At 34.1% G+C, this 133030-nt stretch overlaps 1 pseudogene across 1 annotated transcript; it reads left to right on the forward strand.

Annotated features, from left to right (window-relative positions):
* The first annotated feature begins 974 nt into the window (after nt 1–974).
* On the forward strand, nt 975–115444 carry LOC143250551 (filamin-A-like; annotated as a pseudogene). The gene is made up of 38 exons (XR_013028240.1): nt 975–1112; nt 6248–6621; nt 40432–40689; nt 43118–43215; nt 44407–44673; nt 45007–45084; nt 45385–45547; nt 47175–47375; nt 48332–48469; nt 48826–49083; nt 50202–50392; nt 51337–51597; nt 51747–51868; nt 52981–53099; nt 54952–55057; nt 56109–56282; nt 57192–57328; nt 58030–58216; nt 59099–59269; nt 60259–60388; nt 61324–61480; nt 64811–65000; nt 65628–65879; nt 97827–97950; nt 98375–98515; nt 99454–99582; nt 100568–100741; nt 100941–101099; nt 101686–101889; nt 102994–103146; nt 104501–104629; nt 104774–105040; nt 105475–105612; nt 106651–106899; nt 107493–107663; nt 108791–109006; nt 109218–109415; nt 114010–115444. The product of XR_013028240.1 is annotated as a filamin-A-like (transcript).
* Nucleotides 115445–133030: the final 17586 nt, after the last annotated feature.

The raw sequence follows: 133030 nt of genomic DNA on the forward strand, positions 1-133030 counted from the left end.
AATATTAAGGTAGGAAAAAGTCAAAAGAACACCTAACATTTTGATAAGGGAGCTCTCCAGTAGAACAATGTAAATTTCATGGCTTACAACGTTAAAATTGAAGCTTCGATATCTACGGTTACCAGGGTAAAAATAGCCTATATTGCTGGTATGCGCTTAACAAAAGTCATACCAATTATAATGAGAAGCAAATAGAAAAATTGTACGTTGAATATTGTCATTGTTAAAAACAAAAGGTCAGATACATATCAATGTTACAACTTTCAGAAATGAAATATATATATATATATATACTCATTTTTCTTTTGGCATGTTTATCTAAGCGTTATCATAAGATTTTCGTAGACTGTAATGATAAAATTAATGTATAGGTCAATCTCTAAATGCCAAGGTATTGAATAGAATATGATTGTTTTTAGCCGCGGCAAAGGGGCTCATAAAACGACCCTAACCTTTTTTGTTGTTGTTTCTTAGCTGCGGGTAAGCTGCTCATAGAACAGCTGTGTGTTTTGCTTTTTAACTACAAACGTTTATCTCTTATTCCGCCATCTCTTGACCAGTTTGACATCTAATTACAATTTTCGATTCGTAAGGTCAAACCCTTTTGACTGATAAATTTGACCACGCCCCTGTTCTCTTACATTAACTTACGCTAATTCTGTCTTAAAGAATTCCAAATGCCACGGCTATTGATGATTTCCTCTTGTTTTCTAACTTGAATAACAAAATAAAAGCAGTAAAGAAACACAATAAATGTGAATTCTAAAGTTTAGTTCTTTAAAAATATCATTCTAAAAGAATTCAAGCTGCTAACTGTTTACTAAACTGTTGACGAAATATTTTCGAAAATAAACAAATCCTGGTTAGTCCACCAGTCCTGACTGTATTTGGTATTCTCCGTCTCGACGTTCGACCACAAGCACGTCACAGGAAGAGGTGACGTAACTTCCGTAACACTAATCTTACAGTCTGATACGTGTGTTGTTTATTAATATGTTCACTACTTTATCTCATCTCGTCACTTTTACCCTAGAGACTACGAGTGAAGCGTTTTACAACCGGTAAGAAGCACTTCTAGTTCTTATCACTAGGTGGCAGGAGGAAAATAACAAGTGAGTAAAGACTAGTGCATTATTTAATTTTAATTTATAAGTGTTTACGGTTCGGAATTATCTGTAGCATTAAAAGTACGCCATGACTGTGATTTTAATTACGTAATGAAGCATGTCTGTACACGCAGTTTGATGCGAGCTCATAACCAAATTATATGTCACAATTCATATAAAGTCGTGACTTATGTTTTAATCTTTCTATTTTGCATAACCTGTTTCACCAAGTGGCATTCACAGGTCTAACGTCGTAATTTAAAATTACCACAATGCTGTGCGCGTGTCGTATCTAGCATCTCACGTTTATTGTTCATTTTTTCACCTGTTTGGTGTTTCAAACGTTTTTATATTGTTCATTAGCATTTTTAAACAAACAACATCAACATTAGTATTCATAACAACAGCAATTTTCTCAACTAAAACTATTAACAATGTTATATTTAAAACATACTCCATAGTGTATGTGACAACTAGGTGAAAATAAAAAAACAAACACGAAAGTATAGAATAAACAAATAGATTACGCATTTCAGTGCAGTGATGGTAAAATGCACCCTAGTAAGAGGGTTTGTATAGCGATAAGTATACACAGTTTATTAAATACATGCCTCACAAATGAAGTGAAAATAAAACCCAGAAATGAGAAACGAGTGTCTCTGATCGTTCTTTTGGTCAAATGAATCGAGTAGATCAGGTACACTCTAGCCTTCTACCACCCTCCTTGAACGCCGGTTTAATTTTTTAGTGTTTAAGATATAGCCGTTCTAAAACAACTTGCTCCTTGTGAAAGAAGAAATGAAAGAAAGGGAAATAAAAATCAAATGATCAATATACAGTTCCAAGTGATAAGTACAACATATTTCCTAAAGTTATCTTCCCAAACCCTATAATATTCATGTATTTGAAAAATAGTATTACAAGAATAAAATAATTTATCTCTGAATTCCAGGTATGTATATTCTGTTTTATCCATTTCAGGCTAATCTATAGATAATGTTCTGTTAAAATTCATCCATTACTTCCAGACTATGTAGTAACGCAGTCTTTAGTACTGTAAGTAAACCAATTTCGTATAATATCACTGGTCTGGAAAACTTTGACTCGTTTACACTCGTGCAAGTTGCACCTTCTAGGTCTGTAGACAAACTTTATAGTGAGAAATCAAAAGAACATATTGCTGTGTATGTTTGGTTGCAGGAATAGAAGCGTTTTTTTTTTCTGTGTGTGTGTGGGAATATTTGTGTCATGTGTAATTCGCTAAGCCTTGTTTCCGTTTTTCGTCGAGTGTAGTCCTGAGTCTTGCTGTAATTTTCCTGTTAAGTTTAAAAATTAAAAGTATAAGTGTGAGTACGAACTGTTTGTTTGTTTGTTTGTTTTGAATTTTGCACAAAGCTACTCGAGGCCTATCTGTGCTAGCCGTCCCTAATTTAGCAGTGTAAGACTAGAGGGAAGGCAGCTAGTCATCACCACCCACCGCCAACTCTTGGGCTACTCTTTTACCAACGAATAGTGGGATTGACTGTAACATTATAACGCCCCCACGGCTGAAAAGGCGAGCATAGTTTGGCGCGACGGGGATGCGAACCCGCGACCCTCAGATTACGAGTCGTACGCCTTAACACACTTGGTGAGTACGAACTGCATATAATGACTAGAAAAAGAAATTTAGCTTCACTATAATCTGGACTAGTACTCCTCACTGGCTCAGCGATGAGTCCTGAGACTTGTAACCCTAAAAATTATCCCATTTAAAACGCTGCGTATTTTTTAGTGGGACAGTAGGTTCTAAATTTTGATTTTTCATATCTGCAGCCTGACACGTTAACCATTACAAACACTTAGCCACAAACTTTATTTTACAAGTACATATTTCACCTAACAATACTAATATTCTCTTTTTTTATTATTCATGTAAGAAATTAATAATTAATAGCCATTAATTATTTAGGAGAACCTAAGTTTGAAACATTACAAAGAGTATTAATTTTGACATCAGTATGCTGTATGACTGTGGATTTAAGACGCTAGAAACCTTTTTATTTCTTTGTGCTTAACTACAAACAGACAGACATCAGTATTTCAACATGATATGGGGCAGAGTCGGTTACTCGTACTAGAATGAGTTATAATGATTTCAATATTTAATTCAAACGCTTAAATTACTTTTAGGCATGGAATTCGTTGATCTGAGAAATATTGAGTTCTGTAAAAAGTGTTGTAGCGGAAACATTTTAAATGATGTAAACGGTGGAGCAAATGACTTTAGACAAAATGTAAGTTAAGAAACAAACTTATCGCTAGAGGGCGAAATTTACTGTGTTAAACATGGAAGATTGCAAGTAGTTTGGAGGAGGAAGAGAAATAGTTGTTTCTAAGCTAGTGGTTCTAAAGTCATTTGCTCCACCGTTTACATCATTTAAAATGTTTCCGCTATAACACTTTTCACAGAACTCAATATTTCTCAGTTCAAGGAATTCCATGCCTAAAGTACCTTAAGCGTTTGAATTAAATATTGAAATCAAACTTTATTTACTAACAGAGAATAAAAAATAATCTATTGGAAATTATTAGTCACTCCTTCTAACGATGTATGTCTCAATTTGTTGATGCTCCTAAACTTTAAGTTTAAATTTCTAAGAGATTTGATGACATTGCTTCTCACGAACTGCCTGCTGATCATGTGACGTCATGCGTTAACAATCGCGTGTGGGTGTTCAACGCCCTATCAATTACAAAGTACAGTTTAAAGAATTCTAAGTTGATTCATAACTATCTTAAAAAGGTTATTTATCAAATGCATCTATACCTTTTAACATTCATCTTTTTTCACTGAAACGTTTGCTGCGTAAAACAGAAATATGTGTATATAACTTAACTTTCAGATGGTAGGGGAGAAAAGTGGGTACTTTGTCTTTATAGCTATTCGCTGATCATTACGTGTAAAGTCCATATAACTTATCTTTGTCTCTACTGATTTTACCCTCGTCCATATCGTTCAATTTTGTAACTACCATTTCTACTTATGTCTCTATTCCATTTAACCTATCTTTATGCTAATATTCATACTCACACTTGTGATCTATTTTTAATAGATGTAAAGTACATCTATTTCATATTTATAACTAGCATTCCTGAGTCTCGGTATAGAAGCAGAAACTTCGGTTTATTTTCTTTTAATGAGCACTTGCAATCCATTAAAGTTTTCAAACGAACTAAGTACACCCTGCCTGGCCCGGTATGGCCAGGTGGGTTAGGGCGTGCTACCCGTAATTTGAGGGTCGTGGGTTCGCATCCCCGTCGCGCCAAACATGCTCGCCCTTTTAGCCGTGGGGGCGTTATAATGTGACGGTCAATCCCGCTATTCGTTAATAAAAGAGTAGCCCAAGAGTTGGCGGTGGGTGGTGACGACTAGCTGCCTTCCCTACAGTCTTACATTGCTAAATTAGGGAAGGCTAGCGCAGATAGCCCTCAAGTAGCTTTGCGCGAAATTCATAAACAACAAACCACCTTACCTAAAGCTCCACTACAACAACTAGCATTATTTCCCTCGACTGTAGAGTCCACCTGGCCTATCTTCAGAGCTAGTATCCCTACCTTCGTTTGTAAAGTCCACCCGGCCAATCTTTCTAACCAGCTTCCCTACCTTCACCTGTAGAATCCATCTTGGCTATCTATTTCACTTTTATTCCTACCTTTGACTGTAGTACGTATGTGGTATAATTTCGATAATTGTCGTTCCTACCTTTGCTGTAGATATTCTTATCCTACTTTATAGCCTGAGTCGATCCTCCCCTGAATAATCAATCTGATCCAATTAACAAGTCTAGGTGCTGTATGATCAACTGGTGTTATAGTTTAGATTTGAATAAGAGAAGCAGTTATTTACGGATTTTACCCATGAACAGGTTAGTTCTTACATTTACGGGTATTACGGTGTATTCAATAATGGGTGTTGAATTATTTATGGGCAATGTGTTCTGTCATGGGAAGTATCTTGTATTCAGTTATGGGTATTTTTATGAGAAATATATTTTCTTCTGTAGTGTATATTATATTCATTTATGAATTTTATGTTGTTTTTAGCATTAGGTAATAAGCTTTCTTTAGTTCTGGATTGTATGTTACATTCTATTAAAGGTGGTATGTTGTATTCATTTATCGAGGACATGTTCTGTTGTGGGTGGCAGGTTTCATACACATCTGGATGATACATTTTACTCTGTTAAGGATGGTAAGCTGTATTCACTTATCGGTGGTGTATTATGTTTTGTTGCGGAGAGTATGTTGTATTCCGTTATCTTATAAAAAACACTAAACGCTCGAGAGGAAAGCTGGTGATTCACTACAATATAACCTCAATGAAAGCATCTTTAATTAAACAGATATTCAGATTTCGTTTATAGTTCTTCTCCACATAGCGCTACAGTCACGTTGTTAACCATTTTAAACAGAAACGTAATTATAAAACAAAAGTTATAATACGATATGCTTGGAAATAAGCGAGTGTTGTATGACACTAATTAAATGTAATGATGTAGAATTAATTAACGAAAGAACCCTCTCTGTTGTTTTATGACATTAATTAAGAGAAGACGCGAACACAACGACTTCTTTCATTACTTTGGTTTAGTTCCATAAATTAGAAACATCTTTTCGATAATACAAATGTCCAATGGTAGGCAGTAACTATTCAGGCAAGTGAATGTTTTTATTACGTCGGGTGTTTAAGTGTAACGGAAAAGACCAGAGTTACAGTTAAGTAAGATTAAACAAAAATCTTTGAGAATTAAAAGTTTAAGCTCTAGGGTAAGACGGAATATCTGTAAAATAATAAAAAATAAAAAACATTGAAGATATTATAGAAGGACCTTCGTTGTTGCATTTTGAATCCCATTTTTGTTTAAAATATACTAAGCATGTTACACATCTTTTGCTTTATTACAATACTTGTTTATATTTTTGCCTCACAGTTACGAAAATTTTTATTTCAATTTAGAATGCTGTACAGTGGATTATCAGTGAAAATTCGTACTATTGTCTTCGAGTTTAAATAACCGTAGAAATTAAGAGGTTGTATGTTGCTTTCATATATAACTTTCTTGAATAGTTGTCAACGTGATTTGTGTAATTCTCTCTAGGTGGCGATAGCGTCGAATCAGACCAATGAATTCAAAAGAGCCAAAAATCTCATACACACAAGCTGGTGTTACCGGACAGGAAGAGGACGAAATGGAACGTGAGCTGGCTGAAGATGCCGTCTGGAAAAGAATTCAACAAAACACATTTACCAGGTGGGCTAATGAACATCTCAAACCCGTCAATAAAACTATCGGGAACTTAGAAACTGATTTGTCCGATGGGCTACGGCTGATAGCCTTAGTCGAAGTACTGTCTGGAAAAAAACTGCCCAGGTACAACAAGCGACCAAATTTTAGGTCCCAAAAGCTGGAAAATGTGTCGTTGTCCCTCATGTTTCTTCAAAATAACGAAGGAATTAAGATAGTTAATATAGGTAAGTGTCCTTTTTGTGTTTTGTTATTGCTGTGCAAGATAGAAAAGCTGCGTCACACACCTGTTGGAGTATACCTATATCTGTGTATGTACATGTTCTATATATTCTCACGTGCTCACAGACTACTTGGGTGGGGCTCCAAACGGATACCGTTTGCCATACAGTGCACGTATATTGCACTATAAAGTATCTCTTGAATCAAGACGAGGAAATTGCACAAAGTACTTCTTTATACTTTTCTTAAGAACGAAAGCACATTAGTGGACTTTACTACAGATAGTTTGTGTTATTCGTTAGGAATTCAAGGCTGGCAATTAACAGAAGTAATGAAAGTGTTAGTGTATAAAGACCAGTACTACGGGGGACTAAGGGCAGGGTAACAATTAAAAACTGACACTATGATGGACTGTAATAAAGACAGATTACGAATTAATAAAAAGTTTTAAAATGTTGTTACGAAGGATAGCATTCAAAGAGCTTCTGAACTGTAACAATTGAAGACCTGTCCAAGAAATAGGAATTAAATGCTGTATCAAAACTTGACAAGGAACCCACTTCTCAGAAAATTTTGGAGACTATGTGAATGTGTCACTAAGAAATCTCTAATACTGAGTTACAAGGTTGTCATAATGAGATTTTTGTACATTTATAATAGTTTCTTTCTTTCCCCATTCTCCGAACTTTTAGTTTTAAATGTTGCTTTCGTACAATAGAACTAACCAATAACATCTAATCACTGATAGAACGCGTTAATTGTAGGTTTCCACTAGACAGTGGCAATTACTACTTACCGATTGACAGTAACCATCTTAATTTACTAATTAAAAATAATACTGCATGGACATTTGTATTCTTAATAGAGTTTATTTTTATTCGTAGAACATTAATTTCCTTCAGGCTTTTAAAATATTCGTTTTATGTTGCCACGTGAGAACCTTCACGTTACACCCAAGACTTACAAGATCACAACCGTGTATTTTATTTTGCGACTTCTATTAACCGTAACTTCTACTAATCAAGCTATCGACTTGAGCTCGTATAGTACCTACTAAATGTCCATAACCACAAAAAGAGAAATATTGCACAGTATACACTGCAACAAGAACAAACAGAAAGGTTCATTTTTCACACGGTAACAAAAGAGGATTTGTTTGTTTTGGATACTCGTGCAAAGCTAAACAATGGTAATATGCAATAGCTGTTCCTAACTTAACTGATAGACGAGAAGAAAGGCACCTATTCTAACTGAATAGCGGAATTTTAGTCATTTTTTATAACTCAGTCAGGAGTTAAGTGTGGTGCTCAGTTTTTTGTTTTTTTTTGTTTACTTTCGTTGTTTTTGTAGCAGCGGCACGTGAACCATGAATCATTGAATCAATGATACATGCCGACTAATAGGCAACGTTCGCTCAGACAAAAGGGGAGCAACACATTACACAATAATTTAGTTGGAAAGCTGCCGCATATATAATAAACAGTTTTTTTTATTTTCTATAAAAATAATTATTGTCGATCTATTAAAATTCGTTTATAGTTTCTACTGACTGATTTATGTTCTTGACTTGAAAGAAAGGCCTGCTCTAAAAGTACTCTTTTTCTTATTGTACGTATTTGAAGGAACGAGTGTTTTACTTGTCATAATCTGTATTCACATCATAACAAAAATAATTCTAAGAATGAACCTTCTCTTCAGATTCTTCCTCCCACTGTTATAGACATGATCCTTTTGAAATACAATAGAAGTCAATCTAGTTAATCAAAAACGTGAATGGTATTCTAATTTAGGTAAACGGTTTAAATCCATATTCACATTCCACAAGGCATATCGTCGTGTGACATCAGCTACTGCGTTTGTGAAGTTGCAGAAGTAATTTGGCAACGTCAACATTCCTTGCTGTATTTACTATATGGGGAGGGGGGGGACTTGAGATATCTCTTGACGTGTTTCCGGTTTGTGTTCGCAGAAAATAATGGTTTGTTTCAAATCCAGGAGGTAAGTGTGTGTGTGTGCCTTTTCAGTAAACTGGTGTGAAAGTTTTCATGAACGGAATTATTATCGTTGGCGTATCGTAAACGTGTGTGCTGACCACCCGGTATGGAGCTAGCAGTTGTCATAACATATCCATGCTGTTTTTTCAATTATAAATATTTAGTATTCTGAATTCACTTTTTTATATCTTTACAGTCGGGAGTCCTTCAAAACTTATTACCATCTATTTTCATATCGGGTTTTCATTTTAACAAACTTCTTTCGCAAAAGGTACAAGATAAAATATTAAACATTTAACCTATTTGTAAAAACAAACAATACCAGCAATATTACTAAATTAAAGACTCGGAAGTGTTGGACTTATTTTATCCTACTGAAATTCATCATTAACGTCTCCTAAAAATGTTAAGTCTCATTCTGAAATTTATCATTTCTGTGCGCAGATAACCCTGGTGTAGCTTTGCGCGAAATTCAAACGAGCAAACCTCATATTCCTGAGCCTAAGCGATTTGGGCTCGAGTACAAAGGCACTGGATTTTTCTGCGTTTCAGCAAGATATTGATGATTGTTTCTATTTTGAGTTTTCAATACACCAGCTTCTGGATCTCTGGAAGTGTTGCAAATGTTTATCCTACTGAAGTTTAGGATTTAGTAGATGTGTTTATATCTATTTATCACTGTCAGCGGAGTACTTGTTGAGTCAACCGCGCCCTCACTATTCCACACAAGAAATGCGTGTACTCCAGTAATTGTAGAGGATATGAAGTTACCAATGATCAAGAAGCTTGTTTATCAAAAGCATTTTTGTCAAAACCAATAACTTTCTTCCCTTGATGTTTTAAAAGTGGTTTAAAGTTGCTATTTGCTTGTTAACATATGGCCCTCGTGAAGCTTTTACGCGAAATTCAACAAAAGGACAGTTTCACATCCAGGAACATTTATACGCTGTATATGCATACAAAGGAGGTGGAATAAAGTCAAAACAACCTGCCCTCCCGGGTATTTTATACCCAAGTGCCGACAAAAAGAGAGAGAGAGCGGAACTTTCACTCGCGCCAATTAATTATAAACTCGATAATACAAACTCAACAGAACAAAACTACCGAAGGTTAAAAAGTAAACTAATCGTCCATAGCCAAATTATCTAATATTAACAAATCTCGCAAAAGACGAACGTGGCCCTGGAAACTAGAGTACCAGAAAGAACAAACGAAACTCGTTACAATACTGAAGCCTAACTACTACTAATAATTAGCAATATTCAGGAGGGAGGAGGTATAAGTAGAACCTGACCCTCCAAGATTTACAGAAAGGATCTAAAAACAGGTCCAGATAAAACTGTGATACAAAAATTTTCGAACGAAAGTATTAACGTGTCGGTATCGGATATATATGTGTGTGTTCAAGACACATCCTGAATGTATCCCCTGGGTTGTTATAACATGTCCGTTTTTATTCCTTCTAAAGATTTGCTATTCTGCACTCGCATTTAAAATTCTCCAGTCGAGAATCCTTCAAGACTTATTATCATATGTTTATCATATCAGGTTTTAAGTTTAAGAACATTCCTACGCAACAAGTACAAGACATGCCATAAATGTCCATTGTGTCCCCCACATCTCCATACAAGAAACACTAGTAACTGTAGATGGAACATAGTTACTAATTATTAGGTTGAGGAATAATTCGTGAGCATTTTTAAATAATTTCATTTAAGCATTACATGCAAGACTATACAATACTTCAATGCATGAACACATTACACCCAAAACATTTATTATGATACTTTATTTCATGTAATACCTAGGTATATAGTATGCATTGTTTTAAACGAAATTGTAAGAAATTAAATGCGAAAAGCAGATGGTGTCGAAAATGTTCGATTTTGTCCACTTGACATTCCATTTAATGAGCTGAAAATGAAAGCAAAAATTAAAGACGTATGAAAATCAAACACACCATCTATTAGAGCAAAAAATTATCTACCAAATGACATGAAATATTTTGCGAAAGCGTTTCATTTATGAATATATTTTTTAACTTGAGAAAACGCTCACGAATTATTCCTCAACCCAATATAAAACATGCTCTTCATTAAAAACATTCTTGTGAAAAAAAAAAAAAAGTATGTCTACTTCTTCCTGAGCTTTTAGAACTGGTGTAAGGTTACCATTCGTTTGTCAGAAAGTTTAAGCATAACAACTGACTTATTTATATTATTGTGTAGCTACAATAATGTTATTTTTATTTTTTAAAATTCTTATTAATTGTGCGAGTCATGTTTAATGTTTCTAGCGTTCGAGAATATGACAGGTTATATTTTATGTGACCAAAATAAGGGAAGAACAGAGTGCAATTACTCCCTTCCCCCAAATGAGAGAGAGAAACCAAAGACTGGGTATCTCGTTAAAAAGAAAAGTTTCCAGGTGTGTCACTTTGATAATAGCGATTTTATTCGTTTCGTATAACCTTATAAAAACTACGAAATAATAACTTCTTAATGCATAAACATTTATTAAGCCGTTTAACAAAATCATTTGTTATCTTTACTTCATTATAAATATAAAACTTGATATTTTGCTATTCACCCGTCGCTTGTATTTATGTATTTCACATCTGTAGTTAATATGTAGTATTGAACTATATTAGAATTACTTACGAAGTTCAGTTCTGAGAACTCGCTTACAAAATTTGATCTCCACCGGTAGTGGATTTACTATTATACATTTATTTTAATGTTTCAGTTTAATATATATTTAGAAGTGCATTTAACTTTTGTTAAGTGTATTTCGAAAGTTCCGCTTGTTCTCTATATTTGTAAAAGATTATCGAGCGTAAGAAAAGAGAGTGTGTGTGTGTGTGTGTATATATAATATATACTCTTCATAACAAGAAACGCAAAAGGGATATTTTTGTTATTTTAAAGAGAAATATATCTAATAACGTTACAAGCTCAGAGTATGTGATGTTACACATGTTAAGGCACTGATTATCAGACCAAAATGACAATAAAAAGTTGTGCACTTTGAAAACAGAGGCAAACATCGGATTTTTCGCCAAAACGCATGCATGTCCAATAAATTTGTTTGAGAGATCTGCATGTTCTGCAAGTGCAAAATCCCTATAAAAGTGACGGGTTCTCGGTTTCCATAGCTCAGTGTTAAGCCACCGACGCGCAATACAGTTATGCCAAGACTGACTGAAGCACAACGCAACAACGTCATTGGTCGATTTGAAGCAGGCGAATCTCGATCAGATGATGCCAGAACTGTGAATGTCCACCCAAGCACCATCACAAGGCTATGGAATCGTCACCAACAACACGGATCAACTCGTGACCGTCCACGATCTGGCAGACCTCGTGTGACCACGACCGCACAAGATTGCAACATCCGGTTGCGTCACCTTCGGGATGGGACCACCACTGCGACGTCTACTGCCTCAACCATACCAGGGCTGCGAAAGATTTCCGATCAGATCGTACGCAACCGTCTACGAGATTCTTAGGGCCCATGTGCAACCCATAATGGTGAACGTTAACGACGTTTTTCAACATGACAACGCCCGTCCTCACACAGCCCGACTCACCACTGTCTTCTTGAGACACCACAACATCAACGTTCTTCCCTGGCCCTCCAGATCACCAGATTTAAACCCCATTGATAATCTTTGGGACGAGTTGGACCGACGTCTGCGACGGCGACAACCTCAACCGCAGTCTCTACCTCAGCTTGCAGCAGCTTTGCAGGCTGAGTGGACAGCCATTCCACAGGATGTGATTCGTCATCTCATCGCTTCCATGGGCAGGAGATGCCAAGCAGTTATTGATGCTCACGGGGGACATACTCGTTATTGACGTTGAGTGACGTTAAACTTCACCTAGTGAGCGTGGACTTCGCCTTTGCAGACTTTGGATGTTCAGCAGTGAATGTGCAAAGTTTCACACATGTCATACAGAATTACCCGTAATAAACTTGTTAACAATTTGTTTCATATTTTGCCTTTTGCGTTTATTTTTTTTTTTAAGAGTATATGTAAATACCAGTACTGTTGGGCCAACTGAATATTCGAGAATCTCTTTTAATGAGTATCAAAGGTAGCCATCGCAACATGGGAGACCGTATAATATTGTCGGGTCGCTACAGTCAGTATACTATTAATCTCGGAAGCTATAATTGTTAAAAATGCTTATTAGTAGGGAAAAATACAGACTTTGAACATTACGAGCCGTCAGACTTCAGTGAATTAACTTCGAACGTTAGTATTTCCATGAAGACATTGTAAAACTTTAGCTGTGGACTAAATAAGAATATAGCTGTCTAGTATGCCCGTCAAGTGAGGTGTAAGGTGTATCAACGTGGAATTACGTCGCTCTCGGTGAACCTTCGATAAAAGATTCCATTTTGGACCACATACAAGACTCGATACTGTGTATAAGTTTGTAAAACTAATGTATATAAATTTGTAATAAGTTATAAATTGTATTGCTGTTTATAATGCAAACTAATATATATTTTATATATATTAGTGTTAAGAAAGAAAATTGTGTGCATCAAACTCGTTAGCAGATATCGTAAATTTGATACATTCAATTAACTTCTATATTAAAATGAAAATTTCCAGCTATTTGACCTCGTAAGACGTAACAATAAATCGGAGACTCGTTCGTGATAAATTGGAATACGTAAAATACGTCTTTAATCCCGCTCTATGTGCGGCAAGCATAATTTTTGCATGTTATTATCTTACAAATTTGAATAACTGAGATAAATACTAACTATTGCTTCAGTGAATGACTTGCTTGTAATTAAGCATAAAACTACACACTGAGCTAACTGTGCTATGCCCACCACGGGCATCGAAACCCGATTTTTAGAGTTTTATATATCTCCGAGCTTGCTACGTAATCATTGGGGCGTGTGAAATGTGATTAACCCCTCCTCATTCCAACAAACGTTTCTTACTTCAACAGTAGTAAAACGACTGTTAGAACTATATTCACGCCAACAAGAGCTCTCGCATTAACTAATGTTCTCGTCTTTCGTTGTTTTGTTCTGTACCTTGTAGATGTTATTGGACCTAGCGTAACAAACCAACAACACACACACAATAATGATGTATTATTTATTTTGTGGTTTCTGTAAATCTCGTTAAACTTTCAGGTTACCACAAATACAACCAAAAGGGTAAAAGTTAAATCACAAGAGAAATGTGCGAACGATCCTTTTTATACGTACAATCTTCATCAGTTTTTTTCCAATTAGCCATTTCATTAAGTTGTAATTGTCATTCTGTATGTAATATTTTAGGAATGATAAGCTCCTGTCTTATAACAGAGTAATCACTTCTACATTTCTTGATGAGAATGAAGTCACTAACATAACTCATAACAACGCTATCACGAATGCACGGGGATATAAAAGCAACAAAAGGAAAAAGACTTTTCCAAAGTAAACTTGAAACAAGGGTGACTTGCAACCACCTGATAAGCGAAATCAGCTTGAATAAAACATTTCGGTTAATTTGTTTTCTGACTGTCTTTCATTCCAATACTTGTAGACTAACATGCTTGATGGTTTTGATTAAATTTCTTGTTGGATATTTTGTCCTATTAGCTGTACGTTCCTTAGCGGGGTTATCTCTGGTAAAAGTATAAGGTAACAGAAGAAGACGTTATCTTGTTCCTGGCAGGTGAGGCTTATTATAGGAACTCGTCTCATTCAAAGACAAATATCGGACACACTTCATCCACATTGTTTGTACTAGGACGCACAAAGCGTACGATGTTTGTTGCTGAAAGAAGGGGAAATACGTTTCTATTAGACGAGAACTAAAATTGACTAATATCATTATTTGTTACTTTTGCACATCGTAGGGAATTAAATATTCTTATTTATAATAACCAAATGTGAAGTGTTTATTTTGTGTGCAACATACCAGAAGTTTAAGGTAGAGCTGACTACGTCCTGTTCAGCAGAACACAGACTACATGAATCTTTAAATGTACATGAGTAAAGATGTATTCGCATATTAATTCCAGGAAAAAGTGATCATAATTCCAACTTTCACAAAAATAGCTTTCCATTTTTCTGCTTGTAAAACGAGTGAGGCATGTCGGAGTAGAAAACAAAGATTTTCCAACAATATGGGCCTGCTAGCATTACAGTTCTTTTTAAGAATTTCAAAGAAATATCCCTGTTATTTAAACAGGGATTCAGTAAGATTTATATTAAAACAATTTTGAGCCTCACCACGTCGTTACAACCCATGTTGCCATGTTCAGTCACGCTAAAAAAACCCAAAAAAACTGACGACAATGAATCTTGAAAATCACTCTGTAGCATATATTCCATTGCAAAAGGATTCTTAGTAAGACTCGTTTTTACAACTCGCCCCTTTTTTCCCTTCATATGTGCCCCCCAGTGGCTCAGCGGTATGTCTGCGGACTTACAACGCTAAAAACAGTGTTTCGATACCCATGGTGGGCAGAGCACAGATAGCCTATTGTGTAGCTTTGTGCTTAATTCAAAACAACCCTTCAAATGTTCAATCGGCCATCTAGTGGATGAGAACATCTACTTCATTTCAACAGTCGGATAGCATAGAAATTAATGGGCAGTGCATCTAGTGATTTAATCAGCCATTATGCCTTGGCATGGAATAGCATAATACATAATTAATCCATTCTGCAGCTGCCTTGAGATGCGCGACTGTTGATCGAATATTTCGTGGAAGCGTCTTCTGATGTTATAATTTAGTTCCAACAAGTCTCCAATTTAGTATGTTACGTATTTTGATTTCAAATAGCCGTAATTTAAATTTAGAAGTTCATTAAATGTTAATATGCATCCAATTTAAGATATTTGTCAACAAGATTGATACTTAAATTTTATTTCTTCACACATTTTAGGATACAAACAATACAATTTATAACAACGGTTATTATAAATATTGGTTCATATGCACGTTTTACAAACTTTTCAACTGTACCCGAGTCTTCTATCTGGTATAGAACGACGAGCGAATTAATTCTGAGTTGATATTGTTACACCTCGCTTAAGCTAGCTAGCTGCCTTTTCTTGGCTGGCCTCGCACTGCTTACAAGCTGACTTTTTTTTACTGACGAAGATATTTAATGTTCTCTTAGAAATACTAAAGTCCGAAGTTAATTCATTGGAGTTGAAAGGTTTGTAATGTTTGAATTCTATAAACGTTCCTGACCAAATTCTATTTATTTTTTTTTCGATTAATAATTGTTGATCACAATTATAGCTTCCGAGGCTTATAGAACATTGACTGTAACAACCAACTAATATTATATTTTGTCTCTTTGGATTATATACTTATCGGGCGAGATACTCTAATAATCACCAATATTTGAAGACACTAGTATTTTCATTGTTGTTTCTTACTGTTACCAGACGCCATACTTCGTTAACCACGGCTAGATAGGCCTGACTCTCCCAAATTGATACATATTCCTTTATTTTCCAATTGCATCGTAAACAAGGAATATCTCCATTTTGATATTCCAAATTGCTTATCGAAACACACCTTGATATTCTGATATATTTACGTCGGAAAGAGCTGCTACAAACTCTTTTCCAAAAACGATCAATTTTTGGTGGCATCACGCTATTTGTGAAACGCCAAAAAAAATGTAAAAATTTATTTTGTGACTACTTGGAATGACCGTCCACTGGCCGTAAGTCGTGTAAAGTCATCGTAAACGAAAGGTTATCTTAGTTTCTCTCTTACATGTAATTATAAAAAGAAACTCAAAAACACACTCATAAAAACTGAAAAACGCAAAATATAAAAAATCATGTGCGTATTTCCGTATGGACCTAACATTAAAGAGGGAGTTAAGTAGCAGTAAAAATCAAATCAGAAATGCCCCAAAAACTGCAAGATGTAAACTGAAACCTAAATGTTTGTGTATACCTCCGTGTGGACCTAATGAACTTCTATACGAAATATTGGTAAATCCATTCACACCCGCGATGTAATTACTAGGGAGAGACCACATAGTAGTATTATATACTAATTATACCGTCGCTGTGGTTGTCAGGTGACTTGCCGCCGAATTTAGTATCAAAATTGTTTTAATACAAGACATTCGGTCCTCGGTAGTATCCCAAGTGGGTAGTAATAATAGGGAGTTCTTCCAGTCTCTCCTGTCAAGTTGCACAAAATACTTAATATAAACATTAAGGTTTCACCTTTTATCCTCGGCACGCTAAGCCAAGTCTAACTCTGTCATATATGTTGTATTCTTCAAGTAACGTCTTTGTTGCCCCTTTGGTCAATAGGAGGTACTGGTAGTAAAAACCTTCCTCTAGTCTGTCTTCTTAATTAATACGGTATACCTTTTTATAAAAAGTGTGGGTGTCTGTTTCAAATTCAAGGGGGGTGAGCATATCCTACTCTTTTACTTGGGCATACTCTTCAAACACTGAGTTGTTACCATGGTTACAGGATTGCTTAAGCTTGGGTCCATACAATTGATAGTAATAGTCTTCAAGTCGGTTATAGCTAAAGAAGTAAAGCTCGCTCCCTTAAAAACCACGTGATTCCGTATCCAGTCTTGTATTTAGTGAGGACGGCTGTCATAGACTCAAGTCTCATTCCTTGTCCCTGTGACTTATTAATGTGTTACCAGAACGTGCACCCTTAGTGGGACAGCGGTATATCTGCAGTCTTACAACGCCAGAAACCATGTTTCGATACCCGTGGTGGGCAGCATACAGATGGCCTACTGCGTACGTTTTGTGCTTAATTACAAACAATACACTTCCGTGTGAACCAATGTCTACTTATACCCAGAAAGAGTTGGGAAAATTGCGTATCATTTAAAATATGACTCATGAAGTGTATTATTTCACAATGTAACGTAAAATTACTTTAGAAATCAATACTGTACGAAGTAGTCCGTGAAGTCTGGGTCGGAACCAGCTGATATTCAATTAGAAAAAGGTTTGAATCCACTTCGTCTAGAACATCCAATAGCTGGTAAATATTATCACAAGATACATGGGTTATTATAGAATCTACAGAATCTAATATATTTTTCTTATTATTATTCGCATGCGAAGGGGAACTCTCTGGATCGGGAGTTACCTTTACTATTACGCTTATTTCTATAAGTGATTGGAAACATTCTTATTGGCTGAATACGAATACATATAATTTGTATTTCCTTTGGAATTCTTTATCACTGACACCACGGTGTATATGTAAACATTCCACGTCCAGATCTTCCTACGCAGTTTTCTTTTTATCTCAATGATTAGTTATGAACTCGATAACTCTTTGGTTTTTGGCTGAAACGTTTTTTGCTGACTGTTCACTGAACTAAACAAACAAGTATATTTTCATGAGTAGTTTTGAACTTTATACATTCAGTCAGTAAAGAATAAGAATTTCTTATCAATCCGACCGAATACTTGTGTGCCGCTTGCCGTGGGGCAGGTTTATAAAACACCCGACGAACTAGTTTGCCCTGTGAACTCGTGCGTGATCTGCCCCTAGGCTCATTGTCTAGCCTGTAAAGATCATAAAAGACATGGAACTGGAGATTTGTCAACGCAGAACAAAATACACTTGAATAGTCGTTCTTGTCGTAATAGTTTTCTTATGATTAGGGAATTCCATTTCTACGTAACACTTGATAAATTGTGTGATTTTGTATTTGAAGTCTTACTTCAGATTATAGATTGTCTTCAGGTCTTGTACTGGAAATCCTGTTTAAATTACAACAATCTGTAGCACGTGATCGTTACTTTTGCTGGAAACCCTGATTCAGACTACAGTTCTCAGTAAATACATGTTCGATTGTCAAGTCTTGTGCTTAAAGTTCTAGTTAAATCAAACCGCAGGATTTTTAGTATATGTTAGATATGCAAATTTGGAAATGTTTTTAATTAGGTATTTCAACTCTCCGTCATATGCGACCTATCATTCTGTATTTTCTGAAAGCTCTACTTCCGGTTAGTTACTAATTCTCCCTAGCACGCGTATAATATCCAGGTTATTCTAGATTTGCTTCAGATTATAAGCCCCAGCATTCTTTAGTATAATAAGATTTTCACTTCTTTTGGTTGGAAGTCAAATTGGAAACTACACTTTTCTGTTACACGCGATCATTCTCCGAGTTCTACTAAAGTGTTGATTTTAAAACTGATTTTTGTACTACATGATCAATTTTCGTGTTATTTCGTAGTGGAAGTCGTACAAAACTTCTGGGCTGTCGCTCTAGACGCATAACGTACTTTCTTATATGTTACTTTGGATACGTATCTTTTATTGATTAAACTTAATTCTGAGCAATCACTGTTGGTAAAATGTTATTTTTATTTTCCGTCATTTGAGATGATTAAAGTGTTTTAGTCTTCATTGTTTAAATTCCTTTCAACAGTGATTTAATACACCTGTATTACTATTCCGAAAACACTCCTGTGGCAACAGTCATTTTCTTGTGAGGTATGTTGGCCTATTACACTGCAATCAAAGTTTGGCTGTGGAATATTAAGGTTGTTTTCGCTTACTTCGGCGAAATTGAACTTGTATAATACCTGCAATCAAATAATAATGAATTCAAAAAGGTGAAAAACTAAGATTTTCATGGACTTGCTATTTTAAACAACTGGCGCAAAATATTCAGTCGAAGTTTGATTTGAATTTCGCGCAAAGCTACATGAGGTCTATCTGAGCTAGCCGTCCCTAATTTAGCAGCGTAAAACTAGATGGAAGGCAACTAGTCATCACCACCCACCGCCAACTCTTTGGGTACTCTTTTACCAACGAATAGTGGGATTGATCGTAAATTATAACTCCCCTACGGCTGAAAGGGCGAGCATGTTTGGTGTGACGGGCAGTAGAAAAGTGTTTCGTGAGTGGACGGTGGAAATTCAGACTCGGATCACTTGTATCATTAACTCAGTCTAAAACAAGCTAATGAGTTAAGCAAAAGATGGATGTTGTAGCTATACTGTTTATGACATTGATCCAATTTAACTTAAGGTGATAAGCTGAGGAAAGCTAAAAAATAGGTTATTATAGCGAGAGTACGTGTAACACCTAGTTTGATGAAATCCATGAAATTGAGTTTGTCTTTGCAAGATTTAAGTTCAGTATTCCACACTATGAATTTAGTCAAGCTGTCTTACTGTAAAATTAGCCAATCCGTGGAATTATATTTATAACTCGATATGTCGTTATCACTTAACACGATGTTGTTATAATTCAGTTTTCCTAAAATAAGTTGCTAATAACTGTAGTATAATAATTGAAAGAATATGCAGACCATTGTCTCCGATTTATTATGTTGAGTATGTTAACGTATTACTATTTCAAGTAACCGGAAAATTTGATTTAGATGTTAATAAAATGTTAATATGTACAAAGTTTGCTATTTACCAACAAGACTGATATACGCAATTTTCTTTAACGCAAATATATTTCAATATACAAACAAAAATAAGAGTTTATAATAACTGTTATTACTAATCGTTGTTACACTGTCTTGTATCACGTCGGCCCGGCATGGCCAAGCGCGTAAGGCGTGTGATTCGTAATCCGAGGGTCGCGGGTTCGCGCCCGCGTCGCGCTAAACATGCTCGCCCTCCCAGCCGTGGGGGCGTATAAATTGACGGTCAATCCCACTTTTCGTTGGTAAAAGAGTAGCCCAAGAGTTGGCGGTGGGTGGTGATGACTAGCTGCCTTCCCTCTAGTCTTACACTGCTAAATTAGGGACGGCTAGCACAGATAGCCCTCGAGTAGCTTTGTGCGAAATTCCAAACAAACAAATCCAAACAAACTTGTATCACGTCTAGAACTGACTGTTTTATCGACGATCCAGATCCATTACGAGCAAGTTAATTCTTAGTTGATATTGTTGCACTTCGCTTAAGCTAACGATATTTTCCTTGGCTAGCTTCACACCGGTTAGAAGTTCACTTCTTGTTTAAGAAAATATTTAATGTCCCCGTAGAAATTCAAACGTCAGAAGTAATTGATTAAACTTGAACTGTTTGTAGTGTTCGAAATCTATAAACGTTCCTGGACAAATGTTGTAGTTTTTTCGATTAATTGGCGTTAATCACAATTTTAGCATCCGAGGCTTACAGCACACTGACTGTAGCTGATCAATAATAAAACTATTCTTCCGGTACGTTAGTTTTATATAGCAATAATGCGAATTTCCAGAACTTCCAACAATGATTGAGCACACCATGGTTGTCGTAAAACAAGTATTGTTGATTCTTGCTCTTAATCTACGAATTTCGAGAACAGGCGGGACTTGCGAAATACATAGTCAAAAATATACGTAACATGCAAAGATGAAACTATGCGGAAACAAGCATATGCACTAACATAATCGTATAACGGTAATTTGTTGCAACATTTGGAAACAAGTATGCAGATGCAAATCCAAGAAGACCCTTCAGTGAAAGTGTATAAATTAATGAATGTGAATTCTGAGGAGTACTCGGTGTATTGATTATAAATGAGAAATCGGTTCAGAGTCGGAAGTTATTCAATATCAGACAGTACGAGTTACCACATTTATCTTCCCATTCAGTAGGCCTGTAGATCAGGATTTAGAAAAGTGACCGGGAATTAGAAATCAGTCTTTTTCAATTCTTGCCTGCCAGCCTATTTTTATAGATATCGCTAACTCCTCATATGCCAGTTTTAGTTTATTTCAAACTAAACAAACAGTTGTTGAATACTGTAAAGTCCGTCAAATGGTACCAGTGAAACAAAATGTTGAAATCTACGTTTGCGTAGCAAGGCAAACCAAGTGTGATTTGTGCAACAAGACAGACCAATGTAATATATAGTATAACAAATCTCTTGCGGAACTCGCGAAGTCTGGTTCCAGTCATGCTTCGTAAACCAACGGCTCCGATTTCGTTTGAATGCATCATAGTAGTACCAATTATAAGCATAATATCTGCTTCTCTATGTTTTTATGCAATTTTCAAACGTGTGTGTGTTAAAAGGATACAATTTAGCACAATAAAAGTACGTGTATATGATCCCTAAAGTAGAAGATTAAATGAATTCATTTTTGTTGACCACGTCTAGTTGTGACAAGCTTATCAGGGACTAAGGGATTGTCTTGTCACATCACCGTTGATCTGGAAAACCAGTTGGACAAGTGGAATTCCGTGAACTAAAACACTCTTTAAACACACCTTTTTTTTTTTTTTTTAAACCAGCCCAATTGAAAATTGTTTCCTTTGTTCTGTCAAACTTTCATTCAGTTTCAGATATTAGTTTTCAACATGAGGAGAACAGCTAGCTTGCACGTGAACTGTTGTAAATCGGTAGTGTAATTCAAACTTGCAGACTAACACTCGAATGTATCTCTATATCTGTGAACTGAAAAGGACATTAGAAAGTTGTAAACACACGTGAAAAATCGGACAATAAAATAAGGATGATCACAGATTTCTCAAACGATAAAACTTCATTTATTTAACAAGGTATGTAGTTCCGGGTTCGCGTGATAGTGTTTTTGTTTTTTTATTTTAACCGGTGTACTATATAACTAAGTTTCTATAAAAGAGAGAGGGAGAACCTTATCGTGTAGCACTGTAGTGTTTGCGTATACCATACGAAGAATATCTGACACAAATATATAAATATTCTACACGTCCGTACTGAACCAGAGCTTGCAAAACGGTAAACAAGGTCGTCATACAAGGTGAGAAGATAAAATACCCTTTACTGATGTGTTGTAAACGTAAATTATTTTCCATCATGTTTCTAGCTGCATAACGTATTTTTTCAGATACTAAAGTAGTAAGGTTTCATAAAATATTTAAAAAATAAATGCGTTTAAGCGCTTTCATTACATTTCAAGGTAGGTGCTTACCATTGGCACAACGGTAAATCTATGGATTTAACGCTACAAACCGGGGCTCGATACCCTAATTGCACCCAGAGTTAGCCAATTGTGTAGTCTTATTATCGAATAGAAATAATCATGTTAGGACTATCGCCATTGGCCCGGTATGGCCAGGTGGTTAAGGCGTTCGACTCGTAATCTGAGGGTCGTGGCTTCGAATCCTCATCGCACCAAATACGCTCGCCCTTTCAGCCGTGTAGGCGTCAAAATGTGACGGTCAATCCCACTATTCGTTGGTAAAAGAGTAGCTCAAGAGTTGGCGGTGGGTGGTGATGACTAGCTGTCTTCCCTCTAGTCTTACACTGTTAAATTAGAAACGGTTAGCGCAGATAGCCCTCGAGTAGCTTTGCGTGAAATTAAAAAAAAAACATAAAACGTATTTCTCTTTTGTCTTTTACCTTCGAAACTGAATCTTTGTTTATTTTTCAGTCAGTATGACAAAATCTTTGAGCGTCTTTCATTTTATAACATACTTATGATTATCGTAGCGTATAACTCCATTCAACAGTCACTGATAAGTCAACGCTATATGAGGTAGGTGTTAAAAATTCCATTAAAGAACGGTATGTGTACCACTTATGATGTCATCCTGTAACTAGAGAATTGTTCATCACGTCATTTATGGTCTCTACTCAAGAATTCTAAATTTTGTTTGTGAGTTTTATATATGTAAAAACGGCTGGTGTGAGTAGAGAAAGCACTATGTAGAGGAGCGAACAACGTTTTGATCTTCTTCGGTCATCGCCAGGTTCACAAAGAAAGGAAACTGACCGATAGCTGACCACATGTTTGAAGGCAAATGTGTAATTGAGTAAAGAAATGTAGAGGGCGTGCTTAGATGTAGATATATTTATAGGAATAAAGGTGTTCCTTTGTATTAGTTTATTTTGAGCTTGCGTTGGTGTGCAAGTAAGGCTTTAATTTTGCAGTTGTTTATGTTTGTTTCTCCATTTAGTATTTAGGTGTTTTCTATGGTAATGTTGTATTTATTTGATTTGCAGTGTTCGAAAACGTGTAAAGGTGACTTTTTATGTTCTTTGAATCTGGTTTCCATTTTTCTACTTGTTTCTCCAATATAGAAGTCGTGGCAGTTATCACATTGTATTTTATAAATAATGTTGGTGTGGTGTTTGTCAGTGTAGTTTTTGCATAGTATAGACCTCAGTTTTGTGCCTGGTTTTTGAATAAATTTGGCATTAACTGGAATGTCATATTTTGTTACTAGTTTTTGTCAAATGTTGGTTATTTGTCTGCTGATGTCAGGAATATATGGTATACAGCAGTATATGGTTTCGTGGTTTTTTGATTCGTGAGATATATTTATTTTAGTTGGTTGATTTTGCTTTCTGTCTAGGTGTGTGCGTATGTTTTCTAGGGTTTGTGGAGGAAACTTGTTAATGAAGTATTGTTTTGTTTTATCTGATGAGCAGTCTTATGTCTGTGTTTATTTGTTTGTCACTTTCTTGTACTCTACTGTATTTCATTGTAGATTATACATGCACGTGTTTTTTAAATTCCCTTAAACAGATTATCGGTCATACATTTTTTTATGGTCAGTAACGTGCGTGTAAAATGGAGTTTCTGGATATAGAAAAATCGCATGGAATTTGATTAGGTGGACGATTCTTGAGCATAATTGCAATACACCACCAAATACTACTTCGTTGCAATGAAATTGCTTCCATATTTTAGTTTTCTTCCTATTTTGGGAACTTGGATAGCATTTCTGAAGAATAAGGTGTATAGGGGACGTGCAAATTGCATAATTCCAATGTAGCTAACAACTATAAATACATAACAAAATTTGTACTTGGTAAATCCCACAGTAACATGTGAAATCTACAAATGAGTGAAAGGCTTTTTTTCTTTTTAGATTGAAACTTTTTAATATAATTAAATGCTTGATAGAAGTACTTGAAACAAGCTTTTATCCACATTTATTAATTAAAAATAATAAAATAGTCACAACAAAGTGAATATTCTACCGATTCTCATCATAAACATGTTCCAGCGCAAACAAAATTTTGTCATTTAATTTTTAACAAAATATCTTTTGGTCTGTCTTCATTAAATAACAAACTGATGTAAAGTAATTTTTTTGAAAGTATGCATATATAAAGGTTAAATGTAAGGCTACCTTCCACAGTATGTATAGCTGAGATGTCGAGTTTTCTGGAACTAGATGGATCTTTTTTAAGTTATCAGTATTAATTAATTAGGTTAACCTGAAGATGACCTAGGAAGGTCGAAACGTTGTTCTTTCCTTGTCAATAAGTGTTAATACTTATACCAGCCATTCTGAAATACATTTTTATTTCAAGTGGGTTTCTCGCTATCGAGAAGTATCATCGATTGCTGCTACATTAGGGTCCACGTTGGCCGCAATGAACTGAAAAGTGTTACGGTATACATCCTACGTTTTGAGTCGCACATGAAACTGCAGAGATACATTCGTATCTTTTTCACATCAGCATACGAATAGGAGAGTCTAAGTGTTAAGTGTGTCAGTGAGAAACCTGGACCCAAAATGGCAATGCGACTTTATCCTGAGGCCAAACTAAAGTGGTGGTAGTGTGACTCTTGGTCGTATTACTTATATTGATATTCTGTCCAATCGATGTTATTTTATATCAACGCCTTTACCAGCAAACATGGTTCTTAGTAGTAGTTTCAGTGTGCTTCAAATATGCCTCACGGCATGATCTATATTTCACTTAATGCTGGATATGCAGCACTTTTTAAAAATTTTACGTCTTCACTGTTGTATTGCTTTGGTTGTTTTATGAAGTACATGTATAATTGACTTAGCTGTGTTTCTAAGCATGACCAGACGCGTTTTTTTCTTCCTTTGTCGTTGTTACTTTATCACTCGGTGTTTCTTTGTTTTGTTTATTTTAATAGCCAGACAGTTTAATAACAAATACATTGGTAGATGTTTGTAATTTTCATGTGTTTTAGGTTTACTAAATATTTGCCATTTTCGCTTCATCTGCGGATCTTTTACTTGGAAGTCCTTCCCTATCCTGAAATTGTTGCTAAGCTACTAATGATAAACTGCATATGCAGCACGTGAATTATTTACAGAAGCTATCCTTCCTGATGCTGTCTCGGGCCACTTTATTTCTAGACTGGCAAATCTCTAGCACAGAGTCCTAGAATTCGCTTGTTCACATGGAAAATACGTCAAATTATTTCCAATTTTCTATCATACTTGACCGGTTTGTCACAAAATCAGCAGTGGTTTTGGAACTTGAATCTCTCTTGCACTTAAGGGAGGCCTATGCATTTTTCCAACGTTTACTGAAGTGACGCTAAGTCATGTGCAATGTTATGTGGTGTGTAGTAACTGCGTCAATATTTCCAAAGTCGGAGTGATTGGACGATTTTACACTATCACGCCCCTTTGCTTGTAGAACAACTGATTGTCCATCAGCTATATATTCATTGCAGATGAATCACTTTTGCATCCTTATTTTAAGTAGAAGATGGATATAGATTGAAAATTAGTTTACTACGATATGTTTTAACGTTTCTACACTATTATTAGCACAGTCATTCAGTATGTAGTATTGTATAACCATAAATAAAGGTTCTGAAAATAAGTCTTAATCATTTTTAAATTATAGTACTACATCATTTGAGAGCAAAACCTTAAAAATAATCAATATTTGGCAGCCATATTGGATTTATGGAAATTACCTTGTTATCTATACGTTACATGCCCCCTCCTTTTGAGTGTCAAAAACAGTGTTTATAGAGTTGGATCGTGTAATGGATTTACTGTTGAACATTTATTTTAATATCTGCGTTTGTTTTGGTTTGATGCGTATGACATGTATTTTTGGATATCTTTTATGCAAGTCTTTTCCGTTCTCTATGTTTGTAGATTCTTGAGAACAGGCATCAACAATATTTGTTTTACGAAAACGCTAGCCTCTTTTCGAACGGTGTTGAAAGTTCGAGAATTTTGCGTGATTAGTATATAAGAACCGACACGCCAAGATTTATTATTATCAGTCAGCTACAGTCAGTGTACTGTAGGTCTCGGAAGTTATAATTGTGATTTAACGCCTATTAATCGGAAAAATACAGAATTTGACTAGGAAGGTTTAGATTTCGAATATTGCAAACCGTTCAACTTCAGTGAATTACTTCTGACGTTAGCATTTTTAAGTTTGTTTGTTTGTTTGTTTTTTGGAATTTCACACAAAGCTACTCGAGGGCAATCTGTGCTAGCCGTCCCTAATTTTGCAGTGTAAGACTAGAGGGAAGGCAGCTAGTCATCACCACCCACCGCCAACTCTTGGGCTACTCTTTTACCAACGAATAGTGGGATTGAACGTCACATTATACGCCCCCCACGGCTGAGAGGGCGAGCATGTTTAGCGCGACGCGGGCGCGAACCCGCGACCCTCGAATTACGAGTCGCACGCCTTACGCGCTTGGCCATGCCGGGCCAGCATTTTTTAAGAGGATATTAAATATCTTCCTTCGTAAGAAGTAAGCGGTGTGAGGCCAACCAAGAAACGACAGCTCGCTTGCTTAAGCGGGATGTAAGAATATCAACTCGGAATTAATTTGCTCTTCATGGACCTGGATCGTCGATAAAATATTTAATTCCAGACCAGGTATAAGATTCGGTATTGTCTGTAAGCTTGTAAAACTGTCATATATAAACCATCATTAGTAATACGGATTTGTAATATCCGTTATTATAAATTGTATATCAAGATATTTGTGTTTAGAACATTTTGTATTGGTCTTTTTGGCAAGTATCGTAAATTCTATACATATTAACATTCAGTTGCCTTCTAAATTAAAATGTCCGACTATTCGAAATCATAATACTTAACGTGCATAGCATAATAAATAGCAGACTCATCGTCAGTAGGTACTATTAACGTTACTTGCCTTCAATTGTAGAGTTTAACGCTCTACAAATATCGTTTTTAATGTAAAGACGATAACGAAACGTGGTTACGGACTCAGAGTCGCAGATTAAGAAACTTATTTCATTACTCATGTCACTCATATTATATTTGTTACTCCTAACTCGAGATTAGGTTACTTTTTCGTACGTTACGCAATAAATGTATTGTGCAAACTGTGTCTTTCTGCTTTTGTCCTATCATTTGTTATAAAATACCTTTCCAAGATTTCCATTCGTACATTCAGAGAATCTCAGTCAAGGATATGGCTAAGTTGCTTTCGTCTTGGACTATTTACTTAGTATTGTATTCCCCGCCCTTTCTCGTGAAAATTCTGTAAAGTTTAATGAACAATCAAAGTGAACACTGACGCTTCCTCACGATGGTCAGTTAATGCCTTCATAATACGACCTATCTTCTCTTTTCAGTGAAAATGACCAAGAGTGACACAGATAGCGTATGCGCAACAGGGTCGGATTAGGGCAACTAATGCCCTAAGCACAGCCCAACAATGGTGCCTCTCTATTGCTTAACTGACAAGATATTAAGACTCAATAAGTACTGCAAGTGAAAAGAAGCTTTTAAAAAATTAATAATCCTTCAGTTTTCTTCCAGGTCAGACCCCATAACTACTTTAACTTTTTTTATTTATTTAACAGATTGGGCATAGATCAAAATCAAGCAATGACTGAGGCCTTTTATTTAGAAATGAGGGAAATTACTTCTTTGATTAATGATAATTAAAAAGAATTATTTTTACTGTATATTTGTTTTCACTCTGTTAATTCTCACTTTGTTGTTAACAAAAATAAATTTACTCAAAACCCTTTTTATTCAAAAAATTCTCACTTTGATGTTAACAATTTCTCATATTGAGCTTAAAACCCTGTAAGCAAATTATTTACTTATACCTTAATGTTTATTTAAGTTTTTAAAAAGTTTTCTTCTAGATTTTTTTTTAATTGCAAAGTATTTGATCAAGTTCTTAAAACTAATTTGGCGTAACAAATCTCCTTTTATACTTAGCAGAGACAAGGCATCTAGTCTGTGTTATAGCACAGTTGTTCTGTTGGGATTTGTAATTTGCTTGAGTTGAGACAATGAACGTTCAGCTGTGCAATTTGTGACCATTAATGTTATAAAATATACGCAATGCAATGTCTACATTTGGAAACGCACTCTCAATTGTCTTCTGAAATTATTTTATAAAGTTCAGCATAACTGAATCTGGTTTACAGTCTTTGTTGCACTGAACTTGTGGCGCACATATGAGTGAAACTGCTGAAGCTCAACAGATATTGGTGTACAAGACCTCTGGGTAAACATCAATTGGCTTTTGGGAACACTGAGAGTACCTTTCAGTTTTAGCAGATGAAATGACATCATTTGGCATTCACTCACGAAAGAAAATCTGTTCACTATTTCTTTGTACACCTTTCCTCGTCTGGGTTTCTAGTGTGTCAACAACTGTGTAGAAGATGGTGATATGAAATTTATCTCTGGCATTCAGATCTACTTATGGTACATCTCCATCATCAATACCTTCTTTCTGACACATTTGCGAGTTTGAACTGCATTGTTATCAACATCTGGTAGTATTTCCTTTCCAACTGCTTCAAATATTTTAGTCATCCCTAAAGTGCGTAATTGGTCAGCTAATGACCCGTACATATCTGCACGTGTTTTTTAAGTTCACATCCTCATTTTGCAAAACTTGACTTGCTTTATGAAACTTTTGCAAAATCTCATCCCACATGATCACATAAAAACAAATTATAGCTTTTGCATCTTATTTGTAATATTGTCTGCTTCTCTTCTAGTGTCTCTCTTTTGTCACTGGTCTTCAACTAGACATCTAAAGTTTCCAAAATCTTAGACTACAAAACTGCTGTTGTTGCCATAGCATGTGCCTCCCATCTAGTATAAGAGAGGGATTTTTAACATACTTTCATTTCCAAGACAAGCTTTAAGAATTTTCCACCGGCTGGTTGAGGCTGAAAAAAAATGTATAGAGCAAATGCATTGTAGAGAAAAAAATAAACTACCACTTAACAGCAATCAAGAGCACTTCAGCCTACCAGATTTAGTGAATGGGCTGCACAGGATACATGTATGGAAAACTTATTTTCTTCTAAAATCGTATAATGCCCAGACATGTTAGTAGCATTGGCGTAAGACTGACCCCTACATTTTGAAAAATTAAGTTTACCAACTTCACGTAAGTACTGCAATACCTTGTTTGCCATTTCCTCACCGCTATGGCTTTTCAGTTCCAGAAAGGTTAAAAAACGTTCAATAGGCTGCCCATCTTTTAAGTATATAAGTAGAACACTTAACTGATCTGTATGTGATAGATCTGGCGTCGAGTCAACTGACAAGCTAAAATAACCAGAAGAATTTACTTCAACAATGAACGTGTGGACCTTCTGAGCCATTGGTTCAATGAGCTCTTCACAGGTGGTTTTAGACAAGTAAGGATTTCTTTTTCCAGAATTTTTATATTTCGAAAATGTGTCTTGCTAAAAATGGATCAAACTGACTTACGAGCTCAAGTAGTCCTAAAAAATTCCCATTCTGCAGTGAACCAAATTTTTTTATCTATTCTTAGAAAAGTCAGGCCACGTTCAACTAACGTACAAAAAACAGCTATAACACGCTCCAAGACACGTACCCAGTGATTGCAATCTTCTTTTATTTGGTTTTCCAACTCTTGTCGTAAGCCTAAACCTTGTCTGCGAGTTAAGTATGTATCGGTGAGTAATGCTTCTTTCATGATGATCAATTACAATAGTATTTTGCCAGTCACTGAACCCTTCTCTTTCAACAAAACACGAGGAAAATTTAGGGGAAAAAGGTTTACAAACAAAACAGTAAACTGACCCTGTTGATGGTAAATATAATAATCACTCTCTCTTGTATTGCTCACCGTTGGCTTTTACTCCAAAAAAAGTTTTTGCGAACACCATCTCTTTTGGTTTGCCATTATTCAAATTCCAGAAAGATTTGCCAAATGGCCCCTTGTGTCACTCACCGGGCCAAAGAAAACGTTTTTTTAACAATGCAGGGTAAAGTCGAACACGGCAGATAAGGAAAATTACAAAAGAATCGACTAAAGTTGAGTGTGGCGGTCAAAGAGTTAAGGGTGTGATAGCTAGGGGAAAAACTGTGGTGCCCTAAGCTCGTGTTTATTTTACTTTATGGTTAATCCAGGGCTGATGCGCACTGATAAAATAGCATAGTTTGGACTCTGCAGTCTTAACTAAAAATAATAATAACTTGGGCTTGATATAGCTTTCGTCAAGTCTGAAGCAATGTTTCGTCATAAAGTAAATGCAAATACTTTTTTCTGTGTTAATAGTGTATTACATCTTATTCCTTTTGAGTTACTTTCAAACTCGATCAGCATACATTCAGAATTGTCTAGGTGATGACCACACCTTGCTTGAATCCTTCGTTTATTAGACTACTCTGATATAGCTTAAGCATGTTAGGTTCACCTGAAAATATCTCTTCTATAGAAATGGATTTAAAAATACCTATAACCCTAACGCTTTTGAAAGGTGGATCTTTCTTCTTCAAGAGGAAACTGTGGGCAAGCTATAGCCTGTGAAATGTAGTAATCAGTCGTATTTCTGGATAATTGCATCTGATTTAGTGATTGCACAATCATTTATAAAATGTATCCAAGCATTCTCTTATGTAGTACAGAATGTTTCATTCTTTTGAATGGGTATGCATGTTTTTGTGCGTGTGAGCAAGAAAAATCAATTTTCAACCTGAATTGCATGTTATGCGACGCACGGGCTAAATGGCCAGGTCAGAGATTCTTAAAGTTCATGTTCAACCACTGCCCACCTCTACAGGGCTGCTACCAGAAACTGACTAACTAGTGGCAATCGATTAACAGAATTCTAAAAGTAAAGTTTCGCATCTTGATATGGTAACCGCTGGATTAAACCCGATCTGTCTATGTGTGATTTTTACATATTTATTTTCATTATGGTCCTGACATGACTTGTCCTAAGGTGATTTTATAATAAGAACACAATAGTTACAACTTTAAGTACAAGATAGTTTTCTAAGTTTGATTTTTTTCAGTATATTTAACCAGGAAACCCGAATATTTTGCCAAAACTACAGTTTGTCTTGGGTGTTTTTAAAATAATCTGCGAGACCGAACCTCAGTTTTTAACATGCTCGCTCTTTAGCTGTGACTGCATTATAATGTAGCGGTCAAACTTCCTATTAGTTGTTAATAGAATAGCTAAAGATTTGGTGGTGAAAGTTATCAATCGATTACCTTCTCTCTTGTTGATAGCTTAAAATGAGGGATGGCAACATATAGCCTCAATATTTTTGCCATAAACAAAAACGAATAAAACGGTGATGTTTCCTGCATTAAATTGTAATGAAAATTGAACGAACGCATTTATTCTATTTAATCATAATAAAAGCTAGTCCTAGAACTTTTGTTACTCGAATTATTATAAGTGAATTACCTTAACTTATTTCCAGCTTTTTAAGTAGCCAAACTGTTTTTTATTATCATATTTCAAATAGAGACGGTATTAATTAGAGACAGGAAAATTGAGTGAATATACGTGAATAATTGTTAAGAGAATAGCTGCGCTCGGGCAATGCTCGCGCGATCAAACTTTGTTATTAACAGAACAAAGATTTTATGAAGTAACATCAGCCTATGAAATGTACACCATGCCGCTCGGCCTGGCATAGCTAGATGGTTAGAGAGCTTAACTCGCAATCTGAGGGTCGCGGATTCGAATCCCCATTCAACCACACGTGCTCGCCCAGTCAGCTATGGGGACGTCATAATGTTCAGTCAATCCCGGTTTTCTTTGATTAAGAAAACATTGACGGTGGATGGTCATGACTAGTTCCCTTTTTTTTAGTCTTTCACTGCTAGATTAGATACGGTTAACGCAGATAGCTCTCGTGTAGCCTTACGAGAAACTCGAAAATGAACACACTGCTAATAACACTATGTAACAAAATGTTTAGTTTTTCTTGTTGCAGGGCAGAAAGTGTTATTTGCCAATTGCTTATGCCTAAAGTAAATGGAAGAAAGACCTATTTTTATCTTCAAGCTTTGCTTTTGTGACCTGAACAATGAAATTTTCAAACTTGCCCATTTTTCCAGAACATTCCAGGTTGATTCAGTGCTGAGTGGCTGATAGAGAATGTTGTAGAGCTTACAAGAACTTTCTAGAATGTTGTAGAGCTTTCCATAGTAATATATTCAGGGGCTCATCACTCAACACTTCAATTTAGTTCTAGCTGCCTAAGTGAACAGAGACCTATCTGATTTTATCAGGTGGCATCAAGAAGCTGCAAGTATTCTGCTATATATTTGGCCAATTTATCAAGACAAGAGCGAAAAAGTACACAGCATCTTTGTAACAGCATCTGCCTTGAAGTATGATGAGTGTGGCAGGAAAGTTATCGGAGACTTGAAAATGGTGGCATTCCTCATGAGTCTCCAAGGAGACTTTACCAAGTTTTCCTGTTATCTTTGCCTTTGGGACAGCAGGAACACTGCAGCCCACCACAACAGGAAAACACTGGTCACAACGGACTGCGTTCTCTGTTGGGAGGCACAATGTTAAGTGTGGTTAACTAGTGAGCCTCCAGAAGGTGCTGTTCCTACAATTGCACATAAAATTGGGTCTTATGAAACAATTTGACACAACTCTTGATAAGGAGTCTGTCTCAGACAGCCTGGGAAAGAAGTCTCGAAGGTACGTGAAGGCTGCAAATATCAAAGCTGGTGTCTTCATTGGACCATAAATAAAAAAGATCCTGGAGTTAACAGAATTCCACAAGATACTCAGTAGGAAGAAAAATAAAAGCTTGGGGCAGCTTTGTCGCAGTGGTTCAGGACTTCTTGAGCAATCGCAAATCCGAAAATTATGTGGAAGTGGTTGAGGCTCTAGGGAAGAACTACGGCAAAATGGGCTGCAGGATGTCCCTGAAAGTCCATATTTTTGATGTTCATCTTGATAAATTCAAGGAGAACATGGGAGCATACTCTGAGGAGCAAGGCGAGTGCTTCCACCAAGATATACTGCACTTTGAACGTCGCTACCTAGGAGCGTATAACGAAAACGTGATGGGAAACTGTATTTGGGAGCTGATACGTGAAAGTGATTTACATTAGTCGTAAATCTCCAAAAACTACTTGCTTCTAAACATTTTAGTTTATTTTTGTATAACTTTAGTATAAATGCATGTAAATCTTGTTTTATTCAGACCTTATGTGAATGAAAATGTGCAAATTTGTCCGTTTTGACATAGAAAATAGTTTAATTATCAAATTTCATTATCCAGGTTACAAAAGCAAAGTTTGAAGTGAATAATGGCTATTTTCTGTACTTGTGAAATATAAGCGATTAAGAAATAACACGTACTATCCAGGAACAAAATTTATGTTGCATAGTTATATGTAACAAAACGGCTGAGATGACTGACTGTCAGTTACCTGTTTCTTTCTTTGTGAACCTGACGATGACCAAAGAAGATCGAAACGTTGTTCGCTCCTCTACATAGTGCTTTCTCTATTCATACCAGCCGTTTTTTAAATATATAATTTTTTCTACAAGTGGGTTTTCTCGTCATCACGGATTGTGTTACATAGCGTAATATCTAGACCAGGGGTTTCCAACTTACGAAAGCCCGAGGGCCACAACTATATTCACAAATCTAATGGCGGGCGGCATTATATTTTTGTCAAATTAGGGCTTGTTGTTGTATTACGTAATGCAAAATAAAGAGTAAATAAATCCATGGTAGGGTTAATCTATGTCCTTTCAACAGGGTAAAATGAATTGCGATTGAGAAAGGAGTTAATCTGAATGTGACTGACTTTACGTTACATGATATTTGGACGGACATATTTGCGAAAAAAGATTATTTCATTGTGAAAATAAAAGGAAAATGTGATTTTAAAATGTTCAATTACATAATAAATAAATTTAATGAAAAATGCTGCATATAAGAACAACTAGAATAACAAATATCTATGATATTTAACGTAGTAAGGACAAAACATTTTCAATGTGAGCTTTGAGGTTGCTCAGCAGCACTGACTAAAGCAGGTATGTTGACATGAAGTTCTATCGTTGCTAATCTCGTTAGGTGAAGCAGAGAAGAATTCGTGAAGCGACTTCTGTTGTGGTTCTTAATGAATTTCATCATGGAGAACACACTTTCACATTTGTATGTGCTTCCAATAACTGATGACATTTTCTGTTCAAAAGCACACAAATTTGAAAATCGATTTTTTGAAAGTAGTTTAAAGAAATCTCGTCCTCTTTCTTGTCTGTTTTGCAGAAATGAATCAGCTTGCAAATCACAATTCAAGGTGAACGTCAGCTTGTTGACTTTCTATGTCAAAACACAGAGGATTATTTAACAGCTCTATCCTGCTTTTTAGCATTTCAAATTCTTCAAACCTTGCGTTAAACTTATCTATGATATATTCAATATTTACACAAAATTCTGAAAAATCAAGTGGCTCGTTATCTTTGAACTGTTCTGTTAGTTGCTGACAACTTAAAGTGGGCCAAGTCGTTTTCTAAACAAACTTTGAAAATTCTTAACTTATTTCAAAACCTATTTGTTTCTCATTAAATCTGATACCATCTGGTTCCACCCCTGGAATTTCAGGTTGAGATCGTTAAGGTGAGTAGTGATGTCTGTGAGAAAGGCTAGTTGTTTCAGAAAATCCTTACTTTTGAGCTCTTATTCCAACTGTATTGTATCCGATGAAACAAACTTATCAAGGAATGCAGGGATTTCATTTCTTATTCCACAGGATCGTTCAAGACACTTTCTAAAACTGAGCCACCTTACTTGGTTGTAAAGAGCCAAATCCCCATATTCTGCATCCATATCCTCTAAAAACTGCTTTAGCTGCCGATGTAAAAGAGATTTGTTTCCTCCTCTTATTATGTTAATAATTTTAACACGAAGTTTTTAAAAACTTCGTTCTGTTTCACTGATTTCCCACACAAAGCTCCTTGATGAATAACACAATGAAATGTTGGACACGTTACTTCATTTTCCTTAAGAAAACCAACAAAGCCTTTTTTTTTTTTTTCGGTCATTGCAGGTGCGCCATATTGTCACTATTGCTGAACACTTATTGAAACCTCCAATTTTATCAACTGAATTTTTCACTGCCTCAAAGATTTCCTTTTATGGTCCCACAAAGAGCACATACATTCAATAATTCCCGTTTCATTAAAAAATCTTCATGAATAATGCATACATAACAGCTGACTTGCATCTGCTTAATCAGAACTTTCGTCAAGAGAAAGTAAGACATAAGTACTTTTTCAACCAATCCAGCAAGTGAGTTTTCTAATTGTTCTCCCATATCAGTGATCCTTCTTTGAATGGCTTGGTTGGAAAGCGGCACTGACTAAAATTTGTCGTCAATTTTGGCATCTCCAAACGTCTTTGCCATTTCAATGGCACATTTCTTTTACTAAACTGCGATCAATAAAAGGTTACTTTGCTCTTGCAAGTTTAAGAGAAACGACATACGAAGCATTCAAAGCACATGTCTCGCTTTTTGACAACTTCAGGGGCATAGATCCTGGGAGGATGGGAGCTATATCCCCCTTTCATTTCAGGTGGGGGTATGGTGCATACAAACATCCCCCCCCCACAGTTTGGTCTGTTGAATTGTTTTACTGCATCACAGGCCTACAATATACCTCCAAAAGGTTTACTTGATGTAACTCCAGTGACTGTCCAGCTGAAGCTGATGGGGAGGGAGAAGCAGCAGGAAGAATACAAAATAAGTCAAAATATTCAGAAGTTTACGTTACTTACTGCGTCAAGGTTTAGCATTACGTGGACATACTGATACGGAGGGAGACTTCCTGCAGTTAATGAAGCTTCTGGAAGAGGAAGATCATGAGTTGATGGCCTCGTCAAAGAAAACTCCATTCACATCACCCCAGGCCCAGAATGAAATAATGGAGATGTTCAGCCATCAAATACTGAAGAACATAGCACACGAAGTGCAGCAAAGTAAAATCTTTGCATTAATGGTTGATGGCACTCAAGATGTTACAGGTGCCGAACAGGAAGCAATATGTGTACGATACGTAGATGAGAACCTTGATGTCCATGAGACATTTCTTGTTTTGTACAGTGTTTCCAATACAACTGGTGAAACAATATCCTAACTATACTTTATGTATAGTTATGTATAGATTAAGAGCACAAACTTATGATGGAGCCGATAACATGAGTGGTGCGCACAGTGGATGCCAGGCAAAAATAAAAGAGAAGCAACCGTCAGCTTTGTTTTTTCACTGCGGAGCACACAAGGCTAATTTAATAATGCAACATAGAGTTGAAGCTTGTGAACGTGTTCTAGATTCTATCCAGTGGGTACATGAACTTGGTGTCTTGCTTCAGAGGTCAGGCAAATACAAGACAATCTTAGAAAGTATTGTATCGTCAGACAGCCACAATGGTCCAGTTAAATACATCCACCCGCTGTGTCCAACACGCTGGTTGTACCGCCTGTCTGCAGTTACATGTGCTAATGATCACTACAGTGACATTGTTGATTCTTTGTCTGAATTAGCAAATGAAAAATCAGATGTAGCAGTGAAAGCACGAGGTCTGCTGGACAGATTTGACAAAGGAAAGACAGTTTTATGATTTATGGTGGCTCAGCATCCATTAGGTGCATTAGAGGAACTAAATTTTGCATTCCAAGCAAAATCAGCGATAGTATCTGGCATGATTGAAGCATCTGCAATGACAGTTGAGCAATTGCGGGTATTGCGAACAGAGGAAAATTACAACAAGATATTTGAAGCTGAGAAAAAGGTAACTTCCCTAGATCTGGTGTCTATTGAACTACCACGCATTCGCAGAACCCCCTAGAAGGATCACAGGTGATGGCTCAGCACACCATTCTGCAACAGTTAAAGATTACTACAGAAGCCAATATTTTGAATTTGTAGACACAGTCATAGAACATCTGACCACTAGATTCAATGCAGACAACAATGACTTGAGGCAATATCTGGCACTTGAGAACATGATCACATCTGGCAAGATTGACAACTCGGTTATAAACTTTTATCCAGAAATCTTTGCACAACTGCTCGAGTTTCAGTTGCCCATGTTCAAAGGAACAACAAAAGCAGTATCTCTGAAAGGTGCGAAGGATGCTTACTGTAAAATGCATGAAACAAGCCAGCAGATGTTTAATGAAGTGTTTCTTCTCATGAAAATTTTGCTTATACGTCTAGTACGAGTATCTAGCTGCGAATGTGAACGCAGCTTTTCTGCATTAAGTCGGTTGAAGACGTGGTTAAGGTCAACTATGTCTCAGTGCCGCCTCAACCATGTGGCAGTTTGTCACACTCACAAAGATGAGGTCGACAAGATAAATATAGAAGAGCTTATGAAAGAATTCATAAACAGATCATCACAAAGGAGGAACATGTAGACTAGAGGACTAAATGAATCTTACTTCAATGAAAAGTATGAATAATTGTGTGTTACATTGTATTGATGTGTAATTTTCAAGACATTTTAATTATTTTTATCAAACAACATGAACAGTTTTTCAGTAGATATATACTCATCAAGGGTAACTACTAATTTTATTAATATTTGAAAACGTAATTCATGCAATGAAAGTTACTAGTAACCTTGTCAAGTACTATGGCCATCTTTTATACTGTGCAGCGTGCAGGAATAAATTTATGTGGCAGTTAATTTGTCTTTATTCTGTTAACATTTTGAAAACTGTTCACAACACCTCACTTATACAAACCTACATGGAAACCTTGAAGTATCGTGGCAACAAGATTACTCTGTGACTGCATGTTTACAGCTTTCAGGTTCATGTAATCAGAGATTATCAATTTGCAAATTGAACAGTACACATAAGTGGTTGCAAAAATCATCCCCTCCATCGGGTGTAAAAAATATATGCCTCTGGATAACTTGCTAAACATACTCGTTTGTTGTTTTAATTTCTTGCTGAAATCCACAGTCTGAACTTTTCGACCTTTTTCATATTTTTATACTTCATGCATCGTTGAATAATGCCTTTTCATATTAAATTATTTGGGCACTGATATAATTTGCATACAAACCTTGGCCCGGCATGGCCAAGCGTGTTAAGGCGTGCGACTCGTAATCTGAGGGTCGCGGGTTCGCATCCCCGTCGCGCCAAACATGCTCGCCCTCCCAGCCGTGGGGGGCGTTATAATGTTACGGTCAATCCCACTATTCCTTTGTAAAAGAGTAGCCCAAGAGTTGGCGGTGGGTGGTGATGACTAGCTACCTTCCCTCTAGTCTTACACTACTAAATTAGGGCCGACTAGCACAGATAGCTTTCGAGTAGCTTTGTGTGAAATTCAAACAAACAAACCACACACTGCAACTTGCCGTTATTGTTTGTAATTAAAGTTCCCAACGTTCTTGGTACACTGTTTTCACTGTCAATCTTATGTTTTTTAACTTTGCTTATGTTTATATTTACCACGGAAGTGCACAATAATTTAAAACACGTCATCTTCCACCACAGCTAACGGACAGACTGCCAACAGTCACCCGCCAGCTGAGTTCACTTTGTCTAGCAGACGGGAGGGGGTATATAGCTGAGCGAGTCCACTTTGTCTAGGAGGGGGAATGATGGTATAATAGGCCGAGGTGTATGTGATATAATTTAAAAGCCATTACTATAAAGTTATTACTGTAAAAGTATAGAGGCATAAATAATAAACATATAGGTGCACACAAAATAAATTTTAATATTTCAATGATGAATGTCGGAGCTTTCATACATTTTTACCTCGGAAGTCAATTTTTCATTTCTTCACTACAATAGACCTTCGCGGGCCACACAAAATATTTTTAATTAACACGTTCTCTGCTGTGTAATATGTGATAAAACAACAACAAAAATCAAGTGGTGCCAAGGAACAGTTACAATATTCTAAACTTCTATGCCACAAGAAAAAAATTAGCTTGAAAAATAATTGTCTGTGACGTGTCGGTGTGTCACGCAATTCATATTCAAGTCTTCTGTCGCCCACAGGAATGGCACACGGTGGGCTCGGCAGATAGCACGGTGTGGCTTTGCTATAAGAAAAACATAAACGCACATGGCAGAGAACATGTTAAGCCCTTGTATCCCGTTAAAACTTATCGGAATAGCAGTGCTCGTTTATAGAGTTCATATTTACTAGCTTATTCCTGTAGGACAATGTATTATAATATTATCTTCTGGGAAAATTAAGTTATTTTCACAGCAGCCATTATAAACTATTTCAGCAAGATGCTATGCAGTGAAGCGTACTTTGTTTTGAGATTTGTAGTTTCTCCTGTCACTGAAAATCTTTCATTTTAAGTCTTGGTACGGTATGTTTACTTAGCAAATACGAAATATAAATGAAATATTGACGCGTAAGATTCCACTCGTGTCTCAATTGCAAATTTTTAGTGACTTAAATGTTCATACATGAAAAATATTAAGTTGTTTTAATCTAAGTTTAACGTGATTATCTCTAACCTTTACTATTTTGAGACTGGAGTTGATGACTAATGTTGAATGATCTTTGTTTAAGAAGACAGCTTCACTCATTAACGTAAACTGGTATTGCACATAAAACATCATTCTCTAGGATTAAGTGTCATATTTTATTTGTACTTGAGAAAGGGTATTGAGTTTGTATTTGCTGGTATGAACTGAACAGCGATTGTGGTTATAACTTGTATTGCTTATGGAACTATCTTGAAGATTGTCATTTTTATATTTCGTTCATTTATCGGGCAGTATGTAGTAATTAATGTACACGTTTTATGTAATAAGACAGTGATAATACATATTCTTTATATGTATGACTCCTTTTATATATTGTTTTTATCATCTAAGTTGTAAATAAAGTGATTTTAGTGTTTATCATTTCCAGACAGTTCAGATATTGTGGACTGTAAACTAAAGCTGATATTAGGACTGATATGGACTCTAATCTTGCACTACTCCATCTCTATGCCCATGTGGGAAGGTGAGGATGCAGATGTTCTGAGAGAGAAAGGTGAACCAACCCCTAAACAAAGACTTCTGGGATGGGTTCAGAGCAAACTTGTGGATCTGCCAATACAGAATTTTACATCAGATTGGAAAGATGGCATTGCAGTCGGAGCTTTAGTGGATACTGTGGCTCCAGGTTAGACAGGAAGATCATTATATTTTAAATGTAGAGTAACTACAAATTCATTCTGTAAGGAATTTTCTAAAGAATATCAGCTTATTATAGCACAATCATTTCAAGTTTTGCTAAAGGTCACCTCATGCCAATCTTGCCATGACTCTTATATTAATATACCTAAATTTGTGGATATGGATTGACTAAGTCATGTATTAACTTTGAGATATGATATAGGCATAATTAATTACCCCTCTTTTTTCTTTTTTTTTAAATGTAAGGACAACAAGAGACCTGTTAATCTATTGACTATTCCATCAACTAAACTTTAAAATAAAAATAAAGCACTGGGATATTTGTCAAGCATTCCATTAAACTCCTTTTTAACTCCTTTAAACCCATTATTTTTTATCTGTTCTGCTGGTGTTGATCTGAAATTTATTTCAAAACAAACAGTGCTTTGCAGAACTTCCAATCAAATTATAAAAGGTGGATAATATGGTTTGGATTAGTTTTCAGCAAGAAAGACAAATTTTATCAGATGCTGTCAGTGTCCAATGAGGGTAAATCAGGACTTTTAGCCAGATGCTGTAAGTGTCTGCTTGGATTTAAGGAGTTAAGATACTTCCATCCACAATACTTAAAGGGAATCCATTACAAATTAAGGCCAACCATTATGTTTGAAAAATAAAGCTGTCATAGCTGAAGATGACTCCTACCGTGTCAAAACTATCTGTTCTCATTATAAAGTATGGAAACAAATTATATTTCATTTTGAAAAGAGTTACAGAGGATATGATTGTGTTTAAAATTAAGATATCTTAACCCAACCTCATATGAAAACTTTTCCACTTTAGATATGATCCTATTAATCATTCTTTGAGCCTTTTCCAACAATTCAATGTTCCTTCTGAGGTAAGGAGTCCAAGAATGAATACAATACTCCAAATGTTTGCTAATTGATGAGCCATAAAACAAAATTGTAACCTTTGGACTTGGTCTCAGTATTTCTGTAGATATAATCTAAAAATCCTATTTTCCTATCACTCATACCAACAATGATAAATGTATTAACAAGCCTTTCATGTGGCACCTTGACAAATGCACTTTGAAAATCTGATATAATATGTGCTCATCTACATAAGAATGTCAAAAAAAAACATTAAGGCAAGATTTTTCCCCTAGTGAAGTCGATCTGATTATTCAAATTTTGTTAAATGACTTTTGAAAGTAGACTTTCAGAAACTTTCCCACTATTGATCTAGGTTTGTAATTAATGGGATAATTTTTATCACCTACCTTAAAAAGAAGAATAAAATTGGCTAACCTCCAATCATGTGACACCTGCCCACTTCTTGAGGACAGAAAAATAATAGGAAGTAGGTTAAATATCTATTCCTTAACATTATTCACAACCCTCAGAAACATTTTATTTGGCCCAGAAGTTAGCACCCTTTAAACTTTCCAGTTTGTTCTTAACAAGGTCAGAACTTGTTATTGTCTTGTTCAATCTTGTTGCTATTGAGCAATTATTCAGAATAGAAACTTTTAAATCTTCATTATTAAAAATTAAAAAAAAAATGGAATTTGGCAACCCATCAATCTCATAATCATCAAATATGAGTTTTCCTGTTTCTTTCCTTAAAAGTTCATTCCTGTCTTAACATTTTTATTTATTTTTAATGTATTTCAAGAAATCCTAATTATTAATTTTTGCATTTTCTGCCAATGGACTCTGTGCCCACCACAGGTATTGAAACCTAGTTTCTAATGCAAATCCATAGACTTGCCACTGTGGATGCAGTAATCTTCACATGGGATTCTAAAAACAAAATAATTCTGTGTATTTATGTAAAATTTTTTTCAAATCAGCAAATTTTTCACCCATTATTAAACATTAATCTGTATGTGTTTGTATGAATTTTAAAGAACGTCTAATTAATGTTTTGTTTTCATCTTATTGTAGAAAATGAGCTTTTACAATACATCAGGTGGAGGGGAAAAAAAAACCCTGAAAAAAAGCAATTGGTACTAAACAATCTGTACACTTGGTATGGATGGTGTTATGCAGTTGTTGCTTAATATTACTAAGATAATGAAAAATGGTTTAGTTATTTGTTTCAGAGGAATATGCTGGAAATTAAACTGCATTCTAATTAAACAGCTGTATAGTCACTTTTCACCTACCCTGCATGTTATATAGGGAAACTATGAAAAAATAACAATTTTTTAAGAGCATTCAGACATACCAAATATAAGAACTACACCTTTTTAAACATAAGACTGAGGGTTTTTAATGGTTAATTAACTTGAATAATATTTGTTTGTGTAAGGATTGTCTACCCAACAGTAAGAAGAAAATAAACTTGAAACATAAAACTTGTCAATTAAAAAATGTGAGTTTTAATAAAGAATTGCTATGTTCTTCTATTATTATTTCTTTTTAAAGGTCTGTGTCCTGATTGGCCTGATTGGAGTTCCAAAAATGCTTTGAACAATGCTAGTGAAGCTATGAATCTTGCTGACGTGTGGTTAGGTGTTCCACAGGTATGAGTTAATTTCACTTTGATTAAAATGCCTTTAATTTCTTAAAGGAATGTATTTTGCAACTAACTGTTGTCAGGTAACTTACAAAAAGATTAAATTGTATGTCTTTGTAAGGTTAACAATGAAAATAAAATTATTAATATATAAACAATACACTAAAATGAGTGTGAAATATTATGTTAGATTCTAACATTATTTTTCATTTTAGTTGTAGATAGTACCATAAATATCGTAAGCTGCAAAAACAATGAATGGTATATGGACATTTCAAATTAACATTTAAGTATTATGCAAGTTAATGACATTTAATAATAAATATCGTACAAGATGTTAAGTAAATATTATATAAAAAGCCACCATTAGTAATGCTCAGTTTGTTTAACATTATACGACTCGTATTCAAATACCATTACAGTTCAGATTTTTTTTAAATTGATTATATTAGAACAAGCTCTTTCAGTATTCTTAAAACTAATGTGATATTTTAAATTACTATTTGTTAACTTTGGATTTCAAACACTGGATGTCAGTGGTTACAGTGGTGCTAAACTCTTATGTGGAAGTTGCACATTCAAATCCCAGTGAAGCTAGGATTTTTTGTTAACTTCTTTTTTTTTAATATATAAATGACAATATTTACAGTAAGCTTGTTAGTTGTCAGAATTATAGTAGAACTTTTCACTTCTTCATTTAACCTTCTGCTAAAAATTATTAATTTATATTAATTATTTACTTTTTTATCATATGTTTACATTTACTACTTCTCCACATACTTTTATAATTCTACATACTTTTTATAAGTCAAGTTGGGTAATCAGTTTTGATAATCTGTTCCAATCTTCTTGCTTAATATTTTTCATGACATAATTTGGCATCTTTGTTCTTAATTTTTTTTCAAAAAATCGTTTGAAGGTCAGTTGAATTAATTAGGTTTTTTATGCAGTTACAAAACCTTTTTGTATACAAACTGTTCTACAAACATTCTTCTTATCTTTGTCATTTCTTAAACCTCTAAGTTAATTGTAAATTTATAAAGAGTTCCAGTTTTTGTTTTTTCATATTCTCTGTTCTACTATAAAAGATCCATACTTTAGGTGTTTAAGTATAAGGGTAAATGTTATGCTAAATGATAATTTTAGCACTGAAAATGTAGAGCCATCTCAGTTTCTTACATTAACTTTCTACCAACAGTTGATCACACCAGAAGAGATGATAAACCCCAATATAGATGAACTTTCGATGATGACTTACCTTTCTCAGTATCCCAATGCCAAACTGAAACCAGGGGCACCTCTCCGTCCTCGCACTAATCCAAATCGTATTAGATGTTATGGCCCAGGAGTTGAACCCACTGGTGTGGTGTGTGGTGCCCCCACTAACTTTACAGTAGAAACATTTGGTGCTGGTAAGGGAGATATCCAGGTCTTTGTGGAAAACCCTAGTGGTCAGTTAGAACCAGTAAGTATAGGCTGCTAATAAATTCCTTTGATCTTAGCATTAAAATTATATTAGATAGGTTGTTCTTCATCTAGAAATTTAAGTCCGCTTTGGTTACATTACCGTTGGCTAAGTTAAGATTCACCAGAATTTTTGATCAATTATTTTATTGACATTAAAACTTCCTTTTAAAACTGGGTTGTTGTGAAACTTAATGTGAAAATCTCTTTCTACATACTTATGACTTCCATTATGATTATATTTTAAAATGCTTGGTACAGTTTTTTAAAATAGTTTGATACAGTGACAGTTTAGTGATTTTTCACTTATGATGCATCTTTGTTTTTTCTCTAGGTGGAAATAAAATTCAATGAAGACCACAGTATGACTTACACTGTAACATATACAGCTAAACTGGAGGGCCTTCATAAGGTAGAATATTTGATTGTGATTTTCTACTGTATTGGTCATTAAGGTAAAAATGCTTAATTAAATGCATGTTTATCATCAGACAGACTACTTGGCAAGTAACCAGCTGGTTTCAACATCAAGTATCTCCCTCTCAACGTGAGTCCTACTTCTACAGTCACCTCTAAAAAACTTTGGGTACATTTTTTACCCTACATTGTAGCCTGTACTCTGGGGGGGAGATACACCATAATACATATTGTATATATTTTTTTATTTATTATGAGTTAGCATGCTTAGTAAATATTAATTATTTACTAATAGGTGAAAGTGACTTTTGCTAACAAGGAAGTACCTAAGAGTCCCTTCTTTGTGACTACGGAAGGTTACGCAGGTGACTCTAAGAAAGTAACTGCCTCTGGACCTGGTCTGAAACCTTCTGGTGTGATGATTGGTCAGCCTACATACTTTGATGTGTTTACCAAAGGTAGGAAAAGTAAATCTGTTAAATTTATCTCAGTTTATAAAAGATAAAAAATCAATTTCAAATGCCTTTTTTATTAACTTCAAAGTAACTTAATCTTTTTTAAGCTGTTGTTTAACAGGATCTTAAAATACTTTGTTTTAATTTCTATGGTTTTATTCCACTGTTATCAAACAATGTAAAACAGTTAGATTACAGCTATAGCTAGATTTTAACTTTTTAATCTTGGTTACTTTAAATTTGTCTGAGTGTGGAAACTCCATATTTTTACATCTCTTATGATTGAAAGATACAACCTCTTGAATGACAGATGACTGCTAGCTAGCAAGACACATCTTAACAATTTGAAGTATAAATTCTTCCATTTTTCTAAAGTCCCCCATTCATGCTTTATCTTGATCAAGCAATGACTACTGGCTGGTCATCAGTTTTACTGTGCTAATCCACTTTTATGTACCTCAGTTCTAGATCGAACATGAGACCTCCCCTTCCCCCACATTGACTGTTCTGCCAACTGAACAGTTGCTAGTAATAACTTTAAGAACTCAAATTAACACAACTAGTTATATGTTACATTTATTGTAATAAGTGAGAACCAGACTAAGTTTTTACTACCTAGCCAGCAGATTCAAGAAGTAAAAACAAGGATATGTTTATTTCCTAGCAGTGGATTCAAGAAATAGGAACAAGGATGGGTTTACTTCCTAGCATTTAGATTTATGAAGAAGAAAAAATGGATTTACTTCCTACCTGGTATATCAAAAAAAAAAAAAAAAGATGGGCTTAATTTCCTATCCTGTGAGTTTAAGAAGTTCTCTACCTATACCAGCCATTTTTTACATATATAATTTTCACTACAGATTTAATTCGCTTCACTACAAGCACGTTTAATATCTTGGCACAGATAGCCTAGCTGCTTTGTGCAATAAAACACCAATTCAACCAACCAACCATGTTTAATATCTGTATAAAGTATTTTGAAAGTGACATTTATAAGTAAGATTTGAAATATACTTTTTAACCTGTATGTAATGTATTCTTTAAAATCGTAACTTGAAGGAATATATATATTTCTCAGACTAATCCTGTGATGAAAGTGGTTAAGTGGAGAATAAAACTCTTTGATGGGAGGGGAACAGTTCAAGATGAAGTAATCCCACATGGTTTGTTATTGGGAAAAGAAAAAAAAATTACATCCACCTGATAAATAACCTATTTCGTAAACCTAGCATAAAAATAAACAAAACCTAGTTATCCCTCTTGAAAAACAATGAAATGGATATTTAAAGTTATATTGAGGTAGGTAGAACCCAGATAAATACATAACACACCATACTTCTATCAGGAAGATCCGGGGTGAAATCCTAGATGCTGTCAACACAAACTAATCCTTCTTGGCGTTTCCCTGAATAGAGCAGCAGATTAGTAGTTGAAATTTAGGATAAAACTAGTTAGAACATAGTATCTAGATATAAAATGTAATGATAATGATGATGATAATAATAATATCAGTAAAAAGGTTACTAATTAATAATTAGACTTAGGTGATTGTATAGGCTACCGAACACGAGAACATTTGATGTCCATTTGCCACATATTCACTGTAAGTACTTACATGTTGTCTACTCAGATGCAGGTCATGGACAGGTAGAGGTCACCATTATTGACTCTCATGGTAATAAAAGCACTATATCCTCAAGGTTACGGAAGATTAATGAAGATGTGTACCGATGTGAGTATGTTAGTCAGGTGGTTGGATCTATATGTGTCAACATTTTCTTCGCTGGACAGCTGATTCCTAATAGTCCATTTGGAGTAACAGTGTCATCTGGTAAGTATACTAGAAAGATTTGTGAGGAATTCAGGGAAGTCTCTAGATAAATATCACTTGGGGATGGAGGATCCATTTGAAGGTGCTAGGTATACACATCATTAAAAGATCTGTTTTTCACTGTAGGCACATGAGTGGAGAATCTATGGGGAGTTGCTAGATACATAAATTCAATAGTAGTAGCCATGTATATGCATCAGGAAGAGACTTATAGATCTTAATTTGTCATTTAGCAAGTAACATCCCCCATATAAGAATGTAATGACATGTAAACATCAGTAACATATCCAAATGTATCTTGTTTGATTACATCAAATAGAATATAGAAGGCATTATACAGTTTCCCACAAACCTTTTTGTTGTAATTTAGATGTTGAACATCAATGATGTAAAATACTTTTCAAGTTAAGTATTTTAGTGACTGTACTTCACTAAGAGAATTGTAGACCTGTTGAATATTCAATCTAATGTCAGGAAAAACTGATATCTTACTTTGGATTATACTAAACAAATAATTGTATATGAATTTCTTTCTAATTAACAAGGCTGTAAAGTTTTCTCACTGTATGTAAGAATAATGTATTTCTTTGGAAGTTAATGTAAGAAAGTTTTACAGAAAAAAAAAGGCAACATGAGTATAAGCCTAAGAAAGAATGAAAACATACTTTGGGAGTTAAATTACAAACTTTTTTTCCATTGAAAGAATCTTCATATTTTGTAATGTTGATTGGAATTATATGCAGTGATCCATCCTCTTTTTTGTTTTTCACCTTTCTCAATAAAGTGACATTTGATTCAAGTATTAAACATACTGTTAATGCTAGGCAAAAATACTTTTTATTTTTTAAGTTGCATTTTGACCTATAATTAATACTTTAATATAATGCATTATTACATGTTTATCAATCTAAGAAAATCAAGATGTTAAAGTGTTTCTACTATGCTTCTTGTGTTAGTGTGTGATGCAAGAAAAGTACGTGTGTCTGGAAGAGGTTTACAACCCCGTGGTATCCGTGTACATGATATTGCAGATTTCAAAGTTTTTACAGAAAATGCTGGTGATGGGAACTTAGAAGTGAAAGTGACTGGACCAGGTACTTTGATCATGTGAATCATATTTAAAGACTCAAGACCTATTAAATATATATATTGCTAGTATGGCATAATGTGAACCTTTTTACCGTGATTTTAAATATATTTTTCTCTCCTCCATTGAAATTTTTGTGTGTATAATAACTTGGTGTATCTTAATTTTAGATTTTTAGTCTTTTTTGTATATCTGTGTTATAGCATTGTAGCCATTTTGTTATATGGAATGGCCTTTGTTTGTGTGGTAATTCACAAGTTACTTTTGAGTTTTGATCTATTTAGGTTAGCTTAGTTTCTGTGATTTATCTCATTCTCATCTTATATCAGTACTAATTCAAATAATTGTTGTTTTGATCACTAGATGGAAGTAAGGAACATGTAGAAGTGAAAAAAATAGATGACACAACCTACAAATGTATTTACCGACCAATGAAAGAAGGGTCTTTTGTTATCACCATTTCCTATGGAGGACAGGAAGTATCCCACAGTCCATTTGAAGTAAATGTTGGACCATATAAAGAATCGAAGATCCAAGCATATGGACCAGGATTAATTGGAGGAGTTGAGGGTTATCCAGCCTGTTTTACTGTGGATACTAATGGGGAAGCTGGATCACTTGGTAGGCACCATATGTAGTCATCTCTCTTCTCTGATTAATAACAAGGAATGACTGATTACTGTAAATTCAAAGAATAAAACCTGAAGATTTGCATGAATACTTCCTCAAAGATACTACTGTAGTAAAGTAATGTGTATTTATTAACTAACAACAACTCCCTTATAAATTGTTGCATTTCTCAGGTGAAAGTTAATCTCCAATACATACTGAATATTCTGTAAAAATGCTGCTATTTAACGAATTTCAAAATTAATTTTAGGTTTAACCTGCAACTATGTAAATGTAAACCTATATTTAATATACTATGTAAATGTTTGTTTCTCAGAGTACCATAACATTACTTAGTATATTAAATATAGGTTTACTTTAACTGACTGTTGTAGATCATGACTCTTAATCACATTTTGCCAGTTTTCATGTAACCATCTGATAGTTTGGCATTGATTATGTACCAATCTGTTGGTTTAGCATATTTATGTAACACTGTGGTACATTTAGATAAAAATGCGTTAACCCAATAATCCTTTTGTGATGGGATATGTTTCCTTAATAGCAGGCAGTTCATTAAGGTATTTACGTTGCAGAACTACTGTATCTCAGAGTAGCTGAGTTAGCAAAATGAAATAGACAAGAATGAGTGGTATACAAATAAATGAAAAGTCTTTATTATATCAAAATTATTACAAACGTGTGTGTGTGCTTGCTTTTATGAAATGATGGAATGGTCACCTGCACTGGATTAGGTATCTTCAACTGCTCATGCTGAATTAAACCATGTATCTGTTTAAATAGACTGTTTCTACTTTGTATAGAACATTGTTACCCGGAGCAACTAGCACTATCCATGTAACTGGTCATTCTTATTTAAATTTAAGCCATAACTTTGAGCTGCCACATGATCTACCACTGACAGACACTGTTGTCAACGTTCATGAACAACATGCAGTGTTATAATAATGTTTGTTATACTATTGAGATTGCATCTGTTCTAGTCATGGCAAAGAACAAATACAGCTCTAACAACATCAACTTAACCATTATAGAAATATGATATATTCATATACCGCAGTACTATGTTAATTCAGTTTATTTAACATCCCATATTTTTGTCTATTTAGGATTTTCCATTGAAGGCCCATCTCAAACAAAGATTAAGTGTGATGATAATGGAGATGGTTCAGCAGATGTGAAGTACTTTCCCACAGTTCCTGGTGATTATGCAGTCCACATCTTGTGCAACAATGAAGATATTCCTAAATCTCCATTTGTGGCTGTAATTCTTCCCAAGACAGATTACTTTCCAGAAAAAGTAGATATTTCTGTTTATGTTCATAAAGAATTTTTATTATTTAAAGCAGTAAATATTAGAAGTAAATTTCTGATTACGAGAAGAAATGTAAATCAACTTAGACAAACAGAATCATTCAAAAAGAGACCTGTAACAAATTTTACCCCAGATGTGGCAGGCAAAGAATAATGTCTTGTAACAAGTAAAAAAAAAAAAAAATTTATGACATAAATCCAATTTGGCAAAAGTCATCAACGTGACCTAGGCAACAGTAAGCTACATAAGCAAGAAGGATAAATCTGTAAAAGTGACACAAGTTGCTTCCACAGCATATTTTTTTTTCAACCTGACGTATACCTCAAGCAGCTGAATAATGAAATGGACAATCGTGCTATTCCATGTAGATAATGTTTTTCAAATCGCCAAATACAGTGCCTGTGGATTTCTCTATGATTGAGCTGTTGAAGTGGTAATAAGAAATCATTGTCTTCTAACACTAGATAGTTTGTGGAAAGCATGAGTGAGAAGAGATTACTTTGGATATGAAAATGTAATAAGATTAATTTGAAATAAAATCTATGCTACAGGTCTATTATTCAAAACTAGCTCATTGCATAGAGTATGACCAGACATGGTGACATGAACTGTAATGACCTTGTGAAACTTCAAAATCATCTTAATATAACTTAGTCTGTAGAGTCTTCTAAACTCTTAAATGATTATAAAAAGGAATAGAAAATTTAATTAATCTCGGTTCCTGGTATAAAAGTACCAAGCAAGAGTAAAACGCTCCTAAATTATTAACCCTATATTACTAAATATTAGTGGGTTTATATACATATTTACCCCTTGTTATTGTTTTGATAGTATATGGCTTCAGGATTTATGTATAGTTCCTTATCAGATTATACTGATGTCTTAGGGTGAGTTTCCAAGTAAAAAATTGAACATTCTTAAACATTTAGGTGGAAGCTTATGGCCCAGGAATTGATAAAAATGGTGTAGTACAGAAAAGACCGGTGGAGTTTACAGTAGATACACGTAGAACAGGAGGTCGTGCTCCTCTGTGTGTAAAGGTTATTGATGAAAACTACAATCCAGTTGACTTGAATGTTCAAGATAACAAGGATGGCACTTACCATTTTAATTATTGTCCAACAGAAAACAACAAACACGTGGTGGAAATCACATTTGGAGGTGTAGCTATTCCTGGCAGTCCATATAGAGTAAGTGATTCCTCTGTAGTTAACTTCTTGTGCATTTTAACTGTATCCAGTTTATGGTTATTGTAATGGTGAAAAATAAAATGCAAATAATTATGACCATATTGAATATGTTTATGAACTATGTAATTTTTTTTGTTTTATTATTTTAGGTTACAGTTTCTGAACCAACAGACTCTTCAAAAAGTCCAAGTGTTTGGCCCTGGGATTGAGAGTGGTGTGATAGCTGAAACTCCTACACATTTTAATGTAGATGCAATAGGTTGTGGTAAAGGTATGATAGACTTGAATTGCATATTACAATATAGATTTTTTTTTTTTATTTTACGGTAAAGCTATTATTCACGTAAATTACCTATTTTAATGTAAACATAGTTGTGTCATAAACTGTGGTGCATCTAGATTATATATTTAGGTGTATATATGTACAGTTAAAAATAAAATTGTGGTGCACTGTAAATGTAAAATTGTATAAAATATTTTGCACCTGATTATCTCTCTTAATATAAATGTATAATTGTATCAGAAGGGTATGATGCACTCAATTACCAGTTTTAATGTAGACTTCTACAGTGGCATTACCTAGATTGTCTAGATTGTAAATATTATTTAGTCAGAGTTGTTATTGTGTAATTTCCCGAGACCTCAGATCGTTAGTTCTTCTAAATACTCATTTTAACAAAAATGCACAGAATATTTCAAAAGTATTTGTATAAAGTATTTTGTGAATTAAAACCAGTATAGAAATTATAAAAAGTAAAAATCATGGATCACTTTCAGGTGTGTTCTGTTACTGGTGAGGTAGTTTAAGAGCAAAATCCGTTGAGCCATTTTTAAAAGTTTGACTTACTGTATTAGCTGTATATTGCATTAGTTGTGAGCTGGTCTAAATGCATGACTTAAGGATTACTTACTGTATTGTCTGTATGTTGGATTAGATAGTTGTGAACTGTTTTAATAGCATGGCTTGCTCCATATTGTGCTAGTTAGACGATTTGTTTAAATGCATGACTTGCTATACGTTATATTAGTTGTGTACTTGTTTAAAAACATGATTACTGTATGTTGTTAAAGTATGACTTGCTATATCACCTGTATGTTGCATTAGTTTTGTTTTAAAATAAGACCCATTGTTATTTGTAATATGGTTAGCTCATGACTTAATGCATTACATTAGATTTAAGTCGGGTAAAAAGTCCAATATTTACCTTGTTAAATATGTGGCTTGATCTGAAAGATAATGCATGATCTTATCAGATTTTATTTTTATAAACCTTTACATAGAGTACAAGTATTTATGATTGGTTGATGTTTAACTGTTTATAAATTCCAGGTGCTCAGTGTCTACATGATATTGCTTAATGTTAAGCACATTTAACTTTCCAGGAAATCTTCAAGTGGAAATAAGTGATGATCGAAATAACCTGTTACCTCATAGAGATCATGACAATGGAGACAACACCTTCACAGTTGATTATATTCCTGTTAAACCTGGTAACTATAAGGTAATGTTGCAAAGCTCATCTTTTGTACCATTACTTTGCATTGTTAGGATCAACACAGGTGTTGTGTATCTATTTTAAAAAAGAAAAAGTATCCTAGCTTAAAAATCACATGTACTAGTAAATATATTATTAAATATTTTTTAAATCCATTTAGTTGAAATTTTTGTTTCTAAACACAGTATTTGTCAGTGTTGTTAACTTCTCTTTTCCAATTATATTGCAGTATTCAGCTATTGCTTAAATCTCTTTGGTGGGGACAGAAATAAACTTAAAGGTTTATGATGCTAAAGTTTAGGCTTAATCCCAGTTTTGGTACAGACACACTGTTGTGCAGCTTTGTCTATATATATATGTACTTGTCTTAGTTTGATTTAAAGTGTTACACCTTTCTAATCATGTCATAATCTTTTCAACTGCTGCTTCTACTTTCTAGTAATAAAATAATTGATGTTTAACTGTAAAATAATTTCATGTTCACTTAATTGTGTATGTGACGTTTTAAAATTATGTATTGTCTGCTTTGTATTTACAAAGACTTAAATGAAGTATTTTCTATTTGTTTCTTTATTTTTTAAATAAAATTAGAAATATTTAGTTTATCTATAATAGTATTTAGAAGATATGTGAGACTTAAGTGTGTATGTAGTTAAAAAAAAACATCTTTTATGTACAAGTAAGGTAAGATACTGTTGTGTAAAAGTGTACTTATCAGGTGTTTATATATGAGACAGATTCTTCACAGTAAGATTTTGGAACTAGTTGGTGATAAATTTTGATAATAAACAGCATGCAGTTCACATGCTATAAAATAATATGTAAACAAGTCAAACATGTATACAAGTATTTGTTATATTGTTGGTTAACACAGTTGTATCCAGATCTTTAAAACATTTTTTTTTGTCAAGGTTCACACAAGCTGAACACACTTTGACAAGACATTCTTCTTGTTCTGTTATTACAATACAGTCTGTGATACTTTCACTTTAATATTACCATTATAACTATTGGTTACCACAGTTTCATCCAGAGTTTTTAACTTTTTCTCCTCAAAGTCCACATAGGTTAGTTGAAGTACTTTAGAACACAGTTTGCAAAAAATTTGTACACTGTTACCACAATACAATATCTAATTTCACTTTAAAAGTCACCAATATACACTTCTTATTTATGGATAAACTCACAATCATGCAACTATCTCTTAAACTACATTTTTGATGCATGCTTATATCTTGACAAATGTGTAGAATATTTCACACACTACTAAATATTATGATGCAATAATATTCAAGTAAAACAAAGGGAAAAAAAACTTGAATTTCTGGTGATATGACAAAATAATGTAACAACTGTCAATTTGTAACTGTTGAACTACACAATGTATGATTTGTAAGCAGTTACATAAACAAACCTGCTGTAAACTATCACTTCTAAAAATAACTGAAGTTAACACTTGCACTATATCTAAATCATAACATTTGCATTAAAATTAAACTGAAACAGTTATTTATAGCTAACACTACTAATGATAATATAAAAATAATTGTTAGAAGATGACCCATAAACTAAGCAGAATGCTTTTTGCTACAACAGTTTTTACTGATGATTCTTTTCACAAGTGATTTAATGTTATTTATTATCCCATCACTAGATTAGGATGCTAATCACTAGAGTAGAGTTATACACTTCATTATTATCTTGGTCTTTACACATTAAGAGATCAAAATGTTCTTTATTAATAATTTGTTGCATATGTTATTTTGTGTTACCAACAAACAAATAAAGGTTCTGTTGAATAAAATATTTAACAAAGACCTTGTACATGTTTCATTGTTTGTCTTTTGACTATAAAAAGATCAAAGTTCTGTTTGCTGAGAAGGAAGTGCCATCAAGTCCATTCTATGTAAATGTCCATCCAAAAGTAGATGTCTCTAATATTAAGGTGGATGGCTTGGAGCCAAGTAAGCACTATATATTACTTGTATTAACTGATAAGAGAATTTTAAGTCTTCATAGGAACTGACTGGCAACAATCTTCAAATACAGCTGTGTTTAATAAAACCTTTGATCTTTGTGTTGTATATTTAATGCAACATTATTTTAAGTATATGTATATATTTTCTTTTACCATCAATAGATAACTTAGACTGTTTTATTAATCAATCTTTATCTTTTTATACATGTTTTTTTAACTGTATGTATAGTGCCTTAGTCTTTTAATGTACTTATAGTGCTTTAAAAATTAGTAATGTGCCAGGGGCATCTTACATAATTTTTACTGTTTTTTACAACATTACTTGTGCTTTAAACATTTGAAATGAATGAACACTTTACATGTTTTTACTATGTTGGTAATGTATTGCAAATATGTTATGAGTAACAGCTTCTTACAAGTGTTTACTATGCTAATAGTGTCTTTCAAGATTTTTTACCATACTAGTAGTCCCTTACAAATTTTCAATGATGAAGAAGTGTCTTGTAGGTTTTTATTGTACTAGTAATGTATCTTGCAGATTTACAATGACCTGAGTAGTGTCTTACAAATTTGCAGTAAATGAATAGTCCCTTACAGGTTTATTAAGTATATTTAGTGTTCCTTTCTAACTTTTATACAATACACATTAGTGTGAATTATTTATTAAAGGCTTGTTAGTAGAATAGTCATTTCTTTCTTTTTTTTTCATAGCCTTGTTAGTGTGAATATTATTATGAAAGGTATAGCAGTAGAATGTTCCATTTTATAAATTGTCACAGGTCTTTCTCTTTGTGATTTTTATAAATATTTTGAAGTTTTTTATTCTACTAAGGGCTGAAATTAGAGTGAATACAACTAGTTAGAATGACTAGATATATTTAATCTAAGCAGTAAAAATAGTATAAACATAATATTGTTTTCAGTTTGCTTAAATAGCAAATATTTTTATGAAACTTCTAATAGATGCATGTATCAATACATGTACAAGTTTAAATCCTTCATTGAGCTAATCCAACACCTATGTAATCGATCTTTAGGTGCCTTTGTTGATTCCCCTGTGGAATTATTTGTGGATACACAAGCTATTTCCAAGGATGGTGATGCTGTAATAAGATGTGCCATCACCACCCCATCAAAAGCTTGCACTCAGTCCTTGGTACAGAACCTTGTTGATGGAATATACAAGATTTCATACACCCCTGTAGAAGAAGGTAGTAACACCAAATTTAACCTGGATATTTTGTTTAAAGTTTTTACTGAAGTATTGTTCTAAGATATTTAATTTATTGACTACTGTAATTTTTATAGAGTTGAAAAATATTTACGGTTTCTCTTCAAATGTCACTAACCTGTATATACATTTTGTCCCAATTGAATATCACATTTTAAAATAGAGAATTAAGATTAAAAACTATTACATATTTTCTCTGGTTCTAAGATGATAAATCTGAATAATTGACTTTAAAGACTGTTTAAACATACAAACAAAATACTCTCTAGCCTCATCATTATAACTTTTTTATAAAAGCAATTTTACATACAGTAAAATGTCCTGAAAATTGATCACATTGTAGCCACTGGCAGAAGTATAGTGTATACAAAATTAGATTTTCTAGATAATCATTCTCTTTATAGAAATGGTTCTTTTTTTAATACCACTGAAAATATGGAGTGTATATACAGTAAAATCTGCTAGATAATGATTGCCATTGTAACTCTATAGAAATTTATTTATATATATATATTAAAGATTTGTAGGTGATCAACTCTTAATCTTTTAAAATGTTTTTCTTTTGCATGAAAACAGTACCAATGAAATGATTGTTTCTGTTACCAGTGTATTGAAAGATATTTGCTAAATCTGTTAAAAACACTGTCATTTATAATTTCTATTTGTCATTTAAGTTCTTTTTTTTTTCCTGCAACTAACTGGCATTAAGCATAAGGTATTTATTTTTAGTGTATGAGACTGCAGCTTAACGTTTTGTTTTTTAATCTGCTATGTAAATAAATAAAACCTTTTTTTCCAGTTTAATACATTTCTTCAGTTTGTTGGCTATGAATATTCAGAAATCTTTGTATAAAACCTTCTTAATCTCTTGTACCATCTTTCTTATTAGGTTGTCATGTTGTTGATATCTCGTACAATGGAGTCAGTGTCCCAGGGTGTCCATATAAAACTAGTGTCACCAAAGGTTGTGATCCAAAGAAATGTCATGCATTTGGACCTGGTTTAAAGAAAGGAGTTGTTAATGAGGTATCATTGCAGTTGTTTCTTCTGTGTTGATGTCCACAACTTCATGACAGCTGAGTTTTAAAATTGAAACTAATCCACCTATCAACTTCTTTCTGCAAGTCTTAGTCAAAGAAACTACAATTCTTTTATGAAAATGTGGTGCAGTGGTTTAATTATGTAATGATGATCTTTAATACAGGGAACTTCAATAAAATTTATCAGTCTTTAGTTCTCCTCCAGGGGTTTAGGAATGGTTTTACAGTGATGAACATCTATGTCTATGCTTATCCAGGGTTTTCAACAATGGTGAATAACTTTTTCGTAGGGGCCCTACTGTTCTTTGGAAACTTCTACAGTGATAAATGTTTGTTTTTGATAGAGGGTCCAGTTTTCCAAAAATTTCTACAACACTGAAAAACCTTATTTTTTTTATACTAGGATCCTCTTATTCTTTGTTGTTGTTTTTTTCAATAATTAACATCTGTTTTTGATATAGGGGAAGCCACTTTAATTGTACAGGGGTTTCTGAAATAATTAAAATTTTTTTTGACTGAGAGAAACCACTTTTAGTTTACAGGGGCTTCTACAATAACTAATATATGTATTTGATAAAGGGAAACATTATATTTCTCCAGGCGCTTTCCTACAGAAATAAACATCTATTTTCTAATGTTAACCATGAATTATAGAGCATAATATATTGCAAGTTTTCATCTCTGTAGGTCAATGTATTCACAGTAGAGACAAAACAAGCAGGCACAGGAAGTTTAAGTATGGCTATAGAAGGTCCATCAGAAGCCACAATGACCTGCCAAGACAACAGAGATGGCTCCTGCACAGTTGAGTATACTCCAACAGAGCCTGGTGATTATGATATTTCAGTGAAGTTTGCCAACCAGTTTATACCAGGTATATTTCCTGAAAGTAGGATTGTAACATCCAAGCACGTGCAGAGGTTATGATTGTCTCAACATGTCTTTTTTTTTTTTCAGAACTTTAAAGATTATTACATAATTGTAGATGATATTCATTCCTGTAAGAACAATATTTTTGTAGACTGCATTAGTTTGTGTAAAAATATTTCTATGTAGTTATAAACTGTATTTCTTTTAGGTAAAAAAAAACAACAACAAAAAAAACTGTGTACCTATGGACTGTATTTGACCAAGGAAAAGACATTCTGTACATTATATCTTCACATAAAACTTTATTGTGGACTATTTGTGCATAAACAAACAAAAGCAATATGTAGTTGTGCTTTGTATTTGTTTATGTAGTGTGTAAATGTGGACTATATTTTCTTGTACAAAAACAGTAGCATGTGGTTGCAGACTTTGTGTAAAGGCAGTGTGTACAGTGAACTGTATTATCATATAAAATATAATACTTTTGTTATATGATCAAATATGGTTCACAATTGCCCAGTAGTATTTAGCTCTGCAATGTCTTTGTTCTTGCAAAAGCATTAGTGTCTTGTTTGTACAGTGTTTGATTTATGTAGGAACAGTAGTCATCATCAACTGTATTTGTTCATGCTAATATTTTTTGTAGCTATGATTTGTGTTATTTCATATAGAAACTTTGGTTTATTTTTGTGGATGTTTGTATATTAAAAAATGGTAATTGGGGGGGAAGCTTTTCTTGCTCATCAGAATTTAGAAATATTTTATTACTTTGGATTATAGTCTTGAACAGAATAAAAAAAAATTGATTATTTTGATGTATAAAACTTATGTTTTCACATTGGTGTTTACACAGAAAATTGCTAGTTCTTGTTCTCATGTTCATTAGGAAGCCCATTCAAAGTACCTGTGGATTATGACTTGGATGCATCTAAAGTTCATGCCTATGGAGCTGGAGTTGAGCCAGAACACTGTCGTGCTGGTCTGCCACTTCAGTTTACTGTGGATGCTAAGAAGTCAGCTAAAGCTCCACTGGGAGTGGAAGTACAATCTGAATATGGTGATTAGACTAGATTATTCCATTAATGTTTTTTACTTATGTTGGTTGAGGATGCAATATTTAAGAGCTAGGCCTGATAGTGAGATAAATGAAACTTCATAATAAATTATTTCCTACTTAAAATTAAATGGCTTTCTATCAAGAAAGATTAAAATGATTCAACCTAGCATTGTGTGGAAAAAGTGTTGTTCGTTTCAAATAAAATGGAAAATCAACACTGCCTACATCAATCAAGCCCTATATTTTAGCATTATTAGCCGGCTATTAGCTTGTTGCTGAACAACTGTGGAGGTAAAATAGTTATTTTATGCTTTTGTTTTAAACATAAAGTTCATAAATTATTTTTTTGATAAATTCTCAAATGAAAATGTCTTTCTGTACATTTTTTTGAACCATGAATAATAATTTGTTTATGGAGAAAATTAAAATTTTCAAAAATATGAGCAAGTTGATAAAAATATTTACTGTTAAGGAACTTCATAAATCCTTTTTCTTTTCTTTTTAATACTTAAGTGACATTTTCAATTCAGTTTGAAAACAATGAACCTAAAAAACTGAGTTTTCATCAAATTATTCTATACTTCCTAAAATATACAATTAGATATCTATATTAAGCAAATTGAATATTCATGTTTTTTCAAAGTTTATTTTATACTTTTCTAAAGTAGTGTTTTTAAACTGAGTAGTTCACTGCAAGCACTCAGAATCTTGAATTTTATTTTAAAATGGAAAGAACTGCATTTATATTCCCCATATGTATGTGGAAGGATCTTCTATATGGTAATTATGATGAAATAAGTATGACAAAATTAAAATTCAGTAGGTGCTCATCTTAAAAGGAAGTATTATAATAATGAAATTTGAACTCTTCTAACTCGTTTGAAGAAATACAAATGTTTCTCTAAATCTGTTAAGAAAATACCACATTTGTTTGACTTTACAATAAAATTACAGATATTAATATTAAAACAATTTATTGTACGTTTTAGGCCCTGTTAAAAAAAAACCTGAAATCAAGGACAAAGGAGATGGCATGTACGATGTTACGTACTTCCCCTCACCAGAACATAGCCAGTGTAACCTCATAGTAACTTATGGAGGTCAAGATATTGCTGGAAGGTGAATCTTTACCTGAAAATGAAACTTCTAAATTGTTTTTTGAATAAAGTCTACTATCAGTTTTTGTGAATCTTTTTTTCAAACATTTGCTGAAACCTACTTGTGTTCTAAGCAAATAAATAGTTTAAGACCAAACCAGCAACTAGCCTACATTTTCACAGCAGTTGAGTAAGTCTCACACAGCTACATTGTGAATAATTAAAAATGTGACACAACAAAACAAGCTAAATAATCAAAACTGTAAAAAACAACAACAACAACAAAAGTCTCGGTGTAAGATAGGCTATATAAGACCTGTTTCATTGCCGTATAATGTAAGTAATCTACTGTTTTGCAGCATAATAGTTCAATAATCTACTGTTTGATAATAGGATAGTCCAAGTAATCAACTAGTTAACAGCAAGATCGTGTACACTAACTGTTTCACATCAGGATAGTTCATGTAATCAATGTTTTCACACAAGATAGTCCAAAATGAACAGTTTTTTTGTTTTGTTTTTCTCTTTAAATAATTAACTTTTACACATCAGGATAGTCCAAGTAACCAACTAATTTACACCAGAATTGTCTAAGTAACACACTCTTGCAGCAAGGAAGTCCAACTAATCAATTGTTTCACAGCAAATGGTCTAAGTAATTAAAATTACCCTACCTTCACAAAACATTCTAAATAACAAATGTTTTACATTTGTAAATACTTCATACCTTCAAAAACAAACTAATCGGTAGTTTCATGTAATGGTACTCTAAATATTAATTTTGCCAAAATAACTGGTAGTGTAATGCCACAATTACTTTTAAAGTCTAAACTGTTTTACATTGATAGAGTTTAAGTAATTTCTAATTTCACAGGAGGTAATTATTTATAAACAGATATATGTCAAAATTATCATTCTTTAAAATACCTTGTCAAATAGTCACTATTTTCCTTTCAGTCCGTTCCAAATGGTAGTCAAGCCAACATATGAACCAGAGAAAGTTAAGATTTATGGCGCTGGGGTTAGTCCTAATGGCATACCAGCAAGTCTACCTGCAGAATTTACCATTGATGTTACAGAAGCAGGTTTTGCTGAGCCTGAGATTTACTTGAAGGTAGTTTTAGGTTTTGATATACTGTGTAGTTGCTGTTTGTGCATAATATGTAACCAGTTATTCATTACTGCAACAATTTTGCATATTTCTAATGTTTTTTAGTTTTGCTTTATTACTACAAGATTGTGTGTTTTTGTAAGCTGTCAAGTTTTATAATTTCGTTAAAAGTTGTCGTTTTGTTTTGAAACAAGCTTTCAGGTCTCCTTCTGTTTGTATCAGGTGTTGTTGTTATAGTGTCAGTACAAGATTGAGTTTTGTTGGGTTACTAAAAGATTTTAAGTCTTTCTGGTGGCATTAGGTATCAAAGTAGTAGTGTCATTATAAGATGTTGAATATTTATTTGTTTGAAAGTTTTCAGATCTTCATATATTGACGTGAGGTCTGTAGTGTCATTATGAGTTTTTTTACAACAAGATTTCATGTGTCCTTATGCTGATGTAAGGTGTTGAGATGCATTGTGTCATTACAAGGTTTTAGGTTATTGTAAAGTTTTAAGACTTGTAATTTTATTATTAACTTTCATGTGCCAGTATAGAAAATTGTTATTCTATAGAAAAAAGTAAGGTAACAGAGAAATTCATTCCTCTCTTAGAGAACTATTGAATATTGTAGAGATTTATTCTGCTACTTTAGGACAAAATAAGGTAATAGAAAAAATCTTTTATTCTAGAACAAAGTGATCTCAAAGAAATAAAAATTGTTCTGTTATACAGGGGTTGAGAATCTTGTATTAGAACAACTTTGAAAACACAAATCTGCAAATGTGGCAATCAAATTTAATATAAAGTTGTGGTGGAATGACATGAATAAGAACTATGCATTAACATTGTTTGTGTGATGCTGCCAAAAGTTTTTACGTTCGTGGAAAGGGTATATAACAATCCCTCACAGCACAAAATATTCACACAGGCATATTTTAAATATTTGTACTAACTGGGAATCTAACAATACACATATCTTAAATACTAGATCTACGTGACTTTCTTATTAATTTTATATGAGAGGTATGATTTAGGTAGTAATAAAGTGTGAGTGTTAAAGTAATTGTTTATGAATCATTTGTTTAGTTCAATTGTTGTGAATTGATGTCATATCATTCAAACTTTTCTAAGGATTTCTTATTGTTTCATTGAGTATTGCTATGTCATAACATCTTGTAGTGTAGAAAGTTCTAGGCCTAAAGTTCTAAAGTAATTGATCCCACTTGTGTGTAGACTGTGAGGAAGGGGAAACAATTATTTAAAACTATGGCTACAAATATGATAACCTATAGTGTAATGGGTTTTTATACATATGTTTTACTTGTTCTGAATGTATTATTTTAAAATGCATGAATTGTGCATTGCCTGTTTATTACTGAAATTTATCACCAACAAGTTGCAGCCACTTTTTCTGTAAAGAATCTAGTCTTATTTTTATACATATAATGGCATTTGGAAACAATGAATATGGCTTAACATACTTGGTCCTAGCACTCCAAGTCATACCCCAAACATGGTCAGTAAATTGTAATTTGTAATAAAGATCAGTGAGAACGGATAGTCAGTCATTTGTTCTAGGCAACACTATGCCACATAATCAAGAAAAATTTCTATTTAGAAAAGTGATTCAAATTGTGTATACAAGCAACTCTCGCATCATATACAGAAAGGAAGACCAGTTATAGAAAATTGTATTAATGGCACATAGCTAGGGTTAATTAAAAGTACATGGTGACACTCAGTGAAGCAAAATGTTGGGTATAAAGATAGTTTTTAGGGCTGGATTCTTTGCAGCAGATGTAAGACGTAGTGGTGGTAAATATCAATAATGAACAGACAGTACACAACCCACTTCTTTTTAAAATATATATTCACAACAAGTCAAAAGTATGCAAAAGAATTAATTACAATATTGGTTACCAAAGTTCTGTCCAGAACTTTAAATTGTCTTTCAAAATCCACACAGGTGGGTTCAATCAATTTAAAACGTGCTTCAAGAGTATATATTATCCTCCTGTACTCTGATCAGTATTATCAGTGATAAATTCACTTACATTACTCCATAGGTTACCACAGTTTTATACAGAGCTTTGAATAATTTTCTTTCATGTCAAACATCTAAATAGTTTGATTCAATTAGTTACCTTAAACTTAATTGACAAGATTAATTCATCTTCTCCATCTCTGTTACAACATAAACTTTTTAAATTTTCTTTGAAAATTGCCTGTTAAAGCTAAACTAAATAATTATACAGTTTAACTTCACTTTTACTTAACTAACTTATTTATTTCCTCTCTGTATCTAGAATTATGTAGCCCTTTAGTAGTAACAATATTACAAATAAGAAAAACTTAGAAGCTTGAGTAGAATGACATTAACAACACTACAAAAGCTTAATTCAGCAATTAAACTGCATTTACAATGTACAACTCTTAGCAAGTTACATACCAAAACTTGTAATGACCATTATTTTTTTAAATAAACAGCTTTTAACACTCTTGTTATAAAAACTAATAATTAAATATTAAATTCCCAAGTAAACTAAACAGTTTGTATATCCAACATTGGATTTGTGCAGAAATGAGATCAACAGGGTATGGGTTCAACATGGTATGTTTAGTCGAACCTCTCATTCACCTGTTACATACTTCAGGTTATTTATACTGTTTTATATGAGCACACACCTATGAATTTTTATGCAGATAAACTGTTATAACTAGCACTGGGAAACTATCATAAAGTCTATTGATTATGGTAAGCTTGCAAGGAGGAGTAATGTGCTTTGCATGGCAGCCTTTTGCTATAGAACTACATTGGGGCTTTGTTAATACTTGCAATTATCAGAGAGAAAATCGCTGGACTTGTAAGCATGATCTATAATAAGATACATTTTTGTTCTCGAAGAAAGCAACGTCATAGAGAAAGTAATTTTTATCTCTAGCAACACAAGGCAAAGAAAAGAAATAATTCTTCTCTATGTATTACAAAATGAAGTTCATAAAAATTTCAGTTGGTTAAAAGATAATGAATAAAATATTTAATGAAATGATATTTTTCTTGAAGTAATGACTATGGAAATAAAATGCTAGTTTTTAACAGATTTTACCAGAATCATAATCATTACTTATTGTATTGTGCTGCTTATGTTATCATAAAATATAACAAAACTGAAGATGGAAGTGAATAAAACATTGATAATGGAACTCTTTCTCTCTTGCAAAGTAGCCAACCTCCTGTGGATTTTGCCACCTAACATTCAAAATAATAAAATCTAACTCATTTTAGAGAATTTAAGAGATTTTAAAATTAACTGATTTACTTGTAATTTATTTTCTATTTTTATTTTAGGGACCAGATGGTAAACCAAGAAAAAGTAAACTTAACAGTAAAAATGATGGAACATACACTGTCAGCTATGTACCTGATGATCTAGGCCAGTATCGCATTTCCATCTATTACGGTGGTCGGGAAGTCTCTAATTCTCCATTTCTGATCAACAGCTACCCAGTTGGTCAAGCTGAAAAATGTCAAATTACAGGTTAGAAATACTGAAAGCATTAAGTATGTCATTACTGAATGGTATAAGAATGCGATTTGTATTAAACTTAGTGATACTAGTCATAATACAGGTGTAGGTTAATAAGTAACAATATTTCTTATTTGCCCATGTTGGTATATGAATAAAATTATTACAAATCTAAATATTTAACTTGGTTAATATGCAAGTGCTGTGTGATTATGACACTTAATACTGGACTAGGTTAGTACATTTTACTATGTGACCCCGGACACAGTACTACCAGATTTTATTGCATTATACTGTCTCATATTAATGTTAAAGCACATTAGAAATAGTTCTTCAGTACCACTCTGAACAAAGTTCGTTGATAAGCTGTTAAATACTGGATTTCAGTATGAACAGAAAGAACAGATGAGATGTCTTCATTAAGTAACCTAAAATATTCCCACCAGAAAGTTTTGAAGTCATTAACTGATGTTTTAATAAATGATTTTGTTTGTTTTATTTATTCATTTGAACCAAGTTTTTTTTTCTTGTTTAAACATTGCTCCCAGCAGTAGATCCTTTCAAGAACCAATATCTTATGATTTTTTCTCACTCGGTGTTGATCGTTTCATTAACGTGTTTTACTCGTTTTCCCACTAGAGGGCAAACTAGAAAGGATCTTCACTGGGGAAGAGCATTGTATTACTATAAATACAGAACATGCAGGGAATGGAGCAATCACTTGCCCGGATCTTACGTATATCAGAGATAAGAAGAGATGTAGATGTTGAGGTAGAAGATAATGGAGATGGAACTTTTTCTGTTTACTACACCCTGAAAGAAACTGGACATTATACAATCTGCATTTTGTTTGGTGGTCAACCTGTTCCAGGTGGAGTTTACACTGTCACTGTAAGTCTAAACTTCTCTTATATGTATGTTTTTATACAGTTCACTTAAATGACATTAGTCTTTTCAACAACACAACTTTACACTTTTCACATGATCTAGTTTCACATCTTCTTGTGAATCCCAACAAGTGAGTCATTCTGCAGAGATTTGGAGTTTTTCATTAAACAAAATGATGTTTGCCACAATTTTCGAGGTTCCAGTAGCTAGATGAGACTGTTACCTGACTTAAAAAACATCAAAGCATCACACTCACAACCACATCTAGAACATTAAGCTTGTTTCATTGTTACATCATTTTACTTTGAGTTAATTTCATGTTTGTTTCTTGGCTTTAAGTACAACAATCAAACTTGAATCCACAAGTCAAATGAAGGGATAAGTTATTTGAAGATATCACAATCAATATGACATACTGGCTGAATCTGAGATTTGATAGTCAATTGCTGCTTTGACAATGAAACATTTAAAAAAAAAACTGGAACAGTAGTATCCTTACCTTCATAAAGGGGGAATAGCTCCCATGTAAATTCATTAGTTTTACCGTTTTTGTGACACTTGGCACACTAAAGACCAAAAATGCAGTGTTGAATCAGATGCATGTACGTTACAAGGTAACGTAAGTAGCTATTTTCAAATTGAAAATGCCATTTTCACAACGAAGAAATATTGTATAATGTCAGTATAGTACTAGTATTATATAATCCATATAGATTTTTATTATATATTTTCATTATGATTTAGTTTTTTGTTTTTAGAAGTTGTACTGAGCTTTAATTTCTTTAGTCCTATCAAAATAACTTTGTGGAAATACCCCCTGTTGGCCATCCTAGGTTGAGTACTAGAAGATGCTGGGCTGGCTAATGGGCAAATGTTAATATTCATTTCGCTATTTTTTATTTTCCTAATGACTTTCAAGTTTGTAATTTTTGCCTAGACAGATAAGTTTTATTATATTCTGTACCATCGCTAGTTTACAACTCGGTTAACCTGATAATTTTACATTCATACTTCCTTTTCTATGTGTGTGTGTATAGTATATCCTTGGGTTAAAGTAGGCTGCTTATTGTCAATAAGAGTAAATAAACGGAACTATAGAAATTAGAAAATTAATCCAGTCTTCTGATAAAGTGAAATGTGCTTCTTGTATCTTGGGTCTACATTGTGTCTGTGTTCAGACTTGGTTTCAAATAGATTAAAGTATTATTAAAGTAAAATAAAAAGGATTATTTGATTGAGAACTCTTCATCAGAGAAAAAAATTAAACGAGTTTCTTTCATTCTGGGTCTGTAATGCGTTTAGGAAATAGTCGTTTAGAATATAGTCATGGCAAGTCCTAGTTTACAAGATTTAAAAAGAACCAGTGTTTTAAAAAATTGCAGTATTGTAGGTCATGTTTCCAGATTAAATTAAATTATTCTCAACAGATGGCTCTATTGTATATAATAAGCCTTGTTTCTAGGTTTCTATGAATGGTATTAAACACATGACAATATATTCAGTTTTTAACAGAATTAGTTCCAAGCCCGATATGAATAATTTTAAATAGATAGCAGCACGTATAGTGTGTTTGAGATCAGTTTAACACAACTTTTCCTGTAGTTGTTAATAACTGACATCCTTGAAAAATAGTGTTAACTCGAAGTGTCGCCAAGAAAATGGAATACAGCAATTTTTTTTAAAGGTGGCTTATTTCCAAAAATCTGTATTTTATCACTTTCTGATTTTTGTACTTATTTGATACCGAATGGGCTGCCTGTGCTCTGCCCTCCACAAAAATTGGAACCTAAAATCCATTTTAGCGTTCTAAGTTTGTAAACTTGCCGCAGATCTACCAGAATACATAATTTTAAGAGAACTTGCATAAGGTTTAGCAGGAATAAAAAATATTATAGATGTATAAGTGGTTCTTAATTTTTGTACTAGTATGTTGCATTAAATGCCTACATTAATCTATTCCTAGACAGAACACGATGAACATTTGTTTTGCCTTATTTATAGCTTTAATAGTGTAGACGAAGCAGATTGATTTAATATTCTACTCAATTACTGAATAAACGAAACTTACAAGAAGCATATTTCCTTTGTTTTGATATAAGCTGGGCTTAACCTGGTACTAGGGTAGTCTACTCGCAACGTACGAATTTCATCGCCGAATATGCTCGTTCTTTCAGCCGTTGTTGTGTTGTAACTGTAACGGTCAATTCCAAAATACTGAAATCTTGACCAGTAAGAAGAATGGCGATATTTTAATGCATATAAAATTAATAAATCTTAAAGCAACGCAACGGTTTGGTCGAAGCGCGATGTGATGTACGTTTGTATTCTATTACATTATTATGTTTAGTGACGTTTGCACTTTCATGAAATATATATTAACGTAAAAATAACAACAAAAATCTCTTGAGTTCGTGGTGGCTAAGCAGGTAGTCTGAGGGCTTGTAATGCTAAATATCGAGCTTCTATACTCGGTGGGGGCATATCACTGACAGTTTATTCTTTAACATAGTGCTACATAACAAACAAGTACTCGTCTGAAACTAATGACCTCTAATAAAAGGTGTTATACGAAAGTTGTTTCGTTTGCAGTAGCCATGTTTTATTTAATTAATACAAAAGGAAAATGGCTTGTGTGACTTATGTGTTAATGAAACAAAGCAACCATCACCCAAGCTTCATGTAACTGAAGTTTACTATCATACATTCATTTATATTGCAACGTGACATAAAATTGTTTTATGTTCAGTGTTTAATGTCGCTAGCTATATCTTCAGCAATGGACAGGTCATAAAACTGTGTGATCAGTGTTTAATATCGTGTCCTATCTTTTCGGCGGTGGATCAACTTCAGGTGATTGACGGTGGTTCTTGAACTTACCTGTTAGTCTTCCTGGTGGGTTATGATCATTACCTTTTTGCTAGAGTAAATACCTTACAACTTCTTATACTCTGCCTTCTATCTTAACATTGTAGACTAGGTGTCAACATTGGTTTTATACTTTTTTGTTTTACCTTCAGTTCCATTTATGTCTATTACTACATTTATTTTTTTTTATTTTTTTTTTTACATTTTTGCCGAATGTCTGGCGCAGATAGCCTCGCTGCTTTGTGCCATAAAACACTAAATCAATCAATCAATAAATCGGCGGTGGATTTTTTAGGTTTAGAGGAATAGTTCCGATATAAAAGAAATAAGGAGTAAAGTATAAATACATTACTATAATCAATTAATACTAGTCATTTTTATCGTTTATTTGGAAATGTTATTCTATTAACACAGTAAAATCGTTTACAATAAATTGAAAAGAATCTTGAAATAATAGTATGACTACTTAGGTTAAAGTTGTCGTTAAACCCTACCCGTTCATCCATTCGTGTGTTTTCATCATGTTAACCAATCTTTACTCATTCAATCAGCTCTAACCAGTGAACTAATTTAATATAATATATAATGTTACACGTTATCTTTAGCTGTTTTAGTACCTTGTTTAAACGTCAGCTGTTTAATTTTAACTAAACCTAACACTTTAAATTACTTGTTTTTAATACGTTAAATAAGCCTTTGCCATTAAATCAACTGTTTTAGTAGCTTGTCTAAACTTTAACTATTAAATTAAGATGCTTTAGTTTGTTACCTAGGGATCTGCATTATATACTTCTCTTTACATTGCGTATTTGTTTTTCGTTTTTAACTTCTTTCGTTGCTTTAATCAACAGCACAAATACAACTCTTAAACTCCTCCAGACCCAAGTAAACTGGATGAGAACTTTCCCCCTTCCCCTTCACTGATTATACGTTTTTAGCGTTTAGAAAGTAATATAATGTAAATAGATAACAGTAGAAAATGAAGGGGGTGATGAGGTAGAGGCCTAAATGGTTTGAATTTTGAGCAACGCTTATAGTGAAGTATTAAATATAAAAACAACAACGTGGGAACGTCAACCACTCTTTCCAACTAATTATCTGGTTTCCACAGAAATAAGTACAACTCCAGTGTTTACTGACAGTAGCGTTCTTTATATGAAACCAGTTTTTGTAGAGATTAAAAGCCATGACTTTCTGAGAGTTAATGCATGAACAACTAGTTTAGTTCAGCTTTGATTCGCCCAACGAATGCTTTTCATCGTTTTCGTGCAAGGAAATTTATTATCTTTCATAAGATAATACTTACTTCATTACTTGCTCAACGCTTTAGAACAATAGCCCTAAAGTTTGTGATTTAAAAAAAAAAAATTTGATTGCAGATGGGTTTCTTGGTGTTTTTTTCCAGCGTTCTTTTTCTTTGCAATTGACAATTCAGTATCGGAAGTGTGTGTAAAAAAACAAACAAACAATCTGTTGGTAATACAATGACACAAGATTCTCTGAAACTTTATTTTTATATCTAATATATTAGAAGTTACGGGTCACGAAAGATAGATTTGAAATCCTATTTTTGCTGCCCCGTGATTCTGGTGTTACATTAGACAAATTAAGACTTGTAAAACAAAATATTAACGTGGTGGTTAAAGCGAGTTTGGATTTGTTAGGTAAATATGATAGGATAATGAATTTCTAGGAAATTTCATAAACCGTTTCCATCCAGTGCTTTAATTAGATAACAAGGACCAAACGCGGTTTACGTTTACAATAAATCCGGTTCTTGAAAATTAAACTTTTTATTCAGTGCCATACATGCTAAAATCAATTTGTTTTCTTCTTACGCGTTAGTTAATGAGTGGGTTTTAAAATACTAATAATTCGACTTCGTGTACTTGAGGGATGAAATCTAATTTGATATGACTTTCCCAAGTCTCTCCTAACCAAGTACCCGGAAACGCTTGGTCTCGTATATTTGATGCCTAGTGCTTGCCGTGTCGAACTGTTGAACCCTAGTTCCATATCTGGAGAATGCCCATGCTATGTATTTACCAAGATTGTAATTAAATGATTCATATGTGGACATTATTGGTCGTAGTGGACAATCTGGTTTGAGGTTTGTGGATGCTGTATATCAACATAATTTCACAAAACAGAAAACTAAAAGACAACCTTACAAAAAGAGACATTAATTCCATTAAAAACCTAAAATAAGACAAAAACATTAAAATTCTAAAATCAGATAAAGAAAACGCTATAGTCATAATGAACACGAATGAATACATCCAAAAAATGACAAATATTCTATCAGACACAAGCAAATTTAAACCAATACACACAAATCCAACAAAGACTCGCGAAACGCAACTAAACAAATTACTACTAAAAATGAAAAACCAACATAATTTCAAGAACACTTTATTCCTACCTACGCAAGACCAACTCGCGCACACCACAAATGTATACGGCATCCCCAAACCTCATAAACCAGATTGTCCATTACGACCAATAACGTCCACATATGAATCGTTCAATTACAATCTTGGTAAATACATAGCGTGGGCATTCTCCAAATATGTAACATCAGTCAGCTCATTCATCAGACTCCTTTAATTTCAAATCTAATCTTAATCAACTTAATGCCCAGTTTCGATGTCTGGTTCCATATCGCTCTGCACTTTGGAAACCTGTCAAGTTATAAGATTGGCGCTCAAGTATTATTATTATTCGGTGGGTTGTGTTAACTAGTCACCTTCCCTCTGAGTCTAGTTCATCACAACATAACTAGTGATTGCTAGAACAGACAGGTTCGTGTAGCTTTACGTGAATTCTAATAAAACAAATGGATTTGATGGTGGCATGGTCTTAACTGGTTTCTAAATCATATTTGCAATTTTTAGTAAAGAAAATATGGTTCATACTACTTAGCTCAGCAATACTTTCTCATGTAAATCAACAGAAAACTTTGTAATCAGTTGTTATTACACTGGCAGAAACTAAATAACTCTAAGTACATTAGTACGGAGGATTTCCAAAAGGTATAACATTCAAGGAACATTAAATCTACGAGGCTAAATGTAGGAAAAGTATTAAAAAAATTACTAGCCTGGGCCAGCAATTTCAAACATTCCCAGTGTTCGCCTTGCCAGTTTGTTATGAACTTCTCCTTTCTACAGGCGACTAAAAATAGCTCGTACAAGAAAGCTCATTTAGTCGTACACATACGTCCCCCCCCACCGCCGCCCTCCCAGTTTGGGGCAAGTCAAGTGAAAAACATAAAAGTTGTTCTTGGTCTCTTTCTCTTTCCCTCGGGGTTTTTTTTTCTTTTTTCACACTTTTAGTATATCGAGATGACTGTAAAGATTTTACTTCAGTCGTAACTTTTTGGATAATGTTCTTATGTTTAAAGTACTCTGACTGCTAAGCTTTCACTTTTCTCTTATCATTAAACATGTGTAACATGATAAAGCAAACGCACAAAACTTCGTGGAGGACCAAAATTATATGATTAGGCATTTAGTGATTTTTCGTGAAAAAAATGAAAACGGTCTTGTGTTTTTAAATTAAACACGGGAAGACATTGAACCGGATATTTATTGTTACCCGTATCTTTCAAAACAATCATAATTATGTAATTGTTCTACTCCAATACCATCTCTAGTGCTTTAAATCTTGCACCTAAAATAAATAGTGTCGTAATTTAAACGTTTCATCTGAAATCCGTACCACCTCTCGTGTTTTAAATGTTGTAACTAAAACCTGTACAATGTTTTTGATGATTTAACAGTTGTTTTAAACTAGAACCATTTCGTTCTTTTACACTGGAATGACAAATTGACTTTGAGACAAACACCTTAGTAAATTCCCATGTGTACGTACATGAATGTGTAAACCGTAAAAAATTGAAAAAAAACTAGATTTCGAGAGAAAAAAAGACAAACAAACTCGTTATGGCTGACAGAGGACAGTCCAGTCCAGAGGTCACCAAACTTTTTTCACAGGGGCCACATCACTTGGGGAATGAGAAGCGCAGGCCGCATGATCATTATGTTCAATACTCATAAGCTAGAACGAAAGCTCTCTGTAAAAGACTTAACACTAAGTTTAGGATGCCACATTAGCCATGTAGGAGTAGCATGCAGCACACACACACACACACACACACACACACACACACACACACACACACACACACACAAAAAACAACCAACATTTTTATTTGCCAAAAGGTTATCAAAGAAGGTGACATTAGCAAAAACAATTGTCACATCGCATATAGTGAGTACATATCTGAATTTCACTAAGCCGCAAAAAAATTAGTGAGATTTATGAAATTGGTGCTTGGCTTTCAAAATATCTTCAATGTTCGGTTTTGAATTGCTGCATCCAATCATTAGAATTGCTTTCAAATGTTCATCAGTCAACCTTGATCGATGTACCGACTTCACATACTTCATTTTTGAAAATGCTTGTTCACAAACATAAGTTGTTCCGAACACTGATGCCATACCAGATGCGAACTGCTTCAGCTTTGGAAAATCATTTTTAGGTATGCAGCTGTAAAATTCAATAAGTTGCCCCTCTCTGTGTTTTGCTTTCAACAAATCATTTCCTTGCAAATCGATTACCTCCAGCTGAAGTTCCACTGGCACGTCATCACTGACACAATCAAAAGGATTCTGAAAAAGGAGAATGTTACTTTCGATTCTGTCGAGATCCAAAAATCTCCCTAAAAATGCTTATTTAAATTACCAATAATCTTTCTGAAACTCCAGGTTGACATCTTCTGTGATTCAAGCATGAAACTCATTGAAACACTGAAAATGAGAGATGTTTCCTTCTTCCAAATGTGCTTCAAACAATGACAGCTTTCCCCGAAATCCTTTAATGATTCTATAGAGATCACAGACAAGGTTATTCTTCCCCTGAAGTTTCAAGTTCAATTCATTCATGTGGGATGTGATGGAAACCAAAAATGATAATTTTGACAACCAGGTTGGATCCGACAGAAGTGGATCGACTCTATATTTCTCGATAAGAAATATATCTATTTCTCTTCACAGCTTATAAAAACGAGACAAGACTTTACCGCAGCTGAGCCACCTCACCGCCGTGTGATAAGGCAAGTCAGAGAAACCCGAATCAATTTCTTTAAGAAACGCCTTGAACTGGCGATGATTAAGTGCATGAACCCGAATGAAGTTCACTGCAGAAATGACTGGTTTCAGTACGCAAGAAATATCTAAGTCTTTTCCACAGAGTGCTTGCTGATGTATGATGCAGTGTATGAACAAAGCGCTTGGGAGTTGATCTTCCAACGGTTTCCTGGTCAGCCCAACCAAACCCTTCTTTACTCCAGCCATGTTTTTTCCTACATCAACTGTTACACCTCTAAGCTGATTCCACTGAAGGTTATAGTCTTACAAAGTTTTATGCACTTCCATGAAAATGTCTTCTCCAGTTGTTCTTCCGTGCATGCTGCAAACTGATGCCAAATCTTTCGTGGTCTGAAAGTCCAAGTTAACTCCACGAATGAACACGAGATGTTGTGACGTACTCGAGAGATCAGTAGATTCATCCGGTGCCAGAGAATACCATAGGAAGTCTCCAGCTTTTTGGCGTATCTGTAATGCGATGTTCTCTCCAAGTTCTTCTGCTCTCCGTACAACTGAAGTTGCTGAAAGATTGATATTTTCAAAGAAATTGGCTTTTTCAGGACACCACTCATTTGCTGCTTCCATCATACACTCTTTGATGAAGTTGCCGTCAGTAAAAGGTTTTCCTCGCTCTGCCATCCTATGAACTATTTTGTAACTTGTACAAGTGACATTCATTTTCAGCAAACCTTCTCGGGAAGAGATTCTTTTGAGATTCAAAAACACGTTTCATGGATTCAAATTTCTCAGAACGGAACTTTCCTGAAAATTTCAAATATGTTGATAGATGATTTGTTTCATAATGACGTTAAAGATTGTACTCTTTCAAAACGGCAACACTTTCGGTGCATATCACACAAGTAGCTTTCTGGTTCTTTGTTTCCACAAAGATGTACTTTTCTCCCCATTCTTCATTGAAAGCACGACGCTCAAAGTTCACTTTTTTCTTTTAAAAGCAGCCATGGGTCTGGCATGGCCAAGCGCGTAAGGCGTGCGACTCGTAATCCGAGGGTCGCGGGTTCGTGCCCGCGTCGCGCTAAACATGCTCGCCCTCCCAGCCGTGGGGGCGTATAATGTGACGGTCAATCCCACTATTCGTTGGTAAAAGAGTAGCCCAAGAGTTGGCGGTGGGTGGTGATGACTAACTGCCTTCCCTCTAGTCTTACACTGCTAAATTAGGGACGGCTAGCACAGATAGCCCTCGAGTAGCTTTGTGCGAAATTCCAAAACAAACAAACAAACAAAAGCAGCCATAACGATGGGTGAAAAGAAACAGGATCTGAAAATGAAAAACACAGAACGTATTGTACTGGTCCAAGAACGCACAAACAAAATGTATTGAAACATACGTTTGCCATGACACTTACCTGAGAACGAGTTACGAAAAGCGCATAACCCGACTACTAAGAGAAATGAGCTTGCTGAAGCGGTAACCCTAGGCCGCTGAATTTACAAGACGAGTCGATAGGACGAGGGTTAAGTCTGTACTTGTTTTCGAAATCCTAATGCTTTCATAGATACGTGCCTCGATATGAATAAACGGTCAGCAAGGACGAAAGAAGAATCTTCCTGTTGGTTAAAAATGCGCGTGACAGCATTGTTTCTTTTTATCATAACGTCTTGTGTTTGCCAGCTTAAAGCGACCAACGGTGTGATTTATTTTGTTATGACAGTCGGACATTTGATGAAATATCACTTTTCATTTCCAAGCGGCTAGCTGCTGGTGGGCCGGACAAAATGACCTCGAGGGCCGTATCCGGCCCGCGAGCCGTAGTTTGGTGACCCCTGATCTAGTCCATTATATCGAAGTTAAAGAATATGCCTTTTAATCATAGGGACAACATTTGATGTCATAAAACATGCTTTTCATTTAATTAATATAATTTTGTTATTTAAGTGACAAGCTTGAATATTTATAATATTCAAATTCAGAATTATATACCCATGATGGAGACGGTGACAAAACAAAACAACAACTTCTGTCATATGCACTGTTTTTATTTCTCCACTACCAAGCTAACTCGGGATTCAACTGAAAGTTCAGTAACATTAGTACATGGGAATGCCCAGCACAACAGTATCCTGGGTTTCTGTGGCTAGATGAAATCTATCAAATAAACATGACCAACGGTAAACAACCCCTTTCTGAAACAAATTAGTTCAAAACACGATAAGATGCAATAACATTACCTTATAATCAGGTAACTTATTTATTCATTGCAACCCTCTTGTAGGCAGGTTGCGTATTTTACTCTTTTGCATATCATTCCAGATTGCATTATTACATTCCTACTGTTACTGTTCGAAACCCAGCTTAGAAGAAACACCTTATTTTAGCATCATTGGTCTGTTGATTATTTGTAGCGATAAGCACACATAACAAGATTATCCTTAATTAGTAGACCAGAAGAAAGGGGTGTTGCGAGTTCGGAATTCTACCATTGTGCTTACGTTAGGATTAATTGTTATAAATTAAACGTGCTCTAATAAAATCTAAAACGTGAGATTGAGTTGTTCAACCCACTAATTCCTTAAACAATGTAAATATAAAAGTTTTTAACTAACTTTTATTGTCAAATAATGACAATTCAACTTAATGTCTGAAATAGTGACACCTGTTAAACTAAATTACTGCACTCTAAACAAGTGCTTTAAACTTTCTCACCAAATACAACATTGGTTTCTCCAACACTACTTGTATTCTAAAAGAGTTCCTTAAATTTTCTCACGGTATAAAACACTGGATTCTTACAAATATTTAACTATATACCCACCTACAAATGACTTCTGCATGCTAAATGTGAAACTACGTACTCATATATAACGTTGAAATATGTATTAATTCTTTTTCATACGCAAATTATTTATATGCTAAGATCGAAAAATGTGTTTTGATTGGGAATTTACAAGAAATTAATCAGCGTGGGGCCCCATGACCTTCCGAAAAAAAAGACTTACAAGTCAAATCGGAGCCATTCTGAGCAAAGAGTGACATATTGTAACACGAAGATCAATAATAAAAGCAATCTACATGCCTTAGGCAACAGTGAGAGAGAGTTCCACGCTAGAACAGTACACATCATAACCAAGATGGATCTTCATTTTGAAAAATTAGTTTGAGCATATGTATGGAGTTTTATCTATAACATTTGTTCCATCATAACATGCCTACACCAGCTGAAGAATTAAATGGGTGTACATACTACTCCATAAAAATGTATACTGGTCTGGTCGACAGATGCTGCACCTGTGAATTTCTGTGTAATCATACTGTTCAAACTACGCTGGGAAACTGTCATCTTCGTACACTAAATTACTTTATGAAAAGGATGGGTTAACTTTGGCATGAATGCCATAAGGTTGAGTTTTTTCCAATGGAAACTACGATGTAGAGCTATTATCAAGATTCACGGTTCTCGAACAGAGCATGACCAGACGTGATATGCTTCAAAAGATGTATAACATATTCAGCCTCTACATAACCTATGAACAACACTGACTTCTGAACTGCATTAAATTTCCAATGTAGCTCTGGTTACTGAAACACTTTGAAATTTGTTTTATTTATTAGCATACTAATTCATCGAAACTTTGAGGTCGTTGATTAGGTTGTATTTTGTTTTTTTAACTGGATCAAAATCCTCTAACAAAAAAAATACTTGTTACTGAATTGTATGTTGTGTTAGCTTATATGAAAATATAATTTGGACAAACTAAACTTGTTAGGTTGGACCTGCCTCTATGTTTGTACCAGTTTTAATATAAGGAGAGGAGAGTTTGCTTACAAATCTTAGTCTGCTGTTTGTTTCACTTTGCTCAGCTTGCTCTCTTTGTATGGGTTTAGTGTTGCTACAGTTTGTTATAAATCATAATCTTTTGCTTGTTTGTTCCCTATTATGCAACTATTTGTGTGTTTAGCGTAATAATGTTACTTAATTTAGATGAATAAATTTGTGTAACGAGTGCTACATATTCTTCAATTTCTATATAAATTAATACACTACGATGAATACAATTTAAAAAAACTTGCATTTAATTAGTCTACCATTCTTAATTAAGAAATGGTGAATCAAATGAAGAACTGAACTTCAGCTTTACTTTAAGCATTTTAAACAGTTTGTCTGATGGACTTTTAGAAGTATGAATTATCAACATCAGTGCTGCGCATTCTTGAACTTCTATATAAATATAGGTTCTTCATAATAATAATAATAATAAATAAATACCGTGCATAAACTAACAACCTGTTGTTCATGTGGCTGGAGACTAAATAACTGCTGTACGTATAGCAACAACAAATTTTTGATGTAGCTAGAAAGTAACATCCTTCACCTGGTGGATAGAACCAGTTGTTCTTGTGTGTATACACTAACAACTAGTTCGTAATCATGGCTATGGGCTAACGACCGATTGTTCGTACGTATAGAGACTAAAAGTCAGTTGTGTAGCAATGTTGATGTACCTAAAGGTTAACAAAAACGTTTCTTTGTAGCTGGAATTTAACAGACACAAAGTTGTTCATATAACTGAAGGTTGATGCGACAAAGGATTGACTACATCTTACAATTTGAGCTATCGAGAAAACCCTGCGTCTTTCTGTTTTAATTTTTTACAGCAAAACAACTTAGCAATTACTTCTCCCCGAGTGTTCGATTTGTCGCACTAATAACCTTTTAGCCGTAGCATAGCAGCTTGTAGAATGGCTCCGAGTCTAAGTACAAACGTTTAGCTCATAGCTCCGTCATCTTTTACCGATTTGAGATCTAATTACAGTTTTGGGCTCGGGAGGTCAAACCCTTTTGAGTGACATATTTAACCACACCCAAGGTTTCGTAGATCGAGTTACTCTAATTCTGTCTAAAATAATTTTCCTTTGTGGTTAAGCTAGTAGAGTACCTGATGAGTAATAAATTTCAATCGTTTATACGCACGGCCCACACTCGGCACACAAAACATAGCTAAAATACAACTTCTAGATCAGTTTTCCTCTAATCACGCTTAACCAAATTTTCAATTATCGTAACCTTTGAGAGTATCTCCAGGTTTTTAACTTGGTCACACATTTCGGACTTTCTTGCTCCCCTGTATAAATATTTTCACCGTCTGACAGTTGAGTAATGCAAAGACATATTATTCCTATTAATTACTTTCACAATTTATATAAAATAATACCACTGTATCCTAGTAAGAAGCAAATCAGTATATAAAAATGCTTTCCCAACTAAACAACAAAGCTGTCATGAACATTATTGCCACTCATTTCTCCATGTATCAATCAACAGAAACTGTTGGACTTTATTATCAGCACCCTAGTTAATTAGGTGCAAAGGTAATAGTCTAATTTGTAAATCTTTTATATTATCTTATTTCACCAATATATTTATTCTAATTTGGGGTATTTACAAAAAACGAAAGTTTAATCAAGATACTTTGCATACCGACTGAGGATTGTTTTAAATGTTTGATTTACGAAGCGTAGTAACCGATGACTCGTCTTTATAGGGCTTCGTGTGTCGATGGTACTTTTATTGTTCAGTTTCTGAGTATGTGTAATTTTTCACCAAATGTCAATTTCCTCTTAAGATTTCTTGCGTATACTTGTTTATAAAAGTTTGTTACAATAGAAATATCCTTTTTAAAAAAGTGAGTGCCACAACCACGTAGCGAAATTACAAAGTTAGCAGTTCAGCTCTACTGTCGTTAACTTCCTTGATTGTTTTTTTTTAGTTATGTAATTACAAGCTGGAACTGAACATTCGAATGTGGCGAAAGTTTTTGTTTTTTTAAGAACAACTTGGATCTTTACTTCTGTACTAGGTTTACAACATTGTGAAATATTAAAAACCTGAGAAGATTCTTGAAATCGCTGTAAGGCCGTCATCAGAAGCCGCTTATTTAGAAAGACGTCCCACTTCTTTATTAGGTTGTTTCTTTTGGTGACTGTTTAGTAAGTCGAGATCAAACATGCAGTTTATGGTCAGCTTTATAAACTTTTTCTATCTGAATTGAAGCTGAAGTAAACTACTACGTTATAATCAACATTTACGATAACAATTTGAAATAAATATTTAATTGTTTTTTCAAGTAACAAATCTACCTTTTTATGAAAACATTTTCGGGACTTCTTTGGCGTTTACATTCGCATAATCGTTTATATTTGCATACAGAACTGAAAGAATCAAGAATATTTTTGTGAATAATCTGTAGGTTTGGACAGGCTAGTATCATAAACCACTGAACCTCAAGCAAGTGTGAAAGTTCTCATCTGTTCACGTCGAGGAGGGTTCACGAATGTAGGGTCTATCTCACGAGCTGCGTAGGAATCGCTATGAAGCAACTTAAGAAGTTGCGCCGTTCTGATGCCTTAAATGGCAACCGGTAATCAGCAGGAGATATTGTACGACTCCTCCAGAAATACGATTCTGGAGATATAGCGGCGCCACTAGCGAGCCTGGATACGCTACAACCCTATAGGTGTGTTTGTCAGACTGTATAGAGAGAGCAAGAGAAAGATCTTACCGCCCCAGAAGTTGGGACCAACAGCACGCCCCGTTGTTTCTGACGGTAACGATCATCTGAGGTATGGTATTATTTGTACTGAACGTGGTCCCCAATAATCACCATTATTTCTACACTCTTGTAAATTGTGGTTGTATATTTCTTCCCCTATAACACCCTCAGAAGATCATTATTATCGTGGTAACTCAAATTTCCATTCTGGCTTTACAGTTTTTTTTTCTAACAGTTAATGTACCAATAAATAAATCACCTTGTAGTAACCACACAACAACACGTTGTAGTAACTAGCTCCTTTCCTTCCAACAAATTATTTACCAATCAATAAACTTTGTTGTAACCACATAACAGCACCTTGTGGTGATTGGCTCCTTCCTTTCCTGCATCTTCTGTGATTATATATTCCTCCTCGATTTCTAAGGGTATTGGTGGTATTATGCGGATTGTAGTAACTTTAAAACTATCTTATAGAATATATTTTGACTTCGTGTAGATTATTACTTTGTTTTCTGTTAGTAGTCATTTAGTGGAGTAATGCTTGTCTATTAAAATCGGCATTGAGATCTGTCTTAATAGATTGTTTTGAGGACATGCGTGAGAACGTTTTACAAATTTATACTCTCTTTTTTTGTTGTTTGTGTGTGAAATCCACAGTTCAGTGCAAGTTCGTAAGAATAAAAAATACATATGTATATCTATGGAGTTATAACGTTAAAATCAGAGTTTCGATTTTCGAGGTGGGTAGAGCACAGATAGCTGATTACGCTGCCTCATGTTTAACAACAATAAGGAAACAAATAATTGTAAGAAAAAGGGGAGCCTTGAAAAATAACAATTAAAACGTATTGAGAAATCCTTTTTTGCAACTCATAAACATGAGTTTATTTTTAACCAAATAGCCATTCTGTAGACTTATCTGTATTTTCCTACCTCGGCTATATAAAAATCTGAAATTTCGCCATGGGAGGTTGTTGTAAACGTAACAGAACAATTTCTTCACCATAAATTGATGTATAGAACATTGCTATCGCTTTGCTTTTTGATCGGTGCCTTTTAGGAAATATTAAAAAAGTTTCTTTCCGTTTTTACTTTTACAAAATGAATAATTTTCATTTGAAGTAAGACTTTTTTGTGAAAATCGTTGATTGGTCCGACTTGCATATTTGCATGATATTTTAGCGAGTTACATGTACAAGTTTGACTTTAAGTTATGCAACATAGTTTTGTACAATAAGATTGCACAAGATTCTTATGACTTGGTGCGAGTTGATCTTGAGTTACAGTTCTGGATTTTGGACCTGGTGAGCCGGGTTTTAACCCATCTACCTCCACTAACTTGTGGGTGTATTATAAGAGTGGTGGTAGGGTACTGTTGACTGGCTGTATTTCCGCTTGTCATTAGTTCTGTGGCGCCGTGGTATGTTTGAGGATTTGTACCTCTAGAAGCTGGGCTTCAATACCAGTGGTGAGCAGAGCACAGATCGCCCATTGTTTAACTTCATGCTTACTAGGAGTTAACAAAAAAAAACAAACTGAAAGTAATATTTATCTCAGTTTTATAAATTCTACCTGTAATTACTATATTTGTAATTACAGTTGTTTGCTCGTAATATAATATTGTTTCTTTTAAAACCTTCACGAACACTGGTTGATTGTATTGCTTTTTGTTAAATTCAGTATAATTATGTTCCTCTGCTACATAGTTATTATGTGTACTGTCGTTAGGCGGTTCTTTTGATTTATTTTTATCAAATAATCTAAGAGTCCAATCCACACAATCATGATAAACTTCTTTCATTTCTTCAGTAAGCTTCCCAGCGGTATGTCTGTTGACTCGCACCATTAGAAATCGGGTTTAAATACCCATGGTGGGCAAAACACGCACAGTGCATTATGTACCTTTGTGCTTAATTCCAAACAAACCAAAACTACATTCTTCAATAAAATTTACTATCTGCTAATTATACCTGTCTAACTTTAGTGTTTCAATATATGTATCCCTCACTTACAAATAAACTTGCTTGCCAAATCTTCTCCGATCGATGACTAATGCAACATATTCTTATCAACTACCTTTACAAGAACAATCACTAACGAATAGATGGATAGTCTCACTGAATAAATATTTAACTCAATTAATTGATTGTGGTGTTTATTTAGAATTATTTTTTTATGTAATAGAAGAAGCTTAACTTTCGTGTATCATGATTTAAATCATGAAAAGCTGTCTCGAAAACAAATTGAAATTAAAATGTTAATGTATCTCGCAGATTACCTCATTCTTGGATTGCGAACCCCTTGAAAAGTATTAATACGGAAATAAAACAGCATGTTTAACTATTCGTCATCAAGGTTTTTGACTGTTTTATTTTCTGGAGATTAAGGTACTCGGATGGCATGACTCCTTTTGTCTCTTATCGTCACTTTGTTGTTTAACTTTGAGAATCCTTCTTACGTAGGTTGGCAAGCTAATCCATTGGCAGCTCTGCTTTGTGATCATCTGTAAGTGGTCTTTACAAGGACCCTTAGACAGCAAATTCACTTCCTACTAGCAAAATATTATCCGAAATTAAATACATGACTTATCTCTCACTGACGTATGTTTAAAGACAATAATGATGGTTAACTTTTGGATTTGCTTGTTCTTCTGGATTCTGTAAACAACGTCATTGATTCTTTTTAGGACAGCATAAAACCAGTGACACATTGATATGTCTGCGTAATTACATTTCTAGAAACCTGGTTTCGATACCCGTGGTGGGCAGAGTACAGATAGCCCTTCGTGTAGCTTTGTACTTAATAACAAACTCAAATTTCATGTATGACATCAGTGATGTTTCTTGGTTTCTCTATATTTAGTATAAGTAATAAGTATGAGTAATCATTCTTCAAATGTGAGTATAGAAGAAGGTCCACTGACGCGTTAAGCTCTCTCCTAATCTTGGTTTCTGTATATTTAGTATAAGTAATAAGTATGAGTAATCATTCTTCAAATGTGAGTATAGAAGAAGGTCCACTGACGCGTTAAGCTCTCTCTAATCTTGGTTTCTGTATATTTAGTATAAGTAATGAGTATGAGTAATCATTCTTCAAATGTGAGTATAGAAGAAGGTCCACTGACGCGTTAAGCTCTCTCCTAATCTTGGTTTCTGTATATTTAGTATAAGTAATAAGTATGAGTAATCATTCTTCAAATGTGAGTATAGAAGAAGGTCCACTGACGCGTTAAGCTCTCTCCTAATCTTGGTTTCTGTATATTTAGTATAAGTAATGAGTATGAGTAATCATTCTTCAAATGTGAGTATAGAAGAAGGTCCACTGACGCGTTAAGCTCTCTCCTAATCTTGGTTTCTGTATATTTAGTATAAGTAATAAGTATGAGTAATCATTCTTCAAATGTGAGTATAGAAGAAGGTCCACTGACGCGTTAAGCTCTCTCTAATCTTGGTTTCTGTATATTTAGTATAAGTAATAAGTATGAGTAATCATTCTTCAAATGTGAGTATAGAAGAAGGTCCACTGACGCGTTAAGCTCTCTCTAATCTTGGTTTCTGTATATTTAGTATAAGTAATAAGTATGAGTAATCATTCTTCAAATGTGAGTATAGAAGAAGGTCCACTGACGCGTTAAGCTCTCTCTAATCTTGGTTTCTGTATATTTAGTATAAGTAATAAGTATGAGTAATCATTCTTCAAATGTGAGTATAGAAGAAGGTCCACTGACGCGTTAAGCTCTCTCTAATCTTGGTTTCTGTATATTTAGTATAAGTAATAAGTATGAGTAATCATTCTTCAAATGTGAGTATAGAAGAAGGTCCACTGACGCGTTAAGCTCTCTCCTAATCTTGGTTTCTGTATATTTAGTATAAGTAATAAGTATGAGTAATCATTCTTCAAATGTGAGTATAGAAGAAGGTCCACTGACGCGTTAAGCTCTCTCCTAATCTTGGTTTCTGTATATTTAGTATAAGTAATAAGTATGAGTAATCATTCTTCAAATGTGAGTATAGAAGAAGGTCCACTGACGCGTTAAGCTCTCTCCTAATCTTGGTTTCTGTATATTTAGTATAAGTAATAAGTATGAGTAATCATTCTTCAAATGTGAGTATAGAAGAAGGTCCACTGACGCGTTAAGCTCTCTCCTAATCTTGGTTTCTGTATATTTAGTATAAGTAATAAGTATGAGTAATCATTCTTCAAATGTGAGTATAGAAGAAGGTCCACTGACGCGTTAAGCTCTCTCTAATCTTGGTTTCTGTATATTTAGTATAAGTAATAAGTATGAGTAATCATTCTTCAAATGTGAGTATAGAAGAAGGTCCACTGACGCGTTAAGCTCTCTCCTAATCTTGGTTTCTGTATATTTAGTATAAGTAATAAGTATGAGTAATCATTCTTCAAATGTGAGTATAGAAGAAGGTCCACTGACGCGTTAAGCTCTCTCTAATCTTGGTTTCTGTATATTTAGTATAAGTAATGAGTATGAGTAATCATTCTTCAAATGTGAGTATAGAAGAAGGTCCACTGACGCGTTAAGCTCTCTCCTAATCTTGGTTTCTGTATATTTAGTATAAGTAATAAGTATGAGTAATCATTCTTCAAATGTGAGTATAGAAGAAGGTCCACTGACGCGTTAAGCTCTCTCTAATCTTGGTTTCTGTATATTTAGTATAAGTAATGAGTATGAGTAATCATTCTTCAAATGTGAGTATAGAAGAAGGTCCACTGACGCGTTAAGCTCTCTCTAATCTTGGTTTCTGTATATTTAGTATAAGTAATGAGTATGAGTAATCATTCTTCAAATGTGAGTATAGAAGAAGGTCCACTGACGCGTTAAGCTCTCTCTAATCTTGGTTTCTGTATATTTAGTATAAGTAATGAGTATGAGTAATCATTCTTCAAATGTGAGTATAGAAGAAGGTCCACTGACGCGTTAAGCTCTCTCTAATCTTGGTTTCTGTATATTTAGTATAAGTAATGAGTATGAGTAATCATTCTTCAAATGTGAGTATAGAAGAAGGTCCACTGACGCGTTAAGCTCTCTCCTAATCTTGGTTTCTGTATATTTAGTATAAGTAATGAGTATGAGTAATCATTCTTCAAATGTGAGTATAGAAGAAGGTCCACTGACGCGTTAAGCTCTCTCCTAATCTTGGTTTCTGTATATTTAGTATAAGTAATGAGTATGAGTAATCATTCTTCAAATGTGAGTATAGAAGAAGGTCCACTGACGCGTTAAGCTCTCTCCTAATCTTGGTTTCTGTATATTTAGTATAAGTAATGAGTATGAGTAATCATTCTTCAAATGTGAGTATAGAAGAAGGTCCACTGACGCGTTAAGCTCTCTCCTAATCTTGGTTTCTGTATATTTAGTATAAGTAATGAGTATGAGTAATCATTCTTCAAATGTGAGTATAGAAGAAGGTCCACTGACGCGTTAAGCTCTCTCCTAATCTTGGTTTCTGTATATTTAGTATAAGTAATAAGTATGAGTAATCATTCTTCAAATGTGAGTATAGAAGAAGGTCCACTGACGCGTTAAGCTCTCTCCTAATCTTGGTTTCTGTATATTTAGTATAAGTAATGAGTATGAGTAATCATTCTTCAAATGTGAGTCTAGAAGAAGGTCCACTGACGCGTTAAGCTCTCTCCTAATCTTGGTTTCTGTATATTTAGTATAAGTAATGAGTATGAGTAATCATTCTTCAAATGTGAGTATAGAAGAAGGTCCACTGACGCGTTAAGCTCTCTCCTAATCTTGGTTTCTGTATATTTAGTATAAGTAATGAGTATGAGTAATCATTCTTCAAATGTGAGTATAGAAGAAGGTCCACTGACGCGTTAAGCTCTCTCCTAATCTTGGTTTCTGTATATTTAGTATAAGTAATGAGTATGAGTAATCATTCTTCAAATGTGAGTATAGAAGAAGGTCCACTGACGCGTTAAGCTCTCTCCTAATCTTGGTTTCTGTATATTTAGTATAAGTAATGAGTATGAGTAATAATTCTTCAAATGTGAGTATAGAAGAAGGTCCACTGACGCGTTAAGCTCTCTCTAATCTTGGTTTCTGTATATTTAGTATAAGTAATAAGTATGAGTAATCATTCTTCAAATGTGAGTATAGAAGAAGGTCCACTGACGCGTTAAGCTCTCTCTAATCTTGGTTTCTGTATATTTAGTATAAGTAATAAGTATGAGTAATCATTCTTCAAATGTGAGTATAGAAGAAGGTCCACTGACGCGTTAAGCTCTCTCCTAATCTTGGTTTCTGTATATTTAGTATAAGTAATAAGTATGAGTAATCATTCTTCAAATGTGAGTATAGAAGAAGGTCCACTGACGCGTTAAGCTCTCTCCTAATCTTGGTTTCTGTATATTTAGTATAAGTAATGAGTATGAGTAATCATTCTTCAAATGTGAGTATAGAAGAAGGTCCACTGACGCGTTAAGCTCTCTCCTAAGCATTGGTGATAAGTGTGCGTTTATCATCATGTACTGCAGATCAGTGACTCTTAAGTTGGTTGGTCGTTTTCTGATATTTATCCACATAAATGGCCAATCCATTTAAGTGTCTGATTTTGTCCATCCATTATGCCATCAGAAGATGGATGAAGAGATGTTGCCCTGTTTTTTTTTTATTATTTTTCCAAGAATCTGATGCACTTCTGCAGGTAAAGCTGATTCAAAGCTCCATCTCTTATCTGAATTGAGGTTTGCACTCACTACCGGTACACACCATATTCGGCGTCCAGTCTTTTGTTAATACTTTGTCTTCAGGATAATGTATCATTATTTCCATGGGTTTGTTCAGGGCATTGCATGATGTTAAATTTCTACCTTTGAATAGATCATGCAGCATTGAAATGGTTGGCGATTTTTGAAATGCAGAGGGTCAAAGAGCAAAATGGCTCCAGAAACTTCAATGTATAGACTTTTCCCTTGTAGTTAATAATGGAAATTACATGGGTTGTAAACAATGCTAGTAATTTTTTCATAATTCTGTAAAATTACCCGTTTTGTAGTATTCACTGCCTTGCTCTAGTAGGTAATTACTTGTTATTTCTGTTATTTATAACACTTTTCTCTCTCTCTCTCTCTTTTTGTAAAAGTAGTGCAAAATGCAGTCCAAGTAATGATAAATTCATTCGTTCCTTCAACAGCGTTTGCTACGAGGTTCATCCACTGGTAGGCCTGACTTCACAAATAACGTTTCAAAAGAAACTCCTTAACCAGTGTACGCGTGATTCCAAATTATTTACTTAATTTTCTCGCTGATCTATTAATATTTATGTAACAAAACCACCACTGACTAACTTTTGTAGTCGGTCACTGACCAATAAACGCAATAATACTCGCAGTCTCACTCCTTGACACACGGAATTAACTTATTCAATTATTCTTCTAACTATATACAATATAACCTGGTTTTCTATTTATAGGAAGCTTCTAAATTGTACCGACGCCTTCCATGACATTTTTAGATCATGATGTCTGTTACAAGCTTCGTCTAAATTAAAATATATAGCTTATGTTTAAGTTTCACTATACCTGTTTCAACAGTGACTTAAATACTTCACATAATCATGTTTCATTGATGTTTTTGTTCTACACGTGTATTCCAGAGATTATTATTATTATGTATTTGTCATATCATAATATTAACATAACTCTAATATAAATTAGAATTAGTGACACGAACTGAATGTTGGATAAGTATTATTTTTACTGTATGTTACGGTTTTACGGTAAACGCACCATTATAAAGACCCGATTAAGTTGGTCTTCCTAGATGCGAGAAAGGTGCATATTAATGTGTGCGAAAATAAATTTCGGAACGTTTCTCAGGCCGAGTATGGGGAATATTTTCTTCTCAAGCTGTCCACTCCCTCAGTGGAGTATGTTTGCAAATGCCGTTCTTGTATGTTCGGAAGCACTATAGGAGCCATGATTTTTCGCACGTGCTAATGGATTTGTTAAATTATTACATTTCTTTCAATCAAGTGTAGCGGGTTAAGTATTTTGTGACAATTTCAGCCTTTATATATCTAAGTTGGCAATTATTTGACGACTAAATTCGTATTAAATTATCGCCTTGTTCTTTGTCACTTCTGTTGAAATATTTGTCGGCTGTATTCATCTTGGGGCCCTTCCTTCGCTCTTTACGTCACTTCTGTTGAAATATTTGGCGGCTGTATTCATCTTGGGGCCCTTCCTTCGCTCTTTACGTCACTCCTGTTGAAATATTTGGCGGCTGTATTCATCTTGGGGCCCTTCCTTCGCACTTTACGTCACTCCTGTTGAAATATTTGGCGGCTGTATTCATCTTGGGGCCCTTCCTTCCTTCGTTCTTTACGTCATGTCACATTTCTCGAGATTGGCCTGTGCTTTATGTGAATATCAATATGCATTTCTTTTTAAACATTTGCTGCAATATTCATTGAGTTGTTTGTTATATATTAAACACGGGTGTCGTACATTACTTTAATGCTTCACGCAATTGATAACTTAGAGAAGTAAGTGTTATACAGCAGAATTATTTACTTTTTCCACCCGAGGACTGTGCCCAAATAAACAAATCTGGTGTTTAAGTGTCGTACTCACCAAGTTGTCAGGAAGGAACTTCACTTAAGTGATTTATTTTTCTTTTCTTCCCTCTCATTTTAAACTCCAAACTGTGTACAAGTATGATTTCACACTTCGCTTCTTGCAATGGCAGTTTTTAGGCGGAGTATTTTCCTTATGTAAGTATACTACATCGTATATTTGTTAACTTTTATTTCCGTACATCTTTTTTTAAAACAGTATATGTTAGCTACTTTATTCAAATACATCCGTTTTTTACGTCTTGAACACTATGGCAGTAACGTTAGTTGATTGTTTCCTCACAAATACTGTATGGTACTTAGTACTTAAACTGGAATAGTTACCTATAAGGTAATTGTTTCCATTTGTTTTTAAATACTGTTAATTGATTTCATTTCTTTTACAATAATTGATTACGACTATGCTAAATTTTCCATAAAATATTGTATGTTAGCTGTGTTGGTTCACTTTTCCATTTCTTTCGAAATACTGCTGTGCGTGTGTTTAGTTGTGTTAAATAACTATGAACCTTTTCTTTCTGAAATGAGATTGACTTACCATACGTGTTAAAGTGTACAAAACACGGTCATTGAAGGGAAATAACTTTAATTATTAGTGCTCCAGGTTAGTTTTCTCGAAGATTGTTTAAAATTAGTTTTCAGTTATAGCTGTATACGACGTTGTATGTGTTCGTATCCCTAATTATTATTCTGCTAGACCAGACGCGAGCATTAGCGCCTAACATGTAGGGCAAAGAAGCACACCCCTATCCTCCACCTTTTCTACCTAGTGTACATACACTACTAGTAACAAATATGTTAATTAACTTTTATTTTTACCTCATATTTTTCACAAAATTAATCATAATCAGAGGGTCCATGGTTTGCGTTAGGTAGCCACAAAAATCGCTTTCTACACTGGTCGAATCCCACTTTTTTTAGAGTGACTTAAAGGTTTGGAAGGGTAATGTTCAGAGAGGCCCTTCTAACCTATCAGCTCAGCATTAGTCCGCTAGCACAGAACGACCTTTTAACACCATTAAACCTTGTGTTCTGCTCACCTTGAGTATCGAAGTCCGGTTTCTAGCTTTTTAAGTCCACAGACATAACGCTGTACCATTGGTACGGATCGGGATTTATATACTTAGTAGTGCATTAGCTGTTGTTATTGGCTTATCATGCTATGCACATTGTATCTTTAACAGTTAACTGGTTGGTTGGTTTGGTGTTTTTATGGCGCAACACAATTAGGCTAAACGAGACTATCTGCGCTTTATAGCTCAGTATTGGGATATTTTTTTCATTCTAATAACTGCTTCTCGCGTGATTAATCGAAAATGGGGACCGTAGCCCCTAACACCTGACAAACTAAAATATGGTTAAGAATATTAATAACCACATCACAAGCTAAAATACAGGTCATTGTTTTGCCTCTCGCTTCTCATTCGAAAATACTGGTGAAAGTACTTAATCCTAACTGATACCGACAACTTAAAAAACGGAAGAGGGCGTTGTATGTAATAAATTAGCCTAAAATATAGCTTAGGGTGTTACCTAATCTCAAGATAACTATAATTGTTGTAACGTCGTGTAAGGTTTTGCTTACCTGAAGATAACTAAATTGGTTTTTTCAATGATAACTTAGCAAACGCAGAGAAATATACCAGACATGACGAGTGTTCTGTTAATACTGAGTAATCACAGAAGTTACGACGTCGTGTAGATAAGCGATTCTGCTATGACTAAGTAATCATAAGAAGCTTGACATCGGGTAAAGTAAATGTTCCTCTAAGACTGGGAAGATCGCAGATTGTTTAGTATCAGGTAAAACCAGTCCTAGTGTAGTACTTTTTTAATTGACAGATTCGGTTGGACTATATTTAGTGAAGCTATTCTTAAGCAGTTTTCTGGTATTTACTCCCTTCAAGCGCTTGTCGTGGCCTTCCAAGTTTTTGTAGCGTCAGCATTTTCAAAAAAGAAAGAAGAAATATGCTGCTGTGAAGAGTTTTTGGCACATGAACAGCACGTGTTTTTAAGTGGCAGTAACAGCATCCTTTAGCCTATCGTTAAGATGTAGATCTAGCTTTAAAATATCTAAAAGAAAAAAAGGCATTTGAGAAGTATAGCCAGCTGTAATAATGCGCGTTTCTACCTCTGCAGTAAAAATCGACACTGAAGTGGTTCGTTGTAACAGTATTTTTTTACCACTATATAGTAACATTTGCGTTCTAATTTAAATCGTTCAACGTAGTGATATTTTTAACCACTTGGATAAAAATTAATTTTTAGAAGGATCTTCAGTTCTTTCAGTGTATTGAAATTTACATTTGTAATACAGAAACGTTGTCACAACTGTATAATAAATTCCCGTTTATACATATGGTTTTCTTTTATAGCATTTATGTAATTTTAGTAAATTAAAATAAATGAATAGTGAATTTTCAAATTCACCACACTCTGATTTTAAGAGTACTTTCTTACTTTATAATCAGAGTGTAGTGAAAATATTGTTTTTTTCGTTTTATCTTGCACTAGAAATGGTTTTTACCGCAGAATAGTACTCGAGCCCCTAAGAGGCCAGAGGTATTTTTCCAGGGTCCGTGAGAATGTCTAAACAATGTATAAATTTGGAGGCAGCTTGAATGAATAATGAAGAAAACAATGTGTTTGGAATGTATCACATTAGTGCTAGTTGCTTAAACAAACATTAATCACGTTTTCAATCATCCTTAAGTATAGCGGCATCATTCCAAAAGCTTTTCGGGAGGGGAGAGGAAGGAGAGCATATAACAGTTCTTCTCCAGAGCCCATGATGTCTATGACAGCAATCAGCTGATTAGTTTTATCACTTTCTAATTAGTTATTTAACGGGCGTTAAGTGTATGACGTGCTTTGGCTGAGAATTCAAGGATTTATAGTTCTAGTCTGCGAAAACGCACTCGGCTATTTGGACTCGTTGGTGCGCTACACAAGCGACAGTGAAATTCAGTGTTCGGTCAGACAAAATTAGTTCAATAGTCGACGACGGCTACTGTTCACTATCGGTTTCCTTTTATGCTATGAATCTAGAATGAATCAACTAACCAACAAGCTGTTGTTTTGATACATCAAAAGCATGAAATTTAACTTTAAAACACTCATCGTGTGGCTATGACATCTAGAATCTACTTTTGGAATCCGTTACCAAATAAAAAAAAAATGAACGACGTTATGTGTCGTCTTCGTTTTTCTTGCGTTATCTTTGTTACAGGTAACTTAAGTGTTCTCTTATAATGTTACAGGTAACTTAAGTGTTCTCTTATAACGGTTTGTTTTGTTTTTTAACTTTCCTTTCTACAACGACCTGTTCGAATGATACTTCATTGTCACATCACACATTTTGATACCTTTCCCATCTAATAGGTCATTAATGTGGAACATCTAATATTCCATGTTATCGTTAGAGTAGCGTGCCTAGAACAACACGCTCTTAATTAACATAATTATAACAACGGTATCATTATACTATTGTAACTCCTATTATTTACAGCAGCGTTGTTTGGCAATTCGTAAGAATAATAATAGCATTACTATAGCAATGTTTATAATTAATGTCTTGAAAAAGTGTTAAAGTATGGCGGACCAGTGCATTTTTATCTTTATCATATTGAAGTATAACTCAAGTTTATATGTTTGGAATCGATTTTTAGTTTTTTGTTACAAAACCTAGATTTACGATGAGTGGACTGAGTTGATTATATTAAGACAGTCAAATTTCTTCCTGTCCATACGTAGAAATGCTTTAGTGTTGATGTTTGTACATAACGTGTGTGTGTGTTTTTAACAAATTGTGTTGCTTCAGTTTCGGCAGATGCATTACAAGTACCTCTGTTTTGTATCTGAAGAAGTAATAGACGTAACTGAAGCAACATTAATGATGTATACAAGATTGGATACTTTCCACTAAATTGATTTTGAATATGTAAATCAACATATCACATGAGAAATACTGCCGATATGAAGTCGCGATGAAACTGCATTTATCAGAACTACATTTTAACACTTTTGGTGGCGTAGATACTGTTTTGCCATCGAAAATTATCGTTTTTTGTGGGGGTTTTTTCCCCAGTACGCAGCTTTACCCTCTACTTAAACATTTTAAAAGGGGGGGGGGATATAGAACAACTTAAACCAGGACCATCCAGAAAGAGTTTGCAATAATTCGTACCCCAACGTGGTAAACAAAACGTGACGTGACAGGTAAGAATCCTCAAGCAGCTAAAGAACGAAATGGGTATTAATACTATTCAGTATGAATGCAAAATGGCCAGGTTGCCGGACTTAACACCTGTGGACTTTTGTTTGATCAGACAATTGAAATGGGCACTGGAAAACCGTCGACCCCGTGATCTAGATAACTTATGAAGAGACTGGAGGAATGTGGGATATGTGTTTGAACATAACCTAATGAAAGTATTTTTTTGCAATATTTTCAAGATGCACGATCGTCGGATAGAGTATTGCCGAACGTGGTGACATGTATGTACAGGCGTATTAAGGCTGTGTAATGTATCTAGTTCTCTGTAATAACTTGTAGCATTACTAATGTCAGGGTTCTTATGCATATGGGTTTGAATTCTTTACTGTAGGTATCTGTGATTTGTTGGTGATAAATTCTAACAATAAACGGACAGCACACAACTCACTTGTTTTAAAATAATATATTCAAAACTAGTTAAGTGTATGTACAAAAAAATTCTTGCACTATAGAATATCACGCTTCTATCTAAATATCTAAGTAATCCTGTTTTCCTGTCAAAAAGCCGCACAGGCTGATTCGATTACCTTAGAAACCGATTGACAAGACGAATTATTTTTCTCTACTGCTTTTTACTGCAAAGTCTTAGACTCACTTACGTTACTCCGTGAGTTATCATAATTGTATCCTGAACTTTGTATAGTTTTCTTTTCATCAAAGTCCACACAGACGGGTTCAGTTACTTTAGAACGCCCTTTGACATGACAAATTATTCTTTTGTGTGTGTGTGTGTGTGTGTGTGTGTGTGTGTGTGTGTGTGTAACTGTGAAACTAAGGCTAGTCATTCCACGCCTGTTAACTTTACGTTTTCCAACTTTATTTTCTGACTAAACTTTCAGTTGACCTTTCTATACTAAACTTAAGCTTTCTAATCACCTATATGTGCGTGTATATTATTTATACACCGTCTTGTGTGTGTGGTGTTCGTTGAGACATGGAACACTGTACAAACTAGGAGACGTAATAATGGAACCATATTCACTTATGGTATCGATAAAAATACCGAAGTTTAGTATGGTTCATGATGCCACATTACTCAAAGTCTAGTATCTAACTGCATGCACTCTGTACGACTACTATAGTTACGTTACAAAACTTGTAACTAACACTTAAATTAACCTTCAACACTCGTTTCATGAAAACCACACAATCGTTAAATATTAGGTCACAAAATAAGTTAAACAACAAGTATTGTATATCCAACAACTGAAAACATTGTGCACTTGCTTAATACACGCTTCAATCCGTTTGATACGACCATAATGGAAGTAGCGAGTGTTCTATCAGAGAAATCCTAACTTTTGTAAGTTATGATGCGACAGAAATAGTTGAAGTTTGCCTCATGATAAAATGTGGGTGAATATTTTATTTTTCTTTCAACATTCTAATAATTTGCTCCCGTTGAAATAGCGATAAATCTACGAAATTACAACGCAAAAATCTGGGGTTTGAATACTCGCGATGAAATGGTTTCATATTCCTACCCCTGGGCGTCCATAAATATTTTGGGGGGGAGAACAAACATTTATATAGAGGGTCAGCTTTTACAGTGTAAATCAACAGACTAAATGCACTGCTGACCGAACTCTTAAGGCCAATGAACATAAAGAAAAAATATGCATTTTGCGTCATTAGACTCAACCACTTATTTGAGTAGAGCTTCGAAAGATGAAAACAAGAAAAGGCAAAATAAAAAACCTTTTTAGCATTTAATAGGGAAAATGTAAACACTATGAAATTAGCCTAAATATTAGCTGGTCAAAAGTTTAAGACCATACTGAAACGAAGCGTGAATCGATAAACACGTAACGAAATTTAGTCATTTGTGTTCAAACATTAGCGTTGTTAGCATCTCCCACTGACTTCTCCTGTGTTACATTGGGTAAAGATATGGCAAAGGCTAAAACGTTAGAGTTTGAACGTGGCAGAATTGTCAAGCTGCAAAAGCAAGGGTTCTCTCAGCGTGCCATCGCTGGTGAGATTGGGCGTAGTAAAACTGCTGTTGCAAATGTCTTGAAAGACCCTGATGGATACGGAACGAGAATTTCAAGTGGTCGGCCCAAGAAAATTTCGCCTGTGTTGAACATAAGAATTCGACGGGTTGTCCGGCAAGACACCAGCCGATCGTCGAACCAGATTAAGGCCTTTACGGACGCAGAATGCAGCTCAAGAACAAAAAGACGGCATCTACGAGAGAAAGGCTTTAAAAATCGTAAACGTTTTCAAAGGCCACGCCTCCTTCCACACCACAAAACAACTCGGTTAAACTTTGCAGAGAAGCACCAAACATGGGATGTAGAAAAGTTGAAGGTTTTGTTAACTGATGAGAAAAAATTTAATCTGGATGGTCCAAATGGCTTCCAACGTTACTGGCACGATAAGGATATCCCACCGGAGACATTTTCTACACGACACAGTGGAGGAGGTTCCATCATGATCTAGGGTGCTTTCTCCTTCCATGGAAAAATGGAGCTTCAGGTTATACAGGGGCATCAAACAGCAGCTGGCTACATTAGCACGTGAGAGAGAGCATCCTTATTGACTGGAGGCCATCGCTTATGTGGAAATGATTGAATCTTTCAGCAGGACAACGCTGCAATCCACAATGCCCGCAGGACAAAGGACTTTTTCATGGCGAATAACGTGATTCTTTTCGACCATCCAGCGTGTTCCCCCGAACTGAACCCCATTGAAAATGTTTGGGGGTGGATGGCAAGGGAAGTCTATAGAAATGGACGTCAGTTCCAAACAGTACATGATCTTCGTGAAGCCATCTTCACCACTTGGAATAACATTGCAGCCAGCCTTCTGCAAACGCTTATATCGACCATGCCAAAGCGAATGTTTGCAGTTATTCGCAATGACGGCCGTTTAAACTCACCACTAAGACCTCTTGTTGGGCATTTCCTACTCTGTTTAGGACTTCTTTTTGGTGTGGTCTTAAACCTTTGACCAGCTAGTATTTAGGCTAATTTCATAGTGTTCACATTTTCCCTATTAAATGCTAAAATAGGTTTTACTTTATTTTCCCTTTTCTTATTTTCATCTTTCGAAGCTCTACTCAAATAAGTGGTTAAGTCTAGCCACGCAAAATGCATATTTTTTTTCTTTGTTCATTAGCCTTTAAGAATTTGGCCAGCAGTGTATGTGTTGTTTGCAAACACAAATGTTCAATTTTAATAATAAAAAAAATTAACATCGTAGTTAAACTACATATTTTAAGTTTAACATCATACGTGCATTTTTGTGAAATTTAAGAGGACAAATACCTTCTTTTTATCCCTTTCTACCATCAGTATTGTATTCTACGTATCTTGTACTATTTTTTTGGTCCTGGATTTCTACTAATTATAGAATGAATTCCAAGGATGAGTATATACGTGGATGTATGTTTCTGTATGGTTGAAGCCTAATGTTTAGCCAGTTTATTGGATCTTTATCCCGTTTCTTTCTACAGCATATCTAACCCAACTCTTGAATTTTGTTCTCGTGGGAGTCTTTTTAAACAGGAAACCGATGAAAATTATCGTTTAGTAAATTGTCGATAAGTAACTGTTTTATAACACAAATATCTGTAATCATGTCTGTTTATCACACAGATGCGCTTTTGTTTCCATAATGATCTATTAGAAGGCATGCAGGGCAACGGAAATTTTATGTGGTTTGTTTTTTTACTAGACATGAAGCAGCACAATAGATTATCTCTGAAAATCACAGGAATGGAACTTTCAGTTTTAGCTCTCAACCTTTAATGCTCATCTACTGGGGCCACTGTCACTAACGGCTTTGTTATCAACTCTGCTCGCACCCTTTTACGGTTATCGTCGTCGGATTACATAGAAGGATTAGCTAGCGCCCTCTTGTGTTGCGTACAGTAATGATGATATACAGGAAACCTTGAGATTGATGTTAACTAACATTTTGTTTTCAAAACTTCACTTTGTAACATTCAATGCCTACAATTCAGTCGTTTTATATACAAAGAAATGTTGCACTTGTTTTAGTGTAGGACATGGTTAAGAACTTTATTTAACACAGAGCACTGGCTAAAAGTACAACAATTTAAGGATTTGCAAGGTGGGTGTGCTTGGCTAGACATGCAGATTTTAGACATAGAGATTGAAATTGTAAGGAGCTTCTAAATGCTTTCAGAAAATTAATAACACAGCTTACAGTTGCTTTAAAAATCAAATATGCAAAATTGGTAGCCCCATAATCCCTTGCTTCTAATGCCTCTGAAGTACATCAGTCAACATTTTGTATTATCAGATGCTCATTCACAAAATAAACATTTCAATGAAACTCTGGAGTACTGCATTTTTATAAATATATCACGTCTTCACCTAGTTGAAGGTTTTCACATGCCAATAAATATTTTCTTTAAACTCTGTCAGGTTTTCTACACTTCCTAAATGAACTGTTTATATAAAACATATGTTTAAATTCCGTACTTTGTTATTACATCAGCATTATTTTATTTTATTATTAAATTACTATATTCTAGAGTGTAATTATTTACCAGTGTAACTTTTCTATGCAGGTTGTCTCAGAGGAAATCCAGGAGAGGAAATTTGTTGATAGTGTTGATAGCATCCCAAGAAGTCAATTTCCGCCTATAGAATTTAATACTATTCCTGTACCTGCTTGTGAAGAACTACTGACAGGTAGGTTTCACACAGTTTGCTGATATAAAATTAAATATTTTGAATGCCAGCAATTGTAAATGTATTATGCAATTAAATACAAATTGTTAATAATGAAAGGATAGTGTAGCATGTTTCTTTACCTCAAGTAATCAGGGTGTGGAACAATTATTTTTATATTAAATAATTAAAGCATGGAATAAAGTAAGTAATTTTATTACCTAAGTAATGGAATAAGTATTTTTATTTCTGATAATAGATATGGAACAACAAAAAATTTGTACTTCTGAAGAAAGATATTGCTATATATCTAATAATACGATGTGGAGATTTCCAGAATTTATAATAAAAAGTCTGAATAAGCAATTATTGTAAAAAAACACAACAAAAAAACAATGAAATAAAACACTTTCAGTTTTTACTAAATATCTTTTTCTTTCCATAGCAGAAGTAATCATGCCATCTGGAAAGTTTGATAAACCAGTTGTTATTGACAACCATGATGGAACCATCAGTTTGAAGTATGAACCAAAAGAGGAGGGTTCCCATGAACTACAAATTAAGTACAACAAAGATCATGTTCCAGGTGACTGCTGTTTTGTTTGTCTGTTGAAGTTGTAGGATATTGTTTGTTTACATTTTTAATTCAGTTTTATTTAATTCAAGATGCACATACTACAAGAAATGCAAATAATATATAAAATGGAAAAAAACCCACAAAATTTATTTTGTGGATTCTGATAAAATGTAATTAAACAATAACTAAATCGTTTATTTAATTTATCTAATTATTTATATTTTAACTTTCTGATTCTTTGTCCCTCAGTGGCACAGTGGTATGTTTTGGGACTTACAATGCTAAAACCCAGGTTTCAATACATTTCGTGGGCAGAGCACAGATAACCCTTTGTTCAGCTTTGTGCTGAACTACAAACAATTTCTGCAGTGGCAGTGGTGTGTCTGCAGACTTGTAGTACTGCTAGAAATTTGGTTTCAGTACCTATGGTGGGGGCAGAGCACAAAGCCCTTTGTGTAGTTTTGTGTTTAACTACAAACAAACAATTCTATCATAAATGTCTCCTATAATTTTCCAACTTAACTCCGCACTTGACACAACTATTTAATAATCATTGATCCCAAAGCAAGAATATATCTCAAAACATGCGTCAAGTGAACACTGTTTCTCACTGTTGTTCCAGTCTCGTTTTAAGCAGAATTTAAAAGCACAAAAGTAATTTTAAAAGTATATCTTGAAGCCAGCCATTGTATTCATTCATTTATAGTTCTAGTAATAAAATGTGTATAATATTAAAATATTGATTAAAAAAAAATTGCATTCTTACAACTGTCACTGGTATTTGTAATTTAAAATGAATATTTATAACGTTTGTATGTTGTAGTAGTAATAAAGGTTTATTTTGAGTACTTTGTTTCATTTATAGAAATATCCTCAATTTCAAACTATTGTACAAAAACCTGTTTCATTTCAGTATTATAGTAAAATATTGACTTTTCTGCATATAGGAAGTCCATTTAAGTTCTATGTTGATACAGTCAGCAGTGGTTATGTGACAGCTTATGGTACTGGTCTGACCCATGGTGTTGCTAGTGAACCATGCAACTTCACCATCTATACTAAAGGTGCAGGGGCAGGTATGTGATAAGGAGAGTAATAACATTTCAACTTAGTCCTAGTAGTTACCAAGAGTTATTTGTGCTTCTGTTGACTGTTTCAAGTTAGATTTCTAAATGCCAAGTGTTGCAATATATCATTTAATAATACTGCTTATGTTGCATCAAAATAACCAAAACCATAATACTAAGCTGTGCTTTGAAACAGTCTAGTTAGGTAATTTTTCGGAGTAAGGTGGAATTAAAGTTAAACCTTAAACAGGTACAGCTTGTATTTTTATATCTTAAAGCATAATTAAGTAATCCACTGAGTGCACACACACACACACACACACACACACACACACACACACACACACACACACACACACACACACACACACAGTAAAAATTATTTTAACAAGTAAGCATTTTGATTTTGTCAAAATGTATTATGTATTGTATTTAATTAAGGTAGACGAAGAGTTTCCAACGGACTAAAAAATGCAGTATTTTGAACCTTGCAATTCTTTTAATATTTTGTTTGTGTATAAACAAAGATGTTTAGTCTAAATCCAGAAACAAACTGATACTGATAACAAATTTCAACTGATTTTGTTTTTGTTTTATTTAAGCAATTACTATAAAGTTTATAATTTGTTAGTAAAGTACAAAGAGGAAAATGTCTGTAATTGTCACAAAAAACATTGAGGATATCCCATTTAACAAACAATCCAAAAGACACAAATGAGTAATGAGATGGCTGCCATGGAAAATCTGTGAAGGGTTAGGTTTTTGGGTGCTTTAACCCATAATGTACAAATACTTACTATCATTCACCATCTGCAACTAGTTGTGGGCATGGTAATTACCCATGTAAAAAAAAAAAAAAAAAGTTTAAATTTTAAAAGTTAATGTCATATTAGATATTTTGATGTTCTAAACCACCCATAATTTCTGTCCTTGTTGGGCCTATATTTGCTACTTAAAAAATTAAATGAAGTCTCATTTTCATCTTTTGATGTAGGAGGCTTGGCTGTAGCTGTTGAAGGGCCATCTAAGGTAGAAATCAATTGTCATGATAACAAAGATGGCACTGTAGGTGTTTCATATATACCAGCTGCTCCAGGAGAATATAAAGTCACTGTGAAATTTGCTGACAAACATATCAAAGGAAGCCCATTTACTGCTAGAATTACAGGTAAATCTTCCATAAAATTTCAAAGTAAATATTGAGCTTGATTAGTTCAAAATGAAATGACTTCTTAAATTATTCAGTCATAACTTAAAATGCACAGATAAAGGTCCAGAAATATCTTTTATATATAGGTAGTTATTACCTTCTCACATTTATTAACCCAACCAAGATGCAACTTTTAATAGAAACATGACTAATACAGGTGAGGGTCGTAAACGTAACCAGATCTCTGTTGGACACTCCAGTGAAGTCTCCTTAAAAGTGCAAGAAAAGGATGTAAAGAGTCTGAATGCTAGCATTGTAGCACCATCTGGACTGGAAGAACCATGCTTTGTAAAGAAACTTCCTAATGGTCATCTAGGTGAGGAATCATATTAAATATTCTGTATTACTGTACTTTACAAGACAGTGACTTGGTTAAAAGTAATGTTTCTTGCATACTGATATGTTTTATGAAAAAAACATTATTTTCTTGCCAGAAACACTCAAGGCCTTAATATCATTAGCAAATTTAAATTTGGTTAAATGACTTTGCAAAGCATCTTTTATCAGACCCTGAAACTTCCTTACCACTGAAAAATTCTCCCTGTAATTTATTTACTGACATTTTGCTACTGATGTTTTCCCTAATCTGTTTGTGACTTTGCTTGGGTGTGTACACCATTATTTTATTTCTGGGCTGGTACATAAAAGTTGTGTATGTATGCATCAGATTTTCTAGATTTGTGATTGTACTTCCAACTTAAAATATCAACCCAGTATTTGATGTCATAAAGACGCACGTCGTATATATGAAGTCGCTCTTTTATTCTTATAACTTAAATTTTGTTCTCATTCTGAAACAGGTATTCACTCGAACATGTCAATAAGATCTTTAGAATAACAACTAAATCTGTGTTAGTTCATTCATTTTTGACAATGTATATTTTTTATCATGTTCTGCTTAGGTATATCGTTTACACCTCGAGAGTCTGGAAAACATGAGGTTAATGTGAAACGTCTTGGAAAACACATTAATGGAAGTCCATTTCCTATCAATGTCCTGGAGAATGAAATTGCTGATGCATCTAATGTCAGAGTCAGTGGCACTGCTTTGCAGGAAGGAATAAGTCACAAAGATAATGAAATTCTAATTGACACAAAAGAAGCAGGTTGAGTGCTGAATTTTCTTTACATTTTTATTCATTTCTGTAATGTATGTTTAAATATGTGTTACGTTAAATATGTGTTTTATAGTTTCTTGTTAAATACTTGTGTGTATACAGGACCCAGCATCAAGTAAAATTTAAATGTCATTAAGAAACTAACATCAGTAGTAGGTTTGTAACTCGTGTCTGGTCTTCCTCATTTTGGTTAAATTGGAGGGTGAACTAGCATAACATTCAACATATCATTTTATGGTACTAGGAAAAGGATTACAAGGTAATTAGTTTAGTTCACAGTCATCATTTATACAACATGGCAAGGAAATGAACAAGAGAAATGTTTTACATTTTGTACATCTTGTTTCTCTGCTATAAATCATTTTTATATATATATATATTATATATACACACACAAAAATGATTTATGTACGTATATAGTAAAGATAATTTTCATATTTAGACCATAGCTGAAATGTTTGAGTAAACAGTATAGTCAAATCTAAAATAGTGAAATATTCGTCTAAAAGGAAACTTCAGTGATAAATGTTATGGTGATGGACATCACAAGCTAATTCAAGTGACTGAATAAATTTTTGAAGTTTCATCTATTAATTACCATCACTTAAGTCAAGGAGCATTCTTGAGAAATTTCTCATATATTCCTCAAAAGAATAGCTTTTATGAGGAACCTTGCCTGAAATTAAAACTTTAACGAGTTAATGGAAGGAGGGGGGACAACTAACATGTAAACTTGATTTCCCACCAGTTTTCCAATTTTGAGAGGATATTTGCTTCAAATTTTACTTATGGGAATTTTTTGAAGAAATTTTTCAAATACATTCTTAACCCATAAAGGGAAACTTTTTAAAATCTTTTATATTAAGATGAAATTTTTTTTACAGTCTCTTCTCTCTGATAGCAGTTTGTTTTTATAAAATCATTGTTCAACAATGAGCTAATTTCTACTACTCTGTTTGCTACAAAACTCAAACAAAGGTAAACTGTAGGTTTATGTGCAAGTTGTTCTATTTAGTGTCATTTTCTGATGTAACAGTAAAATCTAGATATATCTGTAGTAACAATATGATTACAAAAGTTTCAATTTTACAGGTCTAGGAGGTCTTAGTTTCTCTGTGGAAGGGCCTAGTAAAGCTGAAATTCATTGTAAGGATAATGAAGATGGTACTTTGAAAGTCAGTTATCGTCCACTTGAACCTGGTTATTACATTATCAACATAAAGTTTGCTGACCACCATGTCAAGGGTCAGTGTCTTTTGAAATTGTGAAAATACCTTTCTCAATTAAATTTGATACATAATTTTTTTAATGCTTGTTTTTTTCTACTTATTCATAATTATGAGAAAGTTTTAACTTATTTTATTTCCCCATAATTATGTGACAATATTTGCTGACCACCATGTCAAGGGTCAGTGTCTTTTGAAATTGTGAAAATACCTTTCTCAATTAAATTTGATACATAATTTTTTTAATGCTTGTTTTTTCTACTTATTCATAATTATGAGAAAGTTTTAACTTATTTTATTTCCCCATAATTATGTGACAAAACTTTGAGATGAGTTCAGTATTAACAACGTGAAAAGATAATGCTTGACCATTTTAAAGTTTCATATATTTTTATAAAACTGTCAATTCTACAAAATTTGCACTTGTGTGTTTATTGGGTTATTTGATATGCTGAAAGACATTTTTGTAATATCTTTTCTATACAAGAACTTTGATACTTTTAATACAAAAAAGGAAAAAAATACGATTACTTTTTTGTATTAAATCTGTAAATTATTTCCAAAATTTGAGTGTTAAAAGAAAAATATTGGTATTTTTTAGAAATTATCTTTGTCAGGAAATGATTAATTCTTTGTTTATGTCATGTATATAAAGTAATTAAATGCTAAAATGAACAAAAACAATGTGGGTTAAACTCTTGTCTTTGTGAAAGATCTTTTATCTTGAAGAAAAACTATTAGATTGCTTCCCATAACAACAGTGTGCAATGGCTGATGACTTGTGTAAATTGTCTGTACAATATGGAAGAAATATTATCATGGAACATGTTTATAAAATTAGTTCAGATTTTGTGAAAAATTTGTACTAAATGTATTGGATTTATGATGGGTTCATTTCTAAGTGGGTATGAGCATTTATGGTTTTAATGTACTGATTGCTTGCTTCTGAACCTGAGACCTGCATCTTTATTTATGTCAAGTTATCTAGTGTTCATATTTCTACTGTTTACTTCTGTGTTCACATACTAGTTGGGCATTTCCAAACCAATGTCTTTGTTGAAACCAGGTTTTCTGAAGTTGGTAGGGAAAGCCTTCTTCACTTAAGTTTTCTAGTACTTTGAAGTTGTCTCAGTCTATTGAATGTCCCATTTCAACGGTAGTATCTAATAATTTGTATTTGTCCTGGTGGGTTATTTATTTGTGTAACAATCTAACAAATTTTATATTTTCATGTGTTATTATGCTATAATTTTTTGTTTTTTCAAGTAAAAAAAATGTATGATAAAATCAGTCTGACAGGATGTTTAATGTTTTTAGAAAAAAATTAAATACTGAATATAAAATCGATTTACTTTTTTTTTTTTTAATTTTAGGAAGCCCTTTTACAGTCAAAGTGACTGGTGAAAGATCCAATATTCAACGAGAATACATTAAGAAGCAACGGGATGCTGTGCCTGTTATTGATGTAGGCTCAGAATGCAAACTAACTGTCAAGTTGCCTGGTAAGGTCCACAATAATTATGAAATTAAATTGTGTTTAAAGTTTACAAGTGAACAATTAAATAAAGTATAAATTAACTTGTAATTTGACTTGCTTCAACGTATTGGCTAGGTACATGGTTAATTCATAATTACTCTTCATCAAGGTACAACTGCTTTTGACATGACAGCCAAGGTCACTTCTCCCTCTGGTGTAACTGATGATGCTGAGATCCTAGACATGGAGGACTCTGTATATGCTGTCCACTTTAAACCTAAAGAGGTTGGCATACACATAGTCAGTGTTCGTTACAAGGACATTCACATCCCTGGTTCGCCTTTCCAATTCACAGTTGGACCCTTACAGGACTTTGGAGCTCACAGAGTCCATGCTGGAGGTATTGGTTTGGAACGAGGCATAGCAGGAGATCCATGTAAGAGCCAAACATTTGTTTGTCGTGGATATTTTTATCAGTTGAATGTGGAAGCTCATTGAGAAGCTTAATTTATTATTATGAAAGTCATAAAATTACTGTACATTTCTGAAAACAAAATGTAAAAACTAATAAAATATTATCATTTCAGATGACACATGTTATGAAATCTGTGGGTTTCCTTGTGAGAAATTAAAGTTTAACTATATGAAACTTGTGGTTGTTTCCAGGTGATATAATTCTTATTCCAAAAACTGTGGAATGTTATTGTATTTATGGTCAGTTTTAACTTACAAAAGCATTTAATTTTAGAAACCACGTGTAATAACTGTGCTAATCTCTCCATTTTGGTTACTGTTTCAAATATTTCTTATAATAACTCAACTATCTAGAAATCCTTATGGTGCTAAATTTAAACAATATCTATTTTCTAGGTGAGTTTAATGTTTGGACACGAGAAGCTGGTGCCGGAAGTCTTGCAGTCTCTGTGGAAGGCCCATCAAAGGCAGAAATTAATTTCACAGATCGAAAAGATGGATCATGTTACATATCATACAAAGTTCAAGAGCCAGGCTAGTGACTGAAATTTTTCATGTATCAAAGGCATTTTACGTTTAGTAATATCTCCTGGCAAATAGTTTTTTGTTTGTTTAAAGTTAAAAAAAAATGTTTTCTATTCAGATAAGCTTATGGTTAAGAAACTCCAAAGACAATGTATAAACAACTTAGCCATATCATATTGTAATACTGAACTACTTTTATTTCAGTAATTATCACTTCTTTAAGCCATTGGCTTAGGCTTACATCATTCTAGAAGGTTTTGTGTAAAATCTGATCACTATTTAGAGTTTATGCTTTTCATTAAGAAAATCAGTATGTTATTTATCAGTAGCATATTTCCAATATTTGAATATTTTTCTCAAATTTTCCTCATTTTGAACATTTTCTTTGATCTAATAAATAGCCTATATCCTCAGAATCAAAAGTGAATAGGTTATATTTCAACCATTGTTTGTTATCTTTATGCAAGTATTAATTTCTTTTTATTAAAAAAATTCAGAAAACATTTTATTTTTTTCAAACTAGATTTTTATTTTTTTCTTCTACACATACCTTCTTGAAGTTTGTTTTCACCTGACTTGTGTCTTATAACTTGCAGCTTATTTCCTCCACCTGAAGACTCTCTTTACCATTTGGAGACTATTTTATTCCCTTTATTTAAAGTGTCTATTATATGGGAAGTTATTCCCTTTGTGTAAAGTGTCTTATTTGGAAATTATTCACCTTAATTAGCTGCTGTTATTATCTGTTGCTTTTCTTCTCTAAAGTGCATCTAATATTTAGATCTTATCTTTACTTAATATAGTGCTTGTTGTTTAGCCTTCTGACAGTTTAAACAGAAAAGCAAATATATTAAAAGCAAATAAATTCTGAATTTATAATCCATAATAGCTATAGAAGCAGATTGGTCTTTCTATAATTTAAAAAAAAATTATAGAACTCACCATTATCATAAGAAGTTTAGAGTTTGGCAACAACCAGTTTGATTTATAGGTTTTGTATTCTGTTTTGCAGTAAGCCAAACTCTTACCATGTTTTTCATTTTGTAGGTGATTATCGAGTAGGCATTAAATTCAATGATCAGCCTATCCCAGACAGTCCCTTCTCAGTTTACATCTTACCCCAGTCAGGTGACACTAAGAAGATTGAGATTGGAGAAGTTACAGAAGCTAATCTTCAAGTTAACAAACCTGTGGCTTTCACAATACAGATGAATGGGGCTAAAGGCATGCTTGATGGAAAAGTTGTTGCTCCTTCTGGTTCAGAGGATGACTGTTTTGTAGCCCCAATTGACGAAGGTGAACAAAATCATTACTTAAAAAAAACAAAAAACTGCTACATTCCCATCTCAAGTTGTATAGCTAACTTTAATTGTATCCAGTCTCAGTATTTTAATATTTTGCAAAATTTTACCACTGTATTATCAAACTGCACAATTATCAAGTTAACCTTATTGAGCATTATACATATGTTAAATTATTAGACCTCGTAATTATTTAACTTAACCTCATCTAAACTTGCATTATTCAACAACTTAATTACTCAAGTTGATCTCGCTGAACCTTGTATTTGCATAATTTATTTTGTAATTATTTAGTTTAACTTCATTTAACTTTATGCTTAAAGGTGAATTTTCAAAAATCAATTTCCTTTTTTTACCTTTAAGTCAAAATGAAGCACTTGTTTTTTAAACATAAAATGTAAAGCTTATATTATAAAGGCAAACTTTATTTTTTGCATGTGAATATTTAATGGTAATAAAATATTACTTCTCAGAAATGTAATATAACAGCATATGAACGTGTCTTGTCATTGCTTTAAATGCACTTACAATACCTTAGTGGCAATTAACTCGTACAGTTATAAAAGTGAAAGATTTTTTTACACGCAGACCAGTGGGCACTTAGGTTTGTACCCAAGGAGAATGGAATTCATCAAGTCCATATTAGACACAATGAAATGCACATCCCACAGAGTCCCTTCCGCATTCGTATTGGTCAGGATGATGCTGATCCTGCTGCAGTCCATGCTGATGGAAGTGGTCTGAAGGAATGTAAAACAGGTATTCCACTATTCTGTAAATTTATTTTAAAAATCTCTACTTCTTTATATCCAAAGATAACTATCTAAATATGCCCATAGTTAACTTTTTAAAATGACTCAACAGATATTGTTTTAAATATTTCTGTAGTTGATAGTTTAAATATCATAATTATTTAAGTGCTATATAAATAAATATTTAAGTATCTCACTAATTAGTTGTTTGAAATTTCTGTGCAAGTATTAGATACTTTTTAATAATAGCATGGTTTAATAGAAGATTTGTGTGCATTCTGAATTTGAAAATTCAACTGTGTCTTCAGTTACATGGTAATAAACAGATTAAATGCTTTTAATGGTCAGTGGAAACACTATTCACAAAGACAACAATGCATGTACTAGTGTATAGATGTAGATGGTCGCTTTTACTGAGTCAGTGAAAAGATCATCAGCTTAAGATGAATCTCTGCCAAACTAGTTATAATGAGCTGAGAAAAACAGTTGCTTTTATTTTGGAGGAAAGCTCCTATTCCTTTTCCTTTTAAAGGCATCATTCCCCTCGGCCAGTGAAGGTCAATAATGGTCATTTGACTTTTTAACATGGAAATACCATAATATCCCCTTTAGGAGAATAGATATCTACTATAGAGAGAACAAAGGCAACTTCTATGGTTTATGAACCACATTTTTGTCAAGATCCCATAGAAACTAAAAGTAGTAGAAGTGGGTATAAAACATAATTACTTTGGTATTGCAGATCTCTGTAATCTAGTTTAAATATGTTAAATAACTCTGTACTTAATTGTTTGGTTATCTCTGTAGTTAAATTTGTTTTAAAAAGTTACTGTTAATTCTTTATTAAACTAACAAAGACGGAAAATAGTTTTAATTTTGGTACCTTTAATTTAAATTAATTTAAATGGTAGAAACATGTAAAAAATATAAATCATTAATGTGTTTTCTAAGTTGAGAGAAAATTAGAGCACTTATGTTCTGACGAGAAGAATAGCATTATGAATTCTTGTCATTTTATTAAGTTACAAATCAGCATTATTGATGCATTTATAAATACAAGTTTTTCTAAAGTGTGAAAAGATACACTATTAGAAAATCACTGATGGAAAATATATTGGTTTTAATTTCCTATAGGAACAAAAACCGATTTCATTGTTGACAGCTGTAGTGCTGGTGCAGGAACTTTAGCAGTAACTATTGATGGACCATCCAAGGTTGCAATGGACTGTACTGAAGTGGAAGAAGGTTACAAAGTACGATATACTCCTTTAGCACCTGGAGATTACTATGTTATCATTAAATATAATGATTACCACATTGTAGGGAGTCCTTTCAAAGTTCACTGCACTGGTAAGAATGTTTTCAGTTGTTGATAGTTCCTACTAGTTTTAGTGATTAATAGTTTCTTCTGTTAACTACATCTTGAAGGTTGATCTTCATGATTGTAACTATCAGATGTTAATTTTATTACATCTCAATTGGTAACTAGTACAGTTTAGTAGTTAGCATATTTCAGTACTTTTAGTAACTATTGCAAATTGTATTTTCTCTTGAACTGTAGGCAGTGCTGTTGCTGATCAGGGAGGACATGAAACATCTTCAGTTGTTGTTGAAACTGTTTCTAAACAGGCTCGACAGAAAGCAGAAAATATACCCAAGTTCCACTCAAATGCTTTAAAAGTAAGCAGCAAAGGCATGGGCCTGAAGAAAGCTTACTTGAATAAACAGAATACTTTTACTGTAAACTGTGGAGATGCTGGTAAGTGTTATGTGTAAGTAAGTATATTTAAGGTGATACTAGCCTTTAGTGAATACATTTGCTATATAAACTAGGTATATTGAAATGTCATCATGATGGGTTGGTTTGGTGTGATACCAGCTTTTGCTAAATACATTCATTAAAAAAATATTGTAGGTGTATTGGATGTTACAATAATGTTTTAAGTATTTCACCAGCTGTACAGTTTTGTAGTTGCTTTACGAAACAGCTATCTGTGAGAAAAAATATACATTGACAGTTTAGCCTTTAAAACAAACTGAATTGTTTTTAGTGCATAAAATCAGACATATTTTTCATTAGAATTTTGGCTCTGGTGATTTTTGTAGTCGATGTAATGGAAAGTATACTCTTCTTCCCTCCTCCCTCCCAAATTGAACTTGTATTCTGAAATGTGGTTTTTAGATATTATGAATGTAAAAAGAAACCACATACTTATAGTATGATACCTTGAGTGCTGTATAAGTAATAATGGAACTTATGTTTATGTGATAATGGACAAATTTTGCAACACGATGTGCAACCCCCAACTTTAAAATTTTTATTCTGTATGCATGTAGACTTGCAACAGGGGTCAGGATTTACCTTTTTCACTTCAATTTCCCATCATGGAGAATTTTTTCTTAATTCTCGGGATGCAGATATGACTCCATGAATACGTCACGCACAGATCTTATGCACTAGCACCATGTGTAATTGAAAATATTTCTATTTATGAAATAGTAGAACTGATCTTCCAAAAAAATTACTTAGATTAAATAAGTAAATTTAGAAACATTATTATGATTACCATGGCAAGTTTCAAGCAAAGAATGTGAAGGTTTTGAACCCAAAACAAATGTTATTTACTTTTATTGTACAAGCAGAAATGTGAACCTTCTCATGATAGATAATACTACATTGAACTCTTTAGCTGATTAGAATTAATATTAACATAAAATAATGTTTTAAGGGACAACAATATATCCCTGTTGATTTGTTGAGGCTGTCCAATCCACTAAAAAAAAACAAACTCAAATCAAAAATTGCTCTTTTAATTGTACATGAGGACTTTCTTCAAACTTCCTTAAATTTACTGCATCCACCAGAAGTAAAGGTAACTTATTCCAAAAGCCAACTACTCTATTAAAAAAAAATTAATCATCCAACTGAAGATGGGAACATTTTTAAATTTTGGTTGAAAAAGACTAGTCCTACATTAGGTATGAAAGTAAGTGATCAACATTATAAATTCCCTTAACCATTTTCAGTACTTCAGTAAGATCATCTGTAACTCTTCTGTATTTCATGATGAAACAATTTCATAGATATTGTGGTAGCCCTTTTCCAACAATTCATTATCTTTCCTAAGGTAACAAGCTCAAGATGGAATAAAATACTCTTAAACAGTGATCTATAAAATAAAATTTTCTAATCTTTAGATGCACATTCAATATTTTTGTAGGTATGATCTAAGATTCTATTTACATTACCAAAAGCAACATCCCATTGCATGGATAACTTAAATGATTGTTGTTGTTTTTTTCTTTCAATATCACTTATTCCTTTCAAAACTGTGCATATAATTTAAATTATGACAATCCCAGGTGCATTATCTTGTATTTATTATAACTGAGAGCCACCTGCCAGTAATTTGCTCAACTTGTACATCAAATGATTTAAATCTTTTTGTTAAAGCATCGTTGTTCTCCTCACAGCCAAGACCTAATTATTATTAGCAAAGCTAAGAATTGTGCTTTGAAGTACTTCACTTGTGACACTGATCCAATTTAACTAAACTTCATTTATAACAGCCCTTTGCTTTCTTCCATTTAACAATTTTTCACTTCAATGAAACAGTTTATCCCTCACTCTGAGATTATTTTAAAAAAATTTTTATATAGCACCTCTCAAATACTTCCTGAAAATCCCGATAACCAAATTTTTACCCTCATTAACATAAGCATTAACCTCTTCAAAGAAATTCAAAGGCTAGTAAGATGAGTTTCCCCAAATAATACCATCTTGTCAATACAATAGATTTTTAGTTGTTTTTTTTCTTAAATGATCTTAGAAAGCAACTTTTATTATATTTTCAAACACATTTCCCATTGCTGAGCAAAAACTAATAGGTCTAAATACTGGACAATTTTTATCATATACCTTTTTATAAATAAGAAAAATCACGTTTCCCTCTAACAGCTGTTAAGGAAGAAGAATACTGCTTAAATCTTTATTTATCAAAAGTGATGAAAAATTGAAGTTTAGTAACTCGGTTATCTTAATTATAAGAGACAAGCCTGTTATTATCCTCTCTTAAACGAAAGCTTTCTACTCAAATCCTGAAGTTTTACTTAGCCTTGACGTATGTAAATAAATCCTGACTTAATTTTTTTTTACATTTTCAAACATTTTTTTTTTTTTTTTTGATTGTGTAATGTCCTACTTTAACAAACCCTTGATCTTATAATTCTCTGTCTTCCATTATGCATAGCAACTAACTTAAACTTTTTGAGCTTGTAATGGTTTTCTTTAATTTTATCCCTTATCCTCTTCCTGAGCAAACATGCTCTTTTACACATAACCCCCTTTTTTATTTTTTTTAAATATAAGGAACATTTCTCTCTTATATTTAAGTGAATTTCTCATTTTTGATCAGTGTTCCATTTTATTTTATAGACCATTTTATAGCTGTGGATCACAGAACGGTGATAAAAATGAAAAAGATTACTTGTGCATTTGTAGTGTATATATGAAGTATTTATAGCCTTTTTCCTGATGAAAGATTAGTCTTTCAGCTTGACTCTATAGCTACAGGAGTTTTTTAATGTTATTTCAATATCTGGTGAATGAATGTTTTAGGGACAGGGACCAGCTTTGTGTGTGCTTATATACTGGTATGCTTTGTAAGATAACATCCCCATGAGTAATATATATTATCTTATTGTCAAGTGTTGAGCTCCATTGTTCACACTAAAGTAACTTTGAAGGTTTGAAAGATTTGATAAAAAGGAAGTATTATCAACTAAACTTTGTACCTCTTAATGAAAATGCCTGAAGAGGAATTCATTGTGTTAATAGTAATGCTACTGAGAAACTCGCTTTTCCAACACATAATGCACACAATAACATATGCAGTCAAGGTGTATGTAAGAAATAATCATGGAATCCTTTTTTAACTGAATTTAATATTCTGTAAAATCTGCACATTCACATGTGTGATAGAGTTCATTGATTGATTGGGTTGTTGCACACTTTTAGATCTATGGGAAGAAAAGGTGAGACAGTCAAGCTTGGAATGCTTGTAAATAGTAGTGTGGATGTAAACAGAATCTGAACAATTAATAATGTATTTATGTTCAATTAAAGTTTATAAATACACCTTGTGTAATCAAAATGTTAAGTTATTAAAATCTATTAAGTATAAAATAAAACTGTTTATACATTTTCTTTATTAATTACTCTTGTTTTCTTGTAATATTAGATAAATTATAATGTTTCTCTTCTCTCCTTTGCTAATTTTAGATTGGTCATAACCAATTCATAGACAGTTATTGTTACATCCCTTCAAATTTTCTTCTTGAAATTTAAGGAAAACCCTTACTATTCCTGGTATCCATATGTGGTAAAACCTCAAATCTAAGTTGTGATCATTTGCATCTAGGTGTTCCCCAATCTCAACCTTAAGTCTCAACTGTTTCTATCTAAATTGATAATAAATGGGAGATTAATTTAATGTGAAAAGGAATGGTATTTCACAAGTTCAGTTAACATATCTGCTGTCTTTACATATTCATCCATAGTGATCTACTTAATATCTTATTCCCAGCACTTTGTTAAAAGTAATTTTCCCCAGATTTGGTGTGGTAAAATTAGTAAAAATTTTTGTCAGTGTGTAGAAAATAATGTATAATTCAATGAATATAAATTTTACTCTGAATGTAGAGAAATGCAAACAGCATAATGTTTACTGTTTGGTAAGTTATTCCTATTAGATCACAACCCTTTATTCCAACCAGGGCTCTAAAGTAATCTTTCATTTGTCATACTTCTAGCATTATGAAAGTAAGTTTTGCCTATCCTTAAAACTAATTATTTACTTTGTTCTTAAACTATTCTTTTCCTTAGATATTCTCCAGTCTCAACAACTTAAGCATCAGTTATTTTTATTACCTGAATGATTTGAATAAAGAACGAGAGGAATTATCAGAAACACTAACTTTTACTTGATTACTTTTTTGCGAATAACTTATTTACTACAAACAATGTAAATATGCTTAAAACTAATTACCTCCAGCAAACATAGGAAGAAAGAAATGCTGTAAAAATTCCTTAATCTGTTAAAGATTTATTAATAACAATAATTGTTATTTGTAATTATGATTTTGAAGCATATAAAAGCTTTCTAATTTTTATTTTTTATTTTACTATTTCATAGTATGATCTTTATATTACTCTCTAGTATTAGAAAAAATATTACTTATAGTAACTGTTATTTATAGATATTATACCCTTGTACCACAAATTTATCACAAGATGTGTGTAACAGAGATATTGAATTTATAATTAAGTTACATTTTGTTCCTGCATTCCACAGGCAACAACCTTCTCTATGTTGCTTTGCATGGTCCCAAGGGTCCCTGTGAAGAAGTGTATATCAAGCACTTGGGTCGGAACATGTACCAGATAAACTATGTCGTGAAGGAGAGAGGCGACTATATTCTGTTCATTAAGTATGGAGATGACCACATCCCTGGTAGTCCCTTTAAGGTGGAGAGTTCGTGAGCTTTCAAAGTTCACAAACCAAGCACTGACCATCACTTCCCATTGTTTTGTGCTGGCCATCTTTACCCAGCCCACCTACAAAAAAATTCTTTAACCTGTCAGTTCCTGTGGAGAAAACAAAGTTTCATATTATTATGGCATCAGTCTGATTTTTGGGAGAAAAAACATTTAGCATTTTGAATTTAAAAAAGATTCAAATAACAGCATTCTGACGCAAATGGATTATTGTTAAAAATGCATTAGTACCATTGATGTGATTTCATGTTATTCCATTTATAGCTGTTCTCTGTACCTTTAGAACCAAAACCTTCTTACTGTAAGATTTTTTAGTTTTCTCCTTGCCAGTCAACAATTAAAAGAAAATGAAATCAATGATGATAGTTTATTTATGGTTAGTATAGCATTAATGATTCCTTTTTTTTAGTATCTGGATTGACTAGAGTTGTTTATATTTATGAAATGTGAAAGCTTGTTTGGGAGAACAGATTTTTATATGAAGATAATTTAGATTGATATGCTGTGACTGGTTATAAGTATTGTTTTATGTTTTAAAATCTATGAATTGGTATTTTGAAGAATTAACTGGCACAAATTGAGAATACTATTATTCTTACGTTAAGTTATTCACCTAAGCTTCAATTGCAGTTTAACACCTTTTTATCATTGGGTTGTTACAATATGGTAAATGGATTTGACAAATGTTCTTGTTGTAAATTTTGTAGTCTTGTTTTGATATTGTGTTTAAATTAGTATTTTAAAAGGTTATTTGTGTATGTGTGTTTTGCCTAGTTTTGAAAAATGAAGTGCCTTCAATATTTAATAAATATTATTTATACTGATTTCATTCTTTTTAGTTGTGTAATTATTAGGCATCAAACACTTACCAGTGGTGCCTTAATTGTTTTTGTTTAAACTTACAATCAAGATTTTCTTACAAACTAACTTTAGGGGTAAAACTTGGAGTTAATTTCATTAAGAAATATCATAGGCAAAATTGAAGAAAATTTCCAATTACAAATATTAAATGAAAGATATTATAACAATGCCAAGAAAACATAGCAATTATTTATAACATTGCCTATGAAAAACTGATGTCGTATCATTCCTCTGTTTCATAGTACTATGTGCCAATGTTCTTTCCTTCTCCTTATATTTTCGATGTTTACTCTAGTTTTCCTTTGGTGCAGGTTATGATGCTGTTTTGTGTTTTTCTTCAACATGTAATAAAACTTATTTTGTCACCAAAACCTTTCTCTTCAGCATTTTTCAGTAAAACAACATTCTAATGATTATTTTTAAGTCTAAAACCTTACTGGTAAGTTGAGAAATCCTGTTTACAAGATTAAGTTATTTGTATAGTTTTCTTTTCTTATTTAAACAACAGCATCCATTAGATCTTAAAAAAAAAAAAAATTAGAAAAATGTGAATTTGAACACTTGCATTAATGATTAAATGAAATAGTTTTTCAATTTCATGTTTTCTTCTGTTGTCAATGGCATTTCTCTGATATAAATTACCAAATCACTGGCTAGGCTTGTATTTGTCTGTCCTAGGACATGCATGGGTTATTGGATTTTTGCATGGAGCATTGGTTGAGTACTTTACACAAGCCCACTAATGATAGATAGCAGCAAGATATGTACATCTTTTCCATTAGTTTAAAATTCATTGATAGAAACTTGATTACACAGTCATGGTTTAAAGGGCAAACAGCAACTACAGATGCTAATCAGTCCTCACCTAGAATATTGCCTACAGATTTGGAAACTTCTTGATCTACGAAAGGACACAGACTTATTGGAAACGATTCAGAAGAAAGCTACTAAGATTCCAGGAATAGAAGAATTATCATATTGGACTAAATTAAGATACATTGAGTTCTTTTCTTTATGAAAATATGGGTAAGAGATGACATTGTGGGAGAGAAGTTTTTTGTTTTTACTTTTTTCTGAATACAAATGACAAGGAGGCATCAGATTAAGATTATGAAAGGCCTAAAACAGTTTTACTTTTTGTAACCGAGTGACTGACGTATAATAAGTTGGTATCACTAGTCGTGTAAGCTTGCACTTAACAAGAGTTTAAGATGGTAATTGGTGATTACCTAAAAATGAAAAGTGGGCTTAATTATTACAGCCTTGAAGGGACACATGACTTTTTGTTGTCCATCCATTATATACTAGTACATCATTTAGCTATTTAATTTGTTTATGCAATATAAATACCAATTGCTTTCTTTTTTTCTTTCTTAACTAGGTAAGTTTTGAGGGTCTTGTGCTTACATGTAATCTTAAAAAAAGGTTAAACACTGATCAATTCACTTTAAAAGTAAACAACTTGATTCAAGTTGTTTGAATGCATAATGGAAACCCTGTTGTACTGTACAAGTTGAGAGGAAAGGCAGTATTATCCTCCAGTCAGTAATGATGGTCCCACGGGGTCGTGTGTATGCTGTGAGTGATAGCAAAATTTGACTGTTTGATCAGACAAGAGTGTACCCCACTGGTATAGCAATAAATCTACTGATTTACAATGCTAAAATCAGGGGTTTGATTCTCCTTGATGGACACAGCAGATGGCCTTGGTGTAAGAAAACAAAAACACATGCACAAGAGTAGGCGAGTTGATGTTTCTTTGCAGTTATGTAACTATCTTCCATCTAACTTGATTTCAAAATTATGGATGGTTGTTCACGAATAGCTCTTGTGTAAGTTTATGCGAAGTCCTGAAGGAAACGTGTTAAATGTCATATCAACCATTTGATTTGCTTTCTTTTTTTAAATATACTGAAGAAAGATCGTTTCTTCAGTACTGTATTTTTGCTAAAACCTATAATATAGTAGTGAGATACGTAAAATATTATAATAAATCACTGTTAAAATGTAGATGTGTAAAATAATATTATGCTTATGAACCAGGTAAAGGTTATTTGGTACAAGTTGGATAATCATTTTATAATTTAATTTTCAGCGCTTTCAATTTATCTCATTCAATATACATGATACTGTTTAAAAATGATTTAGAGCTGATATAGTTTTGGAATCAATAATGTTTACTCTTAATGTAACTCTGAGTGAGGATCAAGAAACATGGTCATTAGAAAATACTAATGAGTAATGTACCTGGTGTATTATATAGAAAATACTAGTGCTATGAGTAATGTATCTGGTGTATTATATAGAAAATACTAATGCTATGAGTAATGTACCTGGTGTATTATATAGAAAATACTAACGTTATGAGTAATGTACCTGGTGTATTATATAGAAAATACTAACGCTATGAGTAATGTACCTGGGGTATTATATAGAAAATACTAACGCTATGAGTAATGTACCTGGTGTATTATATAGAAAATACTAACGCTATGAGTAATGTATCTGGTGTATTATATAGAAAATACTAACGCTATGAGTAATGTACCTGGTGTATTATATAGAAAATACTAACGCTATGGGTAATGTACCTGGTGTATTATATAGAAAATACTAACGCTATGGGTAATGTACCTGGTGTATTATATAGAAAATACTAACGCTATGAGTAATGTACCTGGTGTATTATATAGAAAATACTAACGCTATGGGTAATGTACCTGGTGTATTATATAGAAAATACTAACGCTATGGGTAATGTACCTGATGTATTATATAGAAAATACTAATTCTATGAGTAATGTACCTGGTGTATTATACAGAAAATACTAACGCTATGAGTAATGTACCTGGTGTATTATATAATGATTTAAAGACCGTGATTTTTCTTTAACGTTTTCGAAACATGGTATTCAAACTTCTATTTGTAGCATTGACACTGTTTAAGTAACTGGTGACTTCAACATTTTATAACCAATTCTTGTTTGAAACTATTAGGGATCTCTCTCTCTCTATCATTGTTTGGGTATTTATATATATCCAGGAGGGTCAGGTGCACTTGACTTCTTCCTTTTCTATGTTTATATAAACTGTTTAGTATATTAATAAATATTACATGAGGGCCAGAGTAATCTGCATTTACTCAGACTTCTATCAGGGCAATGCCCATGTATCTTTCACCAACAGTTCGTCACTGATGTCTAGTTCATAGGTGGCTTGTTTTTATCTTATTACTTAATTATTTTTTTTTATTATGGAACTAATGAATAAGTTACTCGGGCAGAGGTATTTAGGACTATCTTCATCATATATGCAGAACCTATTGAACTCGCATAGTAGTTCTTTTTCCTCCAATTTTTATCAAAATGTTTTATTGTAATATTTACGAGTCTATGCTATTTTTGGTATGTTTGAATGTTATGCATAAACATTGAAGGGGTGATTCTAGGTACTTTATATTCCGTTGTAAGTAATGTATTTTGTAATATGTGTAATTTGGTTTTCAATTGTTTCTTGCTTACATTAATCCATGCTGGAACTGCATAGTCGATTACAGATCTTTTATGTTTTATATATTTTTAGGATATTGTCAGGTGTTGCTCCACTGTTTTTGCCAGTTAGACCCCTAACATAGTTTGTATTTTGCCAGACTTTAGTTTTTATATTTAAATGGTTTGTCCATCTAAGTTTAGAATCGTAAGTTAGTCCTAGAAATTTTACGGATGTAGCAGTCTGGAGAAATGTTCCATTCGTGTAAATCTGTGGTTGTGCTTTATGGGGTTTTGTTAACTTTGTAAATATCACTAGTTGGGTTTTTGTTGTGTTTATCTTGATTCTTTTTTTGACTGCATTCACAAATTCTTGGGTTCCTTGCATTCACTTCGAACAGATCAGTAAATCTTGCAAGGCGACCATCATTCATAGTTTGTTCACAATGTGTGTCTAACAGTATTATATGATGTGTCTTGAGCCTTTCTCATATCTATCAGCTCGATTCACAAGTGGCAATGTTCTCTCTTTGAACTGTGATGGGGGAAGTGCTCTCCATTGCAGCCATTCTCTCATTTAATTGTATATGGTTCAATTCTTTACCAACTTTGCAGCCATCACGTGACAGTGATGCTTGAGAAGGTGGATCTGTGGGAATTTAAAGTGATCGGTGATTGTGGATGGTGGTACTTTCAAGAACATCACCCTTGACTTTTTTGGTTCGATTATCAGGAACTCTTTATTGGAATGGGTCTAGCGTTTTCAGAGTCAGAGGTTCCCAGTTTGGTGTATTGTAAAAGTGGAATTTCTCTTGCTTACTGTGAAGGTTCTTTATTGAGATCAATGATAGCATTGATACAGGCAATTTGAAATTTTTGTAAAAAGTTGAATCTGTTCCTTTACCATGATTGATTTGACTGCCGAGTTCCTTGCTGTAGGTAGTGGTAGTAGTGCTTATAGATTATCATCTATTTTTGTTTTCTCCTCCCATAACTTAACCACACCTCGAGGAGATCTTAACTCTAGGAAGGAATTCCTCGCCATTTGGATGTTGTGATATAGATGAAGGCATGCCATACACTTGTTACCTTTGGTTTACTGACATTACAAACCCCCTCCAAAAAGATATCTAAAGAAAGGTTCCCAATGCCAAAAAATATACACTATTTTTCCCTCTTAACTGCTAATGTTGTAAGAGTTGATAGTAATGGTTGAGCCACAGGAAGGTTTGGATCAATTGGCATACTGATAGTGTTCTGTGACATCATCTTCGTAATTTCTGTGATCATCCCAGTCAGAGAGGACTTGGGTTTTGTGGCTTCAGAGTCAACCCATCTATTGACTCTTGCCCAGCAACACATCTGTATTCATAGATTCTATCAGACTGGATTTTAGAGTATTTGATTCACTTTGGAAGTCCAAATCCTTGTCAAATAGAAAGCACTGGGCGTCAAAAGTTCTTCCTCCCATGACGTTTTTGATTAGAAAAATTACTGTTTATCTCAGGAACAAGATAGCCAGAAAGTACATCCCAACTGGTCAAGAAGGTTAGCTTGGTATGTAAATTGAAAAAGAACCATAAGTATTCAGTTAAAACCTTTACCACTCTCTAGAAATTGCATTTAGAGGCTGAGTTATCAGTGTATTACCTTGGTTAACTAATATTTTAGGTTGGTTGGTTTGTTGGTGTTTATTGGCGCAAAGCAATTAGGCTATCTCCGCCAAACAGCCGGTAAAAAGAGAAAAGTAAACTATTAGAAAAGGTAAAAATGAAAAAACAAAATGTCCAAAAATTTAATTACAAATTTAAATAGAATTAAAAAGGTCAATGGCTCATAAAAAGTTAAAAACACAAGCATGGTGGACAGTGTTTCCATAGCCAAACGACTAAAATGGTGCTATCGCTAACTACCGTCGCGACGACATGACAGTAAAACGTAGACTATTGTGGCTTTAGTGTCGCAAAGACCACACATTAGTGGATCAGTCTCAGATAATTTTTTAACAATGATTTAAAATCTTCGACCAGTGCATAGTCTAGTTAGCATAACTTGCTTCTTCCGATCCTTACAGAAACAAGATAGCCGTAGAAAAATAAAAGGTGTGATCTGGAAAACCGCGTTACGATGTTCCTGGCGCGAAGCCGAGACTTCAAAAAAAGCCACAGTCCATATACGGAACAAGTCACAGCTTTGATGATACCATAGCAGTTATGGAATTAGCTGTGGTCCCCCGATAATACAGCAGTAAGTCTACGGATTTACAACGCTAAAATCAGGGGTTCGATTTCCCTCAGTGGACTAAGCAGATAGTCCAATGTGAATTTCTTATATGAAAATACACACACATACTTAGTTGCGGTGTCAGCGAGCTAATTCTTTAAAATACCAATGTGGCCAGGTATCTAGAAAACTGGATACGAATAGAACAGGGCGAAAACTAATAATAAGCGATCACAGAGCCGGTAGAGAGCTAAGAGTGTCAATGTAAATAGTACAATATATTGGGTTGAGGAATAATTCGTGAGCGTTTTTTCAAGTTAACAAAATATATTCATAAATGAAACGCTTTCGCAAAATATTTCATGTCATTTGGCAGATAATTTTTTGCTCTAATAGATGGTGTGTTTGATTTTCATGTCTTTAATTTTTGCTTTCATTTTCAGCTCATTAAATGGAATGTCAAGTGGACAAAATCGAGCATTTTCGACACTATCTGCTTTTCGCATTTAATTTCTTGCAATTTCGTTTAAAACAATGCATACTATATACCTAGGTATTACATGAAATAAAGTATCATAATAAATGTTTTGGGTGTAATGTGTTCATGCATTGAAGTATTGTATAGTCTTGCATGTAATGCTTGAATGAAATTATTTAAAAACGCTCACGAATTATTCCTCAACCTAATATGTACTGCATAGCTTTTACGTGATCCAGGGCAAGAAAAGTGGCATGTAACTCGGCAGTGAACACAGATACTGTAGAAGAGATCCTATAAGCAACCACCAAATAACAAACGCCATGGTAGATCCCATAGAGTCGCCTAATTTTGAAGCATCCATTTGAACTGGAATAGAAAAATGGTTCAAACGATGTTTGGCAAAGATTAGATAGTACTTCCAATCGGGAGTTTTCACCTTCCTCAGATGACTCAAAGAAAGGTCACAGGTGGCCACAGTAATAAGCCGTGGCAGAAAGGGTTGATCAGTGGAGAGAGAAACATCACCCAGCAAGGTGTGTCTGGATACAGTGGCCAAAGGGATGAATGGTAGACCACCTATACTAAAAGAGCATGGTCCACTGAGGAAGAAAGACACAACACCAGGTGGGAAGCTGTGATAAGGATCGAAATTTAATGGCATACTGTAAAGAAAGTTGCAAACAGCAGAAGTGAAGAAGAGATTCGTGGGATTCAGTGCATAAATTCTAAATTGGAGTAGTGCACAACGTCCCCATGCAGAGTCAAAGCTTCAGATGGTGAATGGGATCCAGTATTTCCAAGGCCGAGGTCCTGGCAGAAGGCCCAAAGACCATAGTCCAGTTTGAAGCAAATAATGACACAATAGATCCTAAGCAGGGAACATGGATCTGCTCCAAAAAAAAATGGAAGAGATCATGTAGAAGACGTTTAATGCTCTTATACATTCGACACATAGCTGCTTGATGTGAGAAATGAAAGTAAGCTTATTGTTAAAGATAAGCCTCAAGAATCTTGCTCCAGAAGCTATCAACGAGAAGAACATCAACGAGACAGAGCTTGGGATCAGGATGTATACCCACGTTGGTGGCATGCAAACAGTTTTGGAAAAAGAAAATATTTTTTCTATGGTTCACTTTAACAAGCAGTTAAAGGAAGTCTGAAGCTGCCGCTTAAGAGACCTTGTATTTGACAACTGATATGAGATGTGGAAGTCAACGACTTCTCTTTCTCTTTTTCCAACAAGAATTTGGAGTCTGTCAGGGCTGTGTCTTGATTGTCATACTCTTCAGTATCAAGATTAATGCTATCACTACACAGCCCTGACAGACTCCAAATTCTTGTTGGAAAAAGAGAAAGAGACTTTCTTGAAATTGGCCATTTAACACAAGAGTAGAGCTCCCCATAAAAATCCATACCTCCACACATTGTTATGTTTTCTCAAGGTCAAAGAACGTAAAAACAGGTCGAATCGGGTAGTTCAGAGTAAAGCACTGTCAATGGAATACACACTGGTTGGGCCAGATAGGTTGTTGATTCAAGGAACCAAACTAAGCATTTTTTCAAAGACCTTACAGAAACAGTTAGTCAAATCACCTGAATGATAGTTAGAAGGTATCTCGGGATCCTTCTCAGGCCTAGTGAAAGGGAAGACAATAGTCTGGCACCAGTTATCAGGAAAACATTTTTCTGCCAGAGTCGGTTATAAGCAAAGAGAATAATAGCAAGAGCGGCAGGAGAGACATGGCGCAGCATCTCATAGTGAACATCAATCAGTTACAACCAATGTACTGCCAGATCAATGAAGAGCAAGCTTGAATTCTACCAGTGTAAATGGGTAATTATAATCATAGAGATCACTAGGCTGAAAGGAAAGAGACGATTGCTCTGCACAAGACTTGATGGCCAAGAAGGTAATGTGAAAAAATAAAAGCATTAGATGCACGTAAAAGGTCTTGCCAAAAGTATGGGCGATTTTCTGGACATCAAATCTTCCTGGCCATTCAGGGCGAGGTAGAAAGTCGATGGGAAGTATACTTCCCACTGATCTTCCGAATCTTGTCTCATAAGACTTTGGAACTGGTGGTGGAAGAAATGTTGGTTGTGAGCTTAATCCAAGGCTGCTTTTGACTTTGATATTTAAGAGGACCCTTGCACTACATGAGCTTACTGGAAAGCAATGTAGTTCAAAAAGTGGGATACCTACTAAATGTATCCCAAGCCTGTTTTTCAATTTCCCGAGCCTCCTAGCAGGCCGTACTCCTCCGTAGACGAGATTACTGCGAAAACGTGTCGAGGTCTTTGGAATGGAATTAGCACCTGCCTGGTCAATACATTCAGTCACCACTACCACAAAGTTGTTTATTGATAGCAGAGAGACAACGGCAGGATCAATTTTTGATAGGGCTGTGAAACAGGGTCAGCTGGCTTGGTTCAATTTCCACCGAGGCACGTGAGTCGCTTGGCTTCAGCCATGGCAAATCTTCCTCAGCACGATAGGAAAATGACCACTGCCCTGTGGGTCACTGTCAAACCTCCAAGAAAAGTCAGAGAAAAGTGAAAAGAGAACAGATGGTGAGATCATTGGCAGTAAAAGACTGACTAGATGCATAAAAATAAGTATAAGAACTAGCTTTGAAGTGAGAAAGGCTGTGATTCGAGAGCATATGCTCTACAGAACGACCCTTCCATCAATATTAGCAATGTCCAAGAGAGAATTGTGTCCATTAAAGTCTTTCTGTCTTAAAAAGGAAGGTGGCAACTGTTCAATGAGAGCATCAAGGTCTAATTGATCATAAGTCTCTTCAGAAGACAGGTAGAGAGAACAAATAGTGATGGTATGACCAGGAGAAACATGGATTGCAATAGCCTTCAAGGGTATAGTGAGCTCCAAATAAGGGGTGAGCATGTGCTGGTCGACCAGCAGTACCTCCCTCCACGCACTCGTCCATCACAAAACCTGTCATTTCTATATAAATAAAACTACTGAAAGGTGACTGTATAAGAGGTTTCAGAAATGCTTCCTGTAATGAAAAACATACATAATGTTAGAATGAATCATGGCCTTAATGTCATCCACACTATAATGGAAACCTCGACAGTTCCACTACGTCAAAGTTATCATTTTTATTTATGTGGAGGAGAACCCTTTGGAATACAACCATGCTATTTGTCTTTATTAGAAGGAGGTATGTCGATCTCTACAGATTCTGCCCTGGGTCGAGTGAGTAGATCTCTGTCAGTAGACGGAGATTCTAACGACTGAGAGCATGAACAAATAATCTTTCTACATTTTGGACCAAAAATGGTGAACCCGAGCAGGCACAAGAAGCCGAGGCCAAAGAAAGTGGACGTGGGCAGTCACATAAAGGGGTAGTGGGGACAAAGAAGGAGTAGACATTGACTTACGAACTGATTTAGCCATAGAGGACAAAATACTCTTCATTGGTTGAAAAACTTCTACCTTGGAGGTACAGAAAAATACGTCTGCACTCTCACTGAAACAGTAGAACATAGTGTGACAGCATATGTTCAAGATGGAGTTAAGGACAATAAATTTTGAGTCTAGAACAAGAAATATTATTATCCATTTTCAAATTCTGCACCTATTTCTCCTCCATCCCTCTAGAGCAAGAAAAGGTAAGAGGGATGGGAGCCACTGAAGTCAATGCAGTTTGGTTCTATTTTGTACTTGTAGGCATAGTGGTCTTTGTCATTACAAATAGCACACGTCAAAGAACCATGGCATGATGCTTTAGAATGGCCAAACCATTGGCACTAGAAACAACAGAGAGGGTTAGGAATGTATAGCCGAACCTTACACTTTAGATAACCTGCCTGGATTGAGACAGATGGACGTGGTAATTTAAACGTCAAAATTAAAATGTTGATCAGCAGCATAATTCTATCCTTGCAAGTGGAGATACAGCAGAAAGCAGAAACATCTTGGCTGGAGAAACAAGCAAGAATCTCCAACCGTTCTTCAAATTTTCTTCAAATTCCTTTGAACAATCACTCCTAGATACTTCAAAGTAGCATGGGGAGTAACTTTAATGGTTATATCTCCAATGACTTCAGAATTAAGAAGAAGTTCACTGTGTTTATGGGTAAATGTTTGCATTAAGATGTCCTCAGAGCAGAGCTTCTTGACATACTTGGAAGAGAAAGCAAATCTCTCTAATTCCTTTTGAATGAAAAAGAGAGATATTTGCCTCAGCGATTTATCTGATAAAGAGTGAAGAATTAAAAATCTTTAGATATGTTTTGATTGTGATTGGTCGTTTACCAATTACCTCTTTTTTATTATTTTATTGTTTTTGAGGATTGGAGAATCTATAATACAGAGAACAAGATTCAGTGCCCACTGACCAACCCTACCATGGATTTTTACGAGGGGGCCCACTGCAATGCCACACAAGGACACTAAAGCAATGCTATGATTTGATGTGCGCTATACACAAACATCAGCATCAGATACAATTTCCACAACACCTGTTGAGAATGTCCAACACTGGTACTTAGTTGACCCTAGCCCAGTAGAACTAACCATTTGACCTTGGGGGCCATCCAGCTACAGAAATTCAAGGCCAAAACGGTGTGTTGGGGTTGGACCTCTCAACCATCAGGATTCTCTCCTTCTCTTCACGGGTTTGCCGTGTGTAGTGACCCTTGGATGGACGTTCAGATCCCAGAGGAAGTAAACTAAAAAGACAGAATCTTTTCTGGGAAGTCCCCTCACCACGTACAGGTATCCACACCAAGAGGAATATTTCTAGAAGATCCACATGTATTCATGCTCTAATCACCCACAGAACATGTATCCCTAGTGAACTTCTCGTTCTATGGGCTTCATGAGACCTCCACTTGACCAATACATTTTAACTGTCCTGTTATCTGTTGCCATTCCCATTACAATGGCCTATATAGTCGCTATTCAACTTAGATATATTCCTTCCACAAATATTTGGTTATTAGATAACACCTCGTTCCAGCAGGAAAGATATGTGGTTAAGACATACTTAAGCAGCACTAACCTTTACTTGTAACTTAAGCTATTTACATTGTCTTTTGTAAGAGACCTTCTTTCAAATACAAATTTAAAACTAGCTGTAGTTTCATCATAAAAACTTAGTTTCTGCTTCTCCAAGAATACTTACAGCCTGCATTTTTGTAACTTCTACGACATTTTATATTCGAGCAACGTTAAGAAAATATTTAGAAGCTTGTGTATTTTACCAAATATATCAACATGCAAGTTTAATTATCTTACCATGTTTCAGTAAAACTTTGAGTAAGTCAAGCTTATATTTGTTATAATATTAGTGTGAGGAATATTTGCAATGCTTTAATCTAGATGTTTGTTTGCTAGAAAATCAAGTCACCAAGTTACGATGAAGATGTAATAATCTAAAAATATTGTATAGTAAATAGAAAACTAGAACAATCTAAATACTAGAACGAGAGAAGCAGTGTGACATTCTGTTTAGTGTTATTATAGGGCTAATTACTGAGTTAGTTAAGTGCTAGTTCGTGAGATATATTAAATCTGGAATGCAGTTACAGTTAGATATTAGAGGTTAATGTACCTGTGACATAAATTCTGCTTGTTTTATCAATTATGCTCTGATTTATTGCAAGTTTATTTTCGTAACCGAACCAGTTTTTTTTGGAATTTGACGAAAATAGAGAATTATTACAAACTTTAGATAGAAATGTTATGGATAACTGTGTAATGAACAGTTATATTTGCATTTAATATATAAATTTAGAACAAATAAACTCTGTGCTGTTTGCTTATTGTTGAAATGTATCTCCAACAAGTCATAGGTACCTACTGTAAAGAATCCGGTCTATACATACATAAAAATCTGACAAAATAAATTTTCACAGTTTTGTGACTATTTGGATTATGTAATCCAATAGTTACCTTTTAATTATCGTAGCACGTTATAATCATCCACTTGGAAGACATTTAATAATGCTTATGATGGACTAACGCAAGTTTTGGATTGGTTTTCGAAAGAGAACCTTAATCTGAATCCCAAGAAGTGTGAATTGATTTGTCAAAAAATTAATTTACCGGGAAACATGATTAGTAGAAAGGTGTGTCTTCAAACTTAACTAAGGTTGAACATATTGAAAATTGGCCAACACCAAAGACCCTAGATGATGTAAGAGAATTTCTTGGAGCATAAAATCATTCTCTGATATAACTCATCAGTTACACAGATTATTTAAAAACTAAATAACTTTTAGTGAACTGCCGAATGTGAACAACCATTCCAAAAATTGAAGAAACAATTATCCATTACTCCAATATTAGCGTATCCAGTACTTGAAGCTCCAGTCATTTTAAAAAATAAACGTCAGTGATATTGCGGCAGAAGCAGTGCACCACAAGTGCAACATGGAAAGTAGCATATGATTACCTACTAAAGTAATGCAGTAAATAAAGTAAAAAAGAGTAATTGTATATCTCAGAAAGAGTTATTCAGTATTGTTCAAGTCTCCAGTGATTTCCATGGTTTTCCACGTCCATGGACAAAAGTTTACGCTCCAGATATATTCTGTATCATCGAACTGGCTAGTGAAGTTTTACAGTCTGAAAAGCCATAAAGCGAAATGGTCTCAAGAACTTCAGAAGTACATATGTAACAGTAGATATCACCCTGGTTAGAACGATGTAAATGCAGATGCATTATTAAAAGATCATGTGCTAACGAAGACTGTAAACACCACAGAAAAAATTAAAGCACGAAAAAGATTAAAGATTGCCAATCTAAAATAGGACAGAATATAATACAAGATAGGACTCGTACAAATGATGACAAATTAAAGTGGTCAATTGAAATATACTGAAGCAAAAGACATGTAATTCAAACCAATTATTTAGTAGATTAAATGTAGGTATGAAAAACCCTTGTGTACAGTGGTGTTCCTTATACCTACAAACAGGGTTTGTTTTGTCAGAAACAGGAAGATAATAGCGGAAAGAAACAGTAACAGTTATTTCTACAGTCACCACATTCATAATTACTCCAGGATCTCCATGACTTTCCCATGGCTGGATACTTAGCTATTAAGATGACAGAGAAGAGTAGAAAATCATATCGATAGTTTTATTGAGTTGGGTGATGGGGATCTGTAAGAGAAATTGCGTAGTTATGTGAACTACGCTGTGAGTAAAAACGAATATCATATGAGAGAGTTGCTACTGAGTACATGGAAATACATACATCATGTATGTGGTAGACTGTTTCACCAAATTGCCATTAGCATATGCTTTATCTAACCAGGAAGCAGAAACTCTAGGATGGTATCTTATCAATTAATTTGTTTCAAGGATTTTGATGATTATGAATCTTTACTCAGATCAGGGAATGAACTTTGAATCAGCTTTGTTTATGCAAAAGTATTACATCTTTTTACTAAAAATGATCAAGAAAACAGGCCTTAATCCGTATTCTGGTAACATTTTGAAGAAATGCAGCTATACTTCTTAATGCATCAGCCGTTGCGTGGATATGTATCGGAAAACGTGGAATAAAGATTTTCTAGTGCTACTTACGAGTTATTGAGCATCAATACCTGAAACCATAAACCACATAAAGTCATCATTGATGTTTGAGAGAAACCTAAAAGTGCTATTGGACCTTCTGCACTCACATCTGGAAGATAATTGCTCAACAGAGTCAATATATAAAATGCAGAAAGACTGAAAACATCTTTGACAGCTGACATGAATTTACGCAGAAAAAACTTAAACCATAGTGGTAAAAAGAAAAGTCACTATGATGATATGTAGTATGCAATCACTACCCAATCTCATAACTTATTTTATAAAAAGTAGGTTTCTCATTATACAATTTTAATTAAGAATGTCAGGATTTGAAGCCAAAGATTACCCACTTTTATTACTCTTAGAAATATATTAGTGAGAGAACAATAAACTTTCTAATTTCTGCGAAGAAATTGCCATTATAAAGTCAACTTGCTGAAGAGTTCAGTATTTCTGTCAAGAACACTAAAATCGCAAAAGATAGAGCCACCAGTAGATTTGCTTGAGCCCGTACCTAGAGAGAACGTTTACAGTCATAGGACAGAAAATTATGATAAGGTACTAGAAGTCATCTTATCAGCCGTAATCTTTATGTACGTTTTTCCAACAACAATACCTAACAAGTAGCACCAAGATACCAACATTAACCCTCATCTCTGGCTTAGATACATTGATTATGTGTTTGGTGTATGGAACCACAGTTCTCCTTTTTAAGCTAATTTTTAAACTTTCTAAATTCCATAGACTTCAACACCCAGTTCACCCTGAATTCTTCGGATGAGAAAAGAAATATAGATTTTCTTGGCGTTACTTTAAGGATTAACAATCGTAATATTATATAATCTACCTCACTTCACAAATCAATCCATTATTTCGACTCCCATCATCCCAAAGCTTCCAAGAAATGCACAATTATTGGAGAATTAAACTAAGTCGATTATAACTGTGGTGAAAAAAGTTTTGTCTTCAATGTTGTTTACTAGCTTACGTGTAATATCTTCCATCATACGTGTATAGGAGAAACTGGAAGAACCCTACACACAAAGATAGGAGAAATTATTGATGCTTCTTACAAAATCCACATGAAATAAGCACAGTTGCAGATCAGTTTTAACTAATAACGGGCAAGGAACTCCTGATTTGAAACCATCATTCTCCATAGAAATCCGCAACAAAGCCACCAAGTACAATAATAGAAAATTCAAAGAAGCTCTTTTCATCGAACAACCATAAATCAAACACAGAAGAATAGGGACAAAAGATGGTGCCTATAATTGTAATTACTTTACTTCATTTTATCCTATCTTTCTGTTATTTTAACTCTGTAACCTTGATAGAACTTTTGTTCATTGCAATAGCGGTTAATTATTTTAACAATACTTTTCTTTCAATAATAAGCTTAACTATTTAATATATTAAAAGCATGCTGTACAAATTGACATTATGATTCGAATATAATTTATAATTTAAAATTAAAAAAAATGAAGCTTTGTGCTTTTGGATTCTCTTTGTGTTTTAGTGAATGCTCCTGAAGAAGCTACAAAGCAACGTTGGGTGTTTAATTTATTATAAAAACAACATTTTGGTGTTACAATATCATTTATTTAGAGTATTAATAAGCAAGTTTTTAATATATGAGTTTGTTTTTTAATTTCGCGCAAAGCTACTCTAGGGCTATCTGCGCTAGCCGTCCCTAAGTTAGCAGTATAAGACAGCTAGTCATCACCACCCACCGCCAACTCTTGGGCTAATAGTAGGTTTGATCGTGACATTATAACGCCCTCACGGCTGAAAGAGCGACCCTCAAATTACAAGTCAAGTGCCTTAACCATCTGGCCATCTCTCATAGGTATTAATAAAATGATATAAAATGTAAAGTGTACAGGGGCGTAGATCCCAGGGGGATGGGGGATAAATACCCCCATCATTTTAGGTGGGGGGCATTGTGCATACAATCATCCCCCCTACATTTTGGTCTTTAGATTTGTTTTATTGCATCACAGGCCTACAAACTGTGTGTTTGTTCTTGTGATTCTCGTGTTCTTACCAATCGAATTACATAATTAGGCCTAGATGTAGGTTTTTTCAGTAGCCGAAATGTACATCTTCAATATAGGCGTGCTTCTACGTTTTTTGATCCAAGCGATAGTTCGTAAGTATCAGTCAATAGGCCTAAGTATATATGCAAGGCTAGCAAGCACTATCACAGAATATACCTACGTCTTGCACGTAGTGTAAGATTAAGTAAAATTTTCATCACAACAGATTGAACAGAGTATAAAATTCGAAAATATTACTCCCAAGCGTAAACTCCTGTGATCTAGATCTGGCAGGCCATTTGTAACTTGTAGCTGCATCAATATTATGTGTATATTGTGCGGTTTTCCGACGCCATCTGTTCTTATGCATGTCTAGCCGGTTTTATTGTCGAACGCCTTACTCTCCTAAGCTGCCGAAGTCGCTGACCATAGTGTACGTTTAGTGTACAGTTAACGACGGGTTCAGGCAGCTCGGATCCAGACGGGCCCGACATCACTCCCCTCCGCTCCTTTTAGTCTGAGCCTCGATTTTACAACAGGGCTCATTAGACCTGTGTTTGTGGCCCTCATTAATCCATGAAATTTCAGATTATCACCGCCCTCTAATAAAGTGCTGGTGCTTTATGGTAAAAGAACAATATATTCTCTTATCATAGATAGTAAAAATATTGTATTTTCTTGTATAATTAGAACACAAGAGGAGCGATTTCAACGGCCTGGAGCCTCTACTCGAATTGTATTGCTAGTTTTTGTTTAGGTATTTTTATTTAATAGAAGTGCTTATAGACATTATATCACAACGTCTTTGCCTTTTGATGAGTTTTAACAGGAATATAATACATTTGTGATTGTTTAAGTATTTTTCGAGAAACTTGCAATTACTTGTGTTGTAACGAGCACACATTATTGTCCCAGCGATGCCCAGGCGGTAAGTCGGCTTGGTAGTCACTGTGAGGTTCGCGCGTTCCACTTAAATACATTGTACAGTTCAGTCCTACTTCCATTCTGTTCTATCTTCGTTCGTTGTACGTTAGAGTTTTTCAATAAAGACTGTATTTTAACCTGTTGAGTCATCTGGGAAACAGATTCCAATTATGACAAGCAAGCGTCTGAAACTTTCCGATATTAGACAGTTCTGCAAGCCAGTTACTAGTACTACAAGTGACAATGCAGATGCAGATAATCCAACAACCTCAAGCAAAGGAATAGAAACTTGCCATACAGAGGAAATACCATGTTCATCAGAGGACGAGTCTGAAAATGTTTGTGCAACTACTGCACATCATGAACCACCAGATAGTTGTGAAACAAGTTTGTGCAGTAATGAAAAATCTGACACTCCACAGATACAGTGTGGAAAGCCATATCATCCAGGCGCACAACTAATACCACGACAGAAAGCAAAATCTCAAAATATCAATCTTCCAGGGCAAGTGGTTTGATGAGTTCCTATGGCTGCACTTCAACATTCAGACTCAAAAAGTCACATGCTTTCACTGTGTCAAGGTGGAAAATAGAGGCCTTTTTACAGGGAAATTGGAGAGGCCAGTGGAGGATACCTTCAACCGGTTTTTGCAACTGGAAAAAGGCAAAACAGAAATTCAACGAACACCAATCCTCCTTTCAGCACAGATTCGCTGTATCTTCAGAAGGTTCACTTAATGTAACTCCAGTGACTGTCCAGCTACACGATGGAAAAAAGAAGCAGCAGGAAGAATACAAAAGAAGCCAAAATATTCAGAAGTTTACATTTCTTACTGTGTCAAGGTTTAGCATTACGTGGACATACTGATACGGAGGGAGACTTCCTGCAGTTAATGAAGCTTCTGGAAGAGGAAGATCATGAGTTGATGGCCTCGTCAAAGAAAACTCCATTCACATCACCCCAGGCCCAGAATGAAATAATGAAGATGTTTAGCCATCAGATACTGAGAAACATAGCAGACGAAGTGCAGCAAAGTAAAATCTTTGCATTAATGGTTGATGGCACTCAGAATGTTACAGGTGCCGAACAGGAAGCAATATGTGTACGATACATAGATGAGAACCTTGACGTCCATGAGACATTTTTTGGTTTGTACAGTGTTTCCAATACAACTGGTGAAACAATATCCTCGACTATACTTGATGTACTGACTAGACTCAATTTACCACTGTCAGGATTAAGAGCA

This window comes from Tachypleus tridentatus, chromosome 5, assembly GCF_004210375.1.
Source record: "Tachypleus tridentatus isolate NWPU-2018 chromosome 5, ASM421037v1, whole genome shotgun sequence".
NCBI classification, from domain to species: domain Eukaryota; kingdom Metazoa; phylum Arthropoda; class Merostomata; order Xiphosura; family Limulidae; genus Tachypleus; species Tachypleus tridentatus.